We start from the raw sequence: 144,179 nt of genomic DNA on the forward strand, positions 1-144,179 counted from the left end.
ATTTCAGCTCAAATCAGTCCCAAAGGCATTCCAAGACATCAACATAACATCCCTAATGATACAACATCAATATGCAGGGATACAAGCATCATTGGAGCTCTAAGCAATGAAGTTATGACTATATTTGTGTGTATTATAACAAATTGTCATGCATATGTAGACAATGGTTGAAGCTTAGGGCCATAAGACCACTTCCAGGAGTGATACTGAGAATAAGCAAGGTTTCCAAGAGGTCACCTAGGCTGGAGGAGTGCTTAAGGATGATTAGAAATGGGGCAGCAATAGCAGGCATAATTCACACTATTGCTACTAATGGCCTTAAGGGTGTCTCTTCAAGCTCAAGGGAAGCTCAATAGAGACATGACAATGCTAAGACTTGATCACTCGGGAGGAAGTGAAGAATCAAATGCATACCTTGAGGGAAGAAGCCATGGATGCCATTGAAGAATCCAAGTTGTAGGTATTCAAAATTGAGCTAAAGGTAGGTTGTCCTAAAGCTCCAGGATCAAGCTCTGATACCAGTTAAAGGGAAAAGTTGTGAGTGGAAGCATGTGAGTGGAAACAACAACTATGGTGGAAGAAGCAAGAGAGCAAGAGCAAGAGAGATAGGATGTGGGAACTCCAATAGTCACAATGTGTGATTAGCCTCGCTTATACTATCAGTCATTGAAAGAACAAATAATGAAGTGGGAACTCCAATAGCCACAATGTGTGATCAGCCTCGCTTATACTATCAGTCATTGAAAGAATAAATAATGAAGTGACAGTGATGTGTGCTCACACCTGCAATGTATAGGTGTGCGGGTAATATCAGTGTAGTGAATACATGCATAGCATAGGCACATGTGCCTTCATCCCCAATAGGCATTTTAGCCTATACTTGGATTGGTTCTCAACAAGAGCAACAAAGTGTTGAAATGTAGCTAGAACATCCAATTTTTGCTTAATAGAATAAGCCCACACCTTACATGAATAATCATCAACAAATATCACAAAGTACTTTGAGCCACCCAATGACTAATAGAATATGGGACCATATACATCAGAATAGTCAAGATCTAGAAACTCACCTATACACATACAACCAAACTTTTTATATGAGTTATAAGTGTGGCTACCATAAAGACAATGATCACATGAATCAAAATGTGCGTAATTAAGAGACAAAAGATACTGCAAATGAGTCAAGTCTTTCATTCCCTTCAAAGACATGTGTCCAAGGCAATGATACCATAAAGATACACATGGTAAATTTGTCATAGCCAATATAAGGTCAATAGACCTAAATACAAACAAAGGATACAAACTATTGGCCTTGGCATCTCGAGAAAAAATGAGGTGACCATGAGTAATCTTCGTAGAATCACTAAAAGAGACATGATAGCCTGCATCATCTAATTATCCAACAAAAGAGTAGGATTTTGGTCAAAGATAGGACATGACGTACATTATATAAAGAAAAAGAGCTGCTTGAAGTAAACTACAGTCTAACATCCCAAATGCCAATGATATCCAATGCATAACATTTTCCTGTCTCATAGAACTTGTAGTTCTGCGATAGGTATGAAACCAATCCCGATGTGGGGTACCATGGAAAGAACCCCCCGAATCACGAAGCCAATATTAAGAGCAAGTAGATGAAGCATCAGTCAATTGAGTAGTATCAAGAGATAAACAAGCTAAGATATATTCATCATCAAACTCATTTTGCACTACATTTATATCTTTAATCTTCATGCTAGGAATTACTAGGGATAATGCTATGATTGTACAACTTTGCATTATCCTGCACTTTCTCCTTGTCTTTCTCATTGCGCCTATCATTGCGTATTTTATGGCATTAAGATCAAATATGATGCTCTACCCACAATGGTGACATGTCAAAGAAGACTTACATCCGTGGGACTTACTGCAAGATTACCCATGAGACTGAGACTTGAACCTGTTAGACTATGTTTCTCTACCTATGGTTATTATTGCCATTACCACAATTTCTACCTCTAACAGTCAATGCATGAGAAGTGTGGACTGTATCAATGTTTTTCATGTCTACTTCTTTTGTCAATAGAGCACTCTCTATATCATTATATTTAAAACCACGCTCAGGGAGATGAGCACTCATAGCAGCATGAAAGGTGTCCCATGACTCAAGTAGTGTAATAAGCAAGAACAAAGAGTTGATATTATCTTTAAATTGAATGCCCTGTGATACAAGCTAGTTGAAAATTGAATGAAAATCATTCAAATGAGTAGACATAGTTGTATCCTCTTTCATATGAAGATCCACAAGCTTCTTCAGCCAGTACAACTAAGATGTAGGACTTTCCTTGTCATAAAGATCACAAATCTTTTTCTATAATGCATAAGCACCACCCTCAATGTCAATGACATTACAATACATCTGCTTTGATAATTATAAAATGATTGTGGACTTGCATAGCTCTTCAAGTTTTGCCCAACCCTCTACATCATAAAGCTTAGGCTTTAGGCCCTCTAACTTCAATGGCTTAGCTTTCCTCTTTTGTATCAATACTTGCCATATCTGTGTCTTTTAATATTAGAAGTTATTGCCACAAGTTTTTCAATATTGAAAATAGTACTATTTGCTGAGGAATTTGCCATAATGATTACAAATGTTTGCAAATGGCAAGAGTATAGGCTATTATAAATATAACAAAACATCCCCACAATTGATCCAAAAGGATATGCAAAAGGGCAAGAACAAATGAGGGAATAGCTATCCACAAACTGCAATCAATGAAGTGCTAATACAAATTGTTGGATCTCTAAAAGAATATTGAAAGCTATAATAATAGCAATGCTAAAATAAAGACAATAGTATATGCCAATCCAACTATGGGAAAATAGCCAAGAAAGCAAGCTCCCATTACTAGGGATATCTAAGTAGCAATTTGAGATACAAAAAATGAAACTAATAGTGACTGAGCATAGAGCACTGGTACTAGAGACTGCCACCATGAACTCAAAGTGTTAGTAAATTATACATCTCATAAGTATATACATCATGCATGTAGAAGATCTCAAGAGCAACTGTAGAGATCGGTTAAATCCACAATTGATTGAGCAAAGAGCAATGATGTGTACATAACCAATATGTACGTATACATCACTAACAAACTGTTGACAGAGATAAGTACCAAGGTCCAAAGCATACACAATCAAATCAACCCACAGGCAGAGGTAATTGTGTCCAATAGCATATAAGAGAGTATATCCATGAACCAAGAGTCCCACTTTCTATCAAGTAAGTACAAGCATCTCCCACTAAAAGCAATCTAAACTATAACCTAATTGAATCGTAAATAAATCAGAGAGCATAAGTATCCAATGAAGCTTTAATACTTGTAAGTGAGTAAGCAGGAAAGCCTAAAGCAACTAACCAAAGCCCAAGTACATAAAATGTAGCTCAAATCCAATTGCCAAAGTATATCATAACCATATCTAGGCTCATACATCAATGTTAGACACCATCATAGAAGAGATGTAGCATAGTTGAAATACCATGTAAACACAATAGATATTCAAAGCATAAAGCTCACTATTGTATACTTGTTTCCCAAATTGTTATTACAATAATAAACACTTCAATGAATGAGCTAATGAAGCTCTAATCATCCCAAAAGCCTTTTTAAAGTATCAAGGCATCATTCGAGCGTTATAAACATTCCTCATAAGCATTAGTAGAGCATAAACCAATGAATTAATGCTCATTGTCCAAACCTAAACTCTTCTATTTTGTGTAAAACACAGAACTAAAAACTATACAAAATCAACTCTTTGAGTACTCAAATCTATAGCTCTTGCCACCCTCTTTGTTTCTAGCTATAGAACACCTAAATCCAATATCGTATGCAAAAGTTATGGCCAAAATATGAAAGTGTTATCAAGCTGCTATAGCAACCCTTAACAGCTATCTCTACTTTGCCCACCATCACATACACACATACACAAGCTTTATGCTTGTTGTAATTGTGTACATTTAGTGGCATTAAAAAATACATCATTTTGCGTATTGGAGTGGTTTGTGTGTTGCACATGAAGCATGTCACTTGATTAATTTTGTGCACGGTTGCTTCCCTTTTCTCACAAAAATGTGAAGTGAGAAGGCATAACCTTGCAAGCTTTGCAATTATGTTGATTGCAACATGAAGGGTGGTTAGTGGGTTTGGCCAACAACATTCGCATGTGAGCTAGTACATTTAGTAGCTCCTTTGAAAGAAAGAGTTTTCTTTCAATTTGACAATTACCTAGATTATTTGTGAATGGTCACTAGGTAAAAAATTAGGGCTAATTTTATATTTAAATAACAAACCAATCGAGTTGCATACTTTGATTATTGGAGGTAAAGAAGAGAGACGATGATTGAAGTTCATACTTATTAAAGAAGTTTGTATACACTCGATATGACTATATGGGATGAGGACGGAGCAATACTGGGTCTACCATTATAAAATTGGTTTAAGAGCAATCAAGTATCGTAATATCTAAATTCATCAATTTTAACTTATAAAATTGTAAGACATGGAAACTAAATACTCGTAATATTGAACAAAAATTGCAAAATGAGGTAATAACACCATATTAGAGAATTTGGGAATCTTCCAAGTCCTAGTTTCAAATAAGAGGTAAAGATTTGGCCATGTGGGTAAATCTTAACCCATGCTTCAAAGTGGGACTTGGAAAGACAACCTATATAATAACTAGAGTAGACTCCACTTTCAAGTAAGGGGACAAGATTTGATCATCGCACCAAATATTAACTATATTGGAAACGCCTCATGTGTTATCCATCATAGGACATATATCATTGTCTTTTCTTTAAATCAATGCAAAAAAATCACAAGTCAATGGATATATAGTAATATGTGACCCTAGTGGGACAATGTAAAAGAAGTTGAGGTTACGTTTACGTTTCAAAGTAGATATAAGTATGATCTCTAATGATGTTAGATAAAATTTATCAATCAAAGGAGAGATACCCTTCTTTTCATGTGTTTTCTTTCTCTCTTTCTCTCACTCGTACCATATAAGATCTAAGAATTGTCCTCATCAATAAGAGCCCAATTTTGAGGGAGAGGGAAAGAAATCTCTTGCATGAGTTGAATGTCATGATTACTTCCATGAGAGAGAGAGAGAGAGAGAGAGAGAGAGAGAGAGAGAGAGAGAGAGAGAGAGAGAGAGAGAGAGAGAGAGAGAGAGAGAGAGAGAGAGAGAGAGAGAGAGAGAGAGAGAGATAGATTCTGGCCTTAGAGAGGGATTTGATGTGTCTTTAAAAAAGGTTCATTTGGTGACATACAACAAGTTAGGAAGCATGAAACACATGATATTTATTCTCATTTGGTATCTATTTCTATTTTATATTTTTTGCACTTAAAAACAAGTGATAAGCAAAACCTTATCATAAGGCTTGTTGAATCTAGAATATTTTAGTAACAATTATAAATAAAAATATAATTGTAAAGGAAATTTTTTGGAATATTAAAATAGGTCTAGTAAATAGGTTTACTTTTATGAGCTCATCACCAAAAAATAGCAAAAGTGACAATTGAAAAGGAAACCTTTTGTAATTGAAAAAGAAACCTTTTGATGGAAAAAAAAACGAAGGAGACACAAACAACCCTAAAAACATCCTAGCATTAACATGGGAGATTCAATCAGATAACCAATGACAATTCTCTTCTTAAATAATCTCCTTTGGGAGAATTCTTCGACCCCCAAATAATCAAATCCTATAGCCTCCTCTTGGGGGGTGGGGGAGGGCAAAAGTGACCCACTTTCTTCACTTTACTATGGCACTAGCCCTTGGCCTTAGGGCCCATGCAAATGTATATATTTCAAGGGTGCAATATTACAAACATAATAATCAAGATTGGAGCCAATGTACATTATATAGGGGTGCCATAAACATAATAATCAAGAGTGGGGTCCAACTTTGGCTTGCTCAATATGTTGTTACTTGCGAGGTCAACCTTTTATGTATGAGTGAGTTTTAATCATCAATATTTTGGGGTTGATGATCAATCTTTTACATGGGAGTGAGCTTTAATAATCAAGATTTTGGGTTGATTATAATATTCACGAGTCATCGCTAGCTTCCTATCACACAACCTCACCAGTTTTCTTTTGTAAACATTGAGTTTTTGATTGGCTGCCTATGCAAAACTTCTATGTAAATTTGAAAACATCTACACTATTCTCATTCCTCAACATATGATGAATGAGGAAGCCCATTGGTTTGTTCCTGGAGTGTATTTGACACAAACCAAATAATTAAATGGTATTGCACTCTCCTAGAAAAAGGTCCCCAAACTTTCATTTCCTCAGGTAATTAAATGGTATTGCACTCTCCTAGAAAAAGGTCCCCAAACTTTCATTTCCTGAGGTAATGATGAGACCATCAAGTCCAAAGTAGGAGCAAATAATTACATGCTCAAAGTCATAATTATAGGATATCAAGCATGCATTATAGGAGAAGGTCATGTTCATGAGACATGTACAACTTGCTGCTCTTTCTTATTAATTAATCACACAAATTGAAGGAGAGCTCAAAGCACAATGGAGGGATGGACGGGCAATTTGGTCATTGAGAGAGAGAGAGAGAGAGAGAGAGAGAGAGAGAGAGAGAGAGAGAGAGAGAGAGAGAGAGAGAGAGAGAGAGAGAGAGAGAGAGATGTGTGTGTGGGTCTGTGTGTGTGTGTGTGTGCGAGCACAATAGTGATTAGGGTATTTGTACCAATATAAGGTCATCTTCAATTTTCATGCTTTTCCACTATGGCAATGTACAAATGATCATGTCCTAACAATGTACATAGAAGTTCTTCTTTGCTTCTTTCAAGTCGGATCTTTTTTATGTACTCAGCACCTGCACCTGCAAATGCCCATCCCTACTATTGCTCTCCATTGTGCTAGAAGGTCACACCTTGGGGGAGAAGAAGGTCACAAAACAAACCAACCACAATAAAGCAAGCTTTGTCACCATTGGTTCGTAGGTCAACAAGGTAACACAAGGCTGGTGATTCGTGAAGAAGTAACCTTTAAGTGGGGGTGTGCCTCACGTGCTTCTAGGGACCTCCCTATTACTAGCTCCTCTACCTTATTTAATATAGTAGAGAGAGAGAGAGAGAGGGAGGGGTTTGCATTCGTGGTTGCAAGGAAAGAGTGTGAGGATTTTGTTAAATAAAATCTGAGATTATTTTGCCTTGAATGACCCTGTGAATGCAATGTAGGTTAGATGGTTGCTTCCCTCATGCTTAGGAGATCCCTCATGCTTAGGAGATCGAAAGATAAGAGATAGTATAGACTAGGCGCTCTGCGCCTAGACTCGCCTCGGCGCTTCGTGTCGGGGGAGGGGGTGTGATTTTCGCGGCGAGGGCGGGTGCTGGACGCGTGGCACCCGCCCCCGCGTTTCTTTGTGGGGAGGTTGGGGGCTGCCATGTGGTACCCGCCACCAACCTCCCCTTAACTAATAGTAAAGATGTAGATATGGCAGGCAAAAAATATTATTACCCTGCTGGATTTGTGATTTGGGTGACTATAATTGATCACTCCAAAATTTAAATAACGTTAAATAAAAAATTGCTAAGAATTGCAAGTATGCGAATGCTCATCCCTAACGTCTACCATCCTGGCGGGCCGGCTCTCGTGATGCGTATCGTCGTGCCTTCTCTTTGTATCAGCTAGTGATGGGGGTGAGGACGGGGTGGCGAGGCAAGCTCCTGTATGTGCTGACGGATGTCATAGATATGCGGGAGGTGTTTCAACAGATTCGAGAGAGGCACCCGCTTCATCATCGTCGTCGTCGTCGTCGCCGTCATCATCACCGTCATCAATAGATATATTGCAGGAGGTATTTCAACAGATTCGAGAGAGACACAGGGTTCATCATAGATATGCAGGAGGTGTTTCAGAAGATTCAAGAGAGAGACCGGCTTCATCATCATCATCATCATCATCATCTTTCAATAGTTGAAGGCGGGGGAGGCGAGAGCCGACATGCAGGAGGTGTTTCGACAGATTCGAGAGAGACACCGGCTTCATCATCATCATCATTCGACAATTGAAGGTGCCGGTGGTCGTGGCAGCCGCCGCCGGCATCACATGAATGTTAACGGGAAGACGAGAGGTCCCGTACAGCCTCTGAACCTTAGTGTATTCCTGCCGTCTGAGAATCTCAAGACATCCAGCACCATCATCCACAGCAGCCGCGTGCAGTCTCAGAATCAAAGAAACAACAGCTTGCTGTCATCGTCGTCTGCTTCTTCGTCGAGCGCCCACCGGGCATGCTTATGTGACTGCAGTCAGTCTCACAGAAAAGCGGCTGTCCGTTCCCTGAACCCCGCTACAGATCCCTGCAAGCCCCTCAAAGAGCTGTCCGTGTTGCCGCCCGACACTATGCACGCGGTAGCCCTCGGAGTGGTCAGAGAAGGGGAAGAGGAGGAGATTGATGCAGATGAACAGGAGGACGACAGCTGGTCTTTGGCAAAGCGTTATGAGGTACTAATGGAATTCTGTGTGAATACTGGGATGTTTTTACGATAACAACTGCCTTGTCATATCATTTATATTGTTTTTCGTTTATTCATTAACTCTGTCTGGAGGTATAGAAAGTCAGAGCGAGTGGAATTACAGCTATGGTGCATGAACTGCAAGGCTCTGTACTGCAATCAGAATGTGCTAAGTGCGTGGCTGGGAATGGGTGTGCAGGGTGCTGCATGATATGAGAGAGAGAGAGAGAGAGAGAGAGAGAGAGAGAGAGAGAGAGAGAGAGATTGCGCATGAAAGAAATATATACTTTTATACTGAGAGAGCCGTGTTCTCAAGAAAACTCTCAGTGCACGATTCATAGCATGTGTGACTGAAGCATGCAATGAATCTACTTTCACAGTAATTTTCTATGCTAACCCAAAATTATAAAAAACACTGCAATATCAAATCAAGTAAACTGTAAACTTTAAGACTATGATCTAGTCTCATCCCATTCGTGTTCACTATGTGGCTCAGTCTTCTCCTGCAATCGCATCTTTCTCTTCCCACATCACCAGTCTCCATGCGTTTTTGGCATTGTTGACTGCCACCTTTGCAGCCTGATCTCCTTCTTTAATGATCTTTGTGCACTTGCCTCTCCTATCCTCCAAGGCCTCTAGCATATTGAGGTCCTAGCCTACCATCCAATGGTTGAGTTGGGATAGAGAGCGACAAAGGGTAGTCCAAACTTTTCTTCTGTGGGGCCGGCCATTTGAGACATAATTGGCCATTAAACCAGTAAGTCCATTATCCACTCTCATGGAGACCCAGATGTCTCTTCTAGAACCAGGATTCCTAGTCTTGTATTGTCTAAGTGCATAGCTCTCCAACATAGACACAAAGTTTTGTCTGGATCTCTTTGGATCCAATCGGTGTTTTCCAATAAATGTTGCTCTATCCTTACAAAAGCTTCTTGTAGTATTGAGACATCCTCTTTGCTAAGAGGGTGTGTTCCTGTACCATGAGAAAACTAATCCTCCCACTAGTGCTCTATCCAAGTCCTGTCTCATGAGGCTTTTGATAATGGTGGCTCAACAACCCATTTCTGTGTTTGTTGTCTCTAGGAATACACCTCGTCAAAACTCTTTGTTGCTAGCTTTCTTACCTCATGAAAGGTAGGAAAGTCTTCACATTCTAATGAGACATCCAAATCATCTATCTTCTACTTTTGAAGTATATCCTCTCTCTCTTGTGAGCAACTGATCCTCCACCTTGGGTCTTGAGAACAATTTATGAGAACAACATTCCACTTTCCCCTACTTCTACAACTAGGTTCTGTTGCTTGGGTGTTCACAACAAATTTATGAGAAAAGCATCCCGTGCTTCTACAACTATGTCTACAATTGTGTTCTCTTCCTTGGATCTTCAAAGAGCTATGCCTTTACACTTGTGAAAATAGCATCTTCAGGCTGACACGGGCTCTGTTCAACCTTCACTTCCCTTCTTTCCCTTATCTGAGAAGTACAAAACCCTCTTCTACTTCCTTGTCTTTAAGCTTTTCCATTGATCAAAGTAGTATCTTGGGCTCAAAAGATAGGTTGATACCATAGCTTGCGAACCCACGTAGAGCTTGTATGCAACGAGTAAGGAACTGAGTGGCAAAGACCATTCAAGGTATCATGCAAGCGGTTGTATCCTATGGGGTCTTGGCCATAGTGCCTATGGAAATTGGAGTCACAAGTGCCTTAATAATGTGGTGGGGGAGCCTTTGTCATTGGGGTTATGGCATCTTAGGCTCTTGGGAGATTGCTTATAAGAGTGCTTCTCTTTGCTTGGGGGTGCATCACTAGCTTGCTAGGAGAGGAGAGGAGAGAGTCATTCTGGAGGTCAACCGATAGGACAGGCTTTAGCAACCATGACCAGCTCTCTCAAAGTTAGTGTTTGAGCAAACCAAGCAGCCATTGCAGCTGGCGACAACTTGTAGAGGTCCAGAGTAGGCTGGTGTGAGCATTCCAGGCAGAGGAGATGACAACTTGAGGTCTCTAGGCAACAAAAGTGATTGCATTTTGGCTGCATTGGGGGTTGTTGTGGCTAACAATTCAGCGACTTTCTAAGTGACAATAGTCTAATTTTTCTACAATAGTCTAATTTTTCTATCTCCTCAAGCATTCTCTCATCCTCCAACCATCTCTCAAGTTCTCTGAGCAAATCTCAGCCATTTTAGAAATTAGGGTTTATCAACCACCTTGGGAAGAGTGTTCAAAATTTAGGGCCTAGTACTTGAAATTTAGTTGCTGAAATTTGGGCATTTCAGTTACTTTCAAGTGGCCAGGTATCAAACATTAAATTTGGGATAGAATTTATTTTCAAGGAGCCAATTGAAGGCCAATCTCCAAGCAAACCAAGGGGAAAATTTGTTTGAAGATTTGCTAGTCACTTATGCAAGGGGCATAGAAAAATATATTGGAGCAATCTCAATGTACTTCTTCCAATTGTAATACAAGATGAAGAAATACCACACAAGGCATTAGTTTTGGGGGTGATTGGGTATCCAGTGTCCAAGATTAAGTCATAATAGTCACATTTTTAGTTTATATAAATTTTATGCTTGTTGTAATTAGTGCTTAATCAGGAGATGGAAAGTTGGTTTCATGATTCTGTTTTGCTGAAATACCATCAACTCCTTTGATTTGGTGGGCACATGAAACTTGATTGGAAGTCAAAAGCATTGCTTTGGTGTTGAAATTGTAAAGTGGTATTTAAAGAAGAATGTCTTCATATAGTGAGATGGGATCAAGCAACAGTGATGATGCCTCTTAGTTTCAAAATGTACATAATGAAGGCGAAAATTGCAATGCCTAGGCATATAGTTTGGGTAGTGAGCTAAAAATGTTGGTGTAGACTAAATGTGGGTTCTTCAAGGCCCCTTGATTCTAATAACCAACAAGAAAATAAAGAATATGGTGATGAATTTAAAAACCGATTGAGGACAACGACTAATATCTTTGCTTAATTGGCAAAGGATCCTCAATTCACTCGATTTTTGAACTCTTCAAGGAAGGGTAGCAAAGGCGAGAAGAGGAAGTCATCCTCTAGAGCTTTGGGCCGGCAGCAAAGAGATATACTGAAGGAAGAGCCTAAGTAACCTCATAATGGTCCCAATGTAGTCAATGAGAAAAATCAATTGGTATCAATAGGGAAATTAATGCAAATGTAAGGCCAACTTGGTAGTGCCAATCCATTTGATTATTGATAGCAAGGCATGAATGCTAATGTGGGTCACCTGGTTACTTTGGAGGTGGACCAATTTTCCAAGCAATGGCTCAACACACTTCTGCCATGGGAATGCATGGATCGACTATACATGGTATACAACCATCTATGCAAGGTGTACAAGGCCAAATGTATCCGAGAATGGCTAGTGAAGTGCAAAATCCAATGTGTAGTAATATTGGCACAATACCTAAGGCACAAAGTAACATGTTTGGCAATGCATGTATGGAGCTCAGTATGTTTGAAACTCATTGGTCAACTGTTGGTTATGTTAATGCACCATTTGATGTTGGTCAAAATGTTGGTACATCAAGACTTAGTGCATCTTTTTATAGCCACCTACCTATGATAACTTTGCACTGATGGGCAAAGCAAAAGATTACAATGAGAGTGGTAAAGACATGAAGTTCGAAGTTTTTAGCGGGCACAAGATAGATTGAAAGATTTGATTTTCATTCAATAGTTTGATATTGCGTATCTGGAAGGAGACTTTCCAGAGTCTTCAAAAATCAGAGAGGCAACTACTTTTTGTAAGGGAATGCATTACAATGGTAGTCTACAATCTTGATGCAAGGTAAAGCACTGTCAACATTGGTTTGGTTTAAGTAAATGCTTGCTTCTACATGGTTGACGAGTACATTTGAGGTTGATGTGATGGCTGCATGGCATAGTTTCAATATCATGTTGTCCCTCTCTTTTGAGCAAATTGAAAAGTATTGTTATGGGCTGCCTAAAGAGATTTGGGATTTTTCAATGAAAGTCACAATGATTAGCATGTTACAACTCATAGTAAATACTATTGATGCTTTGCGGCATTGAAAGTCCTCCAATTTTTAGGATGATGAGGAAAAGTCACTAAAGAGGACTTTCAAGGTTGACAAGAAGGGGAGATCTGGAAATAGGCCCGAAAAGAGGCCAAAACAAGAAGAAAGGACATGAAAAAGCTTTGCCCAATGTAAGGAATTGATGGCCACAAATAAATACTTTATTTATGAGCCGGAGAGGCATTGGCAAGGAGTTGTTCAAATAGACAGCAAGGAGAAAAGGCTGAAAATAAAGAGGATACGACGAGTAAGACACCCAAAATATCAACTCCTTTGGTGCTTGATATAGTCAATGATCAATCCAATGATGATGCTACTGAGCTTTGTAGAGTATGGTTGAAGATCAAAGATCAGTATGCGTTGATTTTCTTTGACAATTGAGGAAGGGCCAATTTTATCTCTACACACAATGTTCCCCATCTAGTTATCAACTCCTTTGGTGCTTGATATAGTCAATGATCAATCCAATGATGATGCTACTGAGCTTTGTAGAGTATGGTTGAAGATCAAAGATCAGTATGCGTTGATTTTCTTTTTGACAATTGAGGAAGGGCCAATTTTATCTCTACACACAATGTTTCCCATCTAGCTATCAGAGAGGATGAGATGGAACTCATGGGAGATTTTGATATGGCATGCAAGGGCCATGCAAAATCTATCACACCTCTTATTGAGAAGCTTTGTTTACACATTCAGAGTTATATGGACAGCAAAGAGTTCTTCATTGCACCATTAGAAGGTTGTGATGTATTGCTTATTTGGTATGTCGTGGCTTCATCGTGTGTATGTAGTGATTGCCAATGACAAAGTTATTAGTATTTAGCATACACTTGATGTAAAGCTAAAAGGGAAGCTGGTCCCTATTGTATTTGCTTCAATAATTTCTAAAGTAATAAAAACCCATCTTTTATTGTACTTGGTTTTTGTCAAGGATAAAGATAATAGGGTGGCTGATGGGAATATGTCTAGCTTGGATAAAGATCACATGCCGTTTCTAAAAATTTATATTGATTGCCTCTCATAGTCACTTTCAAGACATCTACTGTCTAAAAGGCTAGAGGATCATACCATAGATTTGATCCCTAGCAGTAGCCCTCCTAATAGACCACCATATAGGATCAGTGCAACTCAACAATAAGAGATAATGAGCCATATTAATGAGCTGTTAGAAAAGAGGCCAATTCAGTTGAGCTCATTCCCTTTTTACTCACCTCTATTTTTGGTGTAGAATATGGTTCATGGTGTATATGCATTGACTATTGTGCTTTGAATAAAATCATGACCAATAATTGATTTTTGATTTATCGGGTCGATCAAATCATGGATAGGTTATAGGGATCAACCATTTTCAGCCACATTGGTTTGAAAAGTAGATATCATCAAATATGCATTACTCAAGATAGCTTTTAGGACATCTTTTGGGTTGTATGAGTTTCTTGTCATGCCATTTGGACTTATGAATGCTTCTTCCACTTTTAATCATATGACAGATCATATAGATGGACTCCTACCACGTTCAATACTATGGTGGACATGATGTTTAGATAATATAGAGCATTTGTGGATACATTCTTTGGTGACAAGATGTTTGGATGTTTACATGCTACATGAGATGCGAGTAACCATTGGTGAGCTCAGGGTTTCATCTCATCAACTCAAGATTGAGACAAGGAGAGTAGCCTATATCCCCAGAGATGAGCGGATCTATAGACTACGCTTAGAGGAGGTGGAGAGTGAGGAGCACTATGTATGTAGATGTAGAGCCTACAATATGGCCCAAGCTAAATACCCCACACTCTTTAGAGAAGACTCTTCTCTAATATTAATTATGGAATTTACCAGATCAGTGCCACTTGGACTAGTTCCTGGTTGATATTTAGAGGGCCATTATTCCTTCCACAAACAGATTGTCAGTTCGATGAGGCAAACTCCATAGTTTTAGATCTCTTGAGGTGCTACGTGTCAGAGCATAAGACATAATGGGAGCAATATTTACCTTTGGTAGAGTTTGCATACAATGATACAGTGCATAATTCCACTGCTAAGGCTTAATTTGAGGTTGTGGAGGGTGGCAAGAAAGTGCCTCCTATTTTTCACATTAAGGATAAGATCTTTGAGGATAATCATTATGCAGAGAACATGGATGCAGCCTATGAGAAGGTTAAGTAGGTACTTCATAGATTGCAAGAAAAGCAAAAGAGGGCAGTTGATTGCCATAAACATGCTTTGTAGTTTGCAGAGAGCTATCATGTATTTCTGCATTTTGAAAAGGCAAGGCTAAAAAAGACGAAGGGTAGAGAGTGATTGTATTCAAAGCTGAATATGATTTACTATGGGCCCTTTCAAGTGTTGAAGAAGATTAGTGATACTGCTTATAGGCTGAAGTTGCCTATACACTAGTAGATGCATAATGCCTTTTATGCGAGATATTGACACATTTTGATAGTGATATGCGAGAGGATGTATTTTTGCTGAAATTCAATGAAAGGTTGAGAAGTTGGATGAGATATTGGTACTTAGGTAGATTTTGACACATAAAGAGAGAAAGATTAAAGATAAAGTTTCTAGGAGGTATTTGGTGAAGTTTTAAAAAAATTCACCAATGGATGCTAAGTGGATGGAAGAGAGTGATATGGCTAACCATTCTCAATTGTTGTAGCTTTATCTTGATGGTTTTCAATTGGAGCCAAATTTAGATTGGGCTTAGTCATTTTTTGTAGAGTAGGGGTCCAGAGCATTGTGTAATGCTCAAAGGGGAGATAGTACTCCACTCTGCGAGTGATTGACAACTCTAGTGTATAGTTGATCTTGGATGTATTGAACATGCATCCAAGATACTGTTGCTAACAATGTGCTTGCCATAGGATCATTGTTCAATGTATTTATTAGTCACTGCAGTTGGTATGCATAGGTATGGTTTTTCATTTGCAGCTCTGAAACCATAATACATTTGCATTAGTTTATGATCACCAAATGTTCATTACCATTTGCCAGTTTGCAAGCAATTTTGGATTGTTTTTTGAGTCTTGTGCTTTGATTATGTTGGCTGGAAATTTTTAGCAAGTGTTTGATAGTAGCATGGTTAAGGAGTAGTGGCTAATATTGTTTTACTATGATACCTTATTGAAATTCTAGTAAAATATATTTTGTTTTTGGCACATGATAGTGTAATCAAGGATGATTGCAAGGATTTCAAGGCGGAGTTCTATCATGAGGACATGAAATTATGATACTTTTCTTAGAGCAAAGGTGAGGTGCATGTGATGTGCAAGTTAGTTACTTCACAACTTTGGGCCAAGCACTACAAGATATTAGTTTGGTGCCAAAGGCAAAAGTTGTAATAAGTTGTACTTGACAGGTACTAGGTAGTGCTTAGTGATAGATTTTGGCCTAAAGTATTTTAGTAGCCATTAATATCAATGGTGATATTAGAAACTAGGTATTAATTAATTACTTAATGTTAGTTCAAGAGCTAATAAATTCTTAAGATTGCTTGGATGATAGATTGACCTAACCAATTTAATCGTTGGCGATATACTTGATCTTTTGATCAAGAAATTATAATTAATTTAATTTGATTGAAATGTCTGAAAAAATGAATTAGAAAGGTTATCACTTGGTAGAAGTTGTCCATGTAAGTGGTGAGAGGAGGCTGGTTGGAGGTTAGAAGAGAGGAGGGAGAGAGCCATTCAGGAGGTTGACCAGTAGAAGGAGAGGCTATAGTAACCATCGCTAGCTCCCAAGGGGTTTTTAAGAAAATTGGATAGGCGACTACCTATAGATGTGGGAGCTCTCGCTCAACCGCCAAGACCCACGAACTGCTTATTGTTTCAAGCATTCCAAGCCGAGCACTAATGGCTACCTCTCACATAGCCGACGCGCAATGCCTACCTTACGGGTGTAGTGAGCTTACCTCCATGCCGATCGAGTTACCTCCTCTCCCGTGCACTCCGATAGCTCAACGATCCAAGTGCAAGCTTCAAGCAAGCTCCACGCTCCAAGCTCCATAGCCATGAGCAAGACAACAGAAGAGAAGAAGAGAGGAGAAGATGGAGAGCTTCTCCTCCCTAGTCCCTCACCATCACACACTCACTCCCTCACACTCTCACACTCCCTCTCTCAAGCACAAGCTCAAGCAAGCAAGAAGAAGGATAAGAAGAAGAGGAGAGCCACTTTTGGCCACACACAAAAATGAGCTTCTCATTCACTTTTCAACTTTATATACAAAACCCTAAATCCCTTTTGGACAGTCATCCCCTTATCCCCTTTTTTACATGGCCGGCTGTGGCCTAGGCCCTTTTTCCCATTGTCCTCCTATCTTCCTAGCTTCCTTCCTACTGCCCATCTACCTTTACAAATGGCACGGGTGAGAGCCCGGCGCTCCTTAAATTAAATCACGATGCGCTTGCGCTCTTTTACAAAAGTATTGACTTGCGCTTTTCCTTGTGCACATTTTTTCCTTATTTAGGACTTTTCTGCGCTTCTTGTGTTCCTAGATTTTTCTTGGCATGCCTTCGTCTTCCTTTTCACTTTGCCTTGGCCTTTGTCTTCTGCTTCAGCTTTTCCAGATTTTCCACCTTTGTTCGTTTGAGGGTTAACATTACCCCCCTTCTAGACGAGTGACAATCCCATGGCACTCACTGTCGTAGGTAGCAGGCTTTGGCCTACACCGAAGGCGTGGGTAGCAAGGACGTCTGTGGTTGCCATGGAGGAGTGTTGGTAGTGGTGGGGAGGAAGGTCGTTGGGGGCACATTGGTGGCCTAGGTGGCTGGTGGTAGGGCTATTGGAGTTGGTGGTAGGGTTGTTCTTTGTGGGGATTGCACTGATGGAGTACAAGTGGCGGTTTGTTGGGGATTCTGCACATGACGATTCTTGGCGGGCTTGCAGGATGATAAAGGATAGGAATTCAGAGTTGAGTGTCGATGAAGAGTGAATGACACTTTCATTGGAGTCTTCAATACCTGCAATTGAAAACCTCTCATAGGTAGTCTCTCCCTAGGGGTAGTGCTAGTCTTCACTATCGTGCACAAGATATAGTTCAATTAGTTTGGGAGACAGGTCGAACTCTAAGCAAGCTGAGAGTATTGTCCTGCACTTAAGGACCGAAACTGTGTATATACTTCGGTGCAGATATTATGTGAGTACTCGTGCATACTTAGATATTACTTAGTTAGAAGACCGCAGGCTGGTTTCTCATAACAATGAGGGTGAAGCAAAGTTGTCCATGTTGAGAAGAAGTATACATGAATGTGTCGGCGATATTCTTTACAACGTGATTGCACAATGTAACATTATTGAACACAGGGACACTGCACGATCGGTAGCTAGTAGCTATTGGACCTGCATGATGAGGACAGTGTACTTCTCATGGCCATTCGTGCGGTGCTTACCACAATTGATTGCAATGGTATTAAGGCAGAGTGCAAGAGGGAATCGTGCGAATGGGTCAGGGTGACAGGTCTAACCATAGGTGAGGCAAGCTCCCTAGGTATGTCCTGCCCTTGATGTGCCCTGAACAATTCTTGGCGATGCTAAAGGGCTAGGGGACTAGGGATGGAGCCAACCGACTAAGGTCATTGGTCATACCTAATTTGAGGATCCCTAGGTGCTGTGCTGTGATCGTGGGTGCTTCGTATATTTTTCTTCTTTTCTTTTCTCTTTTTTTTTTCCTTTTTCGTTTTTTTTTCTTGTGCTCTTTTTTCTTTCTTTCTTTCTTTTTTTGGGACTTGCCTAAGTACAACCATTGCAATATGTTGAGGCTATCAGCCTTTCAATGAGTTGGGAAATGTCAAGCTTCGAAGGCTCGAGAAATGGATATTACAGTGATGATTGTGCCCTAGCCTCGTTGTTAGAGAAGTAGTTGTTGAGATGGGGAGACGCACTTGAGATATTGCAAACCTCTTTACGACACGCGATGTCGGTACAATTGAGGTAACAACTGCTGTGAGCCAGCTGTAGAGCTTGACCGAGAAAGAGAGCGTAGCCCATGACTATGCTTTGGGCCATGTGATGTGGATGGTCGACAAGGGTGATTTTCGCTTTCGACAGCGTGGCTTTGTCGCGGCTCTTTATGGGGTCGGTGGTCTTGCAGTGACTTGGGCATTGAACACTTTCACACAAAGACGTGTATCATCCTGTATCCACTTGTTACTTCATGAGAGTATATGCACGGTATATGCCGCAACTATAATAAACCAGTGCAATTCAAGGAGACATCACTTATCTGAATTCCATGGTGTTGACTTAGCTACTTATCACCTGCGCTTGATTAGTTTTTTCTTTTGCTAAAGATGTTAAATATATTAAATGCATATATGAAAAGTTTGTACAATGGGAGAACATGTCAACACTTAACCATTTAAAGACAAAAAGACATGGCCAGGTAGCATTTGATAAGCCTTTTATACAACATAGGGCTACTCTATTTGTACGAGACGGGGCGAGTCCGGGTGGTCGAGCAACTGAGGCTCTGCTAGTGAGGGACTTATGTGAGGCTGGTCGGGGAAGATGTCAGCTGGGACCCGGATGGTATGGTCCCTGGCCGCAACTGTTTCCAAGGTGCTTTTAAACAATGCGTCAAATTTTTGCTTGTCCCGAGCTGCCCTCTCCTCTTTCGAGCACCTGGTGCCTAAGCGTCTGGTGGGAGCCTGCACGGCTGGTGTCGCCACACCCCGTGTGCTCCCTTGAGCCCTCGTCCTCTTGGCTTGGGGAGTTTTTGGCCTGCGTCCTGGGCGATGTTGTTTAGGACCTTTTTTCGGCGCGTACCTCTTTAGAGTAGGCATGTAGCATTTTGGTGGCGGCGCTTGTGCTGCATGCTCCCTTCGTCGACGGATAGTGTCTTTGCAAGCCATCTGCACTGGGTGCTCCATGTCTGCTACCATAGGGGGACCTGCAAAATGTGAACCAAGGATTAGGCCTTGAGACAGGATAAAACTATTCGCATGGAAGGGATTAGACAGTGGGTTATCAAGCGCACATGAGGAGGAGGGGAGAGGTGAGGCATGCAGTGTTTGTAGTAGAGGGATGGCCCCTATAATGATGTTCATTTGGCCTCCAACCATTAGCATATCTTGGCTTATGCTAAGTTGCGTGGACTAGTTGTCATGGAGTGGGGCACGGCTCATCCTCGGAGGGATAGACCGGAAAGGGGAAAAGGTGTATGGAAAGGGACGGTACCCTGTCTACACCCTCAGAGATGTTGGTCAGAGCTTCCTATGGTGGAGATGAGGGTTCCATGCCCTCCACCTGGAGGCGAGAATGGTCACACAACTTCTAAATATGTGGTGAGAGGAGGACCTGAGAAGCTTAGCCTGTTGAACCCAACTCTTCTCCCTGCGCTTGACTATCATTGCTTGTGTGTGTTGACATTGTCTATACAAGGTTACAAAAGTCATTGTTTATTTATGTACATATTTACAACTCCATGTCACTTCACGAGGATAAAAGCCAATTGTAGAACTCCGGATTGTACTGGAGTGTGGCACAGGCATCTAGTACCTGTGGGCAGCTTACTCAATACCAATAGATATTTTGCAACATCGAGTAGCATGGAACCTTGTCCGAGTCTACTGGCAACATGTAACTCCTCCTCAATGAGAACCTTATCAGACAGAGAGTTCTCTTGGCTAGTTTCAGCTAAGTCTGTACCCCGAATGGCAGCACTCGAAAGGAAGTTGGTGCCACATAAGTTGTGGGTCTCTTTGAGACTGCCATTTAGCCAATCGCTCCTCTGAGACTCTCTGGGCTCCTAGTTTGGCCATTGCAACGAAGTTTTCACACCAATGTTGTTCAAATTGACTTCGACCCTCTGATAGTCGCTTTAGTTGCTCTATCTCTAAGAGATTTGGTTGGTAGAGCACATCATTGAATGTGACAGTTAAGTGTAGTTCGTCGGCTTCCTCGTCAGATATGAGTCGCATGCATTCATACAGGAGCCTGTTATAGTGCTCATCATGGTAAGTATTCTTCAAGTTGCTCTTTAGGGAATGTGCCCATGTCTGCCAGGACATAGATACGTGCGAACACTTTGAGCTTAGCATCCAACTCAGTTAAGCATTCTGTGACACTTTTATGTTCAACAAGGGCTTGCTCGGTTGCTATCTCATGCAAGGTTCTAGGAGTTTGCCTGGGCTTTAGCATAGCTGGGGGCTCAGGCCTAGACGAGTAGGTTTGGCCAACGCTAGGATTTTTTATTCTCTCGGGATTTCCATGTTTCTCCTGAGGCTTCATTATTGCGTCATGTTTCTCCTTGGATGTGTCTGGTATAGATTTGTCACCCTATTGTGGCAACGTTGAATCCACTCTTGATTGGTCAATGTGATTTCTGTTGTCGGTGGATTGAGTGTTGCAAGCAACCATTGATGGTAACGACTGCTTTGATTTTTCAGAGCACATGGATGTGTCTGAGGTTTCACCGCTACTAGGAGAGACATCAATGGGTCCATTAGTGGATGGTCTCAATGCTTTATTCCTCATCTCTCCAGCGCTCTTGGTCTCGGTGTTCTTGGGGTCCACAACCACCTGTAGCTACTATTGTCTTCGTTGTTTTCTCCTCTTTTTCTTGGTCAGTGAAGGTACATCTCTCAACGACTCAAGACCTTGGACTAGGTCAACCGTTGATGTGCTTGGTTGGGCCTCAGCATTCTCTTTCTCTATAGTGTCCTTATGGGACATAGCCGTGGCCTGCTGAATAGCCTCGCTAGGTTGTGAGGATACAACTGCCTCCCTTTTCGGAGAGTCTAGCTCTTCAGCCAATTCCCTTGTGTTTAACTCCTCCAACCTAGGCTTTCGGCACTTTGGAAGTGCTGGAGTTATCAAGGAAGTTGGTTGCAACACCTCCTCTACAAGTAAACTACTAAGGACACGTTCCGCAAGGGGCATTGTCACGGCCAAGGGCTGTGACTGCTGTGATCCCTGATCGGAAGTAGTAGCGGCTAGTCCAGTGGGCTGACTACTCTTGGTGGATTGTGATGTCAGGTCCCTATGGCAATCGGAAGTGGTCATGTCTTTTGTTTCCCTTTGAGCATTCATCTGTGTAGATCGAGCATGAGTTGATCTAGTCACATTAGGTTGCACAGGCATATCCTTGGGCCAAGAGCTACGGCTAGTGTCATGTCCCACCTCTTGGATATTTGGAAGCTTAGATGGAGATAGAGATTGGGAGTGAGCAGTCGCCCTCGACGACCATTGTTGTGTTTCCTGTGTCTGTTTGGAAAAAGAGGGTGTAGGAGATCTAGGACTCTTAGGTGGACTTGGCACTGGCTAAATGATTTGCTCAAGGCTATTAGATAATTGTGCCATTTGCTTTGTTGAGCGATCAACCTTGCCATGAGCAATGTTGTGCCTATGATGCCTATTATCCTCTTGGGAAGTCAAAAGCTCCTTGAGCACTAGTGGTCTTTGTGCATACTCAATGGTTACATATGACATTTGCTTATTAAGCATGCTAAGCTGAGGCTCTTTCTTTCGAACACTCATGTTCGGTTTCTTGCCTCGAGACCTAGAGTTTCTCTTAGATTTCCTCCTGTGCTTCGTTGCTTTTGATGCAATCTGGTCTTCAGCTGATAGAGGTGGTTTAGCAGGGGGGTTTGGTACCCAAATCCATCAGTTACCTGCGTAATACCCTTGAGCACGTAGCAACGCTTTGGATATCCATCGCAACGTTGTGCTGACCCTCCATCGATGCCTTCGTCTATAAGTCTTGGGCTTCTTTTGGGGTCTTCTATGATATTTGTAAGTCCAAAGCCTGTCCTTGGCATTGTCTCTTGACCTTCTTGTTTCAGGCATGGCCTCACTCACTGGTTCTCATTGTTCGACCTGTGCTTGTATCAACTCTTCCAGCAAGTCCTTGCTCTCATTACTAGGCTTGACTATTATGTCAGCACCTTCCTTGCCTTTTCCTCGAGGTTCGATGAGGTCACCCTTGCTAAAGGTTGTGACTATCCTCACACCCGATAGTGTCAGGTGTATCCTCTATGCTACATAGTCAGCCTCACACTCGGTCGCCCTTTTGAAGGGTCTTCCAAGGAGGGTTTCCTTCCCGTAACTAACATTATTTGGAGGAACATGAAATAGGATAGGCAAGCTTTCCGTTTCAATTGTCGCAAGGATTTTGCACTTCCCTATGAGTGCTTGTGGGTGTCCCCCATAAGGGCTAAGAGTTACACTAGTCGGTGTGAGCTCTGGTTGGCCTAGTAGGGTCCATGATTCATAGGTCAAAATGTTAAAATCTGCCCCTTCATCAATCAGAGCATCGATAGTATGCTCTCTTTTCGCGGTGAGTTTGACCCTAAGATAAGCAAGTGGTACTGTCTTCCACTTCCGGGTCTTGGCTTGTAAATTTAAGCCTTCTGACAAATGCCCTTGAGTCCCCAACTGCACGACCAGATGTGGATTCTCCACTGATGTCTTGGATTGTCAGTGCAGTGCTATTCAAGGAGCATCTATCTTCAAGACTGTCATATCTAGTCATTCTTGCTGTTGTAGCTTGATGTTGCATTTTGCTCTGATTAGACACGGTCTGAACACAATGTCTTTGTGTTCTCGTGGTGTGGTCCTTTTGCCTTTGATAGCTAGATTGGCTTGTTGAGGTTCTAGGGTCCCTTTTTGTCTTTGTTTAGGTGTGGGCTTCTGTTTGCTGCTTTGTAAGTGAAGATCTATGCTTGTGTAGAGCCATTACTACACTAGGGCCTAATCTGAAGGACCTGTCACAACGCACGTTTTCCCTCCATCCTACTTGGGGGAGGTGCGGAGAGGGCAAAGCCCCCTCTAGCAAGGCCATTACGGTAAATGCCATGCGCAATTTGGAGGACTGTTTATAGCCAAATTTTGAACTACTTGCTCTAAGTTTCAGCCCAGTGATGGATATGTGATGTGCCTTTAGCTCTATGTAGCCTTTGGGGTCAATTTCGGAGTTTAGATGCGTCAAAATTTATGTTCTAGATACCTGTTTGATTTTGACAGTTTTTTTATCCGATTCTCAGATGTCCGATTTTCAGGAGTTCGATTATCGGAATCGGACGTCCAATTTTGGTTGGTCCGATCGACCCAGTGGTCCGATTTTGGTCATGTCCGATTTCTGGAATCGGACGTCTGATTTTGATAGGCGTCCAATTCTGAGTGGTCCGATTCCTTGTGTTCGATTTCTAGGGTCCGAGTGTCCGATTTTCAAAATCGGACGGTCGAGTGTCCCCTCAGACAGGCAAAGGTGGTCCGATTCTGGGACTGATCCGATTCTGGGATTGGTCCGATTTCGGACCGGTCCGACTCCAAAGATAGGACAATCCTATTCTGGGACTCGGACAAACTAGTCTGACTGCACAGTCGATGGCCCGCGAGTTGCACGTGATGCCTCTAGGCCGACGTCTACTTCACCGAATCGTGCTGTGCCTTCTAATTAGATGCAAAGCAACAGAGGGAAACACCTGGCGTACCTGGAAACGGTGTGGCGCTCAAATCGATCAGCACGTCGACGATCTCCCCGCAGCTCTCTCTCTCTCTCCTTGGCTCTCAAGCTTACTCTCTTCTCAGAGGGCAGGGTATCAAATGTGGCCTTTCCTGGTTCCTTGGGCCTCTTATTGCCCAATCCTGACCTCAGAGGTTAGTTCCTCACACTCTTCTAGCCAGAATTCTAAATCTGTGCCCCTATTCTCCTGTTTCAGCCTGTTATACAGCAACAGAAAACCCTACTGTTTGCTCCAATTTTTGCTCCTATCCTTCCTAAATGCAAGAAAAATTTATAAGAAAAATACATACACTACTCCATCATGCTTTCCCAAGTCCAAAACAACAAAAACCTATTTGCTAAGGAGATCGAATACCTCTTCAAACTCCCTCGCTTCCTACCTATCTACCTCAAGCACCAATTCAGGGAAAACCCTACTTCAATGCTCGATTCGAAGTGCGCAAGCGCTCAAGGCTTGAATCCATTGGTCCCGGCAACGGAACCAAAATGTGGGAGCTTTCGCTCAACCGCCAAGACCCACGGACCGCTTATTGTTTTAAGCGTTTCAAGCCGAGCGCTAATGGCTACCTCACATAGCCGATGCGCAATGCCTACCTTACGGGTGTAGTGAGCTTACCTCCATGCTGATCGAGTTACCTCCTCTCCCGCGTACTCCGATAGCTCCATGATCCAAGTGCAAGCTTCCAGCAAGCTCCATCCTCAAGCTCCACGCTCCAAGCTCCATAGCCGCGAGCAAGACAAGATAAGAGAAGAGAAGAGAAGAAGAGAGGAGTAGTTGGAGAGCTTCTTCTCCCCAGTCCCTCACCCTCACACACTCACTCCCTCCAAGGAAGCAAGAAGAAGGAGAAGAAGAAGAGGAGAGCCACTTTTGGCCACACACAAGAATGAGCTTCTCATTCACTTTTCAACTTTATATACAAAACCCTAAATCCCTTTTGGGCGGTCATCCTCTTATCCCCTTTTTTACATCACCAGCCGTGGCCTAGGCCCTTTTTTCCATTGTCCTTCTATCTTCCTAGCTTTCTTTCCACCACCCATCTACCTTTACAAATGGCACAGGTGAGAGCTCGACACTCCTTAAATTAAATCACGATGCGTTTGCACTCTTTTACAAAAGTATTGACTTGCACTTTTCCTTGTGCACCTTTTTCTCTTATTTAGGACTTTTCTGCGCTTCTTGTGTTTCTAGATTTTTCTTAGTGCGCCTTCGTCTTCCGTTTCACTTTGCCTTGGCCTTTGTTTTCTGCTTTAGCTTTTCCAAATTTTCCACCTTTGTTCGTTTGAGGGTTAACAATAGAGGCCTAGAGTAGGCTAGCGACAACATTCCAAGCAAAGACGATGTCAATTTCAAGCCTTTGGGCAACATGTGTCTGCATTCTAGTTGCATTGGGGGCTATTGGCTATAACAATCTAGCCACTTTCTAGCAACAAAAGTCTTATTTTTCTCTCTCTTGAGCTTTCTCTATTATCCTCCAGCCATCGCTCAAGTTCTCTTGGCATATCTTGAACATTTCAGCCATTGGAGGTGAAGAATTTATGGATTTACTAATGCAAATCCTAATTCAAAGCAACAGAAATTTAGCCATCTTAGGAAGAGTGCTCAAAATTTTGGCCTAGTACTTAAAATTAGTTACTAATGTCATGAGGACATGTATTTTTGAAACTTCACTTAACATATGGATTAATTTTTAATCACATGGTTGAGTAAATATTGTACGTGTGAGTGTAACTAGGATTAGAGTAAATTTATGAGCCCGAGACATGAGGAAATCACAGGATGTCAAGGGAAAAAGTTATTATAAGCTTTTCCGCATAGGTACTTGGTGGTATTTGGTGCTAGTTGTTGGCCTAGGTCATTCATTTGGTCATAAGTGTCAGTTGGTGTGACATTAGAGAAGTGGTGTTTAATGGTACCTAACATCAAACTGGCGGTCAAAGATGGCACAAAGACACTTGGGAATAGAAGTTGCCTAGCCAATTTAATTATTGGCTAGTCATATTACTTTTTAGGACACTGAAATAATTATTAGATTAATTTTCAGCATTTAAAGATTGAAATTAATATTTAATTTAAAAAAAACCATTTGGGAAGGTTGCCACTTGTAAAGAATGCCCATGAAAGATTGAAAAACATATTTAGAGACTGGAGAGAGGCATTTTTAGTGTATTCAACCTGCAAGAGAGAGGGAGGAGATGTTGCTGGTCTAATTTGCAGCCATTAGGGGACCTTCTGAGGAGGCAACCAGGACAGGAAAAAACCAATCAACAATAGATGATAGCATCTATAGGAGGCTGTTGAGGTAGGGCAGCAACAATAAATGACTAATTTTCTTCAGTTCTTTATATCTACAAGTTGTTGAGACAAGAAAGTAGCAGTAAATGATATAAATTATTTAGTTCTTCATGAAGCAAGTCTGAAATTTCTCTCTTCTCAGCATTCTCTCTCATCTCCTAGCCTTTCTATAGCCTTGCTTCAAAGATTACAACATTGAGATCACCAGAGGTTGAGAAATTTTAGATTTCTCTATTGTAAACCCTAATATGCAACAATAGAAATTAGGGTTTAGCAACAGCCTCAAGAAGCATGCCAGAAATTGGAAGCTCAAAGACTTGGATTCAACATGGTTGAAGCTATTTATAGTAAAATTCAATGTGGAGGGACCATCGAATCAATGAATTTGGGACATTTCCATCTCCATTAAAGCGGGTGAAGGCCAATTGACTGCTCGAATCAAGGGGCAAATTAGATTGAAGACTTGCTAGTTATTTTGGACAACAAGGGGAGTTAGAATGCCAAAATGGATTGGGAGAATCCCATTGTACATCAACTTCTTCTTCAATCAAGTTAAATAAATATTGAAAGGGGTGCTAGTTTTGGGGCCAATAGGGTGTCCATTGTCCAAGATTGTAAGTTAATTTGCATTTCTCAATTTTGTAATAAATATTACTATTATAACTAAGTTGTAATTAGGAAATTACAACATATCCACGAAAGGAAGGCTGGTTTCATGGTTCCATTGCCAGGATTACCACTCAATCCCTTGATTTGGTCGGCTCGAGGCACCTGATTGCAAGTCAAAGCTTTGTGCTAGTGCTCATTTTTACTCTTAGGTGAGAAATTACAGCAATATGTCTTTATATAGTGAGATGGACTCAAGCAAATGATGTCTCTCAATATGAACATTCACATGGGAATGAAGGAAATGCAATGCTTGACCTTGGACAATGACCTTGGACAAGGCTCAGACCATGGACAACAAGCTAAAAATGTTACTATTAAGTAAGATGCACAGCTTTCAGGGAATAAGGAGACTGATGACCAGCAAAGTGAAGAGGAATTTGATGATCAATTCAAGAATCAGATCACGACAGCAACAAATCTCTTTATTGAATTGGCAAAGGATCCTCAATTTACAAGCAATTTACTCGATTTTTGAATATTGCAAAGAAGGACAGCAAAGGCAAGAAGAAGAAGACGTCTTTTACACCTTCGCGACAATATGATGCATGAAAGATAATGCTAAACCCTTCATTTAAGGCTCTCAAAGTTACTAAGGAAATAAAGCAATTGGTACCTACGAGGCAAGGAAGGCAAATGCAAGGCCATCATGAAAGTGCCAATCCAATGAATTTTGGACAATCTGGCATGTATGCTATGATGGGGCAGCCATGATATTTTTGTGGAAGCATAGGATTTTTGCATTAAATCCACAATGTCTAGCATATCTTAGCTCATAGCGATTGGTGTTACAGCCAATGCTTTGTTGTGCGGGAAGAATTCGAGCTTCCTAGAGAGTAGGGAGAAGTCAAATGAAAAGTTGTTTAAGGCTGAGAAAAGGGAAAGATCTGAAAATTAGCTTGAAAAGAGGCCAAAATAGCAAAGAAAGGGCTCCAAAACATTTGTACAACGTAGGGAATTGATGGCTACAAATAAATGTTTTATTTGTGAACAAGAGGGTCACATTGCAAGAAGGGAGTGTCCCAATGGGCAGCAAGCTAGAAAATTAAAAAATCAGGGAGATTGTAAAGGAAAGAAGCCCAAAACATCAGTGGGATTGGTGCTTGATGTTGTTAGTGATCAACACAATGATGATGCTATTGAGTTGTTTAGAGCATGAAAAAAAATTAGGGATCGTCATACATTGATTCTCTTTGATAATGGTGCACGAGCCAACTTCATCTCTGATGATATGACCTCCTATCTCGACATCAGAGAGGATGAGATGGGATCATAGGGGAAGTTGGAATGGCATGTAAAGGCCATGCAGAGCCCGTCATACTGCTCATTGGAAATCTTTAGTTGCATATACAAGGATATGTGGACATCGAAGAGTTCTTCATTGCTTCGCTTGAGGGTTGTGATGTATTGCTTGGTATGCCATGGTGTCACTATATGCATGCAGTGATTGATTCTCATACAAAAAATATCACTATCAGCATAAGGTAAAAGTTCTGGCACTTGATGTAAAGTTGAGAGGTGAATCTGTCCCTGTTGTATTCTGCAATGCCATTTCTAAAGTAATGAAAAATCATCTTTTAGCGTACTTAGTTTTTACTAAGGACAAGATCTTTGAGGCTGATCGTTATGTGGAAAACTTGGATGTAGCCTTTAAAGATAAAATATGCACTTCAGATATCGTAAGAAAAGCAAAAGAGGGTAGCTAATTGCCACATATGTGCTTTTAGTTTGTAGAGGGTGATTATGTATTGCTACATTTTGAAAAGGCAAGGTTGAAAAAGTGAAAGAAAGAGAAAGATTGTATCTGAAGTTGAGTATGAGATACTATGGGCCCTTTCAAGTGTTGGAGAAGATCAATAATGTGGCATATCGGCTAAAATTACCTCCACATTGGTGGATACACAATGCCTTTCATGTCAGTTTGTTGAGGCCTTATCATAGTGATATGCCACAGGATATGTTTGTTGAAATTTAGCATGAGGTTGAGGAGTTGGATGAGATTTTGATACCCAAGCAGATTTTGGCACATAAGGAAAGAAAGGTCAAAGGTAAAGTTTCTAGGAGATACTTGGTGAAATTTTAGAATTATTCACAAGTGGATGCTAAATGGATAGAAGAGGATGACTTGGCAGACCATCCTCAGTTATTACAACTTTACCTAGATGCCTTTTAGTTAGAGCCGAGCTCCATTAGGTTTAGGAGAGCAAAGGTTTGGAGTATTGCCTGATGCTCAAGGGAGAGGTAGCACTTCCACTCTTAGCATGCATCCAAGGTACTGCACTGAAATTATGTTTGCCATGAGGTCGCTACTTAGTATACTAGTCACAATGAGATGTATGCAGATGAGCATGAGTTTCACCCAGGCACTGGAACTATACTTTTGCATTAGTTTATGATCAAATTGGCATGAATTTCGCCTCAATTTTGAGATAAATTTTAGTTAGTTTGAGCTCAATTTTTGATAAGCTTGAGAAGTGTTTATGGTCACTTTTGGGATAAATTTTTTATTAGTTTTACATTAGTTTCCGATCAATTTTTGCAATGAATTTATGATTAGTTTGGGATCACATTTACAATCAGTTTATGATAAGTTCTCAGATCAACAAGGGATCAGTTTATGATCAAATTATGCTTAGTTTTCAATGGTTTACATTTGGTTCCATGGACAATAACATATGTTATGATGCCATTGATGTGTTAGCCATGGTTTATGCTTGGTTATGCTATGCTATGGTTTGGTTTTGCCAAATGAGTTGAACTCATGAGAAATAGACATGTCACATGATAATCTAGCAACGTTTTAAGATTATTTGTGAGTCTTATATTATGTTATGATTGGCTGGTAATTTTCAGCATGTGTTGGACATATGGAATGGTTGAGCAACAACACGGAATGTTGTGTTACCTATAATGCCTTGTGGAAATTCAAATCCACCATGTTTCTTTTGATGCATTTGGCAGTGCAATCGAGAACTATTGCAAGGATTTTAAGGGAAAGGGCTCTCATGAGGACATGCATATTTGAAACCTCACTTAACATGTGGATTAATTTTTAATCACATGATTAGGTAAATATTGCACATGTGAGGTGTAACTGGGATTAGAGTAAATTTACAAGCATGGGACATGAGGAAATCACGGGATGTCAAAGGCAAAAGTTGCTATAAGTTTTGCCGCATAGGTACTTGGTGGTATCTAGTGCCAGTTTTGGCCTAGGTCATTCATTTGGCTATAAGTGACAATTACTGGTGACACTAGAGAAGTGGCATTTAATGGTACCTAATGCCAATTTGATGGTCAAAGATGATGCAGAGACACTCGAAAATGGAAGTTGCCTAGCCAATTTAATTATTGACTATTCATATTATTTTTCAAGGCACAGAAATCATTGTTAGATTAATTTTTAGTATTTAGAGATTGAAATTTAATATTTAATTATGGATAATGTTGAAAAAAATATTTAGGAATGCTGCCACTTATCAAAAATACCCATGCAAGTCTCAAAAATATCTTTAGAGGTTGGAGAGATATATTTTTAGTATATTGAACTTGCAAGAGAGAGGGAGGAGATGCTATTGGTTTGATTTGCAGCCATTAGAGGACCTTTTGAGGTAGCTAGGGGCAGGAGAAGGCCAATCAGTAGTAGGTGATTGCATCTATAGGGTTGTTGAGATAGGGTAGCAACATCAGCAAATGACTGATTTTCTTCAGTTCTTTGCATCTACAAGTTGTTGAGACAGGACAACAGGAAATTATAGATTTTATTTAGTTCTTCTCATGAAGAAAGTTGAAATTTTCTCTCTCCTCAGTATTCTCTCTAGTCTTCCAATCTTTCTATAGCCTTGCTTCAAAGATTACAACATTGAAATCATTAGAGGTTGAGAAATTTCATATTTCTTTGATGTAAATCCTAATCTGGTGTTGAAATGCATGGATCTAGAGCATGGCTATAGTGGATGGAACACAAAGACAATGTTCATGATGTCATAGATTAGAAAAACCAACTGTTACTCAAGTGAATTAGGTTCCAAGATGGAAGCTTGGACTCATAAATACCATCTTGAGTATGACACTGACTTTGACTGAAAGGACAAAGTACAATTGTATTGCATCATAGAATGATAAGAAGGTACAACACTTTATAGGCTCATGATGGTTCCTTTTTTAACCACTGTGCATATGGGATTCAAGACATCTCTTCCTGGAGCATACATCATTTGTCATATCTTTCAACACCCCCCCTCAAATGATGGGTTCTTACACCCCTACATGATGACATGGCCTAGGAGACTAGCTCATAAACAGCCTAGTCAAGTTAAAGCTTGAAACTTTACATCTTTGGCAAGGGTTTTGTTTTACAAAGCAAATCCACTAAGGGAAACAAAATCCACTATGGAAAAGTATAAGATCCACTATGGGAAATATAATTTCTTCAAAACAATCAGTGAGAGTTGTTGTTGATAGAGGAAGCATATTCTTCATTCATAAACTGATTTTGATGATGGTTACCATTCTGCACCTATTGTGCCCTTTTACGGTGGAAACATTCTCTGGCTATATGGCTAGTCTTACCACAATAATGACATGCCATCTAATCTTTGTTGTCGAAGTTTAATCCTCAGTCTCGGCCCTTTGCTCCATAATTTCCTTTGGTGTACAACAGACTGTCTTTCTGTGTTGAGACAGCTCCCTTTGCATCTTTTCTTTTATGTTTAGTTTCTTCATCAAGTAGAGAGTGCTCGATATCCTTAAGTGAGATATTTAGAACATTACTTAAGGTAGATACAAGGTTTTCATATGGCTCTTGATTTACACTTGCTAGTAATACTGCTATGGCTTCATCTTCATCAATGTTCTTCTTTAGAGTAGCAAGTTGAGTTTTTAGACTCTTAAACTTATTAATGTGCATGGTCATAGAAGAACTATCTTTTACATCCAGTTTGTAGAATTGCACGAGTAGTTTTATCTTGGAGTTTTTAGCTTGAGTACCAAAGATCCTGTCAAGCTCATCCCATGCCTTTTTTGCATCTTTGATGCCGGATATATGATGCAATACATCATCATCAGATAGTCCCCAGGCAATGATGCCTAGAGCCTTGTTGTTCATATTTTTCCACTCTTTTGTCTTGAGCTGGACTTCTTCAATGAACCTGTCTTCATCATTTTCCTTCTTGCTATTTGCATCTCCTGCATCATCCTCAAATAGATCCCAAAGGTCCTTTCTCAATGAGATGGTACATTGTCTTTTCTTTCCAAGCATGAAAGCCTTCACCATGGAATTGGACTATTTACTCAAGTTCAAACATTTTGAAGGAGGTCTTACCACGAGTATACTCGGACAATGTCTATCCTTTTACAATGAGATTGAGGCTTACAAGGGATTTAATCAAATGGGCATTCCACATTAAAAATCTTCATGTTTGTCATTGCAAGAATTGAAGTAAAACGAGCAAATGAATAGTTCTTGGATGTGTCAAGAAACACAGGTGCCAAGAAGCACTAGGTTAGTATCAAGAGATAGTAGCTGTGAAGAACTAGATGTCAAGCTTGATGATGATTCTTTGATCCTTGTCTTGCAACTTGAGTCCCCTCCTTGCTAGTAAATCAGTCGAGAATGCTTGCTGGAAACAAAGCTGGGATTCAGCTTAGAGAGAGTTGTAGACCCTTAGAGAAGCTTGATGATGCTTGAGATATTCAAATCTTCCAATAAAACTTCCCCTCCTTGATGATTTGAGTGGTGAATCTTGCTATGTCTTTAGTGTGATAGTAGATCACAGTGATAGTGAGTTTTTTGAACTGAGAGGAATAAATAAATAATAATAAATATGAACTTTGGTGCTTGTGGCTATGGTTGCCACAGTAGGGTTTCCTGGAGGTGACTGGTTTTCTTCACGTAGCAGCTCATATCAGCAACCATTTGCCACAAGATTTGGTGGGGAAGAAGCTTATATAGCAAGCTTCAAATACTCTATAGTTGCAAGGAAGATCGCAACTACATGCATCATGGTAGTAGTACGAATAGATGTAGGTGCAAAACAGGCAGCGATGGTGAATTTTTGCAATGGGCTCTGGCTAGGACAATGTTGGTATTTGATGTGCCATAAAGAAACTTTGGGAGTCAGAAACACTTTCCCAAAAGGAAACACTAGAAGATATGGCCTATAGAGAGAGATCTAGAAGCTCCAACTGAGGTATGTCCTATTGGCTATGGCTGCCATGGAAGGCTAAGTGGAAATAGAGGTGGAAAAACTAAGGTCATGAGCTAACAATGAACTGACCAAAAGTGAAGAGGAGATCAGAGAGCAGAGAAGGGAGCTCTATTGAGCTTAGCCATGCTCACCATGGCTCTGATACTATGGTGAAATGCATGGATCTAGAGTATGGCTATGGTGGATGGAACACAAAGACAATGTTCATGATGACATAGATTAGAGAAACCAACAGTTACTCAAGTGAATTAGGTTCCAAGATGGAAACTTGGATCATAAACACAATCTTGAGTATGATATTGACTATGACAGAAAGGACAAAGTACAATTGTATTCCATCATAGAATGATAAGAAGGTACAACACTTTATAGGCTCATGATGGTTCTCTTTTACTCCACTGTGCAGATGGGATTTAGGACCACGGGGGATTCACTAGTAGTAATAAGGAGATGTCACCTGCGTGCAAGAAATATATGAAAATACCCCCTATCTACCCCCTATTTATGGGCCCTTACCTTATAAAATGTACCTTCCTTCCCTTAAATAACCCCCCTCCCTTACACTCACGTGGTACCATACGGTAAATTCTAGTGGACCCCCCAGGTTTAGGATATCTCTTCCTGGAAGCATACATTATTTGTCATATCTTTCAACATTTGTAGTAGTAGAAATTAGGGTTTAGCAGCAGCCTTAGGAAGCATGCCAGAAATTGGAAGCTCCAAGACTTGGATTCAACAGGACTGAACCTGTTTATAGTCAAATTCAATGTGGAGGGACCAACAAATCATTTAGAAATGAAACGTTAGAAATGTGCTTCATTAGTTTCTTTCAAGAGGGGTAGAGTAAGAAACATAGGGTTTTTTATATAGGGATTTTTTATAGTTTTAACTAGAGAAAGAGGTTTTAAACCTCCATGGAACTCTCCCTTAAACAAAAAAAGGCCAATTGAGGTTGAGTGATAATACATGAGAGTCAATTGAGAATAATATGTTACATATCCACGATCCATTTTGGACTTATATCAAAGTCAAGTCTTTGGATGAGTTATACTATGGTCAAAACCTCAAACATTATGATTCATACACATAACAGAGAAAGAAAATTGAAATAAATATGTAAATAGCCCATGTACAGTATGGATTGAGTCAAGTTGTAATATCATGATTCTCATTCCAAAACAAACTGCCAAAATGTCAGAATCCAAAATGAATCATAGTATATCATAAACACCTCATAAATGAGACTAAAGTTATATAATAATCAACTCTCAAGACAAGAATAGATACTAGATCGATAAAGTCTAATAACCAAACTAAATCCCAAAAAAGTACGTCTCTCATTCAAAATCTTGAATCCTCATGAGCCATTACTCATCATCATCGTTATGCTGAACATTGCCCAATAGTTTTTGTCAAAAAAAGCATGTTTTGAGGCTCCAACCCCAAAAAAAACCCCCTCATGTTTTTTGCTGTATAAGACGTTTCTTACCTTAAGAAACGTTTCGTAAGTTTTGAACTCAAAGAAATGTATGTTTTTTGTTACTAGGGTGCTAGTGGGACTTGGGAGTGAAGGATTCTCTTACCTTCAAGACACCTCCAGCAAGATTACAAGATTACACCGGGGTGGTGGGTTTTGGAAATAGGGCAAGTCAAACTAGTTTTTGTTCTTTTTTTAAAAAAGGGGAAGGGGGGAGGGGGAAGGGGAGCACAAGCATGCCAAGGTGCCATGTCGGTCAGGTCACTTCACGCCAGGAAGGTCACACCGCAATCAATCTGTTTACGTGAGTATTCATTTGCATTCACAAAGCTAGTCCTAAGTGATTCTGTGAGAGTATTTGCCTTGCTCCTCCTCCTCGGCATTGACTTGATAAGAGAAGGGATTTTCACTTACTGCTGCTGCTGCTGCTGCTGCCGTGATTGACGAGAGTCTTCATGCTGACGTGCTGCTGTCCTGCCGTAGAACACAGCATTTAGCTGGGCTAAGTGCAGCCTCTTCGCCACCAAACACAGCTTTCACTGCTCGAACTGCTGCCTACGATGCCACAACATAGATTCTTTTTCATCCTTGGCATCCATCTTTGCAACTTGACATTAAGTGATGGCTGGCTTCTACAATTCGAATCCATCCAACTGACAATATGCTCTAGCTTGTTGTTTATGGCGTCCTCAATTGTACACTTAGTTATACATGGCTTGTATTGCCGCTTTGAGAGCACAAATCAGATAGCTTCTTTGAGCATCCCTAATCCCTGCGCTTTGCCTTTTACATTGCCTTCACCTTTTTTGTGAAGGAAACCCTCACCCATCATCACTGTCAATCCTCATTGCGTGCTTGTCAGTGTTGAAGATAACACCTCTAAGCTTCTCATAGCTCTCTAACTTGCAAGCCAAGAAGTAGGGACAACTCTTGTTGCAGGTGGTTTTGGCATCTCATATTGTTTGCACTAGTCGGACCATTTTTTGTTCTCTTTGGGTGGTGAACTTAAAAGAAAATTCATATTTTGGGGAGGAGCCTTGTTCTCATTTCCTCTCGGACTCCCTTTTTGGGCTCAAGAGGGGGTGATAAGCTACCAAAAATCAGGCAGCTATCAATTTGAAGATTGGCCAATTTATTTGGCTGTTTTTATAACCAAGGGTCAGGCCATTCTTCTATTAGTAGATTAGCTAGCTCCTGAGTGAGTCTGGTTGTGATTTAGTGAGCTGTGCATAGGAGGTTATTTTATGCATTTTTGTGGTGCCGATTTTTATGGTTTTTTTGCTATTATTTTATGGCCAACCATTTACTATTATTTTATTTGCTGCTGACCTAATCAAGATATTGGCTATTTATTTAGTGACTTCCTCCTCCTCAGTCATGTCATTCGTTCACTTAAGTCTTTTGGAGTAGGTCCTGTTGGAGAGAAGGAGTTGGTGCCAGCATAGCCAGTGACTCACTCTGGTATGTGACTTGTCTCATGTTTGGTAACTGCTGTTCTGATCTTCCCTGATTGCTGCTGCAACAACCTGCTTCTGGTACAAACCAGCCTACTTGCAATCTCTTTTGCCTGTGTTTTTGTGCTCAGCAGCCTGTGTTTTCTTTTCCTGCATTATTTTATTGCTGATTGCCTGCATTTAATGCCTAAGCAGTCTGTGCTTTGACTTAGAGCTGCTGTGTTTTGTGCATTTAATGCTGCTTCCAGCTGTGAGCGACAACATTTTCAAGCTCTTGGCAGTGGTTCTCGGCCGTTCTCTTCCTACTGGTTCTCTGTTTGCTGTGTTTGATTAGGTTTTCCCTATTTCAGCAATCGTTTTTGTGATTAGCTATCCTTACACTACATGTGAACTCGTGGTAAGTGTAGTCAGTGCTATATTCTCTCTTTGATTCTCTTTTTAATCTTCTTATCCGATCCTCTCCAAATGGCACCTCCTTGCTGCTCTATTGATTATAAACTTCATGGCCTTGACTATCTCACATGAAGTGTTGTTGTGAAAGCATGGTTTGTGTAGAAGCAATTATGGTACACTGTTTCTGTCACTATTGTGCAGCGTGGAACTCCAACTCTTATTGATGATTGGGACTGTGACAACTATGAGTAAGCTATGCTTACATGGGATACAAACGATGCCTGTGTATATTTTGCTATTCTTCGATGCATTTCTAAAGAGATTCTATTGGTGGTCACAACCAAGCTCTTGCGGGATAGCTTTAGATGTGTGGGGGAAGTTCTAGATATTGTATGAGAATCCATTGACTATGCGTGCTGTGATCCTGTGTGGACAGCTCTAGCAGATGAGGCTAAATATTGGCTAAGGTATTATTTTGCTTTATTACAAACCATTCCCTCCTAAAGAAGCTTTGTCCTCAAAGCTAGCAAAATTTAGAGAATGTACAATGGATATGTTGAGGATAGCTTGTTGGCATGTAAACCCATGGTGAAGGAGAAATCCATGTTGAAATAAAAGTCTTCATGCCATAAAGAAGAGTTCTTCAAAGTATGAAAACAACTAAGAGAGGTTATGGACTGCTGTAGAATGCTAAAACACTAAAGTCATCAAAAGTTTCCCATAACTAGTGAGAGAGGAGTCCAAATGGCATGAATGAGTTCTGGTTAGATAGAAAAGACCATAAGGAACTTGTTCAGCACATAGGATTCAATTATATTGCCAAAAAGGACCATGTAATTCATGACACAAAATTCACACAACAAGCTGTCACTGTCCTATAATTAAGTGTAATACTCAAAAGGATAGGGATTTTACCCTTCTGCATATGCAATGACTCATTGGATTACTAAAAATTTCCACTTATTAACTTGCATACTTTCCACTTATGGCACATCAATGAATCAACCAAACAAGGAGGGTTAGCTTTAGGAATCAAATGATAGCAATGAATCAATGCAAAACCTCAATGGGACACAAACATTTTGCAAAAAAGATAATAAAGATTTAAAACATAACCACAAGCAATCTTGGAATGATTCTATGTGCTTTCCATAATGAGATTCAATCATAGACCACTGAAAATCTCTCTTTTAGCAATATTATAGGCTAAACAAGTGGATAGAAGAGAGAATTAAAGAGTATGGGAGTTAATGGTACCTCTTGCAATTGTTGAAGATAGTTGCTAAAGCTCAAATAGTCAATCCACCACTTGATTAATCCTTGCTTCTTATAATGCTCTTTTCTATAGGTAATTAAGACTGATCAATGTCACTGATAAAGGATGGAATCTTGTTTAAAGGCCTTTAATGATTGTTGATGTAGCATCCAAATCCTTCATACAAGCTTTATTTATGAAAAAGATGTTAGCAGTCGTGTGTGTCTTGTGTGTTTATCTCCTACTTGTGAGCTTCAATCAGAGTCAGACAATGACATTAGGAGCTTTGACATTGTATTTGTTTGTTATTTTATGTGTTTTAGACACTTTAGATAGAGAGCACATTAGTGTCTTTTTATGCACTTTTGGCTATTTTATTTTAGGATTTCACCACATTTAGGTTTTTCCCTATTTTTTGCCTGTATATAGGCAACTTGCCCTCCCACTTTCATTATCCATTATCCATCATTGATCCTTTGTGATCAGCCAACACTCCTCATTTTCTCATCCCCTTGCTACCGTTTGGCACCCACACTGACGCGTAGAGCTGCATGTTGGGATTGATTGTTGGAGCCTTGTATGTTCAGCTATTGTAGTCACATTGTTCCTTCTCTCTCCTGCATTCTCTCTTTGTCTCCTCCTTTGCTCCATGTTTACTTTCCTCTTTCTATTGTGCACTCTCACATGGTATCAATGTGAGAGTGTGCAACGGAAGAAGAAACACGAACACAGAGGAAGAGAGAGAAAGCAGAAAATGAAGGAAGAAAATCTGCACTGACTGAAATGAATGCCGAATACAAAGGTGTGGACTGATCAGTCCTTGCACGCAGCCCGGAGTGTCAGTGAGGGCACCAGATCAGGCTGGAAGCAATGGTAGCACCAATGCCGGAGTGGGAGAGAAGGGAGAGTGTGCTGAAATCTGCAAGACAATGTAAGGGACTGATGGGGGGGACTGCTATATATAGCCCCCCAGCCTCCAAACTGGCCGATCTAGCTCAAAACTGGCCGATTGCACCATAATGTCCAACCTACCCATAAAATGGGCTGACTGCCTACACCCACGAGCTGATCGACTGGCCCAGGATAGGCTAACACCCCCTCTCAGATCCTGGGAGGGTCTGAAGACCTAACATCCGCATGTGATGAAGCAAAGAAGCTTGAGACAAAGGCTTCGTGAAGAGATCAGCTGCATTGTCCGCCGTGGGATAGTAGGCCACCACCAGCTCCGAATCCATGATCTGTTCTCGAACATAGTGGTACTGAATCTCAATGTGCTTCGTGCGAGTATGAAACACCGGGTTCTTTGCCAGAGCAAGAGCACTTTGGTTGTCCACGCGCAGCTTCGTAGGTCATGTCAGGGAAAAACCAATCTCTGCTAGTATACGACGGAGCCAAACTACCTCCATAGCGGTCGAACATAAGGCCCGATACTCAGCCTCTGTCGAAGAAAGTGCCACAGTAGGCTGCTTCTTGTTGCTCCAAGAGACATCACCGGATCCAAGGGTGAAAGCATAACCTATAGTGGAGCGTCTAGAGTCCACATCACCTGCCCAATCAGAATCACTCCATCCAGAAAGAGTGGTCCCATCTCCATACATGATCCCGTAGGATCGAGTCCCCTGCAAATACCGAAGGACACGCAAGGCTGCGCGCTAGTGATCCTGAGTAGGAGTTTTCATGGAAGAAGACAACAAGGCCACCACGAAAGAGATATCCGGCTGAGTGTGAAGAAGCCAGATAAGTGAGCCAACAAGGCACCTGTAACGGGTGGGGTCAGGAAGGGGAACGCCATCTGCCAAAACCTTGGACTCAAGGTCCATGGGGCATGGAATAGGCCGACACTCGGCCATACCAAACTCCGAAAGAAGCTCGGAGATGTACCTGTGCTGCAAGATAAAGATGCCCTCTGCCAGTTGATAGATCTCCAAACCAAGAAAGAAGTGAAGGATCCCTAGATCCGTCATGTCAAACTCCTGCCGTAGAATAGACTGAGTGTGCTCCACTTGCTGAGTGTCGCTCCCTGTAATAATAAGATCATCCACATACAAGATCAACAAAACACAAAGGTCACCCACAACCCTAAAGTAAAGGTTGGGGTCATGATTGGAGCTTTGAAAACCACACTGTAGAAAGAAGTGGTCAATCCATTGGTACCAAGCACGAGGAGCCTGCTTCAGGCCATAAAGGGCCTTCTGCAGCTTGTAGACATGATCCTCCTTCCCCTGCACAAGAAAACTTGGAGGCTGTGAAACATAGATCTCCTGCTCAAGGATGCCATTTAGAAAGGCTGACTTGACGTTCATCTGGTAAACAGGCCAACAATGGTGAGCTGCAAGAGCCAAAAGAACTCGAATGGTGGACATCCGAGCTGTAGGAGCAAAAGTCTCAAAGTGGGCAAAAAACCCTCGGCAACAAGCCGAGCTTTGTGCTTGTCCAAGGAGCCATCGGCAAGATACTTGGTCTTAAAGACCCATTTGACACCTATTACCTTCTGTTTCTGGGGACGCGATACAAGGTCCCAAGTCTGATTTTGCTCGATGGAATCAAGCTTTGCCTGCATAGCTTGTCTCCAAACATCTTGTGCAAGAGTCTCCTCAACAGTGGAAGGCTCAGAATCTTGAAGAATCTGGGACATAAGAGCATAGTTCACACAGAGTGAACTATCCCGTGGGGCCCGTAATCGGACTGATTTGCGTGGACATGTAGAAGAAGCAGGAAAGTGAGTAACACCGGAATCTTGCATAAGCCGACGATACCACAAAGGAAGCCTAAGAGACTATCCTGCTGCGAGGGAGACTGAGAAGCCTCCGGAACGTGCAAAGCACCTGTCTGAGAAAGGGACTCCCCCTCACCAAGGGAAGGTAGATCCTCCTCATCTGAAGAAGGCTCCCCATCGGATGGTGGTGTATCCCTAGAAGACTCCTGAGGGGAGGCTGAAAGGGTGAAAGTACTCGAAGAGGAATGAGTCATATCTGCCAAAGGGGGAGGGGAAGCCGAAGTAAGGGAACAAAAGGAGGAATAGGAGGGGGAGGAATCGAAGAAGAAAGAGAGGAGCTAAGAGGCATCTTGGAAGGAAGAGTAGGGAAAGAAGGTGAGGGAGGGTTCGTCGATGGCAAGGAAGCACCTGTAATAGAACCATCAATCGGATCCTCGGAGGCTGAAGCCTCATCGAAGATCACATGCCTGCCCACCTCAATCTTCTGCGTCATTGGGTCGTAGAGCCGATATCCCTTTGTGGTCGTGCTATAGCCTATGAAGATAAGCTGTCTCGACTTAGAGTCGAGCTTCGTCTTCCTCTTCTTCTTGTCCACATGGACAAAAGCATCACATCCAAAGACGCGAAAGTGAGACACGGAAGGTTTCCTCGCTAAGAAAGCCTCAAAAGGAGTCATGTCCTGCAATGCCGAAGTCGGAGAGCGGTTGCGTATATGCACCGCCGTAGCCACCGCCTCATCCCAAAGGGAATGAGGAAGACTCCAATGCTCCACTATGGATCGGGCCATCTCCACCATGGTCCAATTCGCACACTCCACCACACCATTCTCTGATGGTGTGTTCAGATGGGAACACTCCACCTGAATGCCGTGATCCTTGCAAAACTGAGAGAAAAGGTGAGAAGTGAACTCGCCACCGTGATTAGCTCGAACGCCACGAACTTTGGAAGAAGTCAAACACCTTCCACTCGCAGAAACGGGAGTACACCTCACTCTTGTACTCCAAGAAATAAGGCCACACATAACGACTAAAGTCATCCACAACTAGCATCAGATACTTGGCCTTCCCAAGGGAGGCCGTGCCTATCGGTCTGCAAAGGTCGGTATGTACCAACTCGAGTGGGGAAGTAGCCCTCCTGGAAGCAATCTGTGGGTGAGGCTGCCTATGCTCCTTGCCCCTCAAGTAGTTGGGGTATAAAGTGCGAAGAGGAGGAAAATCTAGAAGTCCCTCCACCATCTTCCTCCTGGAAGCCCGCCGAATGGCATCAAGGTTCAGATGCCCGTAACAAGCATGCCAAAGTAGTCCAAGCTTGTGGGAATCCCTCGCAGCCAAGGCTGTGAGTGTGTAGATCCCACCCTCCTGTGTACCTGTCCAAAGAGCATCACATGTAGAAGCATCCTCCACTGTGACTGCATCCTGGGTAAAAATGACTCGAGTACCTAGCTGAGTAAGACCATGTACAGACAATAAGTTAAAACCCAAATCAGGAACATAAAGAACGTTGGCAGAAGAAGACCGCTTGTTAGAAAACAGAGGTAAAGTCCCCATGCCGCAAACAGGAACTGTAGAGTTGGCACCAATGGTGATAGTGCCCCCTCTCGAACGAAGATCCTGAAGCCAATCTTGTCGAAAGGTCATGTGAGAAGATGCTCCGCTGTCCACTAGCCAAGGCTTCTCCTGAGTGGTAGAAGCTGGGGCTATATCCTCCTCAACAAAGACATGCACAAAAACAGACTCTGTCGTGGCTGGGGCCACCTTCGAGTCCTTCTCCTTGGGCTTGAAATGGGGGTATTTCTGCCAACACTTCTCCTCGGGATGAGTGCCCTTCCCACAGTGTGGGCACTTGGGCTTCTTCTCCTTCGCATCCTTCTTGTTCTCCTTCTTCGTGTCCTTGGCTTTCTTCTTTTGTTGCTTCTTCTTCTTGCCGTCACCAGTACCTGCAGTAAAAGCCTTGGTGGAGCCATTGGCACCCACCTCTCCGAGACGGTCGTCATGCTCTAAGACACGCGGGGAAAGTTCCTCCCATAGGAGTTTCTTGCGGGTCCTCGAGGTGATGAGCCTGGTATAGAAGACATCATAGCGGGGTGAGGGCAGCCGAGTCAAGAGAATCATCGCCATATCCTTGGAAGAAATCACCCGACCAAGAGAAGCTAGCTCGCCTCGCATATCCTCCATCTTCGTGATGTGCTCCTTCATGGAAGAAGAATCATCAAGAGTGAGCATCCGCAATTTCTTCTCCAACGAAATCTTGTGGGCGAACGTCTTATGCTGATACAAAGATGCAAGCTTCTTCCACACTTCCGCCGTGGTCTTTATTCTACGAACATGAACAAGAATAGAGTCGTGAAGACTCATAAAGAGAAAGGAAAGGGCTCGAGAGTTGAGCCTATCCCACAAGGTTGCACGGTCCATAGAAGTCCTATCTGACGGATCCACCGGGGGACGGTCGATAGATGAAGAAACAAGCTTCCATAGGTAGAATGCGTCGAGGATGCACTCCACCTTACACGACCAGAGGGAGTAGTTGGTGTTAGATATGATCAATGGCCCACCCTCATTAGGTGCCACCAATGATCCATGGTGCTCAAAGTTGTAAGGCCCCCATTATGAGGAGAAGCCAAATGTGAGCCCAGACATTAGTTGAGTCTTGACTTGTATATCAGATAAGGTCTATGTGACCGGATGGCAAAAAGGTGACCGTTGTGGGTCTAATCTTTGGGTTAGACGGAGTGGTTAAGCTGGTAGCAACTCAAGGTGCATTCCGATGGTAAAGGGAATATTCCCTGGCCGACTAGTGGAGGCTCATATGGTAGGTCGGTTAGGCCGACCTAATGGCCTTCGCGGGCTATAAAAGCTAAACCCCTTCACAGCCATCTATCATTCATCTTTCACCCAGTCAGAGTTGTTGTTCCAGCTAGCCTTAAGCTCTTCACCTATCTTCTGTCTAGATCGCCATCTAAGCTTCACACAATGGAAGCGCACGGGTGGATAGAGCCATCTTTGTATCAGTTGTTTGGAGCTAAAGAATTTACTGATTCTCCTATTATCTGTTGTGTACTCTCTATCTCTTTCTCAGATTCTGTTCGCTGTGCCGTGTAATTTTTTACATGGTATCAGAGCCCAGAGGGCTCTAGAGATCGGAGAGTGTGCAAGAGGCAAAGGCTTCAACAGCAAAGAGAAACTATGTCGACTTCCGGAAGCGGTTTTGGCGCATTAGGAAGCGGTGCAGGAGGTGGTGCTGTTGTACCGGCTATTTAAACACTGAGGATTCGTCTACCAACCTTCAGCGAAGGCAAGTTAGATGGTACAAACTACACCTTGTGGAAGTTCAAATTACAACTATCCTTGATTCTTATGAGCTTTTGGAGACTGTGCTGGGGACTGACGCAGAACCACAGCCTACCCCCGACCCATCAAATTCTAGTGTGATGATTTCTCCGAATGCAGATCTTCTACGAGCTTGGAAACGAAGAAACGCAGATGCATTGTGTGCCTTAGTTACAAGCTATTTTGACAGTGTTCTGACTTTGATTCCAGCATACAAGCAAAGCGTCAGAGGCTTGGAATGTACTAAGAAGTCAGTATGAAACACAAAACTAAACAAGGATTCAAGACTTGGAGAATCAACTAGCAGCGGAGAAGTTTGCTGAAGGAGAGACAGTTGAAGCATTCATCACTCGGATTAAGAATCTGTGCGACCAGATGGCTGGCGTTGGGATACAAAAGACTGCGAAGAGCTAGCTCGGAGGTGTCTGTGGATTTGTCTACAAAAGTTTGATGGACTAGTAACTGCCCTTAATACTCAGGTGAGACCTCAAGCTTTGACTTTTGAGGAGTTTTGTGCATTATTGATGGAGGAGGAGTTGAGGTTGAAAGCCCGAGAAGGAAGCAACGATGGAGATGCTGCATTCTCTGCCAATGCAAAAGGCAAAGGTGGTTCCTCCACCAAAAATGATGGTGACAAAAAGAAGAAGGGCGGCAAGAAGAAGTTTCAAGGAGAGTGCTTCTACTGCAAGAAGAAAGGACATGCAATTGCAGATTGTCGTGTCAAGAAGGCAGATGAAAATAATGGTATCCTTAAAAGTAAAAGGAAAGAGACAGCCAATACGGCTGAAGCAGAGTTGGAATTATTCATGGCGACCATTGAGGAAGTGTGCTCCTCGGTGCAAGAAGAATCTACCACTGACTCATGGGTGTTGGATAGTGGGGCCTCCCGTCACATGACCAACAAGAAATGTCTATATAGTTCTATGCATCCTCTATAAGAATCCATCACTGTGATGGTTGGAAATGATGCTAAATGCCCTGCTGCGGGCACAGGTACTATTTCTTTTGTTGCTGCAAATGGTGAAGTCAAAAAGCTTTCAAATGTGTTGTATGTTCCCGAAATCAGGAGAAATTTGTTATCAGTTGTTTGCTGCCAGAATTGATCTTGGTCATGAAGTGAGGTTCAAGAAGACAGGTGCAGAAATTCTTGATAGTGCTGGCACAATTGTTGGCAAAGGAGAAAGAAGGAACAACCTGTATGAGCTAAGTGCTCTTACAGCCACCGCTGGAGTGGGCACAAGTAAGCTTTGGCATGAAAGGTTTGGACACATCGGATTTGCAGTGTTAAAGAAGATGCAAAAGTAAGGTATGGTTACTCACCTACCTACAATAACTGAATTGAAAGAACCATGTGAAGCTTGTATGATGGGCAAGCAACAGAGAAAGGCATTTCCACAAGAAAGCAAGAATAGAGTACAAGCTCCTGTAGAGTTGGTGCATGCTGACTTGTATGGTAAGATGCCTACACAGGCCTTGGGGGGATCTTCTTATTTTATGTTGATTGTCGACGACTACAGTAGGAAGATGTGGGTGTACTTCCTCCGTGATAAGGCTCAAGCTTTTGGTAAGTTTAAAGAATGGCTTAAACTTGTTGAGAATGAAACAAGGAAAAGTGTGAAGAAATTTAGAACAGATGGTGGTGGTGAGTTCAGCTCAAAGGAATTTGAAGACTTTTGCAAGAGCAAAGGGATCAAGCGTCAATTGACGATGCCTCACACACCTCAGTAGAACGGTGTTGTGGAACGCAGGAATCGCACCATTATGGAGATGGCAAGATGCATGCTAAAGGGCAAGGGATTGCCTAATCATTTTTGGGCTGAAGCTGTTAATATTGCAGTCTACATTCTAAATCGGAGCTACACAAAGGCTCTCAAGGAAAAAACACCTCATGAGGCTTACACTGGTAAGAAACCATCTGTCTCACATTTCAGAATTTTTGGATGTGAATGTTATACAGGGATGGTAAAAAGTCTGTAGTGATTGTCCTATATGTGGACGACCTTCTTATTACAGGTGACTATGAAGATATGATCAACCAAACTCGAAAGGCTTTGAGTTCTGAGTTTGAAATGACAAACTTGGGCTTGCTGCACTATTGTTTGGGGATTGAAGTCTGGCAAGAGCCAGGAAAGATCTTCATCTCTCAGAAGAAGTATGCATGGGAGATCTTGAAGGCATTTGGCATGACCGAGTGCAAGGAGATAGCTACACCTATGGAGGTGAATGTAAAGTTATCCGTCGAGGATACATCAGTACTAGCAGACATTGGGAGGTATAGGAGGTTGGTCGGCAATCTAATTTACTTGTGTAACACTAGACCAGATATCAGTTTTGCTGTTGGTGTTTTGAGCAGGTTCTCAAACAAACCTCATGAGAGTCATTGGAAGGCTGGGATGCGGGTGCTCAGATACTTGAAGGAAACTCTTGACTATGGTATCACATACAGTTTCGGAAGTTCTCTTGTGGGGAACTGTGACTCAGATTGGACAGGAGACAGTGATTCCAGGAAGTTAGTTTCTGGTTATTGTTTCTCTTTGGGTTCAGGAATTTTCTCTTGGATTAGTAAGAAGCAGCCAACAGTGGCATTGTCATCTACCGAAGCAGAGTATAAGGCAGCTTGTTTTGCTGCATGTGAAGCAGCATGGTTGAGAAGGATTCTATGGCATATGGGAGTGCAGGATGAAGAACCAATTGTACTGAGATGTGACAATCAGAGTTGCATCGCCATTGCCAAAAATCCAGTGTTTCATGCACGCACCAAATATATAGAGATCCAGTATCACTATGTGCGTGATTTGATGGAGGATGGGATAGTGGAACTGGTCTACTGTCCAACAAAGGAGAATGGAGCAGATATCTTCTCCAAAGCACTTACGAAGGATCTGCTTCAAGTTCATCTTCAGAGACTCGGTATTGGGCCCAGGAGATAGTTCACCTATGGGTGGACATTGAGGGGGGGTGTTAGATATGATCAATGCTCCATCCTCATTAGGTGCCACCAATGATCCATGGTGCTCAAAGTTGTAAGGCCCCCATTATGAGGAGAAGCCAAATGTGAGCCCAGACATTGGTTGAGTCCTGACTTGTATATCAGATGAGTCTATGTGACCGGATGGCAAAAAGGTGACCGTTGTGGGTCTAATCTTTGGGTTAGATAGAGTGGTTAAGCTGGTAGCAACTCGAGGCGCATTGCATCGAGTTGCGGGGTAAGGGAGTTAAAAGGGGCCCCCTATTTTGGGGACCAGGGGCTGCGGAAGTGGCCCATGGCTGGGGGGTCCCAAGGGGGCCAACAGCAGCACCCCCGGCCCGATGGTAAAGGGAATATTCCCTGGAATATTTCCTGGCCGATTAGTGGAGGCTCATATGGTAGGTCGGTCAGGCCGACCTAACGGCCTTCGTGGGCTATAAAAGCTAAACCCCTTCACAGCCATCTATCATTCATCTTTCACCCAGTCAGAGTTGTTGTTCCAGCTAGCCTTAAGCTCTTCACCTATCTTCTGTCTAGATCGCCATCTAAGCTTCACATAGTGGAAGTGCACGGGTGGATAGAGCCATCTTTGTATCAGTTGTTTGGAGCTAAAGAATTTACTGATTCTCCTCTTATCTGTTGTGTACTCTCTATCTCTTTCTCAGATTCTGTTCTCTCAGATTCTGTTCGCTGCGCCGTGTAATTTTTTACAGTTGGAGCCATCCAACTTGTCTTCCTTTGGAAAGGAAGGGAGTATGGGCACCTGTATCGAGGGAATCAAGGAAGGGATACGAACATCTGAAGCAGTCTTTGCCGATGGAACCTTCACGGTAGATGGAACCCTCTGAGATGCATGGACTGAGGAAGGACGGGTATGAGGAGACTCCTCCCGTCGTCGATCACGAAACTCCTGATAATCCCATCTCCGCTCAGAGGAATGATGAGAAAGAAGCTCATCCTTTGAGTCATCGAAGCCTGAAAACTGGTAAGACATCTTCCAAATCTGCAAACACCAAACAAAGTTTGCCGATGCCAAGGGATAACCATCAGAAGGGTCACCAACCATCGATCAGACTGTGAACAGCAAGAAACTGAGGTTGCCAAGAACCAAAAGCTGTAAACGCAACTGGAGATGATGCAAACGCTGATGTAGAAGCCATTAGACACCAAAACGCAGCCTGGGGGGGTTTGCTTGCAAGAAGAGGGCCACCAGAGGAGGAGAAAACCACCTGAAGAGCAAAACGCCACCAAGAGGAGTGTCGCCCAGCTGATAGAAGGCCTCCTTGCAGCAAAACACAACTAGGAGGAGGTAGATGGCGACGTGGCAGCGACTAAAGAAGGCGCCTGCAGCAAACGCAAAGGTTGGAACCTGCAGGAAGAGCCGCCTGGCTGATGGTGAAGTTATGGCAGCAGTAGAAGAAAGGGGATGGTGTCTCTCTCTGAAAGCTCTCCTCTGTGCTCTCAGTTAGGTGATGATACCATGTGAGAGTGCGCAATGGAAGAAGAAACATGAACACAGAGGAAGAGAGAGAAAGTAGAAAATGAAGGAAGAAAATCTGCACTGACTGAAATGAATGCTGAATACAAAGGTGTGGACTGATCAGTTCCTGCATGCAGCCTGGAGCGTCAGTGAGGACACCAGATCAGGCTGGAAGCAATGGCAGCACCAATGCCAGAGTGGGAGAGTGTGCTGAAATCTGCAAGACAATGTAAGGGACTGATGGGGGGGCTGCTATATATAGCCCCCCAGCCTCCAAACTGGTCGACCTGGCCCAAAACTGGCCAACTGGCCGAAAACTGGCCGACTGTACCATAATGTCCAACCTACCCATAAAATGGGCCGACCTGTTTGAGTATGGTGTAGATGAAGGCTCAAGAATTCCCATTTTGATTTTCTCATTCAATAAATCAATCAGCTTTGGTAGGTGTGCTTTAGGCACTGGAATAGGTCGGAAATTCCATGGAATATGAGGAATAGTAAAAATCACCATAGGAGCAACAATATCAGGATTTACACATCCAATCTCATGCGGGAAAAAAGCAAATCCCCTTCCATGTCACTCAAGCATCTCTTGAAAGCATTGCTTCTCTATGGGTAGCAAGAAATCACCATTTCCAATTTTCAATTCAGCAAGAGTCTCTGCTGAAAATTTATCACCCAGGAGCTGACCGACTGGCCCAAGACAGGCTATTGATCAAATCGATGCATGGGAGCTGAAGATCTCGAAGAGGAGTGTGTTGTCTGTGACAAAACTTGCCAAGCATCATCCCCACGTGCTGCAGACCTTATGATTGGAGTCGAACAGGCCAGGGCGGCCTATTTCCAGCCCTTTTCTAGGCTGCATTTACTAGGGGAGATTTGCACTTTGCTCTTGGGTGGCCTCTACCAAGTTGGATGGTACCATTACTACACCTAGGTGGCATCAAACAAGTTGGGCGACCATTCTATTGGTTGGGGGACACCAAAATAGACGTGTGTTGTCTACAGACAGCCCTTGGCATATGTGCTACAGAACCAGGCCCTATTTACTTGCGTTTTTGTGCAGATAGCTCCCGGCACACTTGCTGCAAGAATAGACCTTGCATTGTTTGCATTTTCAGCAGGGAATCTCCCCTGAAACTATGTTTTGCTATTGGGCAGTCTCCTTTCTACAAGGCAGCAACCTTTAAGACTAGGCGGGAGCTCTTCTCAGCTGGGCAGCACTGTTCTCTGTTGGGCGGCTTGTTTACAGGTGGACAACATCCTTTCTCTGCTGCATTTCAAATTGGCTAGTCCTTTTTGACCAGGGCGACTTCTTTTCAGTACTGGGCGGTCTCTTTTTCAGGTAGCAGCAGGGCAGATTTGCGTTTATTGAGGTACACCATTTCCAAATACTTCTAGTACATTACTAACCCCTTGATTGGCTGCAATTACAGCTTGAAAACTTGTTTTTCTCTGCATTGGTATTGTGTGCTCCATTCGGCATTAGATACTCCCTGTCTACCTTGCTCCAATCAGTCTTCCTCAATATTGTGGCCTGATGGACTCCTATTATCCCAAGGATACATCTTATTGGTCACCTTTATTCCTATGGCAGCATCTTCTTTGTTTTCTTGTAGGTATTTCTTGAAGGACATTTATGGCTGACGTATATGCTATGGACAATTGTGTGGTTCAGGATCATTTAGACCGACTGCCATCTTATTACTATTTCCCGTTATATTCTCTTGGGGCTTCTAGTCTCCGATTTGCATTGATGGCGTCTCTTGAGCTTGTGCCGGTTCTACCCTCTCTCTCCATATCGTGATGGTGTGATCACGGATTCGGAAGCTTTATGGGATTGGTTGAATGTTGGAGCCCACTCTTCTCTCTTTTGAGTTGTATAGATTTTGTGCTCATGCATATTCGACATCTTCGCACCGCTACAGAGATTTGGAGGAGATTGGTATCTCTTTTCCATATCCAGACATTTGAACATCCCTTATCTCTTGAGTTGAAGCTACGATAGCTCTTTGTCACTCGCAAATTCCCCTACGATGAGGGATCACATCTTAGGATGGAGGAGATTTAGGACGAGTTTTCATTCCTTGGTCCAGACATTTCTTCAAAGGACCTAACTGTGATACTTCTCTCACATCTTTGTCATTGACATATGATGTGTCCTACATGAGTTTGTCACTTCTCATAAGCTGGGAGACTCTCACTTGAAAAGAGCTAGTTCCATTGGTGCTTGAGGAGAATGCATGTCTTAGTAAGTCAGTTTTGTTGGGTTTGACTCACACCTATGCTCACAGAGGAGTGTTGGTGATTCTTAGTAGAACACTAGGGCACTTTTTACTCTCCTTACGAGAGGTTTTTCCCCCCAGATTTATTCTCTTTTATTTTATGTACCTATGTTATACAGTTTGGGCACTTATCGTGTTTTGCACCTTTTGGGTGTGAACACACTTTAGCAACCCTAAGGTTTAAGGGTTGTACTTTGTACTTGCACCTTACACTCTTTGATTATTGGATCAATAGTTGTGTCTTCACTCTCACACACTCTCTTTACTGTCATCTGACCTTTGATGTTTATGTATTCTCTCACCTCTCACATTTGGTATCAGAGCGCAGCTGAGCTTGAGGCCAACTCAAGGCCACCACTAGTTGAGCCGCCACTCGCAGTGATAGCAACTCAAGAACAGCGCCTCTAGCAGTGGCCTGCTGCTAGCCCAACGGTTGCCAATTTTTCTACTTTGCCATTTTGGCTTGTGCCACCACGAAGGTAGCTCTTCGTCTCCTTGCCCGCCGCTTGTCTGACAAGCATGCCACCAATGCCCACCACTTGAGACTGACCCCTGTCAGTTCCTTGTGCACCTGCCCGAGGCAACGCCTTTGTTAGTGCTGCCACCTTAGTGCCAATGCCGCTTGGCCGCCTTGGTCTTGTGTTCCGCCAGCCCGCCAATCCAACTCCTTGCCTCTCCTATAAGGCTCTTGCCCCTGCAACCTGGTTTGCACCGCCACCAGCTCCTGAAGGTCCGCCTTAAGTCACCTCCAATGCCAAAGCCACTAGCTGAGCTGCGAGCTCAGCCACCCGAATTAGAGGTTTAAAAGAAAAATGAAAAATTTTAAATTTTTTATTTAGATTTAATCTTGTAAAAGGAACTTGTGCTTGGGCAGCATATCTCTATTTGTGCAAGTGTCTGGGACACAATTATTGCAAAGATTTTGTGAATTTTGAATTAGAAATTTGGGGCTTTTGATGTCAACTTAGAGATTGGCAAACGTACATCAATGAGACAGTCTATAATAGACTGAATTTGTGCATTTTGGAACAAGAAATTTTGGGGATTTTACATTTTTAGTGATGTTGAGCATTGTTTGTACCTTGGATAGTGTGCACATTAGACAGTTTTTGACAGAGTGTGATTAGATTTTCTAATTACAGCAAGATGTTTGCTGTAATTTCTGAAAATTCTCAGATTTCCGATTGGTCTAGCTTGAAGTATTGCTCTTTTGCTCTTTTGCTCTTTGATTAGTGACATTTACCATTGCCAATTAGGGAGGTGATGTATTCACTTATGTGTCCAAGAAGGATAGGTTGGATGGCAACAACTATTCTGTATGGTCTTTTATGATGAAAAATGTGCTGATTGCAAAGAATCTTTGGGATTATGTTAGTGGTGGTAAAGAAGTTCGCCTTGGAGTTCTGGCTCCTGCTACACCTCCAGGAGGATGTGGACAAAGGCCTACTCAGCCCGCTCTAGCTCGGTCACTTCCCCAGAGATCAGTAGCACAAAAGGCTTGGGACACACGGCATGCTCATGCATTGTCGTTGATTGCATTGGCAGTTTAGCGGTCTATCATTCCACACATTTGGTCTGTAGCTTCTTCACAAGAAGCATGGTTGACCTTTGAGCAGATGTTTGCTAGAAAAAATGAGACAGGCATCTCTTTCTTGAAGAAAGAGCTTGAGACTGTGAAGATGAATGAAGGTGATTCTATGTAGGATATCTTATTAAAATTCAGGACTTACGTGAGCAGCTTATGAATGTAGATGAAACTATTCGTATGCAGAGTTGATCTCTACTACTTTGAATTTATTGTTGCTGTCATGAGCATATGTATTTTTGAAACGTCACTTAACATGTGGATTAATTTTTAATCACATGGTTAAGCAAATGTTGCTTATGTGAAAACTGAAATGCACACTTTACGATATAATCTTGGACATTGGACACCCTGTTGGCCCCAAAATTGACGCCCCTTTCGGTATTTATTTAACTTAATTGAAGAAGTTGATGTACAATGGGATTCTCCCAATCCCTTTCGGTATTCCAACTTCCCTTGCTGTCCAAAATGACTAGCAAGTCTTCAATTTGATTTGCCCTTTGATTCGGGCAATCATTTGCCTTTCACTCGCTTTGATGGAGATGGAAAATGCCTCAAATTCATTGATTTGCTGGTCCCTCCACTTGAATTTGAGTAAAAACAACTTCAGCCTTGTTGAATCCAAGTCTTGGAGCTTCCAATTTTTGGCATGCTTCTCAAGGTTGTTACCTCTAATTTATACTCTGCAGATTAGGGTTTTACAGCAAAGAAATTGGAAATTTCTTAGCCTCTGGTGATCTCAATGCTGTAATCTTTGGAGCAAGGTTGTAGAAAGGTTGGGAGATGAGTGAGAATGCAAAGGAGAGAGAAAATTCAGACTTTCTTTGTGAAAAACTAAAGAAAATATGTCATTTACTGCTATTACATTGTCTCAACAGCTTACAGATGCAAATAACTGAAAAAAATCAGTCATTTACTGTTGCTGCCTTGTCTCAACAGCCTGTAGATGCCATCACCTGCTATTGATTGGTTTTCTCCTACCCTTGGTTGCCTTAGAAGCTTCTCCAATGGTTGCAAATTAGACCAGCAGTATCTCCTCCCTTTCTCTTGCAGGCTCAATCTACTCAAATGCCTCTCTCCAGCCTCTAAAGACGTTTTTCAATCTGCATGGGCATTTTTGACAAGTGGCAACCTTCCCAAATGGTTTTTTCAGCATTATCCATAATTAAATATTAATTTTCAGTAAATAAATACTGAAAATTAATCTAATAATTATTTCGGTGCCTTGAAAAATAATCTGACTGGCCAATAATTAAATTGAGGGTAGCAAGAAGGTACCATCTATTCTACAAACTAAGGATAAGATCTTTGAGGCTGATCATTATGTGGAAAACTTGGATGTAGCCTATGCAAAGATAAAATATGCACTTTAGAGATCCCAAGAAAAGTAAAAGAGGGCAACTGATCACCACAGATGTGCTTTACAGTTCGTAGAGGGTGATTATGTATTACTACGTTTTGAAAAGGCAAGGTTGAAAAAGATAAAAGGAAGAGAAAGATTGTATCTGAAGTTGAGTATGAGATACTATGGGCCTTTCCAAGTATTGGAGAAGATCAGTGATGTGGCATATCGGCTGAAATTACCTCCACATTGGCGGATACACAATGCCTTTCATGTCAGTTTGTTGAGGCTTTTTCATGCTGATGTGCTAGAGGATATGTCTGCTGAAATTCAACCTAAGGTCCTGAGCAAATTTTGGCACATAAGGAAAGAAATGTCAAAGGTAAAGTTTAGAGGAGATACTTGGTGAAATCTCAAAATTATTCACCAATGGATGCCAAATGAATGGAAGAGGATGACTTGACAGACCATTCTCAATTGTTGCAGCTTTATCTAGATGTCTTTCAGTTAGAGCCGACTTTAGTTCGGGCTCCGTCAGGTTCAGCAGAGCAAGGGTTCGGAGTATCGCCTGATACTCAAGGGGGAGGTAGCAATTTTTCTCCTCCAGTTATGGACAGCTCTCGTATGTAGTGGATCTTGGATGTATTTAACATACATCCAAGGTATAGTGTTGATAGTATATTTGCCATGAGATTACTACTTAGTGTACTAGTCACTGTGAGATGTATGCAGATGAGTATGAGTTTCACCCGGGCACTGGAACTATACTTTTACATCAGCTTATGATCAAATTGGCATGAATTTTGTCCCAATTTTGAGATAAAAATTCAGATAAGTTTCATCTCATTTTTTGATAAGCTTGAGAACCATATATGGGTATTTTTGAGATCAATTTTGCGTCAATTTTTGCATTGATTATAGGTCAATTTTTACAATGAGTTTGTGATTAGTTTGGGGTCACATTTGCATCAGTTTGTGATCAGTTCTGAGATCAGCAAATGATCAGTTTATGATTCGATTATACTCAGTTTTCAATGGTTTACATCTGGCTCCATGGACAATATATGTTATGATGCCATTGATATTTTAGCCATGTTTTATGCTTGGTTATGCTATGCTATGGTTTGATTTTGCTAGATGAGTTAAGCTCATGAGAAATAGACATATCACATGATTATCTAGCAATGTTTTAAAGATTCTTTAAGAGTCTTATGCTATGTTATGATTGACTGGTAATTTTCAGCATGTGTTGGGCATATGGAATAGTTGAGCAACAATGCGCAATGTTGTGTTAACTATAATGCCTTGTGGGAATTCCAATCCACTATTTTGCTTTGATGCATTTGACAGTGCAATCGAGGACTATGGTAAAGATTTTAAGGGGGAGGGATGTCATGAGAACATGTATTTTTGAAACCTCACTTAACATATGGATTAATTTTTAATCACATAGTTAAGTAAATGTTGCACATGTGAGGTGTAACTAGGGTTAGAATAAATTTACAAGCCCAAGACTCCAGGAAATCACGGGATGCCAAAGGCAAAAGTTGGCCTAGGTCATTCATTTGGCCATAAGTATCAGTTGTTTGGTGATACTAAAGAAGTAGCGTTTAATGGTATCTAATGCTAATCTACTGGACAAAGATGGCGTAACGACACTCGGGAATAGAAGTTGCCTAGTCAATTTAATTATTGGCCAGTCAGATTATTTTTCAGGGCGCCGAAATAATTATTAGATTAATTTTCAGTATTTAAAGACTGAAAATTAATATTTAATTATGGATAATGTTGGAAAAATTATTTGGGAAGGTTGTCACTTGTCAAAAATGCCCATGCAAGATTGAAAAACGTCTTTAGAGGCTGGAGAGAGTCATTTTAGTGGATTCAGCCTGCAAGAGAGAGAGAGGAGATGTTGTTGGTCTGATTTGCAGCCATTGGAGGAACTTCTGAGGTAGCCAAGGGCAGGAGAAGACCAATCAATAGTAGATGACAGCATCTATAGGCTGTTGAGACAAGGCAACATCAGTAAATACCTGATTTTCTTTAGTTTTTTGCATCTATAAGCTGTCGAGACAATGCAACAGTAGTAAATGACAGATTTTCTTCAATTCTTCACAAAGAAAGTCTGAATTTTCTCTCTCCTTTGCATTCTCTTTAATCTCTCAATCATTCTATAATCTTGCTTCAAAGATTATAGCATTGAGATCACCAGAGGCTAAGAAATTTTAGATTTCTCTGTTGTAAAACCCTAATGTGCAATAGAAATTAGGGTTTAGCAACAACCTCGGGAAGCGTGCCAGAAATTGGAAGCTCCAAGACTTGGATTCAACAAGGCTGAAGTTGTTTTTAGTCAAATTCAAGTGGAGGGACTAGCAAATAAATGAATTTGGGGCATTTTTCATCTCCATCAAAGCGGATGAAGGCCAATTGATTGCTCGGATCAAGGGGCAAATCAGATTGAAGACTTGCTGGTCATTTTGGACAGCAAGAGAAGTTGGAATACTGAAAGAGATTGGGAGAATCCCATTGGAATACCAAAAGGGAAGGACAAGGGCAGCCAAGCTAAAAATGCTTGGTAGAGCTTTGGGACTTTAGGTACTTCACAGAGTAGCAAGAAACAGGGGGGCACACAGGCCAAGAAGGGAAAGTGCCACTATTGCAAGAAGCTTGGTCACTACATCACAGAATGTAGGAAGTGCATAGCCAAGGTATCAGGGATGTCTATTTCTGATGCACCTTCTACTGCTACTGAGTTTATGTCTTTTGTTGCAAACCATGACTATTGTTTCTACACTTGCAATTATGACTCTTCTTGGGCTGATAGAGCATTTAGCTCTATTGAGAATGTGAGCACTTGGTTATTTGATAATTGTGCTTCTAGGCATATCACATCCCGTAGGGATTTGTTTTCCTCCGTTATTGTAGCTCCTGTTGGCAAGTCTGTGCAGTGTGCCAACAATGCATCATACCCTGTTAGAGATATTGGGGAGATTGTGTTGACAACCATTGATGGCTCTATGTTGCGTTTGCAGGATGCATTATTTATACCAAGTATAAAGAAGAATTTGTTGTCTATTTCTTCTTTGGTAAAGTGTGGTCTACAAGTCATATTTGATGATGACCGATGTATAGTGAGAGATAAAGAACACATGACTTTGGTTTTGACTGGCACTTTATGTCATGGACTATATGAGTTGGATGCTTATTCAGTTGATTAGTCGGTCTATCTAGCATCTACTCTTATTTTTGCTATGTCACAGGTAGAGTTATGGCATGCTTGCATGGGGCATGTTAACTATGAAAGCTTGATGCTTATGCATCGTACATAGATGCTTATTAATGACTTACCTCTCTTGGAGAGACCTCGTGAGCATATATGTGAGGGATGCATTTTGGAAAAAATGCATAATTTTTCATTTCCTCGTGATGTTGCTTTTAGAGCAACTGCCAGATTATAGATTGTGCATTTGGATGTATGTGGCCCTATGTAGACAAAGCCATTGGGTGGCAGTTACTTTTTTGTCACTTTCATTGATGACTTTACTCGTTTTTGTTGAGTCTACTCTTTGATGAAAAAGTCAAAGGTGTATGATGCATTTTTGGCTTTTATAGCACTTGCTGAAAATCAAATCTGGTTGCAGGATTAAGACTCTCCGTTTGGACCAAGGGGGGGAATACACGTCTTTCATACTGAATACTCTTTTGAAGTAGAAAGGCATTGTCCATCAGTACACTACTGCTTATACTCCACAGCAAAATGGGGTTGCAAAAAGGAAGAATCAGTCACTCATGGAGATGGCTAGATGTATGTTGAAAGCAAAGAGTTTGACACATAGTTTTTGAACGGAAGCAATTATGTGTGCTTGCCATATTTTGAACAGGTGCTCTACCAAGGCATTAAAGAACGTCATGCCTTTTGAGGCTTGGGATAGCTGGAAACCTTATGTTGGACATTTTCGTACTTTTGGTTGTCTTGCATATGCTCACATTCCCAAGTTACTAAGAAAGAAGTTGGACAACAAGGCTGTTAAGTGCATTTTTGTGGGGTATAGCAGTGAGAGCAAAGGATATAGATTGTTTGATCCTGTCTCTAAGAAGGTATTTGTTAGTAGGGATGTGGTTTTTGATGAAAATTATCCCTTGTTGGTTTTGATACATATGAAGTTGCCAATGATGTATTTGAAGGGTTGCTGCCCATTTCTTTTGGTGATACAATTGAAGCTTCAACAAGTGAACATAATGTTCAGCCAGCTGCCTCATTGAGTAATGCAAAAAATCAGCCTATGGCTGATCTGGATATTCAGGAAGATGCTGAATTTGAAGTTTAGCAGGAGCTTGAACATAGTCAGGAAGCTAGGTAAATGCCTAGATGGTACTTGCAAACTATAAAATATAGTCGTTTGGATGCTCCTATTGCTGGTCGTACTAGAAGACAAGCTCATTTGCATGATGGTGCAGATACAATGGAGTTTGTTATGGCAGCACAAACACTTGATGATGAGCCTGAATGTTTTCAGGATGCACAACATAGTGTGCATTGGATGGTAGTAATTTAAGTTGAGTTTGATTCTATCATAAAGAATCAAACATGGGATTTAGTGACCTTGTATATTGGGAAGAAAGCCATTGGTACAAATTAGGTCTATTAGCTGAAAAGGAATGTAGATGGATCCATTAACAAATATAAGGCCAGGCTTGTGGCCAAAGGCTATGCTAAAAAGAAAGGCATTGACTGTGAGGAGACATTTGCTCCTACATCCTGCATGACTACCATTCGATCTATGGTTGCTTTGGCTGCCCATTATGGTTGGATTGTGAACCATCTTGATATTAAATACTTGGTATGCAAGCTGAAAAAGGCTTTGTATGGTTTGAAGCAAGCTCCCCAAGCTTGGCATGCAAAAATTGATGCCTTTTTACTCAGCCAAGGGTTCATTAACAGCTCATCAAAGTCTAAACTTTATGTATGTAAAGAGCGGGGATCCTTGCTATTCATATGCCTTTATGTTGATGATCTTTTGCTCATAGTTGCAGCAAACTTTTGAGATGTCAGACTTAGGGCCTTTGCACTATTATTTGGGCATTTAGTTCATTCATGATGCTAGAGACATTGGATTGTCACAATCTAGATACATTGCTAGACTTCTTGAGAGATTTGGCTTAGAGGATTGCAAGCCAGTTTGTATACCAATGGAGATTGGACTCAAGTTGTCCTTGTATGATGACAATGATTTGTTTGATATCCATACATATACTCTAGCAGTTGGATGTCTCATTTACTTATGCAACACAAGGCCAGACATTCAATTTGCAGTTTCAGCCCTGAGCAGATATATGCACTACCCACGCATGTCACATTGGCAAGCTGTAAAGCATGTTTTTCGTTACTTGCAAGGTGCTAGGACTCTTAGATTGTGTTATGCCAAGGGGGGTCCATTGCAACATGCTTATAGTGATTCAGATTGGGCTGGTGATTTTGATTCTCATCACTCTACTAGTGGTAATTGTTTCTTTCTTGGCTCATCTTGCATCTCTTGGCTTAGCAAGAAATAATCCACTGTTGTCACATTGTCATGTGAAGCTGAATACAATGCAATTTTCACCACCACAGTTGAATGTGTATGGCTGAGACGTTTGTTGGCTGATTTAGATGTATTTGTCACGGAGCCTACTCCTTTGTTTATTGACAGTCGAAGTGCCATTGCAGTGGCACAAAACATAGTGTTTCATGCATGCAAGAAACACATAGAGATCCACTATCACTTTGTCAGAGAGAGGCTACATGTAGAAGATAGTAGCCTTGTCTAGTGTCCTACCACCAATAATGTGACATATATTTTTACCAAAGCTCTTTCTCATGACAAATTTGAAGCATTATTCAATGCTTTAAATTCGATCTCCTTTGGTGGATGATCCTTGTATATTGATCACTCTTCACTCCAGGGGGGGGTTGTTGGGTTTAACTCACGCTTACGCTCATAGAGGAGTGTCGGTGGTCCTCAACAGGACACTAGGGCACTTTTTACTCTCCTTACAAGAGGTTTTTTTTCCTAGATTTATTCTCAATTATTTTATGTGCCTATGTTACACAATTTGGACACTTATCGTGTTTTGCACCTTTTGAACACACTTTAGCAACCCTAAGGTTTAAGGGTTTTACTTTGTACTTGCAACTTACATTCTTGATTATTGAATTGGGAGTTGTATTTACTCTCACACACTCTCTTCACTGTCAATTGTACTCTCAGCTTCTACTGAGCTTTGAACTCTCTGCATTCTCTCACCTCTCACAAGTTTATTGTGGAGCTTGTGCACATGGCCGTGCTTATGGAGTTTTATCTATAGGTGTAGGAAAATCCGAGCAGAGAAAAGGAAAGAGGAAGAAGTTGGAGTCATCTTTCGACTCCGATATAGATTTTGTTGGGAAGTGTAGAGGATATTCCATATGTTCTCATTGTGGAAAGACCTTGCACCTTGAGGAGAAGTGTTGGAGGACATACCCTCACCTTTATCCGGGAGCGAAGGGTGGATCTACATCGGAGCCTTCGTCTACCTCTACTTCGTCACCTGCTATTTCCACTGAGTCAGTGTTTCTACACATTTATTAGGTGGAGGGTCCTTCTTTGATTGTCTCTTACTTTGAGTAGCCTTGGCTCATTGCTAGTGGTGCATCGAGTACTTTGACTCTCAGATCAATTAGCTAAAACTTCAGGAGTAGTGAAAGATATAGGCTGTTGAGGCTGTCCGTTTGCCACATGTCAAGAAGCCATTGGGGTAGATAGAGTAGATGGTGCAATAGTGGGAGGCATAGCCCCACTGGATTGGGCAGTCGGAGTGGAGGCAATTTGTAGGAGTCTGCTATGGTTTTTTAGAGGGAAGACCATGGGCCTTGGTATGATACTTCTCGTCCACATGGCTCGACCTATAGCAGTGTGTGTAAAGCCTATTTTTTTTAGGAAGTTATTCCCAGATGGATTCTATTTCTTTGGTTTCGTCTAAGCAAGAGGCATCACCCTTTTATTGGCTTGCCTTCGCATCTTGCGAGTTCTTGCCATTGTTGGTTTTCCCTCTTGAAGAAAAGACAATCAATCCCCTTTGCATAGAGTAAGGCTGTGTAGAGGCCTTTTTGTGGACTTCATTGTGCAGCTGTACGTAAGACAAGAATTGCCACTAAAAACTCATAGAAGGTCGGCAATCTAGGTAGTGAGGTAATGTGCTGGATAAAATGGAAGTATTTGTTGGGCAACTTGTTCAAGAAGAATGTGACTTGATTGTCGTCTGACTTCGGGGAGCCAGTAGTGGCAAACTCAGTAGGTAATCATTGAGATTTGGCCAACTTGACTTTCAGATCATCCCCTTAATGGAAAACTCTTGAAGCTCAAAATCGAGATTGATACATGTGCAATCTCGCCCCACGTAGTGGTCAATGAGATGACTCTTACACTTAGATTAGAGGAAAAAATGTTGTAATTGAGAGTGGAACTCAAGAAGTAACCCTTGCATTAACTCAACATTGGTTGTGGCATTGTGGGCTCTCCATTGACGGATGAGATTAGGGTGAGCTAATCGAGGGTCTGGCATAGGTTCTAGACCAACGATGAGGTTCCAAAGTCCCTAAGATTCAAGCACTTGTTGCATGAAGTTCGACCAAGTGGTGAAATTCGACCCGTTAAAACGAGTCTTATCCATGAAGGTGGTCTTGGCCATTGCAATAGGAGTGGTAGTGCTAAGAGATGGATGAGGTGTGTAATGGGGGTAGGGTGTATATGGGAGATAGGATGGGGGAGTGGAGTACACTAGCGAAGTAATCCCAGAGTGCCCACCATGCATACGAGAAGTGTGCATAGTGGATCCAAATGTGGGTATGGGTTGACTGGGTATGGGCATGGTAACTGCACGAGCCTATGGTGGAGGGATAGGGACACATGGAGCAGAGTATGGGAACCCTTGCATAGGAGTGACCCATGAAGTGTGAGATGACATATCATAAGCAGAGGATGGAAATCCCTGTGTTTGAGAGGTCAAAGGAGATAGGTGACTAGGAGTAGTGAGGGGGATGCCCATCACAGCTGTCCCAATGGAAAATGATGTGATCACTAACAGAAAGGTGGAGGGGACTGTAGTAAAGGGTGGAATGCCTTGTGACTTTGCCCCATGGTGCAAAGTGGCTTGAGGGTAAGTGGAGGATACAGTGTTAAAGGGTGGCATTCCCCTGAACGATGTACCGTGATGTGAAGGGGTAGGAAAGTATGAGTATGGAACGGACAATGAGAATGTGTTAGGAGTGGAAACGGAGGTTCCAAGTCCCAATGTGGAGGATGCAGATGTGGAGTGTAATCCAAGGTTTTGGAGTGAAGAAGTGACAAAATTGAGCTGTGGGCTGGAAGAGGTGGGTGGGATACGAGGGATTTGAGAAGAGTGGCTTACATTCTTAGATGAAATAGAATATGTAGATATGTGTGATGAAGGATGCCTACTTCGAGAGCCCCCTCTATTGATGTTTACATACAAAAAATTATTAGGATCCTACACAATAGGAGAAATAGGAGAGGGTTTTGATTCATGCGACTCAAAGGGGTTGTACGAACTTGACACTGGGCTTGGCTGAAATGAAGAAGGTGGGTTGTCCACTGTCTCAAATGTTGTATGTCCTCCATGATCAGGGAGATAACTAACCTTACCAACTGGTTTGGTGTAAGATTGACTATACGTGATGCATAAGTACTCTTCAAAATCCTTTGTCCTGAGATTGAAATTTGGAATAGGAGAAAACCAAGAAGGTGAAGGCAAAGGTGGGGTGTTGTCTTCCTCGTTGAGTCCATAATGCCTCCTCAAGGTCTCCAGTAATGGAGAAGCCATGATTAGACATCATGGGGTCTCAAGCAGAAGGTGACTAAGGCATTGTGATTTGGTTATGAGTCGTTTGTATGCCTTGCACAAAACCTGGCACTCCACAATATCCGCAGGATATTCTTTACAAGAGCACCAACTTTGATACCATGTGAAGAAACTGCCAAAGTTTGCACTGAGGAAACACAAAGTGGACGACCATGATAGAAACACAAAGACACAAATAGTGACGTGTAAAACTCATCAAGATTTTATAGGGAACTCATGGTACCCTATTGTCTAAGATGTCAAGAAAGAAAGAGCACACCAAATCTTGATGATATGGTCCAATGTTGATAGAGTGTTTGATGCTGAGGCAGAGGCTCAATCTCAGGAGCATGGATATGCCAAAAGTCCCTTCCAATCTTCAAGAATTTGGTCAAGAAGACTTGCTGCCTTGTTTTACCGTAGTAAAATTTGAGAAGAACTTCAAATGATAGAAAACAATGCCTCAATCTTGGACCATTGATGAATGCTGAAGCTTCAAGAGGATATCCAGGAGAGGAGATTGAGCCAAAAGCCCTTTCAAATGACCAAAATTAGACCAAAGAAAGCTTGCTGTTCTTTAACTCCATGTCTAGGGTTCTGAAGCTCCATGAAAGCTCAAGAAAAGGAATCTTGTCTGATGCTTCAGTAGGAGAGATGTAGACTGATTAGAAAGTTTATTCAAGCTCTAGGCAAGCTTTAATGAAGATGTAAGACTGCTGGCCTGTGTAATACAACAATAGGATGGGGACAATCTTGTATAAAGGTTGGAGAAAACCTTCATTGATGCTTAACTAAGCTTACCTTTGGTCTATCAAAAAATTTGGAGTCTTGTGATACCACAAATCAATCGACAATCAAATCATGTTGATGAAAGAGATGATTCATCATAGTAGACGACGCAATTTTTGCAGCCCATCCCTGCCATGTTAGCTGCCTAAACTCCCTTTGATCGGTGCTCAAAGTGCTTCAAATGATGTCAAGAAGAATGCTCAAGAGGTCTTTGACAATGAAAGGTTCATGGTTAAGGATATGAAACCTGAAGTTCCATGGAGATTGAAGGACCTTGAAGAAGAGGAAAGTAAGGGTTTCTTGAAAAGTAACTAGGTTTCTAGTCTCCTCCAAACTCAACAAGTGCCATTTTGTCTAGGTTACACCAAAATTAGTCTCTTGAAAGATCACGGCCTGCTAAAATAGCATCTTGACCACTATTTCTTCCACAACCTTGTTAGTAGTCTCCAAAATGATGATGGTTAAGAATGGTGAAGCTTGTCTAGCCATAGTTATGATGTGACCACACCCTATGACCAAGATCTAACTGGAATTCCTTGCTCAATGACTGCAACTAAATGCTGACATGAAAAGGGACTCTCTAACAAGATCAAAATTTAAGCTCTGATACCAATGTAAAAGAGCTAGACTCCATAGCCAAAAAAATACAAAATAGACTCAAGAAATTTATGGAAGCCATGATCAAGATTATCATAGCCTATGATCTAATTATTAATTTGAAGCAATATGCCAAGGAAATTGGTAATGGCAGCAAGGAACTCACCCCTTGCAATGGTGGAGCAAGGTACTCACCCCTTAGCTATGGTGGGAGGTCCACACAAGGAAGTCTCAAGAGAAATATTTGATTAATGGCAAAAAGATAATGGATATGTGTTTCACACAACCTTATATACCCCCCAGTCCTATGCTTCATTACACAATCTCATTTGTATAATGTAACATGCTTGAAGGAAGTTGCAACATTATAAACTTCAACCTGTTCCTAGCGATCTAATTTCTCATCAGAAGATAGGTCTAGCTAGTTTCTCTTTCCGAGTTTTGCAACAACTTCTCTAATGACTTTTTTGGTATTGCTAGGCCAAGCTCAAAGAATTACTCTGCATCAGTGGCAAAGGTTTAGTCATTAATGACTTTCCTAATGCATACAGGACGCGTGGATGTTTTCAGGTACTTTTTCCATACATCTTGAGAATTATTTCATCTCCCTCATATGGGTTAAAAGCTGACAAGAGGACTATTTTAGGGTGATAGGCTACTTGGTTACTACTTGGACTCATAAGCATGAAATGTTAGTTGCAGTCACGTGAGTTCTTGGCTAGATTGCACTTGTTATTGGGCTGTTAGGATTGTAGATTTTCTCTCGAACTACCATGGATCTTGTTGGCAGTCTGAAGGTGTGGTATGCAAGTGGTGGTGCACAAGGCTTTCACAATAGGGGAAAAAAGAATACAGAGCTGTCAGCATTGAATTGATAGGAGACTCAGTCTTACCATGTGGTACTGGCACAGCTGCATTTTAGTAGTTGGACCAACACTCCTAAGATTTTTACTCTGTTGGGCAGTTTTGTGTTTATTTGTCTGAATCATCCATTTCTACCTTGCTTTTGCAGGTTTTGGAGGATCTTTGCCAGAAAAAGTTACCTTTTTCACGTGTGCTCTCCCATGTCTGTGATACACTTAGATGCTCTTTGTATTGTAGCTCTGAAACATCTCCAAATAACGAGGTATTCTTCACTGCCCTTCTGTATGCTATTCTAAAGTTTAATGTGATGAAATTCTGAGCATTTCTTGTTTCCATACAGATGGAAACATACTTTGAGCTAGTTCATCGAATAGAAAGAGAGATTGCTGACATGGAAGCAGAAAATGCATCTTGGCAGGCTGGTGTACTAGCTCAACGAACTGGCCTGATTAGTGCAAGGGCAGAGTTGCAGGTTATCCCTTCAACATTTTGTTCATCGAATGTAGTAGATGAATGGTCAAGGTGTAAATATACCAGAAGTTATAACTGTAGGTTGCCAACTGAGTTTCCAAAATCTTCTTACGCAGGAATTGCGAGACGAGCTAGCAAAGGCAGAGTCAGCCAGTGATGACTTAAAACGAAAGATCTCATCAGCTGTTCAGGTCTTAAATTCTGAGAAAGAAAAGGTATGATCCAAGATTTGGTCAAGTTATGAATGTTTTTGAAGCGGCTACATTATGGGCATGCATTTGTATTTATAGTTGATTTGTCAGGGATATTGAAGGTAAATGGATTGCATACGAAAATAAAAACAATAAAGAGTGAGCTGAAGGATATCAGGAAGGAAGTGCGATGCGCCCAACTTGCTGAGGCTGCTAAGGTGCAGATTTTCTGCTGTAAATTAATATCGTAAGCACCTATCTGCCTCCATAGTTTGACTTGTCTCTCTCTTGTAAAGGCTAGCGAAATTGAAGACTATGAGAAGCTTAAGGCACTCTACATGCAACTGGTTCATGAATTTCAACGTACTCAGGCATTTCTTCATTCTTCACAGTGTGAGTTTGCTGAAAGGTACTTGGTAGCTCTTCCACATTTTCATCCGATTTTGTTTTCATGTATCATACACCAGAAGAATCTCATGGAAAATGTGCGTGGTGGTTTTTATCTTTGTAAGTGCTCCAAAGGCTGATCTGATAGCTGCAAAAGCAGAAATATTGGAGCTGTTGGATAAGATATCTGCAGTCCAAGCCCAAATCAGCACGTTTGAAGCTGAGACATGTCTCCTCACTCCAAGACCTCGCTGGGGTGGAGAAATTCCGGGTATGGATAAGCCCTTTGAGCTGTCAACGGCGCAACAAGTAGAGAGAGTTTGCAATGAAAACACTTTCTTATCTGGAAGTATATCGAGGCTACAAATTGATTTTGCTGCACTTGAGTCGGCCATATCATCCATTATGCCGGTAGGCATTTTGATTTGGCAAGCATTAGTATTATGGTTATTTAAACTCTATTGCTCGAGGGTGGGACAAATCTTTTGATTTTATGCTGACCGAGTGTATCTTATATCTTCAATGTCACTCAGTTGCAGGAACGTGGAAAAACAGACATTGGCACTGTTAACAAGCAGATAAAACAAAAGCCAGAGAGTGCTCAGAAAGGCCCAACTAACAGTAGGGAGGCCGGATGAGATTGGTGTACTTTTACTACAATTTGTTGTTAGAAACCTACTGTTGAAAAGGCGAATTCTGATCTTCCTGAGTAGATCCAGAAGTGAAGGACAGAGCTCAGGGTCTATAAATCAAGCTTCAAGGGAGAACTAGGCCTCTTTCATAAAATCAAGGTTTGTGGAGAAGTTGAGAACTAGGCATTTTTCTGGGTACTATGGGTGTCTGCATTCCAAACAAGAATGTGGACTGAGTTTTTATATGAAGTGTTGCTCCTCAGCCAATAATGAATGTAGACGTCCACAGAACTGTATGTATTTCCAATGATATACTTACCAAGCACACAACGCAATTGAACATTGATTTCCAAGTTCAAGTTTGGAAAGGGATCCTTGTGTCATGACCACAATACTAAGCATGACCATTTACCTACTTCACTGTAAAGTTGGCACCCTTCAAAATCTTTGTTTCATTTCTGTGAAAATTTTGAGGTTTCTTTCCTCCCAAATATATAAAAAATGTTTCAAAAATGGTTATGGTCTTTTGTCCACCTCTTATGTTTATTCAAATCAAATTGATGCTAGGTTTAGTACCGGATCTAATACAGAGGCCAAGGCCGAATTTTCAATTATTTCAATTATCCAGTTTATATTTGATTTTTTGTTTTCATTTACTTTTGTATATCGAAAAGTATACTTCAATTTACTTAATTTGTCTACACTCAGTAAACTTCGTCCTATATATTTGATAGAAAGCAATGCTTGATACTTGTAAACTCATATGCTTTCCCCTGGTTAGGAGAATCAGTTGAACGAGGACACCCAAATCACCTGCACCCCATGCCCCCCTAAACCCACACACACTTTTTCCTTTTGTTCGGGGGGGATGGTGTCAGAGTGCAGCGATGCGAAAGCGTGCGACCAAGACTGAGAGAGAGAGTGAACGCAGAGAGAAGAGAGAGAGAGAAAGAGACAGTGGAAGATGAAGATCTGCTGTATAAAGTATGCTGCATACAAAGATATGCAGATATGTACACGGGCGCAGTGCGCGGGACTGGGTGTCTCCACCTCGACGATGCAACCTGCTGTTCACCTCGAAGTATGCTGCAGTTTGCACGATCTCCGACCTGTTTTTTTGGGCGCATTATTTCTGGCTATTTATAGCCGATATTCTACACAGTCTTCCACAGTTCTGTTTGCAGATTTCAGGCCTGGGGAAGCGCCTTCGTAAACAAATCTGCAAGATTGTCCTCCATCTTGCAGTACTCCACAGCTATGGTCTCATCCAGAAGCTTCTCCCTGATGAAGTGGTACTAGATTTCGATGTGCTTCGTCCGGGCATGGAAAACAGAATTCCGTGCCAAGGCAATGCAACTCTCATTGTCACATTGCAGCAAAGTAGGACGAGTTTGGAGGCAGCCAAGCTCCTCCAACAATCTCCGAAGCCACACAGCCTCACATGTGGTGGAAGACGCGGCCTGATACTCCGCCTCAGTAGACGAAAGGGCTACCGTGGGCTGCTTCTTGCTACTCCAAGAGATAACACCTGCACCCAAGGTAAAACAGTAGCCTGTAGTAGACCGCCTGTGGTCCACATCACCAGCCCAATCCGAGTCGCTCCAACCTGCAAGTACAAGATCTGAACCACTTGTGCCTGCTGGATAATGAATCCCTAAGCCAGATGTCCCCCTCAAATACCGAAGTATCCTCTGGGCAGCCTGTCAATGTACTGTCTGAGGTTCACTCATGAACCCCGCCAAGAGACCAACAGCAAAACAAAGATCAGCACGAGTGTTGAGGAGCCAAATCAATGATCCAATCAACTGACGGTAGCGGGAAGCATCCGCCAAGGGAGAATCTGAATGTGAAGTGGCCTTCCAGTTCAGATCCATAGGAGTAGAAATGGTCCGACAATCCTCCATCGCAAAAGAAACCAAGAGCTCCTCTGTACATATCTCTGCTGAGAGATGAAAATCCCCCTCTAAGACTGATAAATCTCATGGCCCAAGAAGAAGTGGAGTAGACCCAAGTCCGTCATCTCGAATGCCTGATGTAAAGCTGCCTTCGTCTCTTTGACCTTCTGTGCATGATCACCTGTGACAAGCAAATCGTCAACATACAACAAAAAAAGCACACAACCAGCCTCGGAAGTGTGCACATAAAGCTGCGGATCGGCCTGGGAGCGCCGATATCCCAACCATGACTGAAGGAACGAGTCAATCTTCTCGTTCTAGGTATGTGGAGCCTGCTTGAGGCCATACAAAGCCTTCTTTAACTTGTAGACTTGCCCATCTGAAGATCCAAAGCCAGGAGGCTACTCGACATAGATCTCCTCCTTCAAATCACCATTGAGGAAGGCCGACTTCACATCCAATTGGTAGACAGGCCATCCCCTATGGCTAGCCAAGGCAAGAACAACTCGAATAGTCGCCATACGAGCAGTGGGGGCAAAAGTATCATGACAATCAATCCCTGGGCGTTTGACAAAACCTTTAGCAACAAGGTGAGCCTTGTGCTTGTCCAAAGAACCATCGCTAAGGTACTTGGTCTTGAAGACCCATTTGACGCCAATCACCTTCTTATGAGAGGTCACGCACCAGATGCGGTAATTGTCGCCATCGAGCTTTTGATCTGCGGGAAGAGCCGGTAAGACAGGCACCTTCCGATCCATGATCGTCTGGAACTCCAAGTCAATCTCTATAGACATCTTCACCTGTAATGCCTTTACAAACGCAAAAGCAGACCCCTCTGACTGGGAAAACGCAGCCTGCTAGGGCTCTTTCTTCCGCGTCCTGAACCTTCTTCACCCGCCGGAGGCGATGAAAAAGTAAAACCTGCACTTGAAAGCTGAAAACTCAGCCTTCCTGCTCTTCAAACAGCAATAAACAGTAGCAAATTCACCAACTGGACTCCTTTCCCGCGTGCCCACGCTCGCTTCAGCCTTGTTCCAATGTGCAGCCCTCCCGCTCGCCCTCGAACGCTGGAAACACAGCCTTGTGTTGCGATGGAATCTCCTCTTCAGGTAGGTTCTTCTCTCAGTCAGCCCTTCTTCACTGCTCTGATACCATGTCAGAGTGCAGCGATGCAGAAGCATGAGACCAAGACTGAGAGAGAGAGTGAACGCAAAGAGAAGAGAGAGAGAGAGACAGACAATGGAAGATGAAGATCTGCTGTATAAAGTGTGCTGTATACAAAGATATGCAGATATGTTCACGGGCGCAGTGCGCGGGACTGCGTGTCTCCACCTCGACGATGCAACCTGCTGTTCACCTCGAAGTATGCTGCAGTCTGCACGATCTCCAGCCTGAAATCTGCAAACAGAACTGTGGAAGACTGTGCAGAATATCGGCTATAAATAGCCAGAAATAATGCGCCCAAAAAAACAGGTCGACTGGACTGCCACGTGTCAGTCCGACCAGACCAGACTGTGATAATCGCTAACAGATGGTGCATGCACACGTGCATGTGCGTGATTGTGGGTGTGGACACATGCATGTGCATATGTGTGAGATTGTGGGTATGCACATGTGCACACACATTTGTGTATGTAAATTTAAATTCACACAGGCAAAAGATGGAGCTTGGAGAAGTGAGAGCAAGCTGCATGTTCAATGCCCTGGCCCTGCCCCTGTTGTCTACATGTTGGCATGCTGTTAGTCTTCTCATCTGCCACTGCTGGTTCTGCCGTGCTGCTGGTCTGCCTACCTTGTGCTACTGATTAGGTCCTGCTGCTGGTTGTGCAAGCCCCTTTAGGGGCTGTTAGACAATGTGTGATCCATTCCACTGCTGTCAGTACCAGCACCTTCTTACTTTTGTCAGCAGGGTTTCTGCCTCTTGCCTTGGAATGACGTATCTGAAATCTGCAACAGTAGCATGCCATCCTGCAAGTCGTCTGCAATTCATTGTCTGGATTTGCTTCTTCACGGACCTGCTTCTTCAATCTCAGGTGAATATAGGTTCTCAGTATCCTACCATTGTGCATGGTTGTAGGAACCATTCTTTGGAGGCAAGTGGATACTGTGAATCAAACAGACATTCTCATGCAAAGTTTGTTTTGATACTCTTCATGAGTTGTCAAACATGGGAAAAACCAGTTCCTTTGATTAAGTACAAGCTGAAATTACCTGCTATTATGGAGCTGATAAAAAAATTATCCCACACAGCAGTAATATTTTTCTTTCAAGGGAAGCTAATATGAGCCAATTAAAATCCTTACTAGGTATAGTAATTTTATTGAACGTGTGGATTTTGCTTCACAGTTTTCTATGAGGCGCACCTTACCGAAGGAATATATACACAGATTATTAGAGCCCTCTCCTCTTTACTTTGGAAACAAGCGTTTCATGCATTGCCTTGGTCACCAAATAACGTTTACAAAAGCTTAGTCATATATGTCCGGTGTGGATTGAGGTGGTCAATTTCCTTGACTAAATAAGAGCGTGATTACCAGGATTGTCAGCCTCCTTGGGGCAAGTCATATGTCCTCCTCAACCAACAAGCAATCGAAACATACTCTGTATATTGTGGGACAGGGGTGAACTGACATCGCCTTCCATTGTGGTGGAAGTGAAAGATGTGGGTTTGGGGGAGAAATATTGAGTTAAAATTATCAGTATTTGCAAGTGCATGTTTTGCCTGTCATGAATTTGGACAGTTGGCTAGCAAACGTCGCACTGTGTTACATCATCTGCCTGCAAATGCACTCCCTCAAAAGAAAACACAACCTCCTATGCAGCAAACAGATCTGCTGAATAATGGGATTGTCAATTGAGTTCAAGATGAAGTAGTGAAATCAGCGAATTGTCCTCGTATTATGCAATTAATTGGCACTTTAAAAAGGAAAGGAAGAGCAAAAGGAATATGAAAAATGATGGATTAAGTTGGGGGTGCTCAGGATGGCTGGCAGTGGCCTAAGAAAGTGATTACACTAGTTGAAGTGCTGATGTTGACTTCTACTTCAAATGGAAATAGATTTGCTTCTCAGTTATGGGCTGATGTTCTAAAAAAGGGGTTGCATGATTATGGAATGGATGATTTGGAACAAGTGATATTGCCTGTGAGCAAGAGGATACTCGAGCTATGGCAGAGAACTGATGTTGTTTTCTACTTGTTTGTAGATACTTTTATTTTGCGCCAGTAGCGTAAATATCTGATGCTGTTTTCTAATTGCTTGTAATAACTTTGATTTTGCGCCAATAAAATGTGTACATATAACATTAAAAACCTATGTAATATAAATAACTGGAAGCTGATTAGTGACAGTTTGAAGTGTCATGAGCGGACTGATTTTAAAACGCTTGTAGATGTTCTTTCTTCAAAAAACGATGAGATGGAGTTTTCTGGTTGGTAATGGCCGTCACAGAATTGGGCTATTAATGCTTTTTCTTCAAGGTTCTCCACTGTCACATTTCTGTGGACAGTTTTGGCAATACTTGAATTCATGCTGGCAACCAATGTGCGGGTGTGAGGTGAATGGAGAGTCCAGAAAATTTTTTGGCAGTCTAGCTATGTGCAGCAACACCAGCCGTGTGTTCACAACAGTCATTTGAGCTCAATCCATGTTGATTGGAAGGGGGGCCAGTACCTGTCACTAAACCAGCCCCTTTACCCTGTGACACACAAGGTTGATGGCTGGCTATTCAGTGCATATTACAATATGAAACATATGAATTTGCAGCTCTTTATGCCCCTCATCCATAAGTGTACCATGTGTGGATGTGGGAGTTTGTTAAACATTATCCATGGTATCATAATGCCTTCTTGTGTGGGGATTTGAATAACTCCCCATGTCCTGGTGATAACACTTCTCATCACTCTCATATGCTTGGCACAAAATTGCAGCCATAGAATGATATAATTTCTTTGTTACATGCAGTTGATTTATGGCAAATTTTGATGCATGGGGTGCATGGTTATACATATCATCACAATGCATTCACTGATTACTGGGCTAGACTAGACTGTATAGATGGTATATGTTAAATGCTCAACAATATGACTCATTTACATGCAAAGTATGGGTGCATTATTCTCTTTAGCTCTTGGATTATGCACCTTTATAGTTGGGAATGCATTTTGATGTGCCCATGGAAGATCACCCTTTGCGGCATGAGAGACTGTTGCATGTCCTTATGCATCAACATTTCCAGCATAGGGTAAATGAGAATATCCATCTGATCAGGGTGCATGCTTAGGACATGGAATATGCATGTCATATTGCTTCTGTTGTTGGAATACAAACTGTGATGTAAGATTATAGCATATGGGTATTATGGGTGAGCAAAGGCAATGCTTTTTATGGGCAAAAACAGAATGCCTAATACTTCACGAGCAGATCCTTACATAGAGATGAGAAACAAACCTTGTGCCAATGTAGGATTTAAAAAGTTGATGGTTCAAGGACAAGCCAATCCTTTTATTGTGATTGAATATGCCAAGTATACTCAACATGATATATCGATAATGCAGATTGATGTGGCAAAGGATTTTTATATTGTTTATTTGGGAGTCTTGTTTCTCAAACAGTGCAATTTATGGGTTTCACTCAAAAGTTGGTTAGTTTATCTGCTGGCTGTACTCTGATTCTGCTGCCCAATGCAGTAATGGAAAAACTTGTCTCAATCATGGCCTTTGGGTCAATCTATGAGACAGGGTTCCTACTAGGTGCTTTGTGGTATGACATTGCTGCACATCTTTTGATACTTTATTTGAATAGGCTCACTGAGGTAGATACAGCAAATGTTTTTGCAAACTCCCAAAGCAACAAACGAATTTTGCGTCACGCATATGCAAATGACACATTTTTTAGTGCCTAACAATGACCCTCGAGATATCTGATTGCTCATGTGCACACTGTTTATCCTCACTTTGGACACAGGGATGCAGATTAATTTTGCCAAATATAAAGTTTTGCTTTTAAAACTATGTGATTGGCATTCATTGATTTAGCCAGGGAAGATTTTGTAGCGTGCTAAATTGTCAGGCATTTGTGTTATTTTGTGGGTTGGGATGTTACTCTCAAACAACAAATGCAATAGGTGCCGTAGGGTTGCAACATCAATTGGATTACTGGAAGTTATCCACTTGGCCCTTTCATGTCAGACTCTGAATTGTTCAATCAATTATTATGGCTTATGTCCAGTTTTATCTCCTGCTTTTGCCCTGGGTTTTTAAAAGGAGATTGATACTTTTAAGGTTTGTAGCCATGGAGCTCTTGTGGAAAACTCGTACAGATTGTAAAGCAATGAGATTGCTGAAGGGTGATTTGATTTGCATGCCAAAAATGAGTGGAGAGACGAATATTTTGAACATACACTATCATGTCTTGGCACAAACGGTTACATTTTTACTCACTTTGGGCAAAGACAACCATAGACTATTATGCTGGCTGCTTTCACAGTTAGTATGACAACCATGTGATATGGAAAATAGATTGCAGGTCATTGGGAATTGATTCTTGCCCATTTTTGAGGGAAAATCCATCATTGTCCATACTCAACTGCTTTGATTCTGGATTGGAAGGAATCCTTATCTGGGCAATTCCAAGCATAAAGAGAGTAATCATTAGACTGTTATCTTTGATAAGCCATTGGTTGTTCAAGAACATATTAAAGCCTACAATTACACAAACTGGGTATCTGTGGTCAATGCACAGGAGCCATCACTTTCTTTTCCAAATGTATGCCATCTTCGCATGTATCATCAGTCAAGTTGGAGAAAGAAAGAAAGAAAGAGTTTATTAATGTTTCTAAAAAGCCAATGTGGCCTATGAGACCAAAGCAATACATACAATGATGGTGTGTTTCTCAGTTGGAACGAGAAAAGATGAAAAACATGCCTATAAGCTAACTGAAAGGTGAAATAGTGTCCTATAAACAGAAAAAGTATCAATGACTTAAAAGTAAAAGTAGAAAAAGGAAACTCTCCATCAATGAGATGTCTGTCCTCTAAGGAGATGTATGTCTACATGACTGAGGCATCTCGGCATGTGTCTCTTGTGGCGCTCAATGATGGCTCTAATTTGTATGTGGTATGGATGTCCAGGCCTTTGTTTGGGTGGACGTGGCTTGGACCAAGGCCTAAATCACCATGGATGATGCTCCCAACTCAGCTCTGATAATCTCATGTGGTGTTGAGCTCTTCACTCATATAATACATGAGATCATCATGACCAGTGGTCTTTTACATATGCTTCCACACCTGCCATAATATTCTTTCTCTGGTCCATCCTAGTCTCCCAAGGCTACCTCCTCGTGTGGAAGAGACTCGGATCCCAAATAATTGCCCCATATAGGAGTGTGGGTGTAATTAGGGTATCAAAAGGCTGCAGTTTGGTGCGCGGTTCATGAAACTGTATGTGAGCACATTGCCTCTCCAATGCACCTAAGGTTGCATATGCTTTTGCCAAACGAGCCTTTGATGTCTCTCTCCAAGAGAATCGTGGTCCCTTCAATGTGACCCCAAAATAAACATACTACCTGACCATCTCCACTGGCTCTCCATTGAAAGTAAATTGGTACTCAGCTCTCGTCACCCAGGCGCTGTAAGTGTTAAATACCATAACTTTAGTTTTCCCAAGGTTCACCTCAAGGTCTCTATCTCTACAAAAAGCTAATAATGCATCCAAGTGTCTATTTAGACCCTCAGGTGAGTCAGATATAAGTACAATATTGTCTGCATAAAGCAGTAATGGTATCAACACTCTAGCTAGGCTCCCACCAGTTCTGCCACATATTCTAAAATTTCATCTATGTATAGCCACCCAAGTAGTGTTGGTGAAAGTGAACAGCCTTGTTTCACCCCAATGGTGCTATTGACTGTATCTAAGGTGCCCTTAGGTGTTCGTACTTTGCTTGTCATTGCCTCATACAAGGCATAGATACTCCACTGTATCTCTACGGGCACATCAATGTCTTGCATTCTTCTCATGAGTCAAGCACATGGCATCGTGTCAAAGGCCTTGCGAAAGTCCACAAGACATCAATACATCCTTTTCTTGAATGCCTTGCCTTCTTCAATGATTGCCCTCAATGTAAAGATATGTCTAGAGTTGTATATCCCCTCTTGAAGCCAACCTGGCCTTTTGATCTCAAGCCATGCATCTCGAGAATATGTTGCAATATTTTTAGTGTGTCCTTGCTCTTGATACATCTTAGAGACTTCAAGTTTGGAAACTCATGAGTAAAATCTAAGGTGCTTGTGCATTGTCTCCAACAAATGGCCTCCATTAAGGTTCACTGACAAATTATGTTCCCATCTTGGATTGACAAACATTGGAATGATATGTGGTATTTGAATAAATGACTGAGATGGTGGAAAACAAGCATCAACAAGATTTGGAAGAACAAGGTTCCATTGAAACTGAGGCTCTCTTTTTGGAGAGGTAGGATTGTAGCTTTGCTAGTAGGCCCAAAACTAGCAAACCATCTTAATGCGTTGTCACACTACTTACTATGTTAATTTAGAGCCAAGACACGCCTAGGAAAATTTTACTTTCACAAGTTTGTGTAGTTAAGTCTAATAATGCGTGGATGGTTTACTTAACCACACTTAACTTTTGTGTCAAAACTTTTGGAGTTGGAGCACCTCCAAAAATAGATTTGGAGGTACTCCATGACCTAGCTAGAGCTAAAATGACATGGTGGTCATTCATGGATAGGTTTTCCATTCTCTCTCCTCAAGTCTCATCTCTCACCTCCCTCCCTCCCTCTCTCTCTCTCTCTAAATGGCTACACACACAGCCTCTCCCATAGTTGGTGGTGGTGGGGACTAGGTTAAGTTTAGAAGAGTGTGGCTGCGACACTTTTACTTTAGTTGCTACATGCCCAAGTCAATGGACTTGGGTATAGAGTAGCTCTTGCTTTGGAGAGTGGAGACTATTATACCTCTCCTTTGCTACTCATGGAGCTTTTGAAGAGACTCTCTAGCCACTTGCATGCTAGGTTTCCATCACCACAAATTGGCAATTTTTGGAAATTAGTTGGATGATTTGCATATAAATTTATATTTTTGGCAAATTATTCTTAGAGAAATTGTGCATGTATGACCATCTACTTTGTTTTAGCCATAGGGTTTCTCTTGTCGCTCACCACGACGATTGTTATATAACTAGTATTGTCAGTCGGTTGTTGCCACTAATGACGAGTCTAGTACGGTTCTGTTTTATTGTTTTGGACTAGACTTTGCAATGAAGTTTGTTCTTTTTGTTGTACATTAATGATTAACAAGGATGATTTTCACACCCCAAAAAAGCTTGTGTGAATCACTTGGATGAGATGGCTTAATAGTGGAATTTCAAAGGGAAAATAGGAATTTGCTGGATGAATCAATACTTTTCATTTTAAATAATCTGTGGAGGGAGGATCTTATTCTTGTATTGTGGTAAGGGGATTTTCCCGAAGGTCCTTTTTAAAGCCCACAAAAGCCAATAATAGCTACTATTGTGCATTTCGTAACGTTTGCTTATTTGCAAAGTTATCCAACTTTTCCCACTGGTTTTAGATCTTGGTGTCATTTGATGGGTGAGAACGCGAAGGCAGCATGTGTCATGCCATTGAGAAAAGGGGCTGCCGGAAGGTGCTCTAAGAGGGCCTGCTTAAACTACTTTCCAAAAAGCGGTTTTATGAATCACTCTGTCTGATTGGAGAGGCCAATGATGATTAGCGCCAACATTTTAGAAATTGGCCGCTAAGATGCTAGCTGATTGAATCAAGCACTGATTGGAGAGGCTAATGACGATTAGTGCCAACAATTTAGAAATTGGTCGCTAACATGCTAGCTAATCAAATCGAAGGCTTTTTGCATGATGGGCTACATCCTAATCTATGCCTAGAAGACACTAATAATAATATTGCCAATGTGTATACTACTATTGAAGATGCTAACATATATTGGTGGACATTGAAAAGACATTTGACTTTGTGAGATGGGGTTACCTTGCCCTGACATTCGCTAAATTGATGCTACCTCCATAGCACCAATTGAAAAATGCCATGTGAGGTACAATGATGATGAGCTTGGATAATTTGCTATATGGATATGGATTAGCAACCATTTCCATAATTTATTTGGCTTCCTAAGAGGCTTCTTCATTTTTGGTGGTCCTCACTTGCTTCATTTCCATCTCTTGCTATTGTGTAATGTTGGTTTATGCAAGTTTATAGGTTAGCTCAGAAGCATACAAGAATGTGCAAGGACTCATTGAGCTACTTTTTCCAAGTTGATTCCACTCTTGACTCTTATTGTCCTTGTTGATGTGAACCATGGGTATATCTAGCCCACTGGTGTTGTAGCTTTGCCACATAGCTCACCACCAATTTTCTCTCTACTTGCAACTAGTGTTGCTCCAATCACTAGTTTTCCAGGGCTAGTCACGAGTCTTCACTTTTCTCATTTTGTTCTTTGCTTGTTTACTTGTTTGTTGCCCCCCTTGCCTCCCTTCCCCCCTCGCCTCCCCAATGGATATACCTTATTTTTTGAAATACTTTAATATAATCTTCCTTCATGTATTAGCCTGCAAAACAATCATGGAATGTTTGAGATCCAACACTTGGTCATGAATGCCATCACCAAAGACAAAAAATAATCCGATAATGGGCTAAATACATTGAACTGATAATTAAAGGAAAGGATCAAGAAGCTTGAACTAAATATAGAAACCCAAGATGAAGAAATTGCATCCATCAAGAAGAAGTTGGAGGAAATACAGCTTAGCTCCAAGTTGGAGAAGGAAGAAAATTGACTCAACATGGTCAAGGAGATCTGTTGAATCAAAGAAGAAGTACATCAACTCCAAAAGAAAGAGGAGATAACAAAGAAACCCACTTCTTGGGCAAAGATGCTCAAGAAGACTCAAAAGTAGGTGGAAGAAGGAGAGTGGTGGATTGAAGTGGCCAATAAAGGAAAACAACTAGCCCGTACATCCACAACAACCATCATTAATGACATATTTAAAGAAGAACAAAAACGAAAAGCAAGAGTAGTTAACGTTTAGGTGTTTGGGCTGAAAATGCATGAGAAAGTGGAAGAAGACACCAATGAGTGGGTAAGAAGACTACCCATGATAATATTGGGGAGAGCTCGAAAGAGCATGCTCTCATCCTTTGCTTTCCCACTATAGAGAATAGGAGAGATTTCATAGCTCAATGCTAAACATAGAAAGGTACAACCAGTTGGTCCACATGAGGGAATGGATGCTAAGAATTAAGGTAGTCATGGAGGAAGGCAAATTGTCCTTTTATAGAAGAGAAATAGTTGTGACTATGGAGAGATACACCAAACAATGATGTGAGACCTATTGGACTAGCCTCACAATAGTAGTTTGGAGTTGTAATCGAATGGTACGATTGGACATGGGAGCATTTGAGGAGACATTTAGAGGAGAAGAGATAGTATTCTACTTGAAGTTACATCATGAAAGGGTTAGCAAGAGTGAGAGAGAAGAACACAAACACAAACACAAGCAAGAGCAAGAGCAATGGAGGTTTGAGCTCAATAGAGCAAGAGCCATAGAAGTAATGCCAAAGTTTGCAACCAAATGGTCTAACCATAGGGCATCCTTGCAAGCCTCAGTGGCTTCAATGTACTTAACCTTGGTAGTGTGATAATGGAGTGTATTTCTACACCCTAGACATCCAAGAAACATCACCTCTAGCAAAGGTGAAGACATAGCCACATAGCCAAAGGTGGACTTCCTACTATTTGCATGTCCTACATAATTTGAGTCAATGTAACCTATGACTTTAGTATCATGGCTACCATATCTAAGGTATAATTTTGCAATATCCTTGAGATATCTACCTATCATTGACCAGGTGTCACCATATAACGAGCCACTACTCCTACTACAAATGCTATGTCTTGCCTAGTGGCTATCATAGCATACATCAAGCTACCCACTATAGATGCATATGGAATCTTGGCCATCTTGGCTTTCTTATCAAGTGATTGGGGACATTCCATTAGGGGAGATTTGAATTTAATTTTGGGCCTTTAAGCTCTTTGGGACTCTAGGAATATTCCATAATGACAAATGAGAGTACAACTACCATTATGAAACTTTTGAGGTTACTTTTTGGTCAAGAGGCCATAAATTAGGCATATAAACTCTAAATTTATCAAAGATCAATGCGTTAGAATTCTCTCATCACCAAGATATTTGCAATGATATGCTACATGATATACTTTTGAGGTACAATGGATATAGTTATCTATGGGTCCCCTTCTTTCAATAGGACGATAACACGGCAATTTTTACAAGATCCGAAAGGGAGTCTAAATCTCCCGTAATGCTGCTTGACTGACTTTCACATGAGAAGCTAAAGAAGTGATAATGGGCTTATCATCTTGCATATAGAGCTACTCAAGTATCTTGTGAATGTACTCCTTTTGTGACAAATAGAGGAGTCCCTTAGAGTGAGCGTGTGTAATATGCATACCAAGTATATGAGAAGCATGTCCTATATCCTTTATCTCAAAGATCAACTTGAGTGAGCCTTCAAGGCATCCAACTCATCATTAGTACTCCCAACAATCAACATATCATTAAGATAGAGTCTTAGAATAATAAGGCTATGGTCACGGGCCTTATTTCTATAGAGACATGGATCCATAGCACTGCGAAAGTAAGATTGTGAATGCATAAAGGCATCAAACTTATGATACCATTTTCTAGGTGCTTGCTTAAGTCCATAGAGACTCTTCCTCAACTTGCATATTAGGTGTTTCTACCCTTTTTTAGGAAGCCCTTAGGCTACTGCATATAAATGTCCTCATGTAGGTCTCCAGGTAGAAAATTCATCTTAAAATTCACTTGATACAAGTCTAGATCTAACTTTACAACCAAGGCCAAAACTAAGTGAAGGGTAGCCATCTTGACCATAGGAGAGAAGATTTCATCAAGGTCAGCTCTCTTTTGCTATTTAAAAATCCTTTGCAATAGAATGGGCCTTATATGCTAGCTTAGGGTGATTAGGGGTTCTCTTCAACTTATACACCCACTTGCATAGCAATGCATATTTTTCACTAGGAAAGAAAACCAAATCCCATGTAATGAGTCAAACTTAGACTACATATTAGCCCTCTCCCAAGAAGAATTATCGCATTTTCACATAGCCTCTTCATAAGTAAGGGGCTCAGCAAAATTTGTTACCATGATATAATCCATAGAGGACTCAAAATGATTAGGAGGATGCATGACTCTAGTAGAGGGCTCAAAACAATTAGGAAGATGTGAGACTCTAGTAGAGCATTGCAAAACTGGCCATGGAGCCTATACATCTTGCCCTCTCTATCCAACATCAATGTGATCTTGCACAAGATACAGATCTTGGGCCATTGGAGCATTCACAATAACTGTAGGTGATCTAATAGGGGCTGATTGTACCATAATAGGAGGTTCCTCTTGAAAGATCACCCTGCATACCTCAACCACATGCTCAGGTTTCTTATGCATCTTGTCCACATGGAATACAACATCATGGGTCTAGATAACTTTTTGAGTCTACAAATCCCAATTTGAAAGATGATAGCCCATCTTACCTATGTGAAGCTAGGCCTTGCTTATCATAAAGATCATATGTTTTCTCCCATAATTTTCATGCACCACCTTTAATCTCAATGGTATTAAAATATATTTACTTAGACAAAGAAAAAATGATAGTGGACTTGCACATCTCATCAAGTTCCTCCCAAGTATCAACATCAAAGTGTTTTGGTTTTATGCCTTTGCATTTCAATAGCTTAACATGGCCTTTTGCATCGAGACTTGCAAATCTAGGCCTTCCAATAGCACTTTCCCGAAAAGCACTAGAGGCACTTGCCATCATGACTGCAAAAATAGAGAGAGTACGAGCTGCTGTAATTTCTAGTACAATAACTCCAAAACCGAGCCAAAAGTGCATTCAAGAGGAGTACAAAGCTATGTATTACTATCCACAAAATAGATGCATTAAAGTATTCGAAACAAATGTCTGCTCTCAATAAACTAGCTCAAAGATGGAGTACGATAGTGCTGCTCATAAAATTATAGTAATGAGAACTCAACTATAGGAAAATCTCCAAAATAAAATGTACACATGGCTATGGAGTCAAAGATCAGAGCTTGGAGATGAAGCATGTTTGAGAGTGCATCTTGGATTGTGGAGCTACCGGTGGATTCATATGAGGAGGTACTCAATAGGATTCAAAGGTAAGCTCACTACATTTGTATGTGGAAGAGTGTGCACGACTATGTGAGAGGTAGCCATAGCTCTTGGCTTGAAACACTTGAAGCAATAAGTGGTTCGTGGGTCTTGGTGGTTTTGCTCGCAAGAGTGGCAACATTTTGGTTCCATTGTCGAGACCAACGGATGCAAGGTTGAGCTAAGTGTGCGTAAGAGCTTTCAAAGTAATGATGAGATCTACCAAATTGCAACCAAAACAGTACTCATGAATAGTGAAGCTCAATACATAACAAAGCATGTATCCATGACTATCGAATTTTCTAATAGGAGAAAGTATCAGATAACCAAAGAATCAAATGAAGATCAATCCACATTGATCAATAACTATAAAAACAATATTTGCATAAACCAATGAGCATATAAAAGAGATCCCATGGTCTCTAAGATCTCAATGCACGTGTATCATAAAATCCAAAAGCCCAATGATACCAATAACAAGTAATACATCTAGGAGCATATGAACAACATAAACATCCAAGTCCATAAACAATAGATCACTGACCAATGTAACCTCTGCCAAATATGAATGTAAAAGTGCTTAAAATCAGTGCTCAAGGCTCAAAGAAGAGCATATCCAACATAACTGAGAGTGATAAGCATATATATGATCAAAGAGCTTATTTCTAAGTGGTATAAAGATGTGATAAGCATATATATGATCGAAGAGCTTATTTCTAAGTGGTATAAAGATGTGATAAGCATATATATGATCGAAGAGCTTATTTCTAAGTGGTATAAAGATAGATTTTATTGATATTCAAGACGTACACTTACTTTCCACAGTTTATGAGAGCAAAGAACCTTTCAATGGTTGAGTAAAATGAGATCCAATTGATCTATAGAGCATCTCTAAGCATCAACAACCATCCCATCATTAAACATTTAGTGAATAAGCATCAAAGAAGCATAAACATTCAAATGATGGTTGCCCCAAAATGTGAACAACATGTCTATCTATAAATATCGATCAAGGGCTAATCATCCTCTTCCCAAACGATACTCAAAACGAAGCTCAATATGCCAGAAAGAACTCCCAATAGCTAGGGAAAGCATGGGATAAGATGGCTGGATAAAATTCTAGACGTAGAAGTAGTAGGGTAACCCCCTAAAAATGCACCAAACATTGCAAGGGTTGCTCTTGGGGCCTCTTCTACTGTGGCTAGCCTTTAGAGGTGACTAGACACACTAGGCAAATGCCCTCCTAGAGTTGGAAAATAAGTTGGAGAAGGTGGGGAGATGATACTTCAAATGAATGAAGACATGGATACAATGGAAGCTCGATTGAACCTCTCTTTCCTGTACTAATGCCGGCTCTGATATCAGTTGAAAGGGGTGATCAAGAATGAGAGAGGAGTACAAACAGAAGCAAAAGAAAGAGCTATGGAGGTTTGAACTCAAGAGAGCAAGAGCAATGTGTGGGAACTTTAACTGTCACAATGTGTAACCTGCCTTCCCTTTATTATTCTATTATATTAAAGAATAAGGAATAAAGATGTTAGTGATGGGTGGCCACCATTTGTAATGTACAAGTGTGCAAACACTGAGTACAAGGTAAATGTAGGTGGCTAAGCATAGACGGCCTTTAATCCCCAACACATCATGGTCCATATACTAAACTTCCATGAGTGACATGCTATAGATGGGAGTTAGCATACATGAGGAAGACATGCATAGATCATAGTAGCTATAGTTCAAGCAGGGTAGAAGTGTTGTTCAGAGAGGAGCTACAATACATTATTGAGGTAGTTTGTGAGGATAAGAAAAACAAGTATACATGGGTGAGAGTGTGGTGCAAAGAGCATACTCTCTATAATTCCATATGCTAGTCAATGCATATACACTCTATTGCACCACAATGTAGTGCACTACACCTATGTATAATATACTTATACACTGCATTCTAGCAAACACATGTTATACTAGTGACCATGACACCCACTCTTCATTTGCATATCATCTTGCATACCATAGTGCACATAGCTTGCACCTAGGCCTATACATCCCACTATTAGAATAGCCCCATCATAGTGCATAGTGCAGTAGTTTATGTGCACTATACACCCACTCTACACTAGCATACCTTAGTGCACATATGCATACACACACCCTTATGCATGGAAAAGGGATATACACTTGTGCACCTACATGTTGCCTCTTTACTCTCTATTTCTCTCTCTCTCTCTCTCTCTCTCCCCTAACACCTACCTTGTTAATGAAATGGTCAAGGGGAGTGATAAAGAAGGAACTTGACACCTTGCTGTGCATTTCATATGATTCTGCAATTCATTGTGGGACCACTAAGCACTTAGACACCTTGCACTTGGAGTAGAGTGAGCAAGCATCTCACTCTACTATTACACATAACTTGTGTGTTAGACACCATAGTTAACTCCATCTTTGTACACCTACGTGCATGTGCACTAACCTACTGCACTAATGCACCTTAATGCACACACACCACACCCAATGTAGCATACTATACTTAGTATATCACATCTAACATTACATGTAATTGATCATAATTCGTAAACCATATTTGCATGTAACCTAGGGCACAAGGGCCTGTTGCATTGCACTCAAACTTTCACATAATGCACTGCATGTGCACAATGTATAGTGCGCACACACTAGTGACATATACTCTAGTGTACACATGCACTTATGTACCTACCCTTCATTCACCTCTAGCACTGTTGGGGTAAAAGGCCTGTGGGCCTACCCGTGTATACTGTGACCGCCCATTCTTTATTCATATATAATATGATAGTGCAATAAGGCTGTCGGTTCAGTTGGACAGCACCTATATTGTGTGTGCTCTTCTCTCCCGCATCTCCCTCTTCTCCTTCTCCACTGCCATTGCATCCCCTTCAACTACTATCAGAGCGGGATCTCTGAAGTGCTTCCCGGCCGTCCACACGAGCTTCGAGATCTTGCTTTACAGGTATTCTCAGACATTCATAGGTACAGCAGGGTTTCTTGAAGTGTGGCCGCCATTGGAGCTTCACCTTGAAGCTTGGTTGCTCCCCCCTACCTTTGGCTTGTTTAAGGCCTTCCTTGGCTTTAACCGGACCCCTTCGAAGCTAGGCCACCATTTTTTGCAGCCCCAGGACCAGCATTTACAGTTGGCGCAATCATGCAGCCCTCCCATATGTGTCTTCAGCATTGACAGTTACAATAGCAGCTCTCCCCCTCCTTTGGCACTTGATTTTGGCTCATTTGGAGCCCTCGAGCACTTGGCATTGAGCATTGACACTTGCATTTGACTTGGGTGATGTTTTGGGTCTAATTTGCACAGTTCCAGGACTATTTACAGTAGCTCACAGACATTACACAATAGTGTAACATTGGCATTTGTTGCTTGGGATTAGTGGCATTGGCATTTGATGCCTGAATGGTCCCATTTGGTGCCCGGATACTCGGAGATGATGTGCCTATGGTTTGACTTGGGTTTGAGCTTCGATTGAGCACTGGTTTGCTCAGTTTTCATAGGTTATATGCTGCTGTTATGAACATGGCTGAAGCACAGTTGCTTATGGGTGATGGTCATTGGATGCCTATGTATGCCCGGTTGGTACCCCCCATGCTTGGGAATGTTGTGCCCATGTTATGACTTGGTTTTGGTGCTGAGTTTGGCTCTAGATTACCTCTGTTTAGCAGTCATTTTTTTGTTGTTATGAGCAGGGCTGAAGCTATTTAATGCTATACTCGGCTATGCCTATTGGTCTATGGGTGCTCCCAGCTACTTGGGATGATGTATTCATGTATTTGGATGATGCCACATTGATGTTTTATGCTCCGGAATCACTTTGAGCTGAGATTTAGAGCTCGATTTATGGTTTCACTGTCATTTTTATTTGCAGATGGCAGTCACTTGAGATAGTTCACTAGTACCTATCACTTGAGTGATGCTTGTACGACCCGTTAGGGAATGATGTCTGTAGTGGATGCTTTTGGGTTTGGCTGCAGGATGGTAGATGTTCTAGCTTTGTCTTGACTTTCATCGAGTATTCCATTGAGTAGTTTGACATTTGGTTGGCTTATTCCGTATGCAATTTTGATGCTATCTCGCCTTGGTGCTTTGATGTATGGATCCTAATGTTTGGGTGATGCAGACTTATGTATGAGCAGTGATTGCTCTACTCTTTCGCAGTTGGATACTTGAGCTTTGATTTCTCCTTGGTGTTTGGATTTTTGCGGGTTCTTTGGTTGACTAGTGGACTTATTGACAATGCTTGGGCTTCGCAGTCATTATGGCTTTTATGCTTCTCTGTTGCCTAGCCTCTATGCTAGTTGGGTTGCTTTTGCCCATGCAGATCAGGGAGCAGATGCTATGTATGCTTGCCCGTCTATGCACATGGTCTACTATCATATACCTTACAGAGCCGCTTATATGGATGTTGTTGTACAAGTACTTGGGCTTCTCTTGGAGCTTGACCATTGCAGGATCTTATGCCACTTATCGGTCTTGCATTGACTTGGATACTACTATGTGGTTTGATCTACTGTAGATGCTTACACATATGGTTATGGGCTGATTTCCTGGCTGAAATCGATATGCTCTTATGACAAATGTCTTGGCTTTTACACTGTTGTGGTTGGCTATGTCATGTAGTTACCTACAAGGCTTGTTCATGTGGGAGCTTCTGCATCTTTGCTTGATGCCTCTATGTTCCCTTTTCCGTTACGGATGGATGAGTCCTTGTAGCAGCATGCTTCTACCACTGATGCACTTGCAGACGGTTGTCTTGATGAGCAGGTTCCCTCTGTTGGGATAGCCCTACACTCCTTGAGCTCTTCAGATGCTTTGGATAGTCCTACTGATGAGGCTTTAGTTGCTTCATCATCTTCTTCTTCTGCAGATGTATACTTCCATTGTGGGAAGCTTGGGCATATTAAAAGGAAATGTTTTAGATGGATTAGAGAGTAGCAGAGACAGAGACAAACTCGACATGAGTAGAGAGTCAGAAATACAACAGATGCAGCAGGTGATACCACTGCTACTAGTAGTGAGGTACATGTTACCCATGATGATGCAGTTGAGCATGTACTCCTGTCATCTAGTTTCCCTACATCTTACTTGCTTAGTGATCAAGCCTATGCCTATGCTTGGCTTTTGGATTGTTTGGCATCTCGTCATGTTACCCCTCATAGAGCATGGTTCTCTTCTTACAGGGAGGTTGATGGATGTATTGATCTAGGCCTTGAGCAGACTTATGCTATTGTTGGTACAGGGAACATACACCTAGCTTTGCATGGGACTTCTCTTATGCTCAGGGATGTTCTACATGTTCCCATGCTCAGTAAGAGCCTGATTTCTGTCAATCAGTTGTATGATGCAGGTTACTCTGTTTCTCTTCAAGATAAGACATGGAAGATCTGTCATCGTTGCTTGGTTTTGGCTAAAGGTTCTCGAGTTGGTTCTCATTATCCAGTGCATGTCTCTCATGTGGGAGATTCTATTGTTGCAGTTATCCGGATACCACATGCATTGTTATGGCATTATCGCCTAGGCCATATGCACCACAGAGAGATGGAGATCTTGTCTCGTTCAAACTCATTGCTGCCTCCTATGTCACTTACAGATCTTGATGCTTGCCCTGATTGTACTCTTGGTCCTTGCAGAGCCCCCTTGGCTTATGGCGATCGTATGAGGCATGCTCCTCTAGATCTTGTCGATTGTGCAGTATATGGACCTATGCCTTCCCAGTCACTTGGTGGAGCGTCGTACTTTGTGACCTTTGTTGATCATGCTACCCATTGTGTTTGGGCTTTTCCCTTGGTGCAGATTGAGGATGCTGCAGTTATGCTTGACAAGTTTATGGATTCTGCTAGTAGCAGGCCTAGGTGCTTGTAGATGGATTATGAGAGTCATGCTCTCTCCCCCAGCTTTTGGACCTCTTGTCAGCAGTATGGCATTGATTTCTTGTGCCCACGGTATTATGGGATTGCTCATGGCATGTGTCTGACCTTACAGGCAAAGGTTGCTTCTATGCTTACCACAGCTGGGTTGTCTTATGGCTTTTGGGCTGAGGCCCTTATGATAGCAGTCTATTTGGTTGCTTGACCTTGGATGGTATTACACCCCACGAGGCATGGAGTGGCATGCAGCCCTCCTATGATTACTTGAGGATGTTGGCTGCCAAGCATCTGTACGTATGCCACATGAGCCTATGCCACGTAGATATATTCTCCTTAGTTATGGAGATGGTGACTTTAAGGCCTGCAGATTATGGGATTTGGATGCCCAGTAGGTCATACGCAGCCATCATGCTGTCTTCTATGAGAGACAAACACCTCTTAGCCCTCTTGATGAGCATTCAGTATGCTTTATGGCTGATTTTACAGCAGCTACAGTGCCATTACAGCAAGCTATTTATGCTGAAAATGAGGCACTTATTGGCCTAGATGACGTAGCTATGCATAGCAGTCAGGGTCAGGATGTTGATGGTCAGTTGCTAGACCCCTTGCAGGCTCATGAGAGCCATTTTCTTGTAGTTTTGCAGGCTATGTCAAGAATCGAGTGGTGGGGGGGACTTGCTCAAGATGCTACGCCGAACACACACAGAATGCACAAGGAGAAGCCCACTCAAGAGACAAGAAGAGAGATGGAGGCCAAAACGTTTTCTTGCTAATTTCTTCTTCTTCTTCCACACACTTTACAATGTAAACAAAGTATAGATAAGATACAACATAAAGGAAAGTGGCCTACTAAGTTAAACAATGCATAACCGACTACACTAGTCGACTGGCGCTATAACTATGCCAGCTGTAAATAGGTGTAACAAACTGAATATAATAAGTAATGAGTCAGTGGCCATGTGAGAGTCATAATGACCACCGACTTGCTAAGTGTAGATGTATGGACCCATCTAACCAGGCGGTCTATCATCAATGTCCACATGTGTTGAGCTTGTCATCTCAACACTTCCCCTCAAGCTCAACTGCATCTCTGCAACTCCAAGTAAGCTTCGAAACTTTTGAAGCTTCTCTGTACCCTATGCCTTCATGAAGATATCAGCTATCTGATCTTGTATGCTGACATATAGCAAGTCAATCTCACCTGCTAGTACCTTCTCTCTCACAAAGTGGTAGTGTACCTCAATATGTTTTGTCTTGGCATGGAACACAGGGTTCCTAGCCAACTGTATACTATTCATGTTGTCACAATAGGACCTTCCACTTGCACATCCAAATCAGCCATTAACTTTTGTAGCCACACTACCTCATATGCTGCAACAACAGCACCTCTATACTCAGCCTCTGTACTCGATAAAGCAACTGTAGATTGCTTTTTGCTGCTCCAAGCAACTGTTGCACTACCAAGAGAGAACATGTATCCACTGGTAGATCTTCTATCAGACATACTACTAGCCCAATCTGCATCTGTGTATCCAAACACCTGTACATCTGTACCTGCCTCATAGAAAAGTCCATAATGTAATGTGGACTTCACATATCTCAATATGCGTCTGATTACATCCAAATGTGACTTTCTAGGTACTTGCATAAACTGACTCACAAGACCAACAACGTAGCTCAAGTCTGGCCTTGTAATGGTCATTTAGATCAAACTCCCCACTATCCTCCTGAACATAGTAGGGTCTTCTATCTCATCCCCAACATCAGCACTCAACTTCACATTCTGCTCCAACGGGACTGAAAGTGGTTTGCATGCAGTCATACCATACTTGGACAACATATCCAAGCCATACTGTCTTTGGGACAGCCATATACCATCATCACATCTGATCACCTCAATGCCAAAGAAGTACCTTAGCTCACCTAAATCCTTCATCTCAAACTTCTTCTTCAAAAAGTCCTTGACTTCAGCAATCCCACTATCACTATCACCTGTAATAATCAAGTCATCCACATAGATGACTATGATGACCAAACCTGCATCTCCCTTTCTCACATAAACTGAGTGATCAGCATCAAAAACATAAAAGCCAATATTGACAAGATACTCTCTGATCTTGTCAGACCATGCTCTAGGTGCTTGCTTGAGCCCATAGAGCACCTTCTTCAACCTGCACACATACGTGGGATGCTCTAAATCTTCATAACCTGCTGGCTGATCCATATACACTTCTTCCTGCAAATCACCATGCAAGAAGGCACTCTTCACATCCATTTGCTGTAACCTCCAACCTTTGGCTACTGCCAAAGCAGTCACACATCTGACAGTTGCCATCCTAGCAACTGGGCTGAAGGTTTCATCATAATCTATGCCATATGTCTGGGCATAGCGTTTTGCAACCAGCCTAGCTTTGTACCTACTAATAGAACCATTTGCATTGTGCTTAATCTTATAAACCCACTTACATCCAATAGCTTTCTTGCCCTTCGGCAATGATACTAGATCCCAAGTCTTATTGGCCTCTAATGCAGCCATCTCCTCATCCATTGCTGCGTCCTAATGAGCATGACCAACAGCCTCCTCAAATCATGTGGGCTCAACATCCTCAACTAGTTTCACCATATAAGCATAATAGTAAGCTGCATAACCTTCAAAACTAAATCTTTTAACAGGGTATCTGACCCTGCTAGATCTGCGTACCACCGGATCACTCAATGGAGCCTTTACACTATTATGAGCTCTCTGTACACCTGGTGTCTTCACAGAAGGAATACCAAGCTCATCATCCAAGCTCTCTGAGCCACTGGAGTCTCCATCAAGAACTGCATCAATGCCATCTGACACTTTATTCTTTCCTTTGTCTTTACCTGTAGTGCTACTAGATGCACCTGAAGATGTAGAGGTACTCCTTAGTCTCCCAGACCAAGGACTACCAGATGATGTCTCTGGTCCACTAAGAGTCCGTGATTCTTGCTTTTCAGCCTGCACATGAGTGTCATGATCATCATCATCATCCAATGCATCACCACTAGATGCATACCAACTGCTCATTTCATCAAAGATGACATCCCTGCTCACTCTGAACTTACATGTGACAGGGTTATAACAGTGATACCCTTTCTGCTCTAAAGAGTATCCACTAAAGACACACTTTTCAGCCTTTGGATCCAGTTTCTTCCGCAACTCATCTGGCACATGAACATACGCAATGCAGCCAAACACTTTCAAGTGTGAGACATCAGGCTTCTTACTTGTAAAACATTCTTCGGGGGTCATACCATGAACTGCAGCTGTGGGAGTTCTGTTCATAATATAAACAGCAGTATGAACAACCTCAGACCAAAAATGCTTAGGCATATTCTTTTCAGCCATCAAGGTGCGTGCAACTTCTGCAATATGCTTGTTTTTCTTTTCTGCAACCCCATTTTGCTGTGGGATATACCTGCATGTGAACTGTCTCTTTATCCCATGAGACCTCAGAAAATCACTGAACTCATTTGAGAGGTACTCTCCCCCTCCATCTGACCTCAAGCACTTTACTTTCAAGCCCGTTTCTCTTTCAACTGCAGCCTTGAAAGTTCTAAAGTGCTCAAACGCTTCACTCTTTTCCTTCATAAAATATACCCACAGCTTTCTAGAACAATCATCAATGAATGTGATAAAGTATGAACTGCCTCCAAGAGATACATTTTGTGCAGGTCCCCAAATGTCTGTATGCACAACATCAAGGATATTTCTGCTTACATCTCTGTCATGTGAAAAGGGTTGTCTTGCCTGCTTACCAAACTGACATGCTTTGCATACCTTATGAAATTCTGCAACTCTAAATGCAAGCAAATCTGTAACCAACCCTTTGGACTACATTAATTTTAGCCTTTGCAACCAAATCCAATTGTTTCCCTCATGGTAGCCTTGAGCACCCAATAGATCTTTGGGCACCCATCGCAGCTTGACCATTCGTCTGCTTCTGTAGTGCCAACTTTGTCTCTTAGGCCTAGGGTGTGAGCTTATGTGGTTATGGGTTCATGCGGTTTGGTTTCTTGGTAGCTGTAGTTGTCATTTGGGCACCCATTTGAGCTGCTGTGCTTAATGGTTTTAGATGTGTCTCCTTTGGGTTGTGGCCGATTTATCTTGGTAGGGTGGAACAAGTCACAACCCCCCTCCTTAGACCTTGTACTAGGTTCTTCTATTAGTGGCACCGTAGGCTTCAATGGAGCCACACTACCCTTACTGAAAGCCGTCACTATATCTAAACATTGCCAATGGCAAGATGAATGCATTGCAAGTCATAATCGACATTGCAATGTGCTTGTTTCTTGAATGTGCATCCTAGCAGTGATTCCTTATTAATGGCCTTTAGTGTTAGGTGACACATAGAAGATCATAGGTAGGCTTTCAATATCGATGATAGAGACTACTATTTTACACTTTCCCAGCACAGTGAATAGGACTATCCCCCAAATGGGTTGAGTTTAGCATTAGTAGGCAACAATTGGGGCTGACCAATGAGGGTCCCATGATCATATTTAAGGATATTAAATTCAACTCCCTCATCAAAAAGTGCATCAAAGGCATATGTTGTGTGACCAGTGATCGATTTGTGCAGGAATGTGGGTGCCACTTCTTCCTCATTCTCTTCCTCAATCTCAGTGATGGTGGCTACTCTTATGTTTATAGGTGGGTTCAGCATTGGAGGCTCATGTGGTGGATGCATTGGTGTTGGTTGATTTCTAAAGATTCTAGCCATCATGTAGAGTGACATACCGGTGGTTGGATCCTACTCGTCATAGTAGGGCTAAGATGTTGTGGCTTTACGGGACTCATTGGCTATCCTTGCAGAGTGATTATAATCCTCTTCCTCATCTGAGAACAATAGGTTGATGGTGGCTAGCACATGCATCCAATCCCACTCGTTGGAGTATACTTCGTTAGTGGCCCGTAAGAGTTCCTAACCTATGAGTCTCATTTCAAGATAGCAGAGATGGCATCTAGGTTGACCAACATGGTCTTCTACGTATCCATCTCAACTCATACAACCTCCAATTTGTTGCCTAAGAATATGAGACCATTGCCCCAATCTTCTCACACTCATGCATTTCACATCCAAGGTTGGCCTAGCTAGATGTTGTAGTAGTCCACTCCCTTCATGACCATGAAGTTCACTAAGAACTAGACTCTCGCTATCTTCAAGGGCCAATTTTTTAGCACTCCAAATGATCTAATCTTCATTCTGTTAGCCAGTGTGATGTTAAACCTGGTAGTCTCCATAGATGGGTTATCCCAAGCCTACAGGACTGTGAGGTGCCTCCTCCAACAGACTCGAAGGAGTCCTCTTAGTAGTCGCCCAAAATTCATATCCATGCACATCACCATCTAGTCTCCCCATGGGAAACCTAGGACTTAGTTGAACATGGAAATCTCAGTTCTACTTCTCCGCAGAGTGTTAGTGAGCATTGGGTTAGGGACCCCAACATCCCGAACCACCACAATCCACATCTCGTCTGACTGTGCAAGCATGAAATCATAAGAGACATAATTCATCATTCACAAATCCAAAAGCAGTTATAACCATAAAACATTTTTAACACACTTGTCAATGTATGCGGTGCATAGAATCTATCCCCCTCATCAATTCCCGTGTTCTTTCCCAAAAAACAATTGATAATACTAACATGATTTTGTAAGTTTATGTACGTTCTAACTAATCGTAATCTATGTAATAGACTTATCGTATATGCTTTTCTAACATTACTAACTTATCCCTCATTTTATCGTAAGATGAAAAAAAGCAATAGAAAAATTAGGAAGTTGTAGATAGCTTAAAAGTAATCTTTTTCTTATGTACTAAACTTGATTATCTCCGTTCGGCCATCCATCGTGATTACGGGGTATGACCACAACCTCGGTTTGTTGTGGAATAACCAATCCTTCGGGTTGAATGGATTCGGGGGTAACTTTCACTTGCACTTCAACTTCGTGTTGAGTTCCCTCAACAACGATTACTTCCTTGCATTGGGGAGTTCTCCGAGCATGATCTTTCTTAGCATCTCGACGTCTCTTGGGAGCCATGGGAGAAGCTTGATGGATTTGAGTAGTGCTTCCGCGCAGGTGTGGAGAGAGAGAGACTTGGCTGATTGTAGCAAAGCTTTGTCGTGTCAACACAATAGAGAGACTTTTGCATGGGTTGTTCTTCTAACGTGACACTCTACCCTTGTTTATATAGTAATCGGGGGGAGGGAGGGTAAGGAGAGAATGCATGCTTTTATCATTTTTTATGACATCATCGATGATAAAGAGAGAGCACTTGCTTTTAGCATCTTCAATGACATCAGAGAGGGGGCTCTGTTTTTGTAGCGTAAAGATAAAATTTACAAATATACATGCGAGCACCGCACATCACGTCATCGGGAGAGTGTCACTCAAAGGCTCACGATGACTAAGGAATAGACCTTGGCATCTTGGCCTTGGCATACTTGGCAATGGCTATGAAGGTTTCATTGGTGGCGTTGGCTACGCATGAGAAGCTCCAACTAGCTTGTAGGAAAAGCTTCCTGGGAGGTTACCCATCCTGGCAGTGTCGTCACCCAAGTGCACTTAACTGTCAAGTGACTATCCACTAGGCTAGTTCTTTTTGTTGTTCTATACTAAAAACATAGTTTTAATAAGCTTGTCTTGGGAGGGTTTCCCAAGCCTTTCTTCCATGAACTGGCATATAATACTTCATCAATTATCTTCAAATGTGCAATCTTTACCATTTTTTTCAACATAAATCAATTTTTAAAATGTAAAGGCACATTTTTTATTAAAATAAACTAAGTAATGGGGACATTACAAGGACTGTATGGCTAAGTACATTGGCTCCTACTCCTATGTCCATGATCCCCTTTCTTGTGACATCCTCTAATGCTTTGACAAGTAGGATTGTGTGCATCTCAGTGCCTTCCCAAAAGGCATTTATGTGTAAGACTTAGATATTGAGTTCAAGGTTCAGTTGGGTATATCCGTTACTATATCATGGTCTAGTAAGTTGGTCTCTCCAAGCTCATTAGGTCTCTCTACCCCACTACTTCAGCACTTGTCATAGGTTTGGATTCTGCCTAAGCTGTTCTCCCAAAGGCAGAGTCATAGGGTCCGATATCAACATCGTGAGCAAGTTTTCATTAGGATCTACTCTCTTTTGCCAATGATCTTGGACAATCTGCCTACTTGTGGTGTCTAGCTCTCTCAATGCGGTGCTATGTGGAGTGCGGATGCGTTTCTCAATCTTAGCCGCGTAGGTGAGACTAGTGTGCTTACACTGGAGAGCTCATCAATCTCGTATTCCATGATGGGTTTGGTATTCTTGAGGTGCTCTTGGGCTTCTCTTGCCGACTCCTTAGCCTTATCAACCACTTCTAATTATTGCATTGGATCGGGATATTCTCCAATCTTGACACTTTCCTTTTCTATTATCTTCAGAGTAAATGTCTCTCCTTCTACATTGTGACTTGCTTTCCCTTTGATAATGTGGTGGTACTATCTGTCTTAAGCATAATCTTTGTCTCAGCCCTCTTTTTCCTTCTTTTATGGCTTTTCTTCCCTATTGAAGCTATGTCTAGGTTGCTAGGTCCGGGTAATGAAATATAGACCTTCTTTGCCTGTGCTCAAGTCATGACATTCAACGGAATTGGCCTAGCTTCACCATCGAGTATCTTAACTCCAAACAACCCCAATGGTACAGATGGCACAATAGCCAAACTAGTGGAAGGTTTTCGTCTAGGGCACTTGATGTACAAGTGTGTGATTCCACACTCATGGCATCTCAGGTGGGCCTTGTCTCGATTGGCTTTCTCCCTTTTAGGGCATCGAGATGTGATGTGCCCTAGGTGACCACAAGTCTAGTATGCAATGGGTTCTTGGTTCTATCCTCCTAGACCTCTACCTCTTCCCCTACCCAATGCCATCACTGACACTAGTCTAAAATCCATCAAGTTGGGATTTTTCTCTTCATTGTATAAGATGTAAGGGTTCACGTATGTTTCGTCCTCGTTCGGCTCCTCTACGTAATGTATCGGAGCATTGCTGGGTGGATAGGTCATGATGGGTTCGGATGGTCTAGGCATCCCTATGGGGTTGATATCCATCCTAAGGACAACTAGACTTGAATCATTGGGTGCTAGAAGAGCTAATGGAGCTCCCCTTTCAAAATGTAGCGATCCATTCCCTAGGTAATAAGGTTGATTATATGGCTGTGAGTATGGAAATCGCCTTAGTAATTATCAATGCACTACATCATGGCCAAATGTACCACAATTAGTACAAGGTCTAGATCTAGGATCCATACACTTGACCGAAAGGTGGTTTCCTCCACAATGCACGCATTGCACATGAGGTCATGTGGGCCTTCTCATCATCTCTTGAAGCCTAGCCAACTCTAGCTTCACGTTTGTCAACTCCTAGCTTTAGTTGACACTCTTTCCCTTCTCTTGGGTGCTCTGGTTAGATCTTTCACTAATAGTTGTGGCTCTTTTTGAGGTTCTAGAGGCAATGTTGTCTTGGTTTTTGGGCCTTAAGTAGGTCATCCACTCATATGGACTCTTTGAAGACCCTAGCTAGCATGCCCCTTTACATGTTTGAGTTGCTCAGTAAAGCCTTGTAAAGCTCTTCGCTTCAGATTTTGCTTATGAACATAGTGGAGATTGCTCGTTCACTAGGTCACTCTTTGGCTAGGATTCTCTTAAAGAGACTCTGCACATGGGTGACATAGTCTTGGATATCCTCCTTTTCCTTTTGTGTGATTGACATTCATCAGCCTAACAATGAGGTTGTCCAAGTATCCCACCTCAAAGAATCTCTTAATAAAGAGACTCCTAAGGTTATTGAAGTTATTGCATTTGGCATTGTCTAGACTAGTGTACCACGTCTATCCTTTGTATCCTAGGCAAAGTCTGAAAGCTTGCACATATTAAGCAAGGTCCGTGAGGCCGTTCGCCTCACATACTTACTCAAATTGCTCCACAAAGCTATACAGGTCATTATCGGGATGACTTGCTTAGCAATCACATGTATCTTGGTTTGACTTTTAGAATTCAGGGCAATTCCTAGTCCTACATTGCCAAGCTGCTTCGCTTTGCTCTTTGCAATCGTGTTGTCCAAGAGTCGCTTCGTGAGAAGCTCACTCGCAGTGTAAGATCAGCCTCTAGTGCTCTCTCACTCCCAACATTTGGTCCTGTCCTATTTCCGTTGGTGAGCACTAAGATGTGTTGGACTTCACACATTTCTATGTCTTGCCTCAACTTTTGGGCTTGTTGTTCTTGGCTTTAGGTAGCTATACTCTATAGTGCTTTCCTTTCCAACTTCTGCTCTTCTTCAAGATCAGCTATGATATCATCGGCTGGTCTATCTTGATGCTCCATTTTAGTTTATAGGCTATACTGGGTTATCATTTTTTGGATGTCAACTTGGAATTCTCCCAAGTCAAGTTCATCATTTTTAGGGTTGGTGCTGGTTCCTAACATGTTGCAAGTTTCTTGAGCAACTAGGGTGTCGATCAGATTAATCAAGTCAAGTAAACATGCGTCTGTAATCATGCCTATCACTATTGCTCTCTAAGCGGCTCGATGATTCAAGTCTCTAAGTATTCGGTGATTGGTGTCCTTGGCTACTATTTGATGTCTGGGGGTCTCCTCCTACTAGTAGGTTTGTTTTGCTTATCTTATATTGTGAAAAATTCTTGTTATTTAAAACAATCCTCAATGTTGCACGCACTCAGATGCTAGTGGGGTGCTCCTCAATGCATGCTGTGCAAAATCAGGCTTTCAGCTTTTCTATTGTATATCAAATGTTTAATTGATGCAGTATGTAAACTTAGATAAAAAAATACAGTGCAACACACACTTTTCCTAATCCTTTTGTGTGAGTGATGGCTACTCTAGCTAGTTTGTTCTGGTCTCTATGGTGTTCTAGACGTGTGGTCTGAGGAGTAGTAGGTTTGGTTAGCTAGTCTAGGTCTCTATCGGGGACACGTGACTGAGGGTCAGTGATCGTAGTCATTTTTTGGATTGTTAGGTCTCAATTCCTGAGTTTGGGGGCCCTATGAGCCATTCTATACGTCTGAAGGCCTATAGGGGTGTCGTCTAGCTTGAACTTAGGCTCTACCTGCCTTGGGATGGGTCCAATTTTCCAAAATCTAGATTTTGCAAAGTTTGTCCAAGTGACAATGTCTGAGTGTCTGACTTGGACCATCTGAGTCCGAGCAGCCCGAGTGAATGGGCGCTTGATAGTCAAAGGCCAAATGTTTTGTCCGTGTGGACTATTTTCGAAGTTTGAATTTTGCGGTCCGAGGCCTAGTGTCTTGCCCGAGTCCAAGCCTATGACTCCGACCAATATTGTTCATCCGAATGGATTGAGGACTCAGATTGTTCAAGCGATAGTGGGGCTCAAATGATTGTGACTCTGTTTGAGTGTGGCATCGAAAGTTCCAAAATGGTCAAAATCGTGCCGAATCTCACATGCACCTTGATCAATCTCTCAACTATAACCCTGGGAGCAATTATCCAATACAAATGCACACTTAGAGCTTACCTCTACAGGGCTCAAAGGAAAATTGGTGAATATTTCCAAGAACAAAATGGTTTCCAAACCTATAGCTCTCTCTCTCTGCCATCAAGCTCTTTCCCTCAACTCAAAGATGACAAATGAGCTCTCCCCTTGCCCTCTTGGCTTCTTAAACCCCTCTTTGCTTAGTCTTTTACCTCCCCCTTCTCTCTCTTTGCCATCTTGATGCCTTGAAGCTCTCTTTTTCCTCTTTTTTTCCTATTTTGGACCTGTTATTAATAGCAAAAACCCTATTGTGTGTTTCTCTATTTTCCTTATTTTTTTCTTACCTAAATGCATCCAAATCACAAGCAACCACTTACACTAATCCAACCTACTTACCTAAATCCAAAAACCCAAAAAAGGTACTTGCAAAGAAGATCAAATACCTCTTTAACTCCCCGCACTCAAAGCTTGAATTCATGGTCCTAGAGCAAACAAAACCAAAATGTGGGAGCTCTTGCTCAACCACCAAAACCCATGGACTGCTGTTTCAAGCATTTCAAGCCAAGTGTAATGGCTACCTCTCGCATAGCCGTACATGCTCTCACACCTATGAGTGTAGTGATCTTACCTTTCATTCTTGATTGAGTTACCTCCTCCCTCAAGCTCTCTGGTAGCTTCACAATCCAAGATGCAAGCTCAAGCAAGCTTGATCCTCAAGCTCCAAGCTCCATGTCCCATTTCCATGTGTGCAAGAGAAGAAAAGAAAAGAAAAGAAAAGAAAAGAAAAGAAAACAAGAGAAGAGAAGAGAAGGGAGGAGAAGATGAAGAGCTTCTCCACTGCAGTCCCTCACCCTCACACACTCACTCCCTTACTCCCTCACACTCCCTCTCTCAAGCATAAGTACAAGCAAGAACAAGAAGAAGAAGAGAAAAAAGAGCTAGTTTTGGCCATATACAAGAATGAGCTTCTTTATTCACTTTTTTCCTTTTATATAAACCCTAATCCCCTTTGGGCGCCCATCCCTTTTTTACATGACTGGTCATTTTAGTCTAGGTCCACTTTTCCTATTCCCTTCCTATTTATATTGTGCCTTCATCCATGCCCATCTACATTTACAAATTGCATAGGAGGGAGCTGAGCACTCTCTTACAAAAATTTATGGTGGCCCTTTGCATTTAAAATGTGTCTTTCCTCCTTTGCACTTGCCCTAAACTTTTAAGGTTGTCCTTGCACTTTTGGCCTTTTTTCTCCTATTTCTTCAGTCAGCCACCTTTTTCTGTTTTGCCCTGCATCTTTTTAATTTTCTTTGCACTGGGTTTAACATTCACCCTTTGCCATAAAATTCAAGCAGTTTCATTTGAGAAGAGATTTATTCTCTTACAATTTGATGGTATTGATTGCAAGTGGAGAAACTTGATTACATTTAAGGAGGTATTTCAATACAAGTTACCAAAGATTCAATCTTCCCATGTTTTTATTACAAGATAGGAAACACATTATTCTTTGCAAAATGGAAAAGAAAGAGGATATATATTTTCATTTAAATTTCAATAGTTAGATGTCATTACATCAAGATAGAGATTTTTTCAAGGTCTAGCCATGGAATTCACTTACATTAATAATCTTATATTCAGGGGGTTGAACAAAGATATCTAAAGTTTTGTATTGGGATGGAAGGCTTGGATAGCATTCTTTACAATATTTATGGTGATGAGAGCAACCTAGAATAGCGACTCTTTTAGGTGGAGTTAGTTGGGTTACTTTATCAAAACATAGTGGTTTTGGAAAATTCATACTATCCACCTATATGAAGGGTGGGATTTAATCTTGATTCTTCAAAGATAAATGGTTTAACTACTTTGAGATTTTTCATCTATTTGATTTTATTTAGGCTCATTTCAATGTAGGTGAGACCATATGTGTTGATCAAACAATACAAACCACTTCGTGTCCAATGTTGATCATGATATAAAGGTGACAGATTATAGATCTATTTGAGGATTCACATAAGTGAATCCCTTCAATTAGAGTTTGAGGAATGCATTCTTGAGGGGAAAATGAGTTTAAGAAATCCTTGCCATGCCTCATCATTCTGCCAAAACATTTACTTTCTAGTTGGTGACAAAAGTGATACACGTAAGAATATTATCAATTCGATCTTAATTCTTAAAAATAAGATTTGTTGCACCTCTTTTGTAGTTGTGATACACAATATGTTTTCTTAGGAAAAATACATTATCAAGGTAAACAACTTTCTATGCATCAAACAATCGTTTCAAGTGCAAAATCATCCTTAAACTTAGATAACTACCCTACTAGTAAAAGGGTTCCTTGAACCTTCTAGTCAATCGTGAACTTGAGATGATCTCTATTAGTCTCTTTAGGAGAAGGGAATAAGTATTGTGGTCTACTATGGGTTATTAGACTTGTTCTTCTCCTTTTTTAGTGGGATTCAATTCTTAGATATTTTTTCCTAGGATCTAGGGTTCTCAACAATCAAAATTTAACTCACTTTGGATAGCTAGGATCCATCCAAGTGCTCCATCCTAGGATCCTTTATTCCCTTTGTAAAGTTCTTTCCATGATGGGTCTCCTATTATTCATAATCTATGGCTCTTGCATTCCTACTTTAGGATCCCCTTTCAGGGTCAATAAGAATGTGGGTCTCAATTTAATATGATTAAAATCATAAGTAAAGGAAACTACTCATTGTATTCAGTTGAGGTGACCTTTAGCCTAGTAGGTTAGGCTTAAGGTTTCTATCCATTCTCCTCAAGAGATCCACTTACAAGATAGACACATGAAAATGTCTACAACATAGTCCCAACTTAACACATTCCTTGGCATAACTTTTTGAATTTAGTTCCTAACTTTTGGTTTTGCTATCTTTTTGAATGTCTAATCAAAATCATTATACAGTATCCTTTATTCTTGTTTTGTAATTTAACCAATAAATCATGCAATAATGGACTAAGCTAAGAATTAATCCATATAGAAACCCCTCTTCTAGGTAACTTATTTTATTCGGCTACTATTGTGGGGGTTTATTCATAAGAGTTTCCAACCTAGATAGCAATTCCTACTACAACTCTTCTATAGATAAGAATGTAGAAAGTTGGAATTTATGAAGGGAACTTGAGCATGGGTCAGTGAAGATGGTGCCTAGTTTGCTTAGCTATCTCCTGTCCCACTCTATTATTGCTCCTCTTAGGTACCATCTTGAAATATCATACCCATGTACTCTTCTATGCATACTTCTCACTTCTTAATAACTACTCTTATCCTCAAACAAATGAAATAAAATAACTATGATGCAATTTTGATAAGAACATGATTTCCAATAGAACCAATACTTTGAGCTTGCATAATAATTAAATATAAAAGTAATTTAATAATTAAAAAATAAAATAAGCTAGTAGAAATAGGTAAATAACAAATAATATAAACAATAATGTTCAAAATCAGTAGTACCTTGGTGCCAGTTTGCACGCATCTTGCACACCAACGTGTTTAGGATAAAGAATGAATATGTGCTAGGGAGGAACATACATTAGATTTTATTAACACCTTAGGAATAATTTGCATGCATTCTCCACCAATGTGTTTAGGGTTAGAGAAACAAATACACGTAGGATACTACTATCTTGTTCTTATGTTACATGCATCCCATACCAACATGTTTAGGATTAGCTTGAAGGTTTCTCTACAAAGCACATTTAGAATATAGTGATGCATCATATTTATCACACTTATGTATCTATGTCATATATTTTTATACTCTTGCAAGGCAATGATAAGTAATGTTCATGTTTTTTTGGTGCATAGCATGCCAACGCTAGAAATATCCTAGAAATTAGTATCTAAAGGCTAACATTTATCATACTTTTCTTACAAAATATCTACTTATAAGATGATTAGTCTATATGCTATAATAATTTATTAACATATAATTATTAGCTTGAAATCAATAAAATAATTTTGTAGAAAAATTAGATAGACTTTACAATTTAGCCATGAATAGAAAATTCATAGCATAAATTCAAGGTTATTTGAACATTGATTTCAATCATAAGTTTAGTATTTAAAGCCATTAATATAAATGGATGATTTTTCGAAAGTTACAACATCCATTGTCACCCTTTGATAAACACATAGTTTTGAAATAGTATTCAAAGCCATTAATACAAATGGATGGTTTGTTGAAAGTTATAACATCAATTGTTACCCTTTGACAAACACATGGTTTGAAAAATTTAGTGACTAAGGGGAGACAAATATACAACTCAACTACAACTAGTAGATTAATAAAAACAATACTAATCTAGTGACAAAAGTGCTTTGATAAAAGTGCATTTTACATAGAAAAAAGTGCTTTTTATATATACAAAAGCACTTTGGTCTAATACTAGGCTCTAAGACACCTTGATTTGTAGGAGCTGTAACTTTTGGTACATAACTTTGGTTTAGATGATCAAGTAGTCTAAATCCATCTACAAGAACTAAAATTTCCCTGTAAATAATAATAGTAAGATTTGATTATTCATTAGATTCACATTATTTTTAACATGGACAACCACACTTGGAGTTGTACCTTCATTTGCTAAAAGAAGGCATCTCTATGGTTGTTACTTTTGTTGTTGGCATAGTCACCTTGTTAGCCACCTCTTCTACCTTTTTTAAGAGTTATTACCTTTACTTTCACTTTGCTTCTCTGAAGCAAAATGACCATATAGACTACAATAATGCCATTGTAATTTTGATTTGTCCTTCTTGTTGTAGTTGCTTAAGGTGTCTTCTTGGTTGTTGTTTGCTCATGGAATGGATGCAAAACTTCCCCTTATGATGTGAGCATCTTCCTCCTAAGGTCATGAAAGCTCCTTCATTGCTGATTTATCCTCTTCTTGCATTTTCATTGGAATTTCTATGCAACAAGTAGAACACTTTGCAAGTCATTGAGTGATGGAAGCTCCTTTTGGATGGCATAACTTTGGACAAGTTCGTATAGCCTTCATTGAATCCATTCATTAGAACCTATACCAATTCATTTTCTTCCATTTTGTTATCTATGTTAGCCAGCTCACTATTAAGGCTTTTCATCTTTAATAAGTAATCATGAGCTCATACATGGTGAAGCCTATACCTTTCCAATCCTCAAATGAAACTCTTAGGAAGTATTCTTGACTCATAAATGGTCTTGTAGTGTGGTAGAATTCTTGACCTCCTTAAAAAGATAATTGGAGACATTAATCTTGATAAGATGGAGAGAAATCCTCTCTTGTCATAGTTGGCCTACTCATTGAATTGATTGGGGTTATCTTCATTGCCTTCAACAATATCCCAAAGATCATGAATCACTAGTAGTGCTTCCATCATTGATATGGAGTAGTTTGATGAAGTGACTCTATCAAGCTAGAGGAAAGCGGTGAGTCTATCACCACTTTCCAATGTCAAGCTAGAGGACTTGAACTTCATATTTTTTAAGAATGGAGAGCTTTTTGTGTAGAGAGCTTAAATTAGAAGAAGAATATCACAGTTTATCCTTATGTGAAGTAGACTACTTTTGGAAAAATGAAAAGTAGTGGGTTCTTCCTCACTAACAACTCAATAAATATATGATAGTTATATGGATGGAAAAGAAGGCCATCAAGAGCTTGAACAACTTTGATACCATGTGAAAAAGTTTGCCAGTATTTAAGGGTAGGCAAATATATGGCTTAATTGCAACCAACAAAATAGTGAAAACAATATAAATGCAGTGAAAAAAGCACTTTGATAAAAGTGCATTTTATACAAACAAATTGTTTTTTATATACAAAAGTACTTTGGTCGAGATAGAAAATCACTTTTACAAATGCAAAAGTACTTTTAGCACTAATCAATTAGTTAACTATTTAAAGGATCTATGACTATCCCAAACCCAAAAGTAACATTAAGCTTGTACTCAACACTACACCTAAGGAAATCTCTCCCACCTAAAGAACTAACTTACATTAAATGCTTTAGGCAAGCAAGGAGAAGCAAGATCATCTTGCTCAAGATACATTGATGATGAACAAAGAGGAGATCATTAGAACAAGAATGAATATAGCATTGAGATTCAAGATAAGGAAATACTCATATGTATGATGATAATGAAGAAGTACTAATGCAATTGGACCCACAGTGTGACTAATCAATGAGCTGACTCATTCCAACTACATGCTATAGCTCAAATAGACTAATGAGCTGAATGGATATTACAAAGCTCTCAATGCTCTCAATGAGCTCTTCTCCATTCTATCTATCTACATGTCCATATATATACTTATTCTTTAGTGTATCAGCTATGTATAGAGTTGATTTAATCATGATAAGAGAGGGCTAAAGTTACTCCTAACTCTCAGCTACCTAATAGCAGTGATGATTGGACATGCTAGATACCCCACTTTGTAGAGCCATAACTTTTACTATAGAACTCCAATTTGGGTGATCAAGTAGTCTAAAGACTTAAAATTTTTGGATAAATAATAATGGTAAGATTTGAAGATCGTTGGAAAAAGTAATTGCAATTTGTGAACTATTTATTACAACATGTAAAGACTAGTTCATATGCCAATTTAAGTTGCATTTTGATACTTCAACACACGGATAATACAAATAATCACATTGATCTAGAAGTGTGCTAGATCATCGATGATAACTTTAGAACATTGGGACAAGTTGAATCCTTTCAATTATTGGAAGCCCTTGAAAATAGCTCATGTGAGGATTCACCTCCATACATTTTGAACGAGATCAAGGAGTTGCATCCAAAATGCTTCTTAGAAGAGGAGCTATTCCACAAATCATGCACATGCAAGGATATAACTCCCTTAAAGTTTCTTGATTGCCAGCATGTGGGGCTAGTAAACATGCTTTTCAAGCAATTTATTGAGTTAAAAAAGGGATTCCACACAATAAACAACCACCTTTGTACTTCATGCACAAATTTATACCCATTATATCCTAAAAGGAAATGTAGATATTGGATGGCTAAGTCTGTTAATCCCAAGATTGGCTTAGGAAGAGCCAATAGTAGAGTATAAAATAGCATTGCCAAGTTATAAATACCAAATAGCATCCTCTTTGGTTACATGATCTAATATTGTCTCAATTATGTTACATTTTGATTTCACTTTCAATTGTGTACTTGTGTCAAGTCATGTCATAGTTAATATTGTTGTGATTGTATACTTTGGGATTGAATCATTTGAAAATAATTAAATGTTTTGGATTGTGCATCATATATAGAGTAGTTACATTACAATTCTGTATTCTACAATCCAATAGTCGAATGTGTGCTTCATGTAGTCTAGTCATAGATATGAGTTTGTTACATTGTAATTGTGCATTAAACCAAAACTCAAGCTATATTTCTAAGACAAAAATCAAACTATATGTGAGGTTTCATTCTACATTAAATCCAATCTCAAACTATATTTTTAAGACAAAAAAGGTATTTATGATGAACCTCATAAATACCAATAAATTTCAATAAGTCTAGTGTTCCTATCTTTTAAGTTAGTAAATGACTATTATTTTAAATTAGTGATATTTTAAATTAGTAAATCTATATACTTCAACTTATTCTTCAAGTGTAAAATTTTTTTCAATGTTAAGATTTTTCCCCTAAATTTGAAGCTATTACTATTTTCTACACTTTTTGTATTACTAAATATGTCTACTTAAAAAATAAATTCATTAAGTAAAGATATTACTATTCTCTTTTCCTATCCTTAAACATGAAGGGGATGCAATGGCAATGGAGAAGGAGAAGAGGAAGATGCGGGAGAGAAGAACTGACAGTCTTATTGCACTATCATATTATATATGAATAAAGAATGGGCGGTCACAGTGTACACGGGCATGCCCAGAGACCTTTTACCCCAACAACCTCCCATTAAAAGGCCAATGTGGCTGGGGAATGTGGCTAGGGAGTGAAAACAAAGAAAAGAAAGAAAAAAAAAGACAAGGTGAGGAATCATGACATCTCACACCCAACGCCCAATCGGAAAGCGAGCTGTGCAAGAAGTGTTGGGAACCTTTGCAGAAGAAGAGTCAAGCATCCTCGAGTCCATGATATCTAGGAGATAAGCGGTCCCACAGCTCCATACAATGGAGCAATCCAAGAATGCTTCTCATGAAGCAAGCACAACTCATCAGTGCACGGTTGTAAAGCATCAGAGTTGGAATAACATCACCATGGCGCATACAAGACAATGGAGAGTAGTCAAACTCTCAAGAGTCAATCACTGAAAGAGAGCCAACATCCCGGACACTCGTCCAACGAGGTCTCAAGACTACATGTGGCCTCAGCGAAGCGGAAGACTAACATATGGCTGGCTGTCCAGCCTGCAAAACTACAAGAAAACAACTCTCATGAGCCTGTAAGGGATCTAGCAATTGATCACCAACATCTTGACCCTGATTGCTATGCATAGCTATGTCATCTAGGCCAATAAGTGCCTCATTTTTGGCATAAACAACTTGTTGTAATGGCACTATAGTTGTTGTAAAATTAGCCATAAAGCATACTGAACGCTCATCAAGCTGCCTGAGAGGTGTGTGCGTCGCATAGAAGACAGCATGACGGCTGCATATGACCTGCTGGGCATCCAAATCCCATAGCATGTAGGCCTTAAAGTCACCATCTCCATAACCAAGGAGGATACATCTACGTGACATATGCTCATGTGGCATACGTACAAATGCCTGGCAGCCAAACATCCTCAACTAATCATCCTCAACTAACCAAGTGATTGGGAAGGCATAGGTCCATATACTGCACAATGGACAAGATCTAGAGGAGCATGCCTCGTACGAATACCATAAGCCAAGGGGGCTCTGCAAGGACCAAGAGAACAATCAGGGCAAGCATCAAGATCTGTAAGTGACATAGGAGGCAACAATGAGTCTAAACGAGACAAGATCTCCATCTCTCTGTGGTGCATATGGCCTAGGCCATAATGCCATAACAATGCATGTGGTATCTGGATAACTGTAACCATAGAATCTGCCACATGAGCGACATGCACTGGGTAATGAGAACCAACTCTAGAACCTTTGGCTAAAACTAAGCATCCACGACAGATCTTCCATGACCTATCTTGAAGAGAAATAGTATATCCTGCATTATGCAACTGACTGAAAAAAATCAAGCTCTTACTAAGCATGGGAACATATAAAACATCCCTGAGCATAAGAGAAGTCCCATTAGGCAAAGCTAGGTGTATATCCCATGTACCAACAATAGCATAAGACTACTCAAGGCCCAAATCAATACATCCGTCAAACTCCGTGTAGGAAGAGAACCATGCTCTATGAGGGGTAACATGACAAGATCCCATAGAGTCCAAAAGCCAATCAAATGCATAGGCCTGCTGATCACTGAGCAAGTAAGCTATAGGGAAACAAGATGCCAAGAGTACATGCTCAACTGCATCATCATGGGTAACTGCATGTACCTCACCACTAGTAAGAGTGGTAACACCTGCTACATCTCTTGTATCTCTGACTTTCTGCTCATGTCGAGTCCATCTCTGTCTTTGCTGCTCTCTAATCCATCTGAAACATTTTCTTTTAACATGCCCAAGCTTCCCACAATGGAAGCATACATTTGTAGTAGAAGAATCTATAGAAGACGACAAGGAATCCAAGTCATCATGAATAGGGCTATCCATAGTATCCACGGAGCTCAAGGAGTCAAGGGCTATCCCAACATAGGGAACCTGCTCATCAAGACAACTATCAGTAGAAGCACAAGTGGTAGAGGCATGCTATTGCAAGTACTCTTCCATCCTCACTAGAGAGAGGAAGCACAAAAGCATCAACTAGGGATGTAGAAGCTCCCACATGAAAAAGACTTGTAGCTAAGTGCATGACATAACCAACCACAATAGTGTAAAGGCCAAGACATCTGTCAAAAGAGCACACGGTATTTAGCCATGAAATCAGTCCATAACCATAATAGCAAACATGACTCTATAGTACATCAAACCACATAGTAGTATCCAAGTCAATGGAAGATAGCAAGGGGTATAAACCTTGTCAATGAAATGCCAGCTGCAAAGAAAATGACAGTGAACCAAGTATTGAGCTCTACTCTTTGCTCAAGAAGCATCCAGGAGCATAAACATCAAAGTGGCATCATCCAAATACATCAACATATCATCCCGAGTAGTCAGGAGCACCCGTAGACCATAGGCATAACCAAACTAGAGGTAAAATAACTTGTCAACCAAGGTAGCATAAATCCCAACCAACAATGAAGTGTCCACATCCAAATCAAGGCTCAATAGCTCTCAAATAGCATATCCGAGCATAAACCATGATGACCAAGCATCAATACATCCAACATGACACCCAAATGTCAACAAAGAGCATTATGCATAAGTCATCCCTAATAAAACCTTGCTGCCTAAACAATGTACAACAGTAAATCCCTGCATAAATCGAGCCATGGAAGCTCAAACCAAGTCCCAAAGCATCTCAAAAAATTGGGTAAACATCCCCAAAGAATTTGGGCATCAAATACCAAGCCTCAAGAGCATCACATAAGCTAAGAGCATGACATTTTCTTGTTGTAAATCAACTCAGATCTATTACAAAAAATTCTATGATTAGAATTTGGCAGATTTGACATCACCATTGCGTTTGGAGCATGCCAAAACCCCAAAATAGACTCTTACCTAGCCTAAATCGGGTTCCGGATGCCCGAGATATGAGACAAAATGGGATTTTTGAGCCAGATTTTTAAACAGACGTAAAAAAATGTGAGTTGCTACTGTGGGGCTTGCTGGTTATGCTAAGGATAAGGGGGCAAATGGGGGCATACAAGGTTCCCAATGAAGCCAAGGAACACTTGCAAAGAGCCTATGAGGGCTGGGGAGAGGCGGGAGATGAAATCTTACCTCAGAGGGAAGAAGCCATGGATGGCATTGAAGCTCCAAGCTCTAGGTCTTCAATCCGGGTTGAAGTAATGCCTGGCCAAGCTCCACGATCAAGATTTGATCCAAAGCTCTGATACCAGTTGAAGGGGATGCAATGGCAGTGGAAAAGGAGAAGAAGAAGATGCGGGAGAGAAGAGCACACACAATGTAGGTGTTGTCCAACTAAACTGATAGCCTTATTGCACTATCATATTATATATGAATAAAGAATGGGCAGTCACAATGTACACGGCCAGGCCCAAAGGCCTTTTACCCCAACAAAACATGCCTACTTGTTCTCTTTTCCTATCCCTAAACATGTCTACTTGTAGAGTAAATTCATTAAGTAAAGTTGCATCTATTTGCTTTGTTTTTAAATTGTACTTATTAAAATTATTTCATAAATATTTGAAAATTATTAAGTTATTAAAATTTGATTAAATTACATAAATTTAAACTTGTAAATTATTATTTTAATAATATTTTATATATTTAATCAATTTTTATCATTTTCAATCTATAAATTAGTTTTAAGACAGGTTTTTACAAGTTTAATTGTTATTTTTAACTCATTTTTCAACTTAAGCTTTGAAACCGTTTACGAGGCATAGAGCTTACTTTGTGTTAAGTAATTAAAAAATTTATAATTTGTTTTACCTTTTTTCCTAAATAATAGTCCCTCAATACACTAAAGAGAGACCATTCAAACTTGAAAGTTGTGGTGCTAGTCTCCTTGTTTTTATAGGGGTATTTTTCAATTAAATAATGTAGTATATCATAGAAATATAATCTCATATGAAAGAATTTCACCACTAATTTTTCTCTTAATCCATGACGGTTATCGATGTATTTGTTGATGTATCCCTATATTTTACCTTGTATTTTATCAGGCCATCATATAAGAGTCCCGCATTTTCCATATAATATGAAACCCATATTCATACTAATACAACCTAGACTGGATAGGAGGAAATAGAGTGGAATGGAGTATTAGGGGATGAAGGGTAATTGGGTAGTAGATTGGAAAGAGAATGTGAAGTCTTCTTGCCAAGAAGGGTGAGATAGGTAGCATTGAGAAACCATTCATCCTTCAAAAGAGCTAGTGTTTATCTGTTTCCTTTTATCCTCTCTCTCTCTCTCTCTCTCTCTCTCTCTCTCTCTCTCTCTCTCTCTCTCTCTCTCTCTCTCTCTCTCTCTCTCTCTCTCTCTCTCCAAGTCTTGAGAAATTGGGCTAAGAGGCATGGCATAAGATCAAGGGGTTAGGCTGGTTTTAGATAGGGATATACCACATTCGACTATATTGTCACACTAAGGGAGATTATTGAGGAAGACTGAGTATGCAATAAAAATATATATTGTTATATTTTAGATATTTGTAAGGCATTTGATACAGTGCCATGTGCAAGACTCATGAGGAGGCTATAGAATATCGATGTCCTTGAGGAGATACAATCATGGACTATCTATGCCCTATATGAGACAGTGACACGTAGAGTATGGGCCCTTGCAGGGGGTATCTTACCCTCAATCAATAACACTATTGAAGTGAAACATGTATGCCCACTCTCACCCACTTTGTTTGGGCTCTATATAGATGAGGTTTCAATTTATGTTGATTGAGAGAGGGAGGACCTTGAGTCACTCTAGCTGGGGTATTGATACCGATACTACCCTATGTAGGTGACATTATGCTTATTTTTAACTCACTTGCGGGACTATAGAGACTTTAGGGTGAATCACCAAACTTCAGCTCTTTGATACATTTATTACACCCACACTCCTCTATGGGGCAATCATTTGTGGCCCAAGCCACTATCACACGAGGAAAGAGTGATTGATAGATCATGATGGACCAAAGAAGGAGTTTTATGATGGATGTGAACATATGGCAACCGTTGGTCATGATGATATCATGTATGATATGAGTAAAGAGCTCAACTCACATGAGAAGAGCCAAAATGGCGCCAATACTTATCGTAGTTGAGGCCATGCTCTAAATAGTGACTTTTATACATAAATTATGGGAGCTTTCTCACTGATATATACCTACATCTAGCATTGGCTTCATCTCTCCAATTAGCCAAAGGGTGATAGACATTGTTGGTATGCTCAAATGGATACATGGATGAGCTTGCATGGTTTGCAGATTGATAGACTATCCCCCCTATGATTATAGCTTGGATTGTCCCACAGTTGAAGATAGTTGATCGGAGTTGAACCATGCGATCATAGCAAACACATTGAGACTAGAAATTTAGAGGACTTGCATTAAACCTCTTTCTCCACATGACACAAGGATGGCACACTATTAGAGTCACTTCCTTCAACTCTCTAAGGATGATTTCATTGTTAAACCGAGCTATATGGATACCTAGCTATCACATGGGCTACATATAGCTATTGAGCAAATTTGTATCTCAACAAATCAACTAGGGATTGAGACAGGTAGATGGGCAGGTAGGGGGATAGAAGATTGCATGTGCAAACTTTGTGAGAGAGAGCTTGAGATAGATGGGCATTACATCTATCGATGTATTGTATACTATGGCATTCGAGGTAGATACCACTATCTATTTCGAGAGGGTTTTGACCTTCTATATTAAGTGATGCAGTTTGACGACCAAAGCTATTTGGGATTCTTTCTCTTAAAGCTTTAGAGGTTTTAAGCAACTATTCTATGAGATAGAAGCCCCCCACAGTAGCTAGCTCCACTAGTAAAATAGAGGTTTGTCACCAACTTTTTCACTACCATATGGTCTATGAGATTGGCCGCCATTGTTGATGAACAACCAGTAGGGACACATCATAGAGCAACCTCATCTTTAGAAGGTATCTCCCTAGATAGAGCCATGGCACTCAGTCAAGCGAGATGTCCACATTGTCTTGGGAGGAGACTAAACACCCTTATTACAAATAGATTAGGGTTATCATTGAGCACCACGCGAGATACATGCTGAGGCATCTTAACCGCATAAAGCTATATCTCCACCTGAGAGAGATACTGCACTAAGGGAACAAGAATTTTTACCCTTTTTCTTTTTTCCTTTTCTTCCCTATTTCATTATTATTATTTACATTTGTACCATGGGCATATTGTTACACAAAATAATGGCTAACTTTTAGTTTCATAGGCATATCTTTTACCTTTTAATATGAGAGATACATGTCATTGTATATATTGGTTTGGTCTCATAGAGCACATTAGCCTTTTAGGGATGTTAATATACTCTTCTTCTTCTTCTTCTTCTTCTTATTCTTATTCTTCTTATTCTTATTCTTCTTCTTCTTCTTCTTCTTCTTCTTCTTCTTCTTCTTCTTCTTCTTCTTCTTCTTCTCTCTCTCTCTCTCTCTCTCTCTCTCTCTCTCTCTCTCTCTCTCTCTCTCTCTCTCTCTCTCTCTCTCTCTCTCTCTCTCTCTCTCTCTCTCTCTCTCTCTCTCTCTCTATCTCTTTGTCTTTGTCTTTGTCTCTATCTCTCTCTCCTTCCCCTTCTATTCTTCTTCTTCTCTATCTCTCTCTCTCTATCCCTCTCTCTCTATTTCTACCTTCCTTACCCCTCCCTCTATGCTCTTACTTTCTTTTTGGCATAAGGGTGTAGTAAAGCAATAGCAAATGCATCTAATAATCAGCCTCTAATTCTTATTATAGATCCTTCTTAGGGTTTAATTCTACCTCCCTACCTCTTGTATTCTTCACCACCATATTTTGGTGGAGAGGGTGTTAACTCTGCTCTCTCCTCTCCCACTTTTCTATAACATTTGGCTTGCATGGTTGCTGATGACTAGGAAATCAATGCAAATAAAGGCACCAAAATGTGCTCAACATGGGAACATCTTTTGTGAAATAGCATTTTGCTTTTGAACCATCTTGTTAAAATTTGTCTATGAAGCAATGTAAAATGTGTAGTCCAAAAGACTCACATTTAAAAAATGTAGAAAGGAAAGGAAAGGTCAAACACCTTTTGTCTTTGAGTGGTTGACTTCTAAAAACCCCCAAGTCAACACAATAGGAGGAAAACAAGGATCTCTACACTAACAATCTTGTCTAAGCAACTAGTCGCAAAACCATCTCAAACTCTAGACTAGCTCAATTATGTGTTGGTCTAAGCCTTTAGGTCATGAATACTCTATATCCCAAAAAGTAGAAAAGTCTAACTGTTCTAGCAAACTCAAGGAATGATGGCACTTCATGTCAAAAAGTCTACACTTCTTCTATGGCTACTACTACAACTGAAAGCAAAGATCTTGCAGCTTCATGTATTTTCTCCATTTCTTAGATTTTATGATAAATACGTTATGCTAAAGCAAGCCTTAGAAATTTGGAAATTATTCAACCATTAGCCCAAATAGCATTGTTCCTTTGTTAGCTACATACACTTCCAATGACGAATCCATGATTCTCATTTTAGCTTTAACTAATGGAACATGTTGAATAATAGTGGCCCTATTGGCTTTGAATCTAGCTTTAACTAGGACCCACATCTAGAAAACATATATGAAGTATTTTTAGACCTTTGTAGCTCATTGTCATTAGCTAGACCTTGTAGCTCATGTATATCATAAGACAACAAAGTGCTTAGAGGTTTTGATACCTAAGAATTTGATTCCTACATATTGCATCCTTACCAAAGAAATCTTTTCCTTCATCATGTATATGATAAGAAAACAAAGTACTTGGAGGTTTTGATAATTCCTACATATTGCATATTTACCAAAGAAGAATTTTCCTTTATTTTCTAGACATGAACGAGTCATTTTCCTTTGTGATAAACATCAAAGTATATCTGAGAGCATGCTTTTTATGCATTTCACTATAGATGATTGTTCAATACCTATAGCACATTGTTAGTAGGCTAATATTTTTCTTAACAAAGTTGTAAGATTAGGTACAATCTGCACAAGAGGGAACAAATAGATCTCAATGAAACATCCACTTGATTTTTATAGCAATTTTTTTATTTTCAAAAATTATGGTTCATTTCTCTTGGAGTTAATATTATGGCCCCCTCCTAGACGAGTGTTAATCCCATCCCATGGCACTCACACTAAGTGTAACTTACTATTACAAGTGAGAAGCACTAGGACAACCAATGAGAAGTCCTAGCAAAGGAAGGATGGTGGGTTGATATTGAGGAACTAGGAAGAGGCTTGGAATGACATGTTGAAGGATTTAATGCTTTGACAAGCTATCTCAAAGAGATATGGAGTGATGGTTGGTTGGCGATTGGTGGATCATTGTTGTTACATGAAGGCCACCAATGTTGATGGACCTATGAGAGGTCCAGTGTACCTACTATGTCACTTGTACTCTCCCTAAGGTGTGTCTCTACCGTACTTGTGTAGTGGTTGGTATGCATGCATGTACAACTATCTACTCAAGCATGTATAAAACTTGAAGCATTAATGAAAGTGGTATTGCAAGAAATATTAATGAGGAACTTGAATTTATGGCATAACAAAGTTACTACAAAGTACCTAAAATTAGGAAGAAAATATAATAATTTTCTAATGATATAGCAACAAATGAATAGATAAATCCAAATGATACAATGTCTATAAAGTAGAATACACACATACACACACATATATAACTCCTAATGTTAGAATTAAATATCTATATAGTAGAGAATGATAAGATTCAGAATTGGAGATCTCATCATTGCACAACTCCTCCTTAGGCTAATACTGCAACAAGAAATAAACATGGATTATAAGAACTCTTGTATGAAAGTATATAAAATCCAGGCTTGTTAGTATATAGTAACTGGCCATCTATTCTCCCTAAAACCATAGCCTTTCCACAAACTACATAATCCCATGGCACATTATACACTCTTTCTTTGGCTTGGTCATCAAATGACCAATGTATCTATTCTAGTATTATGGGTACATTGGTCATCAAATGACCAATGCACCCATACTAGTATAACATAGATACAATGAATAGTAGATAATATATATGTAGAACAAAATAAAGCATAATACTTATAGATCTTGCCTCTAGCCACCACTGTCAAGATGCAATAACAAGCCTTCTGCAACTCCCACATGTGCCACCTCCTTTTGTTGCCTCCACTTGTCATGATTTTCCTTTATATTATTCTTAGTCTTATTCCTTTGATCCTAATTAAGCCACCCAAGCTTTCCTAGCCCATTGTTGTAGCATCATGTGCCTCTAAATTGATGGCCTAGGTGTTTCCAGATGCACATTTGTATGTAATCATTTGAAAATATATCAACAATAGATAACAATGGAAACTTAGCATGGAGAATCTAGATTATATAACCTTTGTGGGATGGGTCTTGGTCTCTCAATTTCTCTATGATGCTATGATGGTACATCTACATGACAAGCTTGTGAAATCTAGCAATGATTTTCCTACCTTTCTTGTGCATGACCAACTAGCGTATATGGTTGGTGATCAAGTACAACATGAAAAAAGGAATCCTGAGGATTCTATTGTGCATGACCAACTAGCATATAGTAGCCTCAAACTAGAAAGGGTGATCACTATCAATTGGGATCTATGTGCCACTAGTCCCAAATCCCATGTCCAAGTTAGGGTTGGCCTAACAAAACACGATAGAGATGGGGATGCAAGCTAGGGTCTTGCTAGGGGGCTAGTCAAGGATGGGAGAACAAGATTTTGGTGTAGTGTGGTAGGTGGCAAAGTAGTACTAGTACCCACAAATCCATGCTCATGTAGGTCCATCGTTAGCCCACTAGTGCATGTGAAAATGAATGAGAGGTCATTTTGGGTGGATATGATGGGTCAATAGATTGACGGAGAACATGCTCATGTGGTGACCTTATGATCTACAAGGTTGAGGGGAGGGGGATCACTAAGATAAGTTCCATCAAGGCGGCAATATAACATTTTTTCCTCCATAAGAGCTATAGCCATGTAGGCTACAAGAAATGGAGTGTTGAGCACAAGTGCATTGGCTATGTACAGGGCTATGAGCTAACTACTTTGACTCTACATGAAAATTAAGCTACCCCAAAGACTCTGCACTATCAAAATTAATTGCTACATGGAGTCAAAGTACCATATTGCCCCCACAAAGCACTATGTCTCCTCATCTATGTAGCATCAACCCTTGTTGACAAGTGTAGTAGCAACCTATAATGAAAAAACAATTATGTAGTGTTCTTACTTTTATATATATATATATATATATATATATATATATATATATATATATATATATATATATATATATATATATATATATATATATATATATATCTCTCTCTCTCTCTCTCTCTCTCTCTCTCTCTCTCTCTCTCTCTCTCTCTCTCTCTCTCTCTCTCTTTGTGTCTCAATCAATACCCTTTCTTGCTCCCACTCTTTGCCTAAGACATGCCATTGCAAAAAGTTGAGGATTATAGATTAACTTATATGAAATTAAACTCAAAGAATTGTGAGGACAAATCATTATATTAAAAATGTTTGAAGTATATTGAATACACAACATGCTTAGGATTATTTTGTGTACAAGGCTTTAGGGATCTAAAGATTATCATCCATTTTATTTGGTAAAAAAAATTAAAAATATGTAGATGTATATGCAGCTCTCCTCCAAGAGAAAGCTTCAACCCCTCTTCATGGAGGTCTTTGTCCTCACCCATGCAAGCAAGTTTGCGCATCCTCATCCTTATGAACACTTAGTTTAGTAGACTCTTTCTCATGTTCATTTAGAGCATCTAGCTCTTTGTCATCTATCCATTTGAACAAAGATTCAAGTAGGTTGCACTCTTCGTACAACCTATGAGGGCATAGAGCTACTTGTACCACATAGCATTGTTTCTCATCCAATTGATTAGGATAAAAATATAACCTATGAAAAAAATGATTCATATGAGAAAGATCCCTAGAGTGAATAAGGATCACATGAGTGGAAGGTAATAAATTTTGTGCATATGCTCATAGCATTTAGGAATCACTAAGATGTCACGCAAGTTTGATCATAATTTCATGGAATCCACCTCCATGAGTGTTGAAGGTCCCTTTCAAATAGTTGTACTTGGCCTCTCCATCACCACTCTATAGCATGACACATCTGAGGATCATGCTTTGCTTACATGGCCTTCAATGGCTTTCTTGTTCAAAGTTTTCCATTATACTACAACCAAAGGTTATTATCTTTGGTCTACATGCTCCACTAGAAAGCGTCACCTATGAGACCACAAGGTGAAATATGAATTGTACTAAAAAATACAATAAAATACATATCCTAATTATTTGATTCTCATGCAAGATATATAAAAAAACAAGGCATCCCAACAATTTCTTACCTCTTGTGTGCAACCCTTGAAGAATGCCCATTCCTACATGCTTACTTACGTAGCTCTTCTTAGCTCATCTTACACAACCACTTGAGTATCATGAAGGTGGGTAATACATGTAGGCCATCTAGGTACACATGGGTTGTTATTTGTGAGATGCCTTGAAAGCTCTTGTTGCTAGCTTTCATTACTCCTTACAGCCTCCTATCTAATCATCCTTCTTCATAGTGGCTAAATGATGTGGTATCTAGAATCTACTTTTTAAAATCTTACAATGGAGTCATCCATCCTCTTGCCCTTCCCTTGACCTTGTGCAACCACTTTGGTTATTCAAGGCTCATCTTGTAGACGCTTGAGGGATCACATGTCATTATGCTGATCTCCTAATTACTCTGTGATATAGACTAGTGATTCTTAGATTAACAACCCTTCTTCCATGGAATCGTTGGGCCATTTCCTTTGTCGCATGAACCCCTTCAAACTTTATACTTGAATAAAGTTGTCCCGCTCGTATTGATCCAACCATAGAGAGATTACAAGTTCAACAATGATAAATAAAAATTTAGCCTAGATATTCTTAACCCCTCATAGAATGGTGAATTTTCCTCCTCCTTCAAGGCAACAACATATGGGTTATTCTCATGAAGGAGATTGTCTATCATTTGTTCCATCTCTAGCTTGATTGGATCCACAATTGGCTTGTGCTCTCGTGCTCAATCCCTCTATGGATGCCTCCTCTTGTGATTGTCTTTTTCAAGCATTTGTGAATGGTTCATCTACTCCACTTGCCACTCTCGCCTTCCACCTTCAAACATGTCTCATTGGTTGAAAGGCCCTCAGTCTTCTTTATGAGGACTCCTCATCCTATGGTTCATGAACTTTTAGTTATAATCATTAATTAAATATCCATATATGCTTGTACAATGGATAGAGTCATGAGTCACACCAAATAAAAATTAACTTCTGATATGAGTTGATTTAATGGGAGGCATCAGACATTTCATAATAGTGTACAAGATCTAAGATTATATTACATTGTCATCTAATAGTTTTCTTATATTGATTGCATCGGCAAGGTATTCTCTAATTGAGAAATCCCTTTTTTGAAACATTGGCTTGAGGCTTGTCCAAATTGGAGATCGTTGTCTTGTGCCATGGTAGAAAATGCTTAGTCTAAGCTAAGCTTGTTAGCTTAAGTCAAAACCCTAATTTTTAGAATTGTAGCAAATCATCCCATTTTGTAAATGGTTAGGCACTTAGTGCTCATTGTTTTGTTTCAATAAATTCCTGTGAACATGTTTCCCTCTCAATGTGGTGTTGACTCTTTTCCCTCTATGCGTGTGTGTGTGTGTGTGTGTGTGTGTGTGTGTGTGTGTGTGTGTGTGTGTGTGTGTGTGTGTGTGTGTGTGTGTGTGTGTGTGTGTGTGTGTGTGTGTGTGTGTGTGTGTGTGTGTGTGTGTGTGTGTGTGTGTGTGTGTGTGTGTGTGTGTGTGTGTGTGTGTGTGTGTGTGTGTGTGTGTGTGTGTGTGTGTGTGTGTGCGTGTGTGCGTGTGTGCGTGTGTGCGTGTGTGCGTGTGTGCGTGCGTGCGTGCGTGCACGTGCATGCGTGCGTGTGTGCATGTGCGCACACGTGCTAATTTTCATGGTGATAATTGATCGAGTTGGTTAAGTTCAAAGTGTTGTCATTCTCGCATTCTTCCCAATGCTTACCTTCATCCAACAATTGAAATATTAAAACTTGAAGTTTCATGAGAGGGTCAATGATACACTAGATCATGCATCCTTTAAGCCTGAGTTTACTAACTTATATCTATTGATCTTAGCCATCAAGCTTAGACTAGGCATTTCTTTCCCTTTAAGTTTATGTAAAATAGGATTTTCGAATGTGTATGCATAGCCTGGAGAAGCCCTCATGTTTATTTAGCTTAAGTCTAGTGTGAATCTACTTTCAGCATAAGTAGGGATTTTGTTTACATGTAGGTTAGTCTAACCTCAATTGGATTCTAATGTGTACCTTCGAGTATAATCCTATCTCATATCTAGCTTATGTCTACTCTAGATATAGATGTGGCCTTTGCTTACAACTATTGTAAGCCTTTAACAAATTTAAGTCATATTCCTAAAAAGTAAAACCTTTTTGAAGAGCTATCCTAATCCCAATCTTAATCCTACCTAAGAACTTTTAAAAATAATGAAATCCTAATTCTAATCCCAATATTAATCCTACTCCCAATTTAGGATTTTCAAAAATATAAATAATCAAGCAACTCTAAATATAGTAAAAACTATTAAAAATACTAATGTTAGACTTTGAAATCTCATTAACCTTCAAATAGTTATACTTATGTACTACTTTATATTGAAGAAAAAAGTCATGTGGCATGCCAAGCATACGCTTGATGAAGATGTCAATGTTGAAGGTGCATTGCTTTGGTCCCTTTGCACCTGAAGTCTCCCTTCACTAAATAGCTTTTCAAGATGTTTACATATGAGAATCCTATTGATCTACACATTGTACTTTGTCACTTTTTTCTTTTTTCCTCCTCAGATTTTGAGTAAATCTCTCTCTCTCTCTCTCTCTCTCTCTCTCTCTCTCTCTCTCTCTCTCTCTCTCTCTCTCTCTCTCTCTCTCTCTCTCTCTCTCTCTCTCTCTCTCTCTCTCTCTCTCTCTCTCTCTCTCTCTCTCTCTCTCTCTCTCTCTCTCTCTCTCTCTCTCTCACATTATTTACACTAAAATCAAGTTGAGAATGGTGCAAAACAACTTACATTGTCCATTTTTCTTCTTCTATTAAGCTCAAATGTGCAAGTGCACATGCACGCATGCAAGCGCGTGCACTTGCAAGTGCGCATGCACGCATGCAAGCGCATGCATGTGCACGCGCACTTCCTCACTCAAAATCTAGCTTTCATCACAATGGAAACTTGTATGAAAAAAGAAGAAACCTTATCTTGAAGCCACACCTTTTTTCAAGAGAGTGTGAAATGAGTGTGTAGCAAACAAGTAAACAATAAAACCCTAAAACAATGCAAAATGGAGGGAAGCAATGTGCTCTTACCTCAATGCTTTTGTTACATGTATATCTTTGCTTTTGATACATTTCAACCCCAAAATGTGCAAAGAAAGGGAAATCTTTTACCATAGAAATTATTTTACCATGTTGTTATAGCCATCTATATGTAGTTGCTAAACATATCGATATATGCAACACTAAGTGCACTGATATACATGTCACTATAAGTGCTACTAAAACACCAACTATCATTCAAGTAAAAATGGTGATAGAGTGCTTTCTTTGCATTTTGCATCAAAATTTGATGTTAGTAAACCCTTCGTATGGTGTAGTGTTTGTTTCAACTGTGTTATACAATTCTATCATGTTTTACTTTGTAAGGCCTTGTCACTTATATGCAGGTATTTCTCTTATTGGCTTGGGAAACATTTTTGGTGCGAGCCATGCCCCACATCTTTCCTCTCTTGGCTTGTGCACAGGAATAGAAAGTTAAGGTGAAAGGACCTTCGTTGAACTAGGATAAAGCAATTGTTTGGTGCACATAGCAAACACATACTTTTTCTTTCACAAACTCCCATAAACAAGCAAAAGTTGCATTTTGTTTTTAACTACATGATGGCTTACACATGGCTACCTCTCATTACTACTGAGAATGACCCATTTTCCTAATGTTATGTTATTAAGGTTTCCTCCTTTTACTAAAAATTCGATACCACACTAGATTTGTCTTAAAGGATTTTCTCATGGAGGGTTTTAAATAGCCTTTGTTTTAGTTTGAAAATGGAAAGGAAAGTACTCCATGATTCACAACTACCATTCACATGATAATGTTGGTTAACTAGCTGCAACTTGCACATCCTTGCCAAACCCACAAACATGTCGCCTTCACATGATGCATTTTCATCTCACCGTCTTTTTAATCCCCAAACTTGTGCAATTTTTGCAACTCCCTCTCATCCAACATTTTCCACCTCATTGTATTATAGCACCTATAGCTCCCTCTCTTGTAGTGTCCAACATCCAAAGTCCAACACGCCCACACACACTTCCTCTTGTCCCTCCACCACCTTGCCATATTGCAACTTTTGCAGCAGCTAATAGGTGCATCATAAGTATTTGCCACTAGTTCACTTGTGCTCTAGAATTTTTTGTTAATGATTAATTCTTCTAGTTCACTAATTTGTTGTCTCACTATATTGAATTCTTCTATTGTCTATGTGACTAATATATGCCAAAGTTCATGGTTCAGGTGCTATAACTAACAATTTATATGACACTCATCTTGTAGCTTGGATTTTTTCATGTTATCTATGCCACAATCTCATGTGGAGAGTTTGAAATAAGATACAATTTAGCTTTCTACAAGGGCCCAACCAATTTCTTCAACCTTGCAACCTATACCACAATTACACAATCTAATCAACCTAGTACTTAAGTTTGTAAACTAAACCATGTTATCATTATTTGGATGCTTGACATTTGCCCACTACATTTACCCATCCAAATTTGGAATATAACACTATACTTTAACCATAAACTTCCAAAATGAATGCAATGTTCTTTTGCTTTAGTTTAGTCCATTCTATGTTCTCTTCCTTTAATTCTATAAGGTAAATGCATTGGTATACTAGCTTTTTAATACCTTCCTTATAGCTTGTTGGAGAGGACTCTAATGTAGGATCCCTCACCAATCATTCTCTCTAGTTCATTATGATAATTAAGTTCATGATAATCTCTCTCTCTCGCTCGCTTGTAATCTACCTTTGGACAACATATTAGGTTATTTTGGATACTATCAACATTTTAGGATGAGATGGAGATGTTTGACTTTGAGCATCATATCATGTTCCTTAAAAATAGTGTGGCTCATTTCCATAACCCTCTAATCGTGTCTCTTTATGTGACCTAGAATTATATTCATGTTGTGGGTAAAGGCATTTGCACCTAGCCACCCATGTATGGTTGCATTGACAGTACGTGCACATTGTATACTCTAGGTGATGGGTGCCCATCACTGTCACTTCTCTTTCGATGACATTTGAATAGGGAAGGTTGGTCACACATTGTGACTATTGGAGTTCCCAAGTCATGTGTGTCTCTCTCTCCCTTTCTTCTTCCACCATAGCTCTTACTTCTACTTAAATGCTTCTACTCCAGGCTCATTCCCTTCAACTGGCCTCAAGGCCATTGCACTAACATTGAAGAGCTCAATCTGACATTATGTCAACTTGCATTCAAATACCTACAATAGTTCACAATCAATGGCAGACATGGCTTCTTCCATTCGGGGTGAGCATTGACCTTTATTGCTTCAAGGCTTGTTTGTGCCTTCTGCAAGATATTCCTTGGGTTTCCTGGGCCTTTTCTAAGGCTCCATTAAGGTCAGTAGCAATAGCCACACAAGTAGGAACATCTAGCATGATTTGTGCCTAGTTTTCCTACTCTCTACTGCTCCATCCCACCTCATTTTAGCTTAAGGCATTGCTCTTGGCACTTGGGAATCTTTGTGGGATCTCCCCTGGCATTTGTCTTGTGATTGTGAGCACCATTTGAGCTCCATAGTCTTTGATATCTATAGTATACACAATAGCAAACCTACTAGCATACAAGTCTAAGAAGATTTACTTCAATCTTTGGAGCTTGTACATGCTTCTCATGATGCATGTATGCACATGTATTGATTTTGAATACTTGAGGGATGATATGGCATTGATGTGAGATGCTATTGAGCTGATTTGAAAAAAAAATTGGCTTAGTTTTCTCTGACATTTCATTGCTGTAATAATAGGGCTCAATGTCAATTATCTAGGAACAGTATATGCCTATTGTCATTTGATCCTTCTGGGGCTTGGTATTGATGCCCAAATGTTAGCTTAGCACCTTGGGGATGCTTGATACATGTCTTGGAACTTTTTGGGCTTTAATTGAGCTTGCATTTACTCAACATTGATTATCATTTTCATGGTGTAATACAGCATATAGCAGCATTTATTTGTGATAGTTTATGCATCTTGTGGGTTCATGCCATCTAGATGCAACATTGGATGTATTAATACTTTGGATGTCATGTACTTATTGTATTGAGCTTGCATCGCTCATTTGGCATTTGACTGCTATCTTAATGGGAACTATTCCACTTTATGTATTGAACCACATTTGACACTTGGATGTACTACAAAGCATTTGATTTATTCTATTGAGCTTGAGCTTGTTCAAGTGAGACAGTGGGACTTCATATACATGCTCTCTTGATCCTATATGTATGCATTTGATGCTTAATAGGCTGACTTGACCTTTGTTTTGGGCCGGCACCTATCTCAATCCCGTTGCTGTCAGTGATGTGTTCATCTTACATGGCTATGTATTGAGCTTATGTTGTCATTGCCCAATTAGTTGTACCTCTTGTAGGTCTCTTCCATTATCTGTGAGACCTACCATATGCATGATTATTTTTCCTATGGGATATATCTCAGTATGAAAAATTGACCTTTGATAGCTCTCGGTGCTAGTTGTATATTCACTCACTGCTAGTTGCAATTCTTCCCTAGAAGTTGCAACTTGCATTTTATCAGTGATAGCTCATATTTGTCTTTGATTTCTTATTGCTATACTCTATTTTTAGCATGATGTAATTGCATCTTATTGCATTGTTTATGAGAGCAATCACCTCCTCTTGATATTCTTTTGCTTCATATTTGTGGGCAACTCATTACTTTGGCAGTGTTTCTTGTCTCTCACTTGATTTAGTAGTGGTTTTGGGGCTGATATGTAGAAAACTACAATAGCATGTTTCACCCTTCTTTGCACTTTCTTGATCTCATTATAGCTAGTGGTTCTCATGATAACACCATCTTCAATATTGAAAAACTAGATAGGTCTAACTACAACTATTGGAAGACCTAGATATGATAGGTTTTAGTGCAAAAATTATAGGTTAGACCACTCAAAAATGAGGGTGCCAAACCCAAAAAAATTGGGGCCAAGGATTGGGATGAATTGAATAAGCTATGCAAGTCCACAATCATATTATCACTCTCTAAGCAAGTTCACTACAATGTTGTAATAAATGACAATCAAACTGCATATGAGCTTTGGACATAGATTAAGAATCTTTATGAAAAATATGGGCCTACATATCAAATGTATTAGGGCTAAAACAATTGATGGACCTTCACATGAACGAAGAGACTTCTATGTCTGCATACTTGAATGAGTTTCACTCCATAATGAGGCATTTATCTTCATAGGAGATTGAGTTCAAGGATCCTTTGCATCATTTATTTGTGCTTGGTACTTTATCTAATTCATGGGACACTTTCTACATGGCTCAATGTGCTAATGATGGGCTTAAATTGCAAGATGTTGAGAATGCCCCCTTGGGAGAAGAGATGAACAAAAAGAATGTAGAAGCTTCATGCATGTTATATGCATTGATTGTGAGAGGCCGGCAAGATGGAAATGGCCATGGTAGAGACTCTCAAAGGTCTCAATATAGGATATGTGGATAGTCTCATAATAAGTCATGTGGCCGTAAGTTTGATCTTAGTTGTCATTATTGTGGGAAAGCAAGTCATATTTGGCTAGAGCGCCATAAAATATGTGAATACAAATGCAAGCAGAAGGGAAAGGGCAAAGTGTAGGACAAGAATGATTATTGCAACATTATACTTAGCAAGTCTAGCATCAAGATTGAGGAGATTAATCTGGTGCAGCATGATGTGTCTAGTGCTCTCATATTGGCAACCTCTTCCTTGGATGTTTCATAGTTGAATGATGCTTTGTCAGGATATAATTGGCATTGATTAATAGATTTAGGGGCTTCCTTTCATGTGACCCCTCATAGAGAGTGGTTTCACTCCTATCACAATATAACTGGATTTGTCCGTTTGGATAATGGCTTTGGAAATAGTTGGTATTAGTGATGTCCAACTACAATTTGGTTTAGGAAACATGTTCACTCTTCATGATGTACATCATGTATTGGCCTTTGGAGATACTTGGTATTGGTGATGTCCAATTGTAGTTTGGTTCAGGAAGCATGTTCACTCTTCATGAGTACATCATGTACTGGCTCTCACAAACAACCTTATCTCTACTAGCACCTTGGATGATGCAAGATATGTTGTCTCTTTTGGTGATTCCTCATAGAAGATTAGCCATGGGAATCTTATTATTGCACGTGGTACTAAGTCTAGTACCCTCTATCCCTTACTTGTATTTGGGTCAATTGACCATGTTTTGGTTGTGGCTACAATTTCATATGTATCTCTTTGGCATCATCGCCTTGGATACATGTCTTTGAAAGGAATGAAAATGCTTACCAATTTGCAATATCTTTCACTCCTAGATTATAAGTGTTTTGAGTCTTGTGATCATTGTTTATATGGCAAATAAACACGTAGTATGCATAAGAAGTCTAGCATGAAGTGTATAGGTAAGCCTTTGGCTCTTGTTCATTTGAATGTATGTGGTTTGATGCCCTGTCAGTCGTCGTAAGGTGGTGCAAAGTACTTTGTTACCTTCATTGATAATTACTTGCATAAGATCTAGGCTTATTCTATTAAGTAGAAATCAGATATCTTGTCTATATTTCCACATTGGCTTACTCTTGTTGAGAACCATTTTGGGCATGGGCTGAAATGCCTAAGATTTGATATTAGAGATGAGTATATCTTGAAAGCTTTCGAGCACTTTCGCAATGAGTGGGGTATTAAGTGCCAGTTGATTTCTCCTTACACCCCTCCCTAGAATGTTATTGTCAAATGCACGAACAAGATGATTTAGGAGAGAATCTGTATTATGATTAGCCATGCAGACTTACCAGAGTACTTTTGGGCTGAGGTAGCTACTACTGTCGTATACCTAATTAATAGGTCCCCTTGCACTATTATTTCTTGCCAAGTTACAGAGGAGATATGGACTAGGAAATTGCCATCATATGGTCATTTTCACATCTTTAGTTGTGAGGCATTCTTCCATGTTCCCAAGGAAAAGTGCAATAAGATGAATCCTAAGTCCATGAAATGCATCTTTCTTGGTTATGGAGATGCATGTGAGATGGGCTATTGCCTATGGGATCCGCAGAATCACTGTGTTATCCATAGGCATGCAATAGTTTTCCATGAGAAAAAGATGCATAATTAGCATAAGTAGGTAGTTGAGATATGCAGGTGATCTTTTAGGAGGAGCCTCTTGCTCCCGTACAGCCAGCTAGATATCCTGTATAGTAGTTGATGCTCCAGTGACCTAGGATCTACTTGTTGTACAAGATTGGTCTATTTTAAGATGCTCTACTAGAGCTAGACATTAGCTTGTTGAATGCTTTACACCCTCCACGGATTATGTTATGGTGGCAGATGTAGGTGAGTCTCTCTCTTATGATGAGGCTATGCATAGTCACTCATGCGACAGAGCTATGCAGTCAGAGTTTGAATCCTTACAAATAAACCATACATGGGATTTGATTCCTTTGCCTAGTGGAAGAGGGTATTGCCATGCAAGTCAGTATACAAGTTGAAAAGTATCCCTAGACACCCCAAGCTTGCTTATAAGGCCAGATTGGTAGCAAAGGGTTTCAAGCATGATCATGGTGTTGACTTTGATGAACTCTTTTCTCCTATGGTCAAAATGATGACCCTATGCTTGGTACTAGCATTAGTTGCTCTCAACTAGATCTCAACATTTATCAAATGGATGTAAAGATGGCTTTTCTATATGGAGACTTGCATGATGAGATTTATATGCTACATCCTAAGGGCTTTAAGGAAAAAGGCAAGGAAGACCTAATGTGCAAGTTGAGAAAGAGCCTTTATGGCCTTAAGTATGCACTTAGGGAATGGTATCACAAATTTGATGTTTTTATACATTCACAGTGATATAGCCTTAGTACTATGGATTGGTGTTTATACACAAAGAAAGCTCATGATAGTAGCCTTATAATTTTGGTACTCTATGTGGATGACATGCTTATTATTTGGAGCACTCATGATGAGCTGGATGCCTTGAGAACTTAGCTCAAGAAGAGCCTTGGGAATGAAGCATATGGGTCAGGCCTTGCATATTCTTGGGATGTTATGATGCATAATTGCTCTAAGGGGCTTCTTTATCTATCATAGAAGGAGTATATCCAGAAAGTCCTTGAGCGGTTTCATATGTAGGATGATAAATCTATTGGCTGCCCTCTTTCTTCTCATGCAAAGGTTAGTTAGGCTAATTATTTGCATTCTGATGAGTAGAAGATCGAGATGGCCAACATTCCTTATGCATCTGCAATGGTCAGTTTGATGTATGCCATGATAGCCACTCATCCTAACATAGCATTTATAGTGGGGTTTGTGGCACACTATATCGCTACACTTAATAGATAGCATTGGGATGCCATGAAGGGTATCATGAGATACCTAAAGGGCATAGTACCTATGTGCATATGTTATGGTGGCCAGGATACAAGAGTCATAGGGTACACTGACTCTGATTATACAAGACATGTAGATAGTAGGAAGTTCACATCTGGCTATGTTTTCACCTTTGCTAGAGGTGTTGTTTCTTGGATATCCAAGGTGCAAAAATGCATGGCCCTCTCTACTACCAAGTTTGACTATGTTGCAGCCCCATCGAGACTTGCAAGGAGGATCTCTAGTTAGGCCTATGACTAATGTGGTCCCTACACTACATTTGGATTCTATGAGTGCTATCCAGTTAAAGACAAGAATCCGGTCTTCCATGCAAAGATAAAACACATTGAGATGTGTTACCAATTCATTAGAGAGGTCATTGAGGATAGGTCTTTTGACTATATCAAGATCTCAACTGACCAAAATCTTGTAGATCTACTCACATGAAAAGGCTCTTATAGAAAGTGTTTCACCTTCCTTAGGAAGTTGATGGGCATTGAATGAGATATTGTCTTTCCTGATCATATTGTACTTATATACATTTGTACTTCGTTGTTTTTTTCTCATTCTCTCCACTAGGAACATATTTGCCTTTAAGTAGGAGGTTGTTGCGAGTAAAGGTGCCTATGCCTAGCTACCAATGTATTAGTTACACTCACAATACCCACACACTTGTACACTACAGGTAGCAGGCGCCCATCACTGTCACTTCTTTCTTTATTCTTTCAGTGATATTTGAATAAGAGAAAGCTAGTCTCACATTGTGAATGTTGGAGTTCCCACATCCTCTCTCTCTCTCTCTCTCTCTCTCTCTCTCTCTCTCTCTCTCTCTCTCTCTCTCTCTCTCTCTCTCTCTCTCTCTCTCTCTCTCTCTCTCTCTCTCTCTCTCTCTCTCCATAGCTCTTGCTTTTTCTCGCGTGCTTCCACTCTGGGCTCACTCTCTTTGACTCACTTTAACCTTTGGTGTAAAAAACCACACCCCATCCATCGATAGCCTAAATATCAACTTTAATGCGTGGAGGAATGCATGCACTTCCAATCTCTTTTTCATATACCCCCAACTTTGTATGTGCAATTGATGCACATCTTCACACCTTCCCTTCCACAAGGGAGCATACTTGAGTCTTTGCTAAAAGTGAAATATTGTGTTATCCCAATGGAAAGAAAGGTTGACTTTACTCTTCTCCATCTTGCATACAATGCTTGTATCTTATTTTAGAGTAATTTGGTCGTGGGCTATCCACCATGTCCAAATTTGTAAACCACTTTATTGAAGCAGTGCTTTGCAACTTCAAGCATGATTAGATGACCAACAGTCATAGCTAAATTTAGTCTAGGTGAAAAAATTTCAAGGCTTTCAAAACTACAAGGGTGCTATTGATTGTATGCATATTAACATGGAAAGGAAAGTCAACAAATCTGCAATGAATTGGTATGATAGGAAGGCAAACTACTTCATGACTTGGAAAGGTATGGTTCATGTAAACTTGCACTTCATTGATGTATACATAGTTTTTCTAGGGCCTGAAAATAATACAAGAGTATTGCAAGATACCTCCTTCATTTGATTGGCACAAGCTAATCATTGATTAAATGGTCATTTTTTTTCAATCCGAAGGATACAACATTCAAGAGTATAAAATAGGAGATAGGGGTTCTACCAGCTGCCATGGTTTCTTATTCCTTTTCAAGAACCATGCTTGCCTTTGCAATCACATTAAATATTTTATTAATATCATCATGAATGGTTATTTGAGAAAGATTTTGGTTAGCTAAGAAATTCTTAGCAAATCTTGGATAGATTAATAAAGAATCGTGATGTTGTCTACAAGGTTTTGAATGTCATTACCATGATGTATTCTATGCTATATAGCATGGCCATACATCATCACATGCATGTTGACAATGAGGTGGAAAATTGAGGAAAATCCTCAATAGGTGGATGTTTTGAATGCTATCAATGTTGAGACAGTGACCATGTACCTTGACAAGATTCATGACATTGACATTTGATTATGTCTTGTAGCACTATGGTTTCAAAAAATGCATCTCTATATCTCACATCTTATTGCCGCTCACATCTTTGACATCTCACTTTCTCTTATTTCTCTCCTTTGGTCTCATGAGAATAGTCTCAAACTACTTACTTTACATTGAATGTGTTGTCAATGGATACTTGATTTCACATCATCCTAGAATGCATCATGACAGAATTACAAGTAAAGATTGTAGTGTGTTGCTCTATGATTTTCACAATATTGTGTGTAGTACATGAGATTTGCAACAAAGTAGACTTCATACATGAAAAATACATTATCATTTCACTTTTTTGTTTATATTTTAGATTATGTTTTGGCAAAAGAGACCAAATGACTTCAAAGTTTCTAGCAAGAAATCCTTATGAAATTGACCTAAAGTAATAATAATCTTGAATTTCATTTAGAAAAAATGAAAGAAATATAACATCTTCAACAAATTGCTTTGACACTAATTCATAAAACCTAAACACTCGCACACACAAAGGATTTCGTTATAGCTACCTCTAATATGTATTATTTCTATGGAGGTGGTAGGGGCTTTATAATGGTTAGCGGAGTGCAAGATATAAGCAAAGAAAATTTGCTGACATGGAGCCTTATGGAAGTTGGACTTGGTTTTATGTCTCTTGCAAGTGTCTGGCATGCAAGAATAGCATTTCTTTTACTTTCTTTTATTGTTGTTATGCTCTCTTCTTTTGGGTACATTTCACTCCTCGCTTGTGTCTCAAACCTCCCTCTTGATGCATTTAACTTTAGTATCAGCTTATGCCTCCTTTTCCTAGTTGAGCTAGAACTTAATAGGACAACACAATTGAAGGGGTGCAATCTAAGCTAGTGTGAGTGCTATTGGTAGCCCCTTTCATATCCCCCCCCCCCCCCCCCCCCCCGCCCGCCCCCAAAAAAAAAAAGTATTTGTTTGATTTTTTCATACTTGCATGGATGCATTCAAGTTCTCTACAAATGCAAACATTCTTGTTGGGCACTACAAAATGCATTGGATGCTAGATAGATGTTAACCCCAGTGCAAGAAAGGCAAAAAATAATTAAAAGAGGGAATGTGTTGTTGGATAGTGGTTACAGAATCAATAGTATTATGTGGCAACGTGTAAGGAGTTGGAGCTAATGGAATGGAAATCAACATCTTTCCTTGTGGATGGAAAATCAGTGTAGTAGGTTCGACCATTGGGAGTGTTCTGGTCCATGCTCATCAAAGTAGCAAGAATTTCTTTCCTTGTGCAGATGGAAAATCAGTAATAGTAGGTTTGACCATTGGGAGTGCTTGGATTTGTGCTCATCAAGGCCACAAGAATCCCTTTTCCAATCTCCTTTATTTGCAGTTATGCCTTACTAGATGCCAGGAGGTTAGCTTGGGCCTAAATCCTATCAAGGGTGTTCTTGCTATCAAAGGAGGAAAGTTTCTTAGACATGTCATTTTCCTTATGGTATTGCAGTGAATCCATGTAAGGTGACTATGGTCATCAAGGGGATACTACTAGTTCTACATCAGCATTGCTACAATTTTTGGAAAAGTTCCATTAGCATGGTTGCCATTTGCATCTTCTAGCCCATGTGGCTATTCCCCTAAAAAACTTGCCCATGTTCACAAATCTTCTTTTCAATGGGATATAGAGGTGGATCTAGCATAATTGAGAGCATCCTAATGCAAGAGGGTGCTAAGGGATGTTTCAACCAAGTTATTGTGCTAGCCAACACTGTTGTCTCTAGCTAAAAAGAATTATTTTGTTATCAAGTGAGAGTGTTTAATCATTTTCTACTCTATGAAAATATTTTGGCACTACCTTACTCTTTTGTGTTTCATATTGATCATTTAACCTTGGTGTTTTTGATAAAGCAACAAAATGTGATAGGATGCATAGAACAATGAATCTTATTGCTATAAGAGTTTGAGTTTTGGGTGGTCCATAGGCCCAAAGCCTAGCATGTGGTCATTGATTTCCTTTCTCACCTAGATACTGATGAAGTTTTGGGTGGGGTAGATGATTACTTTTCTTATGTGCAAGTATTTGCTATAGATGTCTCTTCACCTAGTGATCCTTCTCTTTCTACTCTACCCAAAATTGATATGAAGAAATGGATACTTTTGTAACCCTGTGAAATATTGGATTATGTTTCTATGGATCAATAGAAGTGGTTGGCTCGCTACTAGAGCTAGCAGTTTGAAGTCATTATAGGTCATCTTTGTCATTAGACATTTTCAAAAGTTTTACATTGGGTGGTGTTACCTATGGAAGAGGTTTTCATGGAAGAAATGCATCATGAGCCTTTAAGAAGACACTTCTCTAGTGATGTTCATGTCTTAAAAATTCAACAAGACAGATTGTGCAAGTGAACTATGCATGGAGATATCCAAAAATGGGTTCACCAATCCAATTCATGCCAAACATTGAATTAGCCCCATCCACAGAATTCATTATCTCTTCACCCTATCTTGCCCCTAGAGCGTTTTCATAAACAGGGTTTGGATTTTGTGGGCCCTTTCAAGCCTACTATAGCTTGCACCCAAAACAAGTATATTGCAAATGATATAGATTATTGTACCAAATGGATAGAGGCATGGCCTCTGAAGGACAATATAGCTTAGCCCATCGCAACCTTCCTTTTCAAGGATACTTTCTACCTAGTACGGATGTCCGCTAGAATTAGTGATCGATATGGTCACTTTCTTAATAAACTCATTAAGCATCAAATGACATTCTTCTTGATTATCCATAAGAAGTCCTCACCATAAGTCTAATGTGTTGGCTGAATCTACTAATAAAACTCATGCAAAATATAGATCAAGCTCATAAAGCATCACCAAAGGGATTGGGATATTAAGCTTCTAGTCGCACTATGGGCATATCATACTAGAAAATCTTCCAATCTAACTTTGATGGTAGCTCGAATTGCAGCCCAAATGACACTTTGTTTGAGCATCATGGCTTACATGGTGCCTCTTTGAGTGTCTTGATTTTTTGACACACATTATGGCAACAATGGTAGCATGGTTTTTTGAAATGTGTGCAATAGTCATATGCCTTCATGGATCTGTGGCACAATGTCGCACACATGCATTCGTGGTAAAAAATTCATCTTTTTATCTTGATTTAACAACATACAAAAGCCATTTTCTTTCTTATCACCTTGTATTTTTTGGCTTCATCCTTTCCTTCTTACCTTCAACCCTCTTCTTGGCCCCATCTTTGCCAAGTTGTTTTGCTCTTGGCATTTTTTGCAGCCATGGCATTTGACCATCTTTGGCATTTCATTTTTATTTTCCCCTTAATCACACCAAGATTATGCACATGGAAGGCTAGCTCCAAATATCACAAACTATTTTTGTGAAGTTTCCCTGGGCAACCACACATGTGCATCCAAAGTCATGATCGATTGTGGAGTAGTTTTTGGCAAGAGGGTATGTGGCTATACAAGGGGAGTGCACATAGTATATGCTAACAAGAAATTCTTCAAGAGCACCTCCTTTTGCTAATGCAAGAGGTGATTGAGGCAGGCACAACAATGTCTTGAAAAAAAATGTAGCAAATCCTTAGTCCTACTTTCAACAATGATTTTCATGTCAGTACCATGCAGGAGCTGCACAAGTTTATGCGTGCTTAAGTTTCTAATGGAGTTCCTCTAATTGCAATAAAAATCCTTCAACATTTTCAACAAGGTGGCCTCCTTGGCCTTCTTAGATGATAGTCCCTGCCCTAATTAAATTGTGCTCCTTCTATCACAACTAGATTTATGTTGAGATGGAAAGCTTAACACGTGCGAACATTGATGATGGACCACCTGGCTAGATGGGTCCGCATGTCTACACTTAGCATGTTGGTGGTCATTGTGACACTCACATGGCCACTGACTTATCAATTATTATATTTAGTTTATTACACCTACCTACAGCTAGCAAAGATATAGCGCCAGTCGATTAGTATAGTCGATTATGCACTGTCTGACTTAGAAGGCCACTTTTCTTTATGTTGTATCTTATCTATACTTTGTGTATATTGTATAGTGTGTGGAAGAAGAAGAAAAATCAACAAGAAAACGTTTTGGCCTCCATCTCTCTTCTTGTGTTCTTGAGTGAGCTTCATCTTGTGTATACAGTGTGTGTTTGGCACAGCAGCTCAAGCAAATTCCCCCATCACGCAATTCTTGACATGGTATCAAAGCCGTGCCAGTGAGAGAGACTGCTTTTTTTAAGGCTAAAGTGAAGGAGAAGAAGCAAGGTTTGAGCAAGCAAGCAACGGGTAAGAAGCTCTCCTATTCTTCCACTCTCTCTCTTGGATAGTGCCTGTGGAGGCACCGGAAGTAGGGTAGAGCAAAAATCTCATATTCTTGTGGGAATTGGTGTGCGAGCAGAGCACTATATGTTCTACAGATATGTCCTTTAGGGCTCTCCTGCAGTTATTTTGGGCATCTAAGACCATTTCATGCCCCGTTTTAGAGCCGCAAGGTTGCAGATAGTAGTTTCAAGGTACACTATGATTTCTACTGTATTGACCGAAAGTGGGTGCACAGGTTACAGATTTTGAATCTGTAATTTTTGAGGTTTTTGCAGGAAGGAAATAAGGTTTATTTGCAAACAAGTTGCAGATTACATGTACTATTGAGCAATTAGTGAAAAAGGTTGCTTGGTGTATTGCTGTGCACGTGTTGTGAAAGATTGCAGAAGACTAGCTTGTTGTGTTGTATCCTTGTTTGTGATAATGGCAGAGAACAGTGGAAATCCCATTATTGAGAAGCTCGACAAGAACAACTACCCTTCATGGAAGTTCCGTGTGACGAACTTCCTCATTGGAAAGGACATTTATGAGTTTGTTTCGGGTGAAGAAAAGGAGCCAGAGCTGGGTATCCCTCGGAGTGCAGATGAATTAAAATCATGAAAAGAATGGAATGTGAAAGACAAAAAGGTGATGTACTGGTTATCTGCAGTCATTGATAATACGGTGTTGGGACATATCAAGAATGCAGAAACTTCACATGTAGCTTGGACAATTTTTGAGAACATGTTTTCAATAAATACAAAGGCACGAAAGATTCAACTCAAGCAAGAGTTGAATGCCTTGAAGAAAGGAAAAATGTCTATCAATGAGTATGTGTTGAAGGTGAGGAGCATTGCAGATGCTTTAGCAGCGATTGATGCAATTCTTGATGATGATGATTTGGTTTCATCCACTTTGAGTGGCCTTAACAATGAGAAGGCATGGAAATCATTTGTTACTTCAATATATGTACGGAAGCCATTTCCAGATTTTGATGAGTTAATCTCTCTCATGATTATCGAAGAGATCAATATGCAATGTGACTCATCTGAAAAAATGGTGAACAAGTTCAAGCATTTTACTCAAGTTCAGGAAGGGGACGTGGTAGATCCTCTTCGAGAGGCCGTGGTATGGGACGTGCTGGCGATAACCAGCAAAACATGTTCAATCAACAATTTGATGAAATATAGGTTTCAGGAGGTCAAGGAAACTCTAGAGGTAGGGGGAGCTCTAGAGAAAGAGGTGGATGGAAAAATAGAGGTTTTGGAAATTCTGCTATTGTTTGCCATTATTGTGGCATAACATGCCATATTGCAGCCCATTGCTATGCTAAGAAGGATTATATTCGCAATGGTAATTTGCAGCAAGGAAACTATGCATCGTCTTCACAATAGAATGAAGACAAAAATGAGCCCATGTTTGTTATGTAGCATATGATGAATGCAATTACAGGAAAGGGGACACATGATGATGTATGGTATGTTGATTCAGGTGCATCTAATCATATGACCAGTCATGTTGAATGGTTTGGAGAGATGCAAGACTTACAAAATCTAGGTTATGTGCAGATGGGTGATGATTCATGCCATCCAATTTCACACATTGGAAAGGTTCCCTTGTCCTTGTATGATGGCTAGACAAAGAGTCTGACAGATGTATTACATGTGCCATCAATTACAAAGAATCTAGTGTCTGTTGGCCAAATGGTAGAGCAGGGGTTGTACGTCCGATTCAATGCAAAAGGTTGTTTTGTATAAGACATTAATGATAAGTGCAGATTGGTACCAAAAGGAAGTAGAGTTGGCCGCATATTCACTTTAGATGTTGGAATTCTTGCAATGGATCAGTGTACCCCACGACTCCTGTATCCTAGCTACCATAACAAAGACACATATTTGCTATGCCTTTCAGGTACCTCATGATACTCTTCACAGCATCCCAATGTTTCTTACTAGGTGTAGCCATATAATGTGCCACAACCCCAATTACAAAAGCAATATCTGGATGGGTGGCTATCATGGCATACATAGGACTGCCCACGGCTGATGCATAGGGAATCTTGGCCATCTCTGCCCTCTGCTCATCTGTCTGCAGACAATCGGCCTGTGAAACCTTCACATGAGAAGGTAATGGACAGCCAATAGGCTTAACATCTTGCATGCAGAAGCGCTCAAGGACTTTATGAATGCACTCGCTTTGTGATGACAGATAGAGTAGTCCCTGAGATCTACCATGCATAATGTGCATACCAAGTATATGATAGGCATGTCCCAGATCTTTCATCTCAAAGCTCTTCTTGAGCTAAGCCTTAAGAGCATCTAGCTCCTCATGAGCTATCCCTATGCTAGAAGCATGTCATCCACATAGAGTACCAAAATCAGTAAAGAACCATCATGGACTTTCTTCGTGTACAAGCACAGATCCATAGCACTGTGGTTGTAGCCCTGTGACTGCATGAATGCATCAAACTTATGGTATCATTCCCTAGGTGCCTATTTCAAGCCATATAGACTCTTTTTTAGTTTGCACACTCGGTGTTCCCTGCCAGGGTCTGAAAAGCCCTTAGGTTGCTCCATGTAAATCTCATCGTGCAAGTCCCCATGTAGAAAAGCCATCTTGACATCCATCTGGTATAAGTCTAGGTCAAGTTGTGCAACCAAGGCCAAGACTAAGTGTAGGGTGGTCATCTTGACCACATGAGAAAATATTTCATCAAAGTCAACACCATGCTCCTGCTTAAAGCCCTTAGCAACCAATGGAGCCTTGTATGCTGGCTTGGGGTGTCCAGGGGTACTTTTTAGCTTGTACACCCACTTGCATGGCAAAGCCTTCTTACCCTGAGGCAAGGAAACCAAATCCCAAGTCTTATTCTTATGCAATGAGTCAAGCTCAGACTGCATAGCCCTCTCCCAAGAGTGACAATCACCCCTGCGTATAGCCTCATCATAAGTAAGAGGCTCTCCTGCATCTATAACTAGTACATAATCCATAGAGGGTGCAAAATAGTCAGGAGGTTGTCTATCTCTAGTAGAACGCCTCAACCCAGGATCTGCTGCTTAGCCGACATCCGGTCTAACATCAGCATGTCTAACATCAGCATGTCTAACATCTGGGCCATGAGCATCAAGTGATGCTACATGCTGTCTAGCTAGCCATGGAGTGGGCTGAATGAGAGAAAGTGGCTCCTCCTGAAAGATAACTCTGCGTACCTCAACCACTTTTTCAGGCTGCATATGCATTTTGTCCTCATGAAAGATGACATCATGGTTGCGGATCACTTTTCGCGCCTATGGATCCCATAGATGGTAACCCATCTCTCCTGCATCTCCATAGCCAATGAAAATGTATTTGACACTCTTAGGATCCAGCTTATTGCATTTGTCCTTGGGCACATGGCAGAATGCCTCACAGCCAAAGACATGCAAATGATCATAAGAGGGGGGTTTGCCTGCCCATACCTCCTCTGCAACTTGAAAGTCAATGCTATTGCTAGGCGACCAGTTAATGAGATGCACTGCAATAGTAATTGCCTCAGCCCAAAAGTGTTGTGGTAAGCCAACCTGGCTAAGCATGCTACGGACCCTTTCCTGAATGGTCATGTTCATGCGCTCAGCCATACCATTCTGGGGTGGGGTGTAAGGGCGGTCAACTGACACTTAATACCCCGCTCATCACAAAACTGCTCAAAAGCATGTGATACATACTCCTTCCCATTATCTGACCTTAGGCATTTGAGCCTTTTTCCAGACTGGTTCTCTGCCAATGCAAGCCAACGTTGAAATGTGTCTAAGGCATCGGATTTTCTCTTTATGGGATGAGCCCAAACCTTACGTGAGTAATCATCTATGAAAGTAACAAAGTACTTTGCCCCACCAAGTGACTGATAGGGCATGGGCTCACGTACATCTGAGTGCACAAGAGCTAAGGGCTCACCCATGCATTTCTTACAAGACTTTTTATGCGTATTTCTAGTCTGCCTGCCATACAAACAATGATCACAATAATCAAAATGCGAAGAGTCAAAAGGCGGAAGATATTGCAAAGCACGGAGCATTTTCATTTCTTTAAGAGACATATGCCCCAAATGAGCATGCCAAAGGGATACATGGGGAATAGAACCCACAGACAAAACATAATCCAATGTAGCTCCAGATACAAGTAAGGGATAGAGGCTGCGAGACTTGGCATCCCTTGCAAGTACAAGCCTGCCACGAGTAATCTTCCATGCAAAGTATCCAAAAGAAACAAAATACCCCGCATCATCAAGCTGTCCAGCTGACATAAGGCTGCGAGTCAATACAGGTACATGGTGTACATCATGCAAAACAAAAGAGCTGCCAGAAGGAAACTACAGCCTAACATCTCCAATGCCCACAATGTCAAGAAACCTTTCATTACCAAGGCGCACAGAACTAGACATAGTACGATAGGTATGAAACCAATCTCTAAAGGGTGTCACATGAAATGACGCACCTGAATCCAAGAGCCAGCACTACGCATACATAGAGTGTATCTCAGAAGTCTGTGAGGCATCGCATAAAGAAGCTGCAAGTATGTAATCGTCATATGAATCAGTGGCCTGCGTGACATTAACCTCTTCTATCTTCACACTAGACTTTCTAGGTACTATGTTGCGTTCAGAGGACTTTTCCTGCACTTTATCTTTTCCCTTTTCCTTGCTCTTATCATTTCGCATGTTATGGCACTGCACCCTAATATGTCCTGCTTTCCCACAATAATCACAAGTAAGATCAGACTTCCATCCACGGGACTTACTGCGACCACGTGACTTGGACTTGGACTTCTGAGAGTCCCTGCCCTTATGATCATTATCATGCCTACCATGTATGCCACCTCTAACAGTCAATGCATGTGAAGAGTGGGAAGCATCATTGTTTCTCCTGTTGATTTTCTCAGTTAATAAAGCACTCTCAACATCTTTGATTTTCAGTCCATCAAGCTTGTTCCTGCATATGGCAGTACGGAATACATCCCATGATTCAGGAAGGGCACCAAACAGAAATAACGGGTGCAAGTTATCGTTGAACTCAATACCTTGTGACAACAGATTCTTCATGATAGCATGAAACTGACTGAAATGAGATGATAGGGATGACCCCTCCTTCATGCGAAGGTCTATTAACTACTTCATCCAATACATCTGTGATGCAGGACTATGCTATGCATAAAGCTCCTGAATTTTCTCCCATAAGTCCCATGCACTCTGGCTCTCATCTTCAACAACATTATGATGGACCTCTTCTGAGAGTGACAAAATAATGATAGACTTGCATAGCTCATCAACTTCCATCCAAACATCATCATCCATATCCTCAGGTTTGACACCCTTGAAACGCAAGGGCTTAATCTGCAACTTCTACACCAAAACCTACCATATTTGGGACTTCCAATACCCATAGTTGGTACCATCCAACTTGGCAATGTTAAAGAGAGATGTGTCTTTCAGATGACCAGCCATACTGTCCCAAATCAATGCAAAAATGAAAAATTGTAGGTTGCTGTAATTAGTAGAAACTGCACTAAAACCACTGCTAAAAGTGGTTGAAAGAGTGGATTTTACCAAGAGAAGCACCTGTCCACCAAATATGACCAAGATAACATCAAATAGTAAGCATTATCCTCAGAGAAGTGCTCAAAATCTGCAGATTTTAGCTTGTTATAATAAATGAAAGATTTGAGTAAATGAGAGCTAACTATGCCAGAAGCGGATCCCAAGTCAATCATATACTGCCAATACCATAACCAGCATCATGCGGGCATAACATAGGCATATGACAGTCGATAAGCATGAATCAAACAACCAAACATGTCATGAAATATCTGCTGTTAAGTAGACACAACCCCCAATCAACAGAGCAAAGTATGCCTGCCACTACCAAGACTTGACACAAGTAGGTGTCAGCTCATAAGGAAAGGGACCCAAGTCAAAGAGTCATCTCATAATCATCGAAAGGAACCAAGACATATGAACCATGCATCATCCCAAAGGTAAGAGATCCCAAATAGTCTCAAAAGCTCAAATAGCATAAGATCTACCTGCTCAATGTCGATAAAGCATCCAAAGATGCTCCCACTTGCACAAAAGCCGTAAATATCAAGAAACAAAGCTTGAACAAAGCATGTACAAGCACTAGTGACAAGTGTCCAAGATCAAGCATCAATGATACATCCCGAACATGTAGGCGGTAGAGCATCCATATGTAGCATCCATAGACATCAAGTACATCCCAAAATAAACTCAGGCAAGCCAAAAAATAGCCCAAGTAAGCTCCGGGATTCCAAATTTAAGCCAAGACAAAGCTCCAGGAGCAAGCGGCTCCAAACAATGTAACTAGCATGCATAGGTGACATAACCCGTAATGGCGGTCAAGGCGGTCAAGCATAGACTAAAGCATGCCATAAGTGCATCAAAGACAGAGAATCCAAATGCTTTCCAAAGCCGAGATCAAGCTCAATAAATGATCCGGAGTATAAGCCAAGCTCAAAGTCGGTCCCCAAATGTCAATACATCACTATGTATGCCCGAAACATAGCCCAAATAGCATAGGCATAACCAAGTAAGAGAAACTTTTATCTAAGGATCTTATCCCTTCTCCTCTATCAATCTCCACCTTGGACCTTCCCAAGATATCTAGTGCTCCTGCTAGCTCCTCTCCACTAGTAAGATGAACTTTGAGACTCAGCCATCTTTGCTATGAAGAACTTTGGTCAAGGTCTTAAGCAGTGTCGAGATGGTTCCCCATCCCAATGGGAACTCCCTACTTTGCAATAGGTTCTACTCTTGATACTAAAATGTCTGTTGATATGACACTTACCCAAATAACTTCTTCAATTGGCCCCTATATTACTTTTTCAAAGAAATTTAGCATTGTATGTGGCCAAAGATGCATGGCATACCTCTCACAGAAAGCCTTGGGTGATAGGAGACCTTACACTAAAGCTGGAGGTGATGTGGCAACAATTGGTAGCAGCAACACAATGGTAAAATTGTACTTTGTCGAGGAGCAAGTCCACTGCCAACAAGGAGATCTCTAGGAGTAGTGACATAGCTCCTGGAGGATTGTCAATTGATGCAACTCAATTTTGTGGACCGAATTTACAAGCACCTCTACAAATTGCATAAATCAAGATATTTGTATTGTGGAATTAGATGGTTGCAATTGATCTAGAGGATGAAGAGAATTCTATTATCATATAGCCAAAGATGCTAGAGGAACTCAAGTTGTTGATAATGCTACAAGAAATGCTAGGAGGAGTGGGCAAAATCCATTCGCTAGTTCAGTGTGGATTTGCTAGATCCCTGCTCTTAATTGCCCCAATTTGATTATGAAGGCATGGACATTGATGTAGAGTTGCAACATCAAGCTCTTCTGATAGTAGGTTTGATGGCTTCTAAGGATCTTGGTCTAGTTAATGTGTGGGTAAGCCCATTGTTGTCCCCATCGAGTCTGCATTCGCTAGGTCCACTATCGTGCTCTACTTTGGAGAGTCTGGGAAGACATGTTTCATTGGCAAGTTCAACACTTGAATCTAGTACCTCTTGCAATAGCCCAGTCCTTTCACTATAATCCCACCTAACAATGGATCTTTTTATTGATGAAAGGCAAAAGGGAAAGCACCAATGTTGGAGGAGCTTGCGTGCTACTCAATGTTGAGGACAATGGACTAATCCTCCCATTATTTCCTGATGTTCTAACGATGGCTCTAAGTGGGAGTTATTAGATAACCCAAAGATGAAATTGTTGCTATTGGGTGGAACAATGTCAAGCCCTAAAGAAGTAGAACGCCAATCTAAGGGAGCATATTAGCGTATTGGAGGATGATGCTCTCTATTACCCCACTAATTTCGAATCAAAGATGCAATATCTTCTCAATCATATCTCAAAGTAGGTGTGAGATTCCTTAGCTTTGCAAATGCAAACAGCTCCTTTGGTTTTTCCTTCCCCTAGTTTTGCTGACATGATTCCAGCTCTAAAGGTTTCTAAGGCCAATCAACTCATCACGAAAAATCCTTTGGTATTTGTGAAATTCATTGGATGTTTTGTTGAGAATTGTACAAATTGTATTGATAAAATGGCGCGTTGAGGTTATAACTTGTATAAGCCAATTTTATGATCAAGACAAAGATCTAGGTACACAAAATAGGAGGCATATCAGATCAAAAGGCCACAAAAAGAGCAAGCTATCCAAGGGGGATGATGGGAAAACCCTAACCTTAGATTTTATGTATAAAAATGATAAAAACTAATGGAATAATTCATTCATGTGCGTGAAAATTTTGAGTCCATTTCTTTGCAATTCTTGTGTCTTGAGAATGAGAGTAAAGGAGAGGGAGTGTGAGAGTATGTGTAGAGTGAGGGACATGGTTATGCGAAGCTCCTTGTAACTCTTGCACCTTGAGAGTGAGTGTGAAGAAGAGGGAGTGTGAGATTATGTGTGGAGTGAGGACATCCTTATACAAACCTCCTTACATCTTGCTTTCTTTATCTCAAATCTATCTCTTTGGTGAGTGCTCCAGGAGAGCGAGAATAAGTGAGTTGACAATGTGAGAGGGTGAGGAGCATGGAATGAGAAGCCTTCTTCTTCTCTTCATCTCCTTGGGCTCATTATGAGTATCTCCTTTCCATCACAATGGCAACAAGGAAGTGAGATCAAAGGTGAAGGATTCTACACTTGAATTGAGAATGAAGCAAGCCAATAGAACAACTACAACATGGTATATATAAATAAGTGTATTCTCCCATTGCTTCTTCATAGATCCAACACGTGAGTGGATTAGGTGAGGGCTAGTTGCATGCTTCCTACATCAAAACTCTTCAATTGATAAAAATGTGCCCACTAGTCCCAATGTCAAGCTTATAGAGTGAGATATTTTGGTTCCATTACTAGGACTGAGCACATCAATCACACAATCACTTGCATGCCTTGTGTCATGGAATAGGAAAGGTGCCCGTATATCAACTCCAAAACATGTAGAAATAGATAGTTTGGTTTTCTTTTTTCTTTCCTTCTGTTGATTCACATGAAAATGCATGTATTCATTTTTTTTTCAATGTTAGATTTTATGTTGGTAAATGCAATGAGATTATTGTGTGGTTTATGATACAGTAAGTCATAAGCATAGGATACTCACATGTTTTAATGTATCTTCTTTTGAGAACATAGAGAAAAGGTAAACTCAAACATCATTGAAGACACAAATGCATAAAATGAAAAGAATTAAAAAATTTATTAAACATGGATAGCATAGCAGCACAATGAGCTAGAAGCTCATTTGACACCTTGCAAAACACTATGTGTGAAGAGGGCTCATTCGTATATGCTCAGTATGTCAAGATTGTGGGAGAAGTATTGGGAAATATGGTCAAATGTACAAGGACCTGAAGCAGAGTTCACAAAGTTTATAACACCAGTGATTGATTATTGGAAACATATGATCTACGCTCTTCAAACTCCAAATGTCCAAGAAGATTTATTTTTCATAGATTTTTGGCCAAGAACACAAAGTGATGTAACCAATATAGATGTAGATAATGCAGATGACTTCATTGGATTGGAAGAGTTGAATGATCACTATTGTGGTCCTCTGAGAAAATGACCCAAACATGCATTTGAACCAATGGTTGATGTTAAGAAAGATGACTTTGTGCTTGTTAGACCTTCAGATCCAGTATATCCAATATGGCTTGGTGTTGCACAAAGGGAGGTTGACACAAATAGACATTCCAAAAACTTCAACAAGGTAGGTGCAAATAGAAAAAAAGGGCGCCCCCCTCTTACACACTAGAGGCACCCCGTAGCAACAATCATGGGGGGTATTGAATGCTCCCCCTACCATATTTCACTGTTCCATATGGCAAGGGAGCTCCCCCATCCAATTCCGTCCACACGCTGGGTTATGAGCTCCTTCGTCGCGCTTACCAATCACGTTACACAAGGCGTTGGTCCCTCTCTTGCCCCTTGCATGAGCCATTGGTCATCTCTGCTGTTGGTCATCTATGTTGTTTGCTGTATAAATGTTTTTTTCCCTCGCCATGCATGTTTGCAAACAAAGGCGGTGCTATGATCACAGGTATGCTCTCTCTCTCTCTCTCTCTCTCTCTCTCTCTCTCTCTCTCTCTCTCTCTCTCTCTCTCTCTCTCTCTCTCTCTCTCTCTCTCTCTCTCTCTCTCTCTCTCTCTCTCTCTCTCTCTCTCCTCCATTGCTCGGGTAGTTGCTTCTGCATGGAAGGTACATAAAGCATGATGCATAGAATTTATGGAACATGTAAACATAAACTATGATACATAGAATATATGGAACCTGTAAACATAAGCTAGGATACAT

The 144,179-nt window shown here is 40.7% G+C and overlaps 1 protein-coding gene across 2 annotated transcripts; it reads left to right on the forward strand.

Moving 5' to 3' along the window:
- Positions 1-7,703: 7,703 nt before the first annotated feature.
- LOC148027494 (uncharacterized) lies at positions 7,704-66,826 on the forward strand. 2 transcript variants are annotated; one of them, XM_087688900.1, is made up of 9 exons: positions 7,704-8,514; positions 64,238-64,327; positions 64,770-64,883; positions 64,962-65,093; positions 65,209-65,307; positions 65,406-65,501; positions 65,580-65,692; positions 65,796-66,081; positions 66,204-66,826. In XM_087688900.1, exons 1-9 carry the CDS (start codon positions 8,014-8,016, stop codon positions 66,306-66,308), a joined length of 1,536 nt encoding a protein of 511 aa, XP_087545026.1. In that variant the 5' UTR covers positions 7,704-8,013; the 3' UTR covers positions 66,309-66,826. The 2 variants fall into 2 exon arrangements, with proteins under 2 accessions (XP_087545026.1, XP_087545027.1); XM_087688901.1 differs by lacking the exon at positions 66,204-66,826 and having other exon boundaries at positions 65,580-65,676; positions 65,796-65,957.
- Positions 66,827-144,179: the final 77,353 nt, after the last annotated feature.

Source organism: Lygodium microphyllum, chromosome 12 (genome assembly GCF_053477565.2).
Source record: "Lygodium microphyllum isolate KBCC chromosome 12, Lygodium_microphyllum_v1.1.10, whole genome shotgun sequence".
Taxonomy (NCBI): Eukaryota; Viridiplantae; Streptophyta; class Polypodiopsida; order Schizaeales; family Lygodiaceae; genus Lygodium; species Lygodium microphyllum.

Coding starts and splice junctions, on each gene's coding strand:
- LOC148027494 (XM_087688900.1), top strand. CDS start 8,014: ATGCAGGAGGTGTTTCGACAGATTCGAGAGAGACACCGGCTTCATCAT. Junction 65,693..65,795: donor CAGTGTGAGTTTGCTGAAAG/GTACTTGGTAGC, acceptor TATCTTTGTAAG/TGCTCCAAAGGCTGATCTGA. Junction 66,082..66,203: donor CCATATCATCCATTATGCCG/GTAGGCATTTTG, acceptor AATGTCACTCAG/TTGCAGGAACGTGGAAAAAC.